Source organism: Lagopus leucura, unplaced genomic scaffold, assembly GCF_019238085.1.
Source record: "Lagopus leucura isolate 7727_CA_CO unplaced genomic scaffold, USGS_WTPT01 Super-Scaffold_100002, whole genome shotgun sequence".
Taxonomy (NCBI): domain Eukaryota; kingdom Metazoa; phylum Chordata; class Aves; order Galliformes; family Phasianidae; genus Lagopus; species Lagopus leucura.
Genome location: NW_024962263.1, coordinates 18,668,698 through 18,812,876, shown reverse-complemented (window position 1 = coordinate 18,812,876; position 144,179 = coordinate 18,668,698).

The window sequence follows — 144,179 nt, the reverse complement described above, 5'->3', positions numbered from 1 at the left end:
TTTAGAAAATCACTGTAGATTTCTTTTTGTTATGCATTTGCTTAAGTATATAGAATAGTTTCCCAGTCACTCTGCAAAAGAGGCACAGATCTTAGTTCTTTCACGTGGTAATGTAACATGTATCATAGTCTCTTATCAGTTATTGTAACCTAATTTTTAACCACATATAGGTTAGGTGAATTCTAAAGAATCCCTTTATGTTGAAGAAAATGATAATGCCTCAAATAATATTCAGCGTGTTCTTTAGAAAGAAAGCAAAATGTACTGCTTGTGTTGAGAATTGATTATGTCAGGCTGTATACTGTAGGAAATAAAACTGAGGGCCAACTTTGAATTCAGCAGCTGAAGCACACTAGCTGAAGAATTATACATTACAGAAAGCAATAGGGAGGGGAGAGAAAAGATGAAATATTATACTGGTAGAGTTTCTCATCTCTGGTCGTCTTCTAACCATAGACCAATGAAAGAACATCTGCACAACTACTATGCTATTTCTATACAGTGTCTAAGACTTCCTTCTAGTCTCATGGCACTGCCTTGCTGTAGTCATACTGTACAACTGACAATTCATTATATCTTTATGATATCTGGGCCCCTGTCCCAGACAAACCCCTCCCTTGGGCCCATGGCCCAGCCTCAGCCCATTCCTGACCCCAGGGAAGTGCCCCAATGCCCCCAGTGTCCTGCTCCTGGTAGGGCACTGGGATGGGTTCTACCATCCAGGCCTTGCCAGTCCCCAGACAGCTGTTGGTCCCTGCAGTGCCGTGCTGTCACCATCATTTCTCTCCAGAGAGTTCTGCGGGTCCAGTATCTGCTCAGTTTTTTCCAACAAAATGAATATATAAACAAAACCTGATTAAAAAATATGGATTCCAAGAGATTTGCAAACAAAAAAAAATTAAGAAAATTAGATACTTTTCATAATTTTTAACAATCATACTTTACTTGTTGACAGCATGCTTTCTTTCTCTCTTTTAAAAAAGCATTTAGCTGTGAGGAAATTCGGCAGTTGGACTGCATAATCTTTGAAGATCTCTTCCAACTAAGCTATTTTACTCTATTCCAATCCTAGTCAGTGTCCTGCATTTGGATCCTGTGTCTCCCTTTCACCCTAATGCTTAGGAGTTAGCTTATAACAAAGGAAATCTGAGTTCAGATCACAAAGACATCATATGTCTACAGAATTAGAAACTTTAGGCCTTTCGCAGAGAGAAGGTATGTTTAACAGTTCACTGAAATAAACTTTAAGAATCTTTACACAGATGAAAAACACCGTTGTCCTGCAACACAAAGGATTGAACCATTTAAAAGCCCCTTCAGCAGTTTGTGTGAAAAGGTCATCTTTATGCTGGTGTGGTAGGTTGACCCTGACCATCAGTAATTCCCAGGGCTTCCTCTCTCCTTTCTTTTTCTCAGGGTGAGAGAAGAATTGAAAGGGCAAAAACAAGGGAAAAAACAAAAGCAGAAACCAAACAAAATCAACAAAAACAGAAAACAAGGAAGAAATGCAGCAGCTTATGAGTGGGGGTAAAGGTATTTTAATAAATGAAGAAATAAAAAGTCAACAAGAGGCGAGGTGCAAAGACAGGCAGTTACTTCCAGACAATTTCTGGAATTTTCCAGATGTTTTGGAAAAACAACCCCTCACTTTTAGTGCTGAACATGACTTTATATGCTCCGTCAGCTGTCCTAACTGCGTCCCCTCCCAGCCTGCTGCTTACTGCTGTCTGTTTTCTGGGGAAGAGCGTGGGAAGCAGAGAAGGTCCTGATGTGCAAGCACCTTGCATCCATAACCAAAAGACTTGTGTGTTATCAACATTGTTTTATGTACACTAATATAAAACAGAGCACAACATAAGATGCCATGAAGAAAATAACTCCTTCTCAGACAGATCTAGTAGAGTTGGCTGAATTCATGCCAGTAAGCACCATTCTACAAACCTTTTTATCAGACATACTTGATTTTCCTTCTCAGTCTGCAGAACGCTATCTCAGGATATGACTGCCTTGAACTGCCTGTTTTCCTTTCTATACATGTCAGAGCTGGTATTTTCCACCTGTAGACCCTGTCTTACCCTGAACCTCTGCACTACCTGCTTTAGACTCAATAGGTGCCATGCATCACACTAAGAAGCTTTGTTAGAAGGTTTCTTCTAACTATGTCATTAGTTCTCATCAGGATGGTTTAAGTCTGATTCTTAATGTATTTTGAACAGACAATTACTATTTTTTTAATGTTTTGAGTATTAGCAGTATCTAAACAAGTGACTGTGTTGAAATATTAAATGAAACACAAAATTTTATAGGCCAATAAGCATTCCATCAAGATAAGTAATTTCCAAGAAAAACTATTTTATTTGAGAAGATACTTCTGGGATCAAAACACAAAACCTTGTTTTCAGTAGGTGGAAATTTCTACCATCATAAATATTGTTACTCTCCTTATAAAATTCTAAGCACGAATAGGAAGACAAAATTTGTGTCAACTATAAAGTTAATAACATCTGAACAGAATATGATCCAAAACTAACAGTGAACTCCTCTATGTTGAACAATTAACATTGTAAGTTCGCTCTTAAATGTTTGTATGTATTAATATGAGGTGAAAAGAAAGCAGAAATACAGTTAATAATGGTATATGTTAAAGCAAACAACATAAAAATGAGAAAACTACTATTCATAATATGTAAATGCAGAGTATTTATGACAATATTAAAAATTAATAAATATCTAATAATACGTAACATCATCCTCTGAGGAGAACATATGGAAGAAACAATAGGAAGTCAGAGGTGGATAAAATAGAAAGAAGAGTATGAGAAACAGGAGCAGATGAAAACATTTAATCAATTTCCAAATGATGAGCTCAGTTTACAGATTAATTTGCAAATATTGGCTTATATGACTGCTGAATGTCTGTAATTATTTAAATTATGGAAGTCAAATGAGAAGGAATCGGGAACCAGTTAGTAAAAGCAAAGCAATATAAATTATACATATCAGACAATTATGCATCATTTCAATTATCATAAGAAAAGAAATCTTATGAACTGACAAACATAAGAAAACATCAAAATATCTCACATTGTCTTCCGCATTTAATTTTATCAAGGAGATAAAGCACACAGCTTATTTCTTATTCATCTAAAAACTGCATAGTCACTAATCCAGCTGTATATATATATATATATATATATATATATATATATATATTATTTTTATATATTTTATATTTTACTGTTTTAATTGTTATTATTACTGTATATTAATGTATATTAATTGTTATTAATACTGTTAATATTTTATATTTTACTGTTTTATATATATATATATATATTTAAAATGTTCAATTGATGAGATCTGTCTCTTTATATATACATACGTGTATATATGTTTGTATTACATACATAAATATAAAATAATATTTAAAAAGAAAGACTTAAAACAGCAGAGTATCTATATGTATATTTTGTCCATAATTCCATTAAAGAGCAACTCAGTTTTTCTTTGTAACACTTACACTAACATCACAGTGAGATGCAGAGGCAATAAGATCAGAATCTCAGAAATACTTAGTTATCTACCCCAGAATTAAATGCATCCATAGTTGGATACAGATCTTTCAGTGCAAAGATTTCTATCTAAAAAAATCTTAGTGGTCTTTTCCTTAATGATTCTATGATTCTATAATTCTAATTATCTCTTCCAGAATTTTTTATTTTCCAGAAATTAAAAAAAATTAGGAGGAGAAACTTATTTACAGTTAATAGAGATTGGCAATTACCAAAATGTAAAGAAAAGACAGCTAACTGAATACCAGCTCAACTGACTATGTCAAATTTCTAGAAGCAAAAGTATTCCACAGAATTTTTTTTAAAAAAAGTCCTCAATACTCTTATCATAGTTGTAGTACAGGTATCAACGCTATACATTTGTGATTTGACTTTGGAATGCTATTTTGTTTATTTTTATATAACCATAATAGCATGAACTTTCTTGTTAAATCCTAAAAACTTTTATAAACGCTGTTACTTGGTATTGAATAGATTTCTTGACATTTAAAATAAAAATTAAACATAAATAATGCATGTCTGCGTATGTGTGCAAAACTAAAATTGAAAGAAATGTCATGAAGAGTTTCAATGATTTTCATGTTATGCAATAAGCTCTGCTTAAAATGGGGTAAGGGGTGAGAGGTGGAGAATTATTTTAGAATTCAGAATATATCTGTAGTCTGTACAGGGGATAAGTATAAACTTGCCTCTTCTGTGCTCCAGATATTTTTAAAAACTTTCCCAGGTGACTACTTTCAATAGACAGCACAAATACACATTATTGATAGCTTTCAACCTGCTTTTCATTGTCCAAAATAATAATAATAATAATAATAATAATAATAATAATAATAATGTGGAAAAAATTGTACTCATTGATATTCATCAACACTTGCTGAACATTTATGGAGACCAAATAGTGATTGTGAGCTCAGGGAGGTGGTGGGTGGTGTGTTTTAGCAGTGGTAACAATAACAGTGGATCATCTCCACTGGTGTGTTTTTTTATGAGGGTGTGATGCAGGCATTTGTTCATTACTGGTGAAAACGCATAACTCATGGTGGTGACTGTGTTGAAAAATAATGTTTTGTAGCTGAGAATTTGCTCTCTACAAAAGTATTGTTGTGTTTTTGTATCTATTGTAGTTCCCATGAAGAAAAATAGGAGGCATTATTTTCAGAGACACTCATGAACATCTATCAACAGCAGTGCCTTAAGTGGTGACAGCATATGTTTACTATCACCAGTGTCAATAGGAATGCTCTGTGATTTGATTGTGTTACTGTAAACAAATTTAAAGGATTAGAAGTGGATGTTATTGTTATTTTAGAGAAGATCCCAGTTATGAATTAATTATAGGTGCTTTGCCATCTGAACTCCATAAGGCATAATTTTTCTGAGACTCTTTCAGCATTGATATTCAGTCCACAATTGAAAGTGTAGGTTACAAAGGTGTAGATTATAACACTCATAGTACACAAACACCTCTATCTGTACTTCTTAATTTCTAGAGTACACATATTTTTTTCTATAGAGGCAGTGGCTCTGAAATGAATTAGTCAAGCTGAAATTTGAATGCAGAGAGGTAAAACTGGAGCGTGGGGAGAAATATATATTTTGAAGACGTATGTAATTTGACATTTAATAAAGTTTTATCTTGCTTAATTGCTCTGAATTCCTATCTGGGAGCATATGCTATCTTGGTGAAATTTGAGATTATTGTCTTCAAGCACCAAATAATGTTAGTTAAAGAAAATACTAGTTTTATCCTATTCTTTCAGAAATGTTTTGATTAAAATGCCCAATATATGTACTTTTTGCCAGTAAAATACTTGCTGTTATTTTAATCTGCAGAGGTCAATTATCATGAATGGTGTAATTAATGTGTTGGACCAGTATATCAGATCAGTAAGAAAAGAATGTTGAATATTAATCAGATTATACCATTAAGCCGCAACATGAAGATTGAGATAGAAAGAGCTCTTTTGTCATAGTAACAACAGTCACCAGACTGAAAAATAAATACCTTATATAATGTAAATATACTTTTCCCTGTTTTTAATGAGTAATACAGAGATTACACTTGTTTTATTGTAAAAATATATGAAGGAGTAGACTAAAGTTGCAGGTCAGTCTGATACTAAAGCCTTGTGATTAGAAATGAAAGAAGTGTGTGCAGTGTTTTCACTGAAGTTAGAAATACATGGATTCAGTTCCATATTTCATCATTTTTTTTCTGATGAAACCCAGCAAGACATAATATAGAGGAAATAGGGAACTTTCTCAACAATTTAGTGGGAAACACTATCATCTGAAGTTTTTTTTGTTGGCTTGCTTTTAAATTTTAGCAGATAATTGAGAAAATGGGCAGACTTTTCTACTGTTTTTCTATAGTGTTTTGGTTTTTTTTCCACATCCTTAAGTTTGAAAACAGAAAGAATCAGCAGGTCATTAAAGCATAACATGAAATTGTATTGATGTCTTTTTATTTCCTTCTCACAGATATTTAGGGACAGAAAGGCCTTTTCCAAAATATTTAGAGGTTTTTAGGCTGTTTAAAGATTGCTTTTTTTTTCTTCTACAGTGGGAAAATAAGGTGAAATAGTATGAGGAAATATCTTCAAGTCATCCATATTCACTTCTGCTCTTGCATCTTTGACAAAAGTACACATTTCCACCAGTATTCATAGAATAATAGAGCCATAGAGTATCCCAAGTTGGAAGAGACCCATAAGATTCATCGAGTCCAACTCCTGACTCCACATAAGACCACCTAAAATTCAAGTCATGTTTTTGAGAGCATTATCCAAACACTTCTTGAACTCTGGCAGCCTGGGGCCATGACTAATGCCCTGGGGAGCCTGTTTCATTGTTCTCCTGATGCATATTTGTAAACATTGTTAAGATCCCATTCCAGTCTTCTCCTTTCTAGGCAATTCATGTTTTAAATAACGTGATGTACATATAAATGTTTCATAATACTAGGACTTATTTTTGCAGTTTACACAACCTGGGAAATGACATTTATTAAACTCATTATACTTCCATTGTCATTCAGAATATGTTTCTGTACGTTAACACGTTAACACAATGAAGGATTTCCAGATTCTCAGTGGACTTTCAGTCCAGATTACAAAAACTTCAGCCGACATCTGTCCAATTAGATAACTGTTTCAAAATTTAATTATAGTCAGTGGAAAACCGGATAAACAATAGTTACATTGCCTTTGGTTCTGCAGAATAACAGAATAAAAAGTATTGTTTTATTATATGCAAACTGAAAATTTTATATATATATATATTATTTATGATTTAGTTTTCTGTTGATTTTTTTTCTTTATCACTGAGCATAGCAATATGAACATTTGATGTCTTCAATGGTGTCTTCACTTCCAGAACATTACAATGTACTCAGCAAGACACGAAGAAAAACTTCTTAGTCCTTCTCAGTGTCAATTTTTTCCTCCTTCATCTATGCAACTTGCTTTTATTAGTATTATCTGACTAATAAAAGGAGCTGCTTAAATCATTATTTATTTATTTTTATATACTGCGAGCAGTTGAATGAGCAATTCTTAAAGATACCTAGGGGCATTTTTTTTTTCTCTTAAGTTTAAGGATAATTAAAATTCTAGGTCAAACAACTTTACATATGTTGATGACCATTTAGAAAATATATATCTTACACTATGTTTGTAGTTTTTCCAAATAAGTACATTGCATTTTTCTCACAAGACTAAATTATATATTTCGTAGTGTTGCTGCAAGTATTTTGTTTGTATACTGCAATCAGCACAGAATGAACAGGGAAAAAATAGGTTTCCTACAGTAGAACCATTCTTTATCTGCATATTCCAATAGGCATATCATGTGGGGACTATGAAATCTAATCCTATTATTCAAAACAACAAATTTAAAAACTGAAATGTTAACTCAGTAAGAGATTTGATATATTCTTGGGACAGGGAGGAAGGAGAAAGGAGAGAGGAGAAAAAAAAAAAAAAAGCACAATGTAAGAAAATGCTGTAGGAGAGATAGATAATTTCAGTGCGTGGATGTCGGGGTAATATCTTAAGGCATACTAGCAGCCCAAGATAAAAACAGTAGTTTTCCAAAACCAGAGATAACCATCGCTTTTCCCTCTTGTCTTATGACTGCTGAGTATAAATACTGATTATGTTCCTAATCTGGAAAGAAACTACCAAAGATTATATCAGATTTATATTTTAATCTGGAAAAAAAAATTAAAACTATATATAAAGACACACTGTTCTTCTGAATATCAGGATAGGCAATGTAAAGCAGAAATAGAGCAGTCATGTTTGTACAGGAGATACAAGCTTACTCTGTACAAAAGTTGACTTTCATCAGTTAGGATTAACGTAGCAGCACTATTTTAAATGGGTTTTAGTGAATACCTCTCTGTTAAGATCCATATGCTAGCATAGCTCTTAAGTTTAACTGAAGACGTTATATGACAAAACCAGTAAAATCTAGTGTTTTGTATTAAAATGTAAGGTTCAATCAGCCTTGAACAAAAACTATATAACATATTAAACACAAGTAGATGTCTGACTCAATAAAAGGTATTTCTGTAGCTGATAATACGCACATTGATTATGTACTGTGGTAGTATTTTATACTCCAAATATACATGAAAGACAGCATATGAACAGTGTCAGCTTATGAAAGCAATTCATTCATGTATAACTTTTTCTTCCTCGAGTAAATGCAAGATCTAGAAACTCAGAGAGTCTCTAAAGAGCTTTACATTGTTAACTAAAAAGAAGAAAATAACAGAAGTCTACTATCAGAGCATTCAATAATTACTCATTTTCTTTTTTAGGTGGCCATTTAGGAAGACCTGTCTCCTCTTTAGTCACACTAAGCTGTTTTGAGCTCTCCTGGCTGGCTACACTTCATATTTCATCCACATTTTCAGTGAGAAAAATGTCTGAGTACAAACTTGAGATCCACTCCTTAATTGCATTTCTGAGCATTTGGAAACCCTTCTGCCATACTTTACCTTAATTTCCATCAAACATGGTTTCATTCTACTTCAGCTGGTAAAAAAGTACATCCTCACTTTCAAAATTCATTTTCCATTATTTGGGTTTGACTGTATAAAATTTTGGAGCGCTTGACCATGTAAAATATGGTCTATATATATATATATATATAAGTAATTCATTCTACAAATGTGAGGATATGAATTCTCAGCATCTTGCATTAAATGGACAAACATATTCAAGCAGCTCAGTGCTTCTTAAGGAAGATGCAAGGTGTATCTTGTAGAGATAATCACATGCTTCTGGAAAACAAAAACAAACAAACAAAAAAAAAAACAGAAACATAAACAACAAACTTGCTCTTCCTGAGCTATCTTTCTCTCCACAAACTGATGCAGGTACAATAAACTCAGTGTCTCTGAGTCACCAAAACTGCAGTATTAACCCAGAGATGTGATTTTGTTCAGTATAGTAAGCCTGCTTAACTTCAGCGAAGCGTCTCAACACTGGTTTTACTAACAGGATCAACTGCAACAGCAGGGTGGGATGAGTTTCAGTTTTGGACTCCTCACTCCCTAGTAATAGAAGTGGCAATGTTTGACTCCATGTTGGGCTGTGCAGACAGAAGAGGAGGTGTGTCATCAGACCTGTGCCCCTGTCTCCTGTGACACCTGCAACTCCCAACTCATTGCCAAGACAAGAGATTTGGCTTTTAGGGTAACATCTGTCTTCCAAACACCTGTTCCAATTTCATCCAGAAAAATCAACAGCCAGATGGTTTGCCATATTTTATGGAAGGACACTGAGCTATCTACTGAGTCTCACTGGAAAAAAACAGCCATCATTCATTCTCTCTGATGCTTGGTAAAATAGTCAGGATTTTTCAGACATTAAGCATCAGTGGCATTCTCCCCCTGTCCAGTCCTGTGTGACTGTGGGTTGAGTGCACTAGGGTGAAAGTATAGCATACAGATTTATGGGGACAAAGGAGGAAAACTGCTACTGGTGTTAGAAGAACTTCTGAATCCAGCCTATGAGTACTGTGATCAGATGGACAATATGGGAAGGAAGAAGGAAAAAGGGAAGAAATGAGAACTGAAAAGTAAAATAAAAGTTAAAATATCTTGCAGCATTCATGATCTCTGTTTATTACAAGCGGTTGCTCGTGAGTAGTCCTGCATGCAGAGTCGATGACAGAAACAAGAGAAAAAAAAATAGTTTATGGAAGAAAAAAAAAAACAAAAAACACATTTGAATCAGATATAAGTTTGCTTATAACTATTTTGAAACCCATTGAATTCTCTACTGAGTCAGCTTCTATAAAAAACTACTCTGTGTGTGTAGTTTTACCAACCAAACATTATTTAAAAAGCTATGTTGCAATGCTGGAATTACAGCTTGATTACAAGTATTCTTGCCTTAGCTGATCTCACAGGCACTTCATCAACTCTTGTGTTGTTCTTCACATCATTATCAAGGCAGGGAAAATCACAACTGCACAAATGCTTGGCAGACCTGTACCTGGTGGTACACCAATGGGTTGCTTCAATTGGAGCAATTGAGTAATAGGAACAACTCCCAGAACAACTGCAATGAACTGATCTGATACTACTTTCATTTCCCCATTTGAGTTATACCAAGCCTAATTTTCTCCTGTTTTGTGTTTTCATTTTGGATGCATTCTCTCTGGGAAGGTGGCATACACATATAAAGCAGAAATCAAGTATGATGTCTCTTCTATATTGGCACAAGCAGCTCATTCTGTTTACACAGTAGTAAGTAGTCAAAAGTGTTAACTGATCCAATACAAGGTAGTCTTTCTACTCATTGCTTATCATCTATTAGACGTTATATACTGATATAATCATCATATGTCATTATATATTGATGTAATCAGAATTCACATGCACCCTTTAAGAGCATAAGCGCAGATTGAGTTCCTTAATTAAAATTTATTCTTTCTATATTGGTTTCATTTTTGCAGGCTTAGTATTCCTGGAAGTATTTCAAGGGGTCTTTTTCTTGTTCTTTCTCTGTAATTCTTTAACCTGATTTTGTTCCTGGCTCTATCTGGAACAGAACTTGCATTCAGAAATTCCTCAGGAGATTTTGTTGCAGTAGTTTTTTGTGCTCATACAGATTGGTTGCAGATGCCTGTGTATTCATTTCAGTCACTGCCATGCCAGCAGACACATCGAGCCTTTTGCTTATATATCTTTGACAGGCACAAGTAAAATCCTACTAATAAATGCAGCTTTTTTTGCTGTTTGCAGCAAATGTATCAACACTTTAAAAAATAATGTATTTTTTCTTTTTTTATAAGTGCATTAATAATAGTACCATTAAAATATAGAGAGTAGAAAAAGCTAACAAAGTAATACTGAGGTTACAAGTCTGAATTTTCAAATTATTTTATTACCTTTTTCCTTGGTAAACATATTTGCAATATACACAGGATATGATAGTTTTAGCTTGATGGTAACAATCCATCATTGCTTTGCTTAGCTGAAGCAACGTATTTCTGTCCTCAAATACTCTTAGTATTCATTCCCTAGAAGTTCTATACTTAAAATAATTGTTCTTCATGACATTGTGAACACATCTGTCTCCAGAGCTCCGACTTTAGCCGATGGTGGAGCTAGACGTTAAATAAATAGAAAAGAAAGCTTTGAATGGATCCTCAAAAATTTCCTTTTACCCATTTACCTTCTTTTGCAGCTTCTAAATTTTGAGTTGCTCTGTCCAGTATTCTGCAATTACACATAATGTCTTTGGATGCATTTGATAAATAATTATTTTTCTTTGTTTTTTTCACAAGATCCTAAAAGACTAGAATGTACATTCAACTTATATTTAGAGGTAGTGATAAGTGTAGTTTGAGTTAGATTTCTCTGAATTCCCAAGCCCATATAATTGTTTAAAAATAGAACGTTAAGGACAACCCAAAAAACAGTCACATATATGTGAAAATGTGATTGCATATATTCTAATAAGAATAATATTTTATTTGATACTTTCAAAATAGTGTTACATGAAATCAATGCATTTCATTTTGTATTACTGGAAAGAAAATGGAGAATGGAAAAGGTAAGCTTGTTCTTGGTGAAAAAGTATTTCTAGCTTAAGGGAACCGGAAATAAGAATGGTAATAAAAAATAAAGCAACTCTATGTTTTGACTATAGATTGATCTTATTCTTGCTGTGTTGTGGTAGTTCCCAGAGGAAGTATAATACTTCAATACAGGTTGAAAATCTTTGTGCATGCCAGGTTGCAGATGATCTGCTGTGTCCTAGATAGGTGCTACACACAATCACACTATGAAATCTAAGTGCTTGTATTGAATCTGGTGTAATTATGTGGAATCAGATCAAACACAATTAGAAAAGCAACTTGAACTTGTGCAGTCATTTGATTATCTACTCCCACAGCCCATTGTGATATTTTCACAATACCATTAGGTCCTGAAAATACAGCAGTGCTTTTAAGTGTGTGTTTATGACCATTTCAATTAAAAAAAAAAAAAAAAAGTGTGGGAGTCAATGTTTGTAACAAGCAAATTTTCTATATCTAAAAAGCAGCCTCAGTCAGCCAGAAGGATACATGAGCTAAAACTGCAGAGAGTTCACAAGGTGACTCAAACCAAAAACAAGCAAAGCAAACCCAAATCCAAAACAAAATTGAACTGAACTAAGACAAACAAACAAAGAACGAGAAAGAACCAAGATGTCATATAGGATGCAGGCATTCTCAGTCACAAACCACTGCAGATCAGCAAAGCACACTAAGGAAATATGATTGGATGTGTGCCTAGTTTCTCTTCTCATAATTTTTGAAAAGTGTCATGAACAAAGTAGGGAAGATGGACTTTTCCAACTAATTAGATAGATAGATAATTAAGGAAAGATAGGTATATGTCACAAATGGCACTCTGGATGGCAAATATAGTATTGTTTAACAGATAAAGTCAGGAATGAGTTCGTGAATGGAATTAGGGATGTGGAGTCATACTTCCTCTCTGATCTATTGCAGGTCTCAGCCTTGTCTAATTCATGCTCATTCCTGATTTCCAGGAGAAGCTTTGGTGTAAGTGCTGCCATTTAGCTTTGAAGCCTCAATCCATACTATAGATTTCACCCCTACCCCTTATTTTTTTTTCCTCGTGGCTTACTTCTTCAAAGAAGAGAAAGGAAGTGTCTGTTGTGCATTGCTTTAAGGTATCTTACACTCCATAATACAGGAAGATTAAAACCGCAGCATTTTGATGGCAAGTATATTTGGCACTATCAGGTGATTTTTAAAGAGAAGCCATCATGTTTCATAACTTTAATTCATTTTCAGAACTTGAGTTTCCCAACTTTTATGCCTCTGATGTCTGTAAAATTTCTGTTTTCCTTAAATATAATACCATAAGATATGTAGAGACCACCCAGTGCATAGTATTTTCCCCAGATAATTTTACATCCACTCAGAGACATTGCTTAGTAGTTTAGACACATTTTTCTCTTTGAAATACTCTTTTTCTAACTGCAGCAATTTACTACAAAAGAAAATGTGGATTTAGCACTTCAGAAAACCTTAACTATTATCCCCACAATAATGCTCCCAAGAATAAAGCCGATGTTATTCTTATCAGATGTGATTTTCCCATTCAAGTTGCCCTCTGCATATTCCATTCATACAGTACTGTAGCAATCACACAGTTTCCCCAGTCACAGGACAATATGGGGAATTTGCAATGCAGACAGTCCTAGTGATTTGATGCAACTGCTAATTGTGCACATAGCTGTTGCATGGAGATGATCTTAAGTGCAATCTTAAAACAATTTCAAGAATATGTTATTGCAGCAGCTTTGAAGATCTTCTAAGCTTCAAAGCTCTGAAGCTTGTTGAACATTCATCCAAAAGGTTTGAAATAAAAGGGGCAGACCCAATTCCCTTAACAATCTCATTCTTGAGTATGGGGTAAAAATCTAACAATGAGCCCTTAATTCACTCTCGATCTGAGAAACTTACTGCAGTACCTTGTAGGGCCAGAACTTTCTAGTTTAGGAAGGATGTATATATAGAAAAGAACTGGTTTAAAAAGGTTGTATTTTCAAAAGGAGAGTTGAGCGCACTTACCAGATAGTGAGTAGCTTTCTTCTGCCTACTTTTGCACCTCTGCCTTCTGCTTATCACATTTCTCAGATGATAAAGTCACATAAAAATAATACAAAAGGAAAGCTCTGTCATAAGCTGATGCAGGTTTTTTTCAGTTTTTCCTCATAAACAGAGTTGCCTCTTTCATAATCTTGTCAGCAGACAAGACCAGAAAAGCTAGTTCCAGAATAGAAGGGTTAGTGTGTGGAAAGTTATCTGCGAGAGAAATGAGGGAGAGATGCAGAGACAGAATTGCAGGGATACAATGAAAAAAGAATACTATGAAAAGGTCTAGCAATGTGACACCCTGAAATAAAAATAATTTTTTTTAATCAAATGGGAAAAAATTAAAAATAGGCTTGTGAATAACCTCTCTTTTAATATTACTTTTTGTAATCTAAACTTCAGTAATGTGCCTACTTACTTCCATGGACTTCACAATAAACTTGGGTGTGGCTTATTTCATTAGCCAGTCATCAAAGTATGTAAGGTAATTTTCCCTTTCCATAAAAATTAATATCGACAAAAGTATCTTTCAGATAACCAAATAATTGGTGTAAAACTTCATAGGTTTTTAGCAAATCAGGCTTATTGCAAACTCCATCACATTAATTTTACGTATTCCTCCACTAATAAAAGAAAAAAATACAGAACAAGAAAACAGCCTCTACTCTTTTTGTTCTGCCTTTCTGGTTATAGTTTAAAATTCGATGGTAAATCTGCCCAGAGCTAGTGAGAAACCCCTACTCATCTCTGCTTATTTATCTTCTTTTGTATTACATTTCCCTAAAAAGTCTTTTGTAGGAACATTTTTTGTGCACTTATACAATGAGTGATACTGGAGAAACAGTAACTAGACTAGTACTAGTTACTACTAGTACTAACTAGTACTGTTACTACTAGAAATATTTTCTTCTGTTTGCACTAACATCTTTCAACTACGAATTCCCTGTAATGTTCCATCATATTCATAGTTGTGCTGACACAGGAAAGGAGTTACACTAGCAGTATAGAAATGTGCCTGGAATGACAATTTCCTTCATGTTTATAGCTCTAATATGTGATTTTATGCAGGTAAAACACCAACTCCTGTGCAGTCAGTAACAGAGTCACCGCATACAACTTACAGTGAAGCTGCCTGCTTCTGTTAGGTCTTGTTGGGTTATTTTTTTCTTTTTACATCATATTTTGTTTCTTATATGCTTATTCCTGTCACGTTTCATTGCAATACACTTTAAGAAGTTCATTTTTTATTGTAACTTTTATGTTTTTTTTTTTTTTAAATTATTGAGAATACAATTTAAAAATACATATTTCTATCAGTTTTAGAAAGAGATGAGTAGGTATGTATATTTATAAGGAATTAATGAATATAGCAGAAAAATCCCTTTGAAATCAAAACCGCGCAGAAAGCACAGATTCAAAACTGAGCAACACACATATTTGGAATAAAATTTATTATAAGAAGCAAAGCACAGGATGGATGAAAATTGCAATAAAAGAAAAAAATAATTACAATTTATTCTCAATGTTTACAGCATGCTCTTCACAACTGTGCAAACAATAGTCAAGGATCATTAGTAAGCACTTTCAGTAGCCCAGTTACCTAAACATAATGCCACTGAAGATAGTAATGTCTATTGTCTGGCCTCTAATACCTCGTGATCTACAAAACATGGTTTCATCTCTGCTCTTTCTGGCCCCATGGAGATATCCCACATAACCCAGAGCACCAAAAAATGTCACTAGATGTCAGTGTTTGGGCAAGAGTACTGCTATTCTTGTTTTCATGAATTATATCACATATGGATGTGCTTTTCCAGCAGATTATAGCATCTAATCACATTGGCCAGGTTTTCATTCTTCAGGAGCAGCAATGTACATGGCAGCTGTGTTTACAGCAAATAAAACCCTCATCACATCTGCCTTAAATGTGCTATACATGCTCAGAAACTTCCCATGTTCCAACCCAGTGGCTATTTTCCAAAGTCTGACTAAGGTCTCCTTGAGAAGCTCTACAGCCCCAGCTGCAGAAGAAATGAGCACTACCAGGTGGCTGATCCTTTTCTGTTCCTGTCCTTCCTTCCTGCCCTCACAGAAGTCAGCTGACTTAGGGGAATTTAATGAGTTGGAGCAAGAACTAGTAATGGGAGGGAAAGCAACAAGTATGTGAGCAGGCAAAATGACAGAAGGTACCTGGAAAGGACAGATTTAATGGAATTAGGAGAGCTAAGGTGTAAAGGAAAGAGTAAGGGAAAATCTGAGACAAATTAGGGAAAACAAGGAGCAGGATCTTTGGAACCACAGTGTGCTAGCAGTTTGGGAGCAAGGGGAATAATTTAAGAGAATCCTGTTAGAAGAGCTAAGTGTAAGATGTAGTTGGAAAATATTCAGAGCAACTAGTAATAGCAATAGTAATACCTAGCATAGTAACATGGTCCTCCTACATACATACCGTGTATATTAGTGAATAAGTAATTACTCTATGCTTTAAATTGTTGTACATAGTTCTGACTGAATCTCTTTCATACTATACAGACATCTGAATAGAAGTGATACAGTGAAGGAGGTTTATTCTCCCTCAGCTTTTTTGTCAAAAATCTGACTTTATTCCTGGTTCCCATGCAGACCAGCAGCCTTTTGGAGACTTTCCGATTTACAGTGGACATTGCACGGATACTTCTAGGTTTCCTGAATCTTTTTCATTTTGTTAGCACTAACGCCTTGTTCCAATGCCTTCTGCTTCTGAACGTTTTTCTGTTCTCTACTGTGCTGTTAAGTGCTGCCTACATTTCTCATACACTTGATCTCCTCTTTTCACGGCTGTCCTACCTTTATGCTCTGAAAGCTTATCTACACAAATATTTGAGAGTTTTTTTCAGAAGCAAATTCTTCCTTCTCCATACAGTTATACCTGACTTCCTGTGGAGCTACCAGGACAGCACTAAGAAGCAATCATTTTAACAGAAAGAAAAAAAAAATAGTATGCACTATACAGCACTAAGAAAGAAAGCAAATATGTTCAGCTGCATTTGTTAAGGATCTGGTGAATTTTTAGGTTTCGGTTACAGCAAATCTAACCTAAAGTTATTTATTTCCACACCTGTATATTTGCTTCTACATGTCCCTGTTTGTGTTATGGATCCAATAGAGTCTATTACAAAAGGTTTGTGTAAATTTCTATGCACCATTAAGCTTTTTATATCGAGGGAAGGTTAATGGCATCAAGAATGGATATTTGCCTCTATAAAGAACTGCTGGTACCTTATTACATTTTTTCTTTTAAAGACCATCATATTTGGAAACAGCTGTTCATTCAGTATGATGTTTTCTGTATGTTTCATTTTTCCTGCTCATTGCAAAGTATATGCTTATAAAAAGAGTTTATTTTTCTTGTGTTCATTTGCTTCTACAGCCTCATAATCATAACAGATCATAATCATGACAGAGGAAATACAATATGTAAGCAACGTAATTTGTAGGTAAAATATATTTTAAAATCTCCCCTATGTTTTTTGTTGTTTCTTATTGCAAACAGTGAATTTAGGAAATGAAACAAAGATTCTTGTTTTGGCTGCACAATGGGCATGGGAAAGCTTACATTCACTTTGGTGTTCAGCCTCTGGTATTCTACTTTTTGAATTTCAGTCTCGCATCACTGGGCCCAATTCACCTAGAGGATTAATCTCCTCTGTCTGTGGCAGACAAAAAAGTGGTATGTGAGAGACCCCTCTTTAGCATCAATGACAACTGCATTTTCCTTGTTTTATTTTCTTCCACCCATTTCGCAGCAATCTTTGTGGCCTAGGAAACTTTTCAAAAATAAGTAGGTGTTGCCCTAGTGGCACAGAATCAGGTCAGGATATGAGATGTTTGTTTGTAGATGTTTGATGACTCACTGCTGTTGGATTTGATGGAACTATGGCAAACCATTTCTTCATGTGAAGAGATGAGCTACAAAACGTCTGGGGCTGCTCATCAAATATTTTTACAATTTATAGATGTGGACCAAGACTTTCCACAAAGAAAGCCATGGTATTGTTAGCAGTCTGTGACCAGAGCTGGCTTGTAAGAGATCCTCAAAGATGGATCTCTGAAAGCCAAAACTGGGATCTGGGTTGGTTTTGTTGTTCAGACTTAAGAAAAATTGAGTTGAAGAGGTTCTCCTGCAAGATTGCTACTTTGCAACTGAAATATTTTCCAAAGCCAACATCCCTTCTTAATACTAAGCAAATTCTTGCTACCAGACTGAAGCCAGCTCTGTGAATCGCTAGTGGCAATTACAGTTTTCCAAATCTAGAAGCTGGAGTAAAAAAAAAGGGTGGAGACCCATTTATCAGATTCAATTCCACCTTCAGACAAGCATGACAAGTAATTACAAAACATTTTGCCTTTTACTAAGTATGTGTAAGTTTTCCCCCCAGTTTTAATTTTATTCTAGCACTGAAGTGGTATAAGTGAGGTGCCTGGTGTTTAATATCTGCCTGTTTTCAATCCTCGCAAAGTCAATGTCTCTGACATTAATTAATCAATATAACACAGCACTGGAGATTTATGTTACACCATGATTATATATAAGAAGTTCAGAGAGCTCTGCAGTTCTGTGTCTGCCTACTTTTGCAACACAGGTTGGAAAAATCAGCAACTCAATCTGCAACTGCCCATATAAATTAGCACAAGCATATAGTCTGTTCTTGGGAGTCCAGAAACTATTCAAGCTTAGAGGTCTTATTAAGTGAAGGAAGAGTTCAATTCCCCTTTCCAGTTAGCTCATTACTCCAAACTTTCCATAAAAATATGCCAGCAGCTGGACATGTAGTCCAATCTTCCTCTAAAAATTTAGGACTTCTAAGGGAGTCTGCTTAAAGTATTTACTGCTTATCATCCATGATGGTTTTGCTTTTTGCAGTAAAGCCATCATTAGCATTGGTTATAGACTCAGTAGTTACATAGATACAACAGTTTAAACTGAGAAGTTCACAGTAATTTCCTCTTATGTGATTTATGTTTGCTGATTATTTCAATTTGCAGAGACTGTTCATCTTGAAAGTGATAAGAAAATGCCAGTCCTTTTAATCAAGCAACTGCCAAAAAGAGAAAAGAAAATTTTTCTTGCCTGATCACATGTGATAAGCACAGACCATCAAATTTCAAGTTATCCTATCACATTTTTATCATCTTCTTGCATCAAATTGTTTTGGAATTCTTCTGAGTAACAGACGTAAGTGTTGGCACTGTAATTTAACATGTTTTCCATTCATGGAGTAGTTCATGCTAGACTTGAACAGTATTTCCTATTGGGTTTTTTTTCAGTCCATATAAAATCCAATGAACCACATAATACTTGTGGAAACAAAAAAGATTTTCTTCTTGATTTTCTAATAGAACATCAGTAAAGATTATCATTATCAATTGGACTGCATCAAAAATTTATTTGTATATGATTTTCATGTTTGAAGTTGGGAGTCTATGTATGAAGAGGAAGGAGGACTTTCTGTATGTTGTTTTTTAGTTTTGAAGCTTAAAAATCATCACAAGGTTATAAACTTTATAAATTTTAGTGCAACTATTTTTTTCTGTACAGTTTGGAATTTGCTAGTAAGCATGTGTGCACAGACCACTCGTGATTTGAGCAAGACACAGATGCTCACGCTCCGTAGCAGCCAGAACTGAGCACATAGATCATGACTCGAGGCCCCACTCCAGCTTTCAGTTTAGGTGCCCCTCACTTATTTCACTCACACTGGTCCCACTCTCAGCAGCACCCCTAGTCTGACTGTAGTAGCTGGCACCATCTCGATCTTCCTGGAAGTTTTTGTAGTATCCTGGGTTACATCAAGAGAGGCATGACCAAGAGAGGTCAAGGGCGGTAATTCTGCCCCTCTACTCTACTCCTGTGAGACCATACCTGAAGTACTGCACCCAGTTTTGGAGCTCTCAACACAAGAAGGACTTTGAAGACGAGCTGGAAATTTTTTTCACATTTTAGTGATTCTACTCATGCTCATATCCATAAAAGAAGGTTCACGGTAAGAGAAAAGGTATCAACTGAGTTCCTGAGTTGAGTTGTACATGTGTATACACACATATTTGCAGTGAAAAAATAGCTGTTGCAGAAGATCTTGTAATACGTGACTTCTAATATCAAAATACCGACAAATAACAAATTTTGGGAATGTGGGATTGCAAGATTGCATGGCTGTAGCCCAGATGCTGGTAATGGTGCGTATTGCAGGGCTGCTTCATGCCTGACACACAGACAGTTCCAGCCAGCTCCAGTGACCCCATCACAGATGGGCACCTCTGGGAGAGCCTGGGGAAGGAAGGGGTAAATAATTAAAAAATTAAAATAACTAGGCAAGTGTTTAAAACCTCTCCTTCTATCCTGAAGGTTAAGACAGGAAGGTAAGAAGTTCATTCAGTGCTGCCCAAAGTGCAGGTGGTCAGCCAAAGGATAGTGAGAATCAGAAGCTCTTCAATGTAGACTGCAAAGCCCTAGCATTTATGTTGCAGCCACACATAGTTCTCCTGGGCTTCCTTGTCATATAAGACTGTGGGGCTTGAGTGAGATCACTGGCCTTCACTTCTGTCCTTGGAAGAGGCACAGGGACTACTCTTCCTGGGCCACTTAGAACACTAAAAGAAACTCCTGTGCATGTATTTGTTATTTCTCCCATTTAATGTGCGGCAATAGCAGACTGGTTGGGCATTTCTTTATACTGCCCTCTGCATGGCAACTGCTGAATCACGGCCTGAACCTCTGGTTGATCACCTGAGGTGAGCAATGAATCAGCCAGAGGAGCACAGGTGAAGGCAATTCACCTGTGCTGCCAGAAGCTCCTAGACCCATTTAAGAGCTGGCTACCAATGGGGAAAGATCTCTTCTGGAGATCTGCTCTGCTGGAGTTCTGTGAGTAAGCCCAGGATAGGGGTAAGCTTTCTATTTATTCTCCTTTTGTTATCGTAATCTGCTTTGCCAAACTCTCTTGTTTATTTCACGTTTATAACATCTTTATATTCACTGATTATACATTTGGCGAGCCAGGCAGGCCAAATATACTAAAATTTATATCATGTCTTTTCTTTAGAATTTCTATAAATGGGTCAAGGGGGAGAACAATACTCCTCTAGAGCAAATAATTCCAGGGCAGATCCTAGGATATGTGGGATCTCCCTATTATGAGCTAGCAGTTATCATTGAAAAATGAGGTCCCTTACGCGTTATGGGCAATATCTCCCCATATCGCATGGCAGATTACTTTCAGGGACTTAGCAAGGATGTACTGATCACTAAAGAAAGACAACTGGCTGCTTCCACAGTGGTATGGTCACTATTAAATGCCTTAAATCATGCTGAAATAAGAAATAATACTTTAGAGAATGAAAATCAACTTTTGAAAGACCGTATTGAAAAACTAGAGCAAGAACTTGGCATATTAACAGGGAAAAAAACAATTCTATATCTTCCAATAGGCCAAGTTCATAACATTTCAATAAGCAGTGACCAGATTCCTGAATCAACAGACTCCATTGATCAGGAAAATTAAAAATCCAAATTAGATCTGAATATCCAATTTTGACCGATCCACTAGAAGTCCATCCTGTCATAACTCAGAAAACAAAAAAAGTACAGGACAGATCAGCAGGGGTGCTGCCTGATCAGTGGCCTCCTGCCCAGACTCATTTACATGTAACAGCCCAGCCATACATGGCAACAGAATTGATGGATTTAGTACAGCAATTTTGGCAGAGGCCTAGAGAAAGTGTGACAGCTTGGTTATTAAGACTGTGGGATTCTGGGGCAGAAAGTGTTTTGGTGAATGGCCCAGAAATAGCCAAGTTGGCCACCATGACTGTCCTTCCTGCTCTCAGGCAGAGGTTATATAGGGGTAATCAATATCTTGATGAAAAACAGTCTGTAATAGAATAGTTAATGGCAGCTGCCGTATGGTATGGCTAAATAAATCCGACATACCGCTACATACAGGGATGTGGTTCTCCATGGAGGACATTCAGAATTACATCAGTAAACTGGGTGTAAGGGAAGCTATCTATGAAGACACATTTGGTGGCCCTGATATGGTCAAATTTTCAGCAGGGATGAGAGACTTGATTCTATAGCAAGCTCCCTCTCATCTCTATGGTACTTTAGTCTCTATATTAAATCCCCTGGTGGCCTCAGAAGCTGTAGTCCAGCAGGCTGCCCAGTTAGTGGCTGACCTAGGAGAAACAGAATGCCTGCAGACTAGGCGCAACATTCAGATGTTGGAAGAAGCAGAGGTGGCTACTTGAGCTACTCAATCGGGACCCGTAAGGGTCTCCCGAAAACAAATGTTTAATGGTTTAATTAGGGCTGGTGTCCAATTTGCTAAGATTGACCACCAGCCCAACCACGTCCTTAGAGACAACTAAAGGACAATCAAAAATTTCAGAACTACCCTAAGAAATCAAGGGTAAGGGTTATAGAAAGAATACCAATGATGACATGGAACCTAGAAGATTTCATTGTTCCTAATAGGAAAAAAATAAAATAAAAAAGCTGCCTCAGGTGTCTCAGGCCACAATGCCTGAGCCACCAGAAGCAAAAGAATTGGCCATAGCACAATTTATAGTGTGACAAGGGATTTTAGTCCCCCTAGGGCCTCCAGATGGGACCAGAGGCCCTATGTAGAATTAATCACAGAATGACCAGGTTTGGAAGGGACCTCAAGGATCATGAATCTCCAACCCCCCTGCCACATGCAGGGCCACCAACCTCCACAATGATTTATTGGTCCCAAAAAAATATTCAGAGTTATGGCATTAGTGGACACTGGAGCAGAAACATCAATTATCTATGGAGATCTGACAAAATGTGATGAACACAGAGTTATGATTGGTGGTTTTGGGGGACAGACTATTCCTGTCACCAAAACATGGTTAAAATTGGGGGTTTGGCATCTCCCACCCTGGGAGTACAAGGTGTCTATTGTCCCAGTCCAAGAATACATCCTGGGCATAGATATTCTATGGGGTCTGGCTCTCCAGACAACTGTGGGAGAGTTCAGACTTCAACAGAAATGTATCAGTATCTGGGCAGTGCAGGCCATGCAAAACATGGGCCTATTTTCCTGCTGAAACCGCACTGGATTACTAATGTGAGACAGTATAGACTCCTGGGTAGGCAAGATGAAATATCAAGAACGGTGCAGGAATTAGAAAAAGTGGACGTTATAAGACCTGCACACAGCCCGTATAACTCCCCCATATGGCCGGTGCGAAAGTCGGATGGCCCGTGGAGAATGACAGTAGATTACAGGAGAATTAAATAAGGTCATGCAGCCGTACCCAATATTGCCTCCCTAATGGACACATTGAGTAGGGAGATAAAAACCTATCATTGTGTCCTAGATCTAGCAAATGCATTCTTCAGTATCCCAATTGCTGAGGAATCACAAGATCAGTTTGCGTTTACGTGGGGAGGCAGGCAGTGGACCTTTCAGGTCCTGCCACAGGGGTACGTGCATTCACCAACGTATTGTCATAATCCAGTGGCGCGTGACCTGGCTGATTGGAGAAAACCTGATTATGTTAATCTATGTCATTATACTGATGATCTCCTGCTGACATCCGACTCACTGGAGGCAGTAGGACAGATGGCAGATTCATTAACTGCCTATTTACAACAGAGGGGATGGGTTATAAATCCTCAAAAGGTGCAATGTCTGGGCCAGTCTGTAAAATTCCTGGGGTTGGTTTGGTCAGGAAAGACCAGAGTGCTACCCAGTGCTGTCATAGATAAGGTTCAGGCGTTCCCAGTCCCTACAACATCAAAGCGGCTGCAAGAGTTTCTAGGTATATTGGGTTACTGGCGTTCCTTTATACCTCACCTTAGCAGCTGCACTATATAGACTCACAAAAAAAGGGGCAGCTATGGGACTGGGGGAAAACAGAACAGGATGCTTTCCAACAAGCAAAACTGGCAGTTAAACAACCCCAGGCTTTGGATATATTTGATCCTACCCACCCAGCCAAGTTGGACATTCATGTTACTCAAGATGGTTGGGGCCTGTGGCAACGCCAGAGTTCTGTTCGGACCCCCATTGGTTTCTGGTCTCAGGCTTGGCACGGAGCAGAAGAAAGATACAGTATGATTGAAAAACAGTTATTGGCTGCCTATTCGGCATTACAGGCAGTAGAGCCAATAACTCAAACAGCTGAAGTTATAGTCAAGACCACTCAGCTGTTTCAGGGGTGGCTGAAAGATCTGACTCGCCTTCCTAAGACAGAGGTGGCCCAAGCACAAACAGTGGCACGATGGGCACTTCAGCCAAAGGAGCATTCTGTCTTCATCCCCCTTGAAAGAAGAACTCCAGAAGATCCTAGGCCCAGTGATGTATCATAGTGATGCACCAAAAGAAATACTGGTTGCTCCACCAGAGAAGAGTCCCGTTCAGGAGGAAAAATGTCCTATCCCTGAAGATGCCTGGTACACAGATGAGTCCAGCAAGGGCAACCTGAGCAAGTGGAGAGCAATAGCATACCATCCTTCCACCGAGACAATCTGGTTTGATGAGGGGGATGGTCAGAGCAGCCAATGGGCAGAACTGCGAGCCGTGTGGATGGTTATAACCAAGCATCCCGGTGATGGTATCCTGAATATCTGTACAGATAGTTGGGCTGTGTACTGGGGGCTCACTCTTTGGATTGCACAGTGGGCCACCCAGGAATGGACTATCCACGCCCGACCGATCTGGGGCAAAGACATGTGGTTAGAATATGGAGTACAGTCAAACACAGGACTGTACATGTCTACCATGTTTCTGGTCATCAGCCCCTACAGTCACCGGGAAATGATGAAGCCAACATGCTGGTCCGAGTTTGATAGATTGAAAATTCACCATCTGAGAACATTGCCCATTGGTTGCATCAGAAGCTCTGGCATGCTGGACAAAAGACAGTGTGGGCAGCTGCTAAAGCATGGGGACTGCCCATACAACTATCTGATATCGTCCAGGCATGCCGGGGTTGCGACGGTTGCTCCAAGTTGAGACTGAGATTGTTGCCTGAAACAACAGCCCATCTTGCTAGGGGACACGATCCTCTCCAGCGATGGCAAGTCGATTACATCGGGCCCCTTCCTCACTACTAGGGGGCAAGATATGCCCTGACCTGTGTCGACACTGCAAGTGGGCTACTGCAGGCCTATCCAGTACCAAGAGCAAACCAGGCATATACCATCAAGGCACTCACTAAACAGATGTCTGCCTACGGGACACCTCAAGTCATTGAGAGTGACCAAGGGACTCATTTTACTGGTGCAACAATACAGCACTGGGCAGAAGAAAATAACATCAAATGGTGATTCCACCTGCCATATAATCCAATGGGGGCAGGCCTCATCGAATGTTATAGCAGTATTCTTAAGGCTGTCCTGAAGACGGACTCCCAGTCCCTGCAGGGGTGGACAAAAAGACTGTATGAAACCTTGTGGGACCTGAATGAAAGAGCCTGAGACGTCAGACCCAGTGCCCTGAGAATGTTGTAGACAACATGGGCCACCCTGCTTAGGTTTCAAATTACGGGCACTGATCATCAGGTAAGACCCTGTAAGATATTATTCTGTTAACGTCTGCGTCTCAAAGCTTGCTGGGGACACAGATGGACTTGTTCAAGTCCCAAGCAAGGATTGTGAAATCCTTTGTCTGAAGGACACAGATGAACAAGTCCAGGCAAGTCCTGGGCAAAGGTTGTGAGATCCTTTGTCTGCGGGACGCAGATGGGCAAGGCCAGGGGCAAGGAGAGCGAGATGAGCTGCAGCTAAATAGCTGAGAAGAGCTCCTTTGTGTGGACTTATCTCAGGATGATGGCCATCTCAGGAGGTACTCAATGACTCTTGCTCAAGGCCCATCCTTGTCACATAGGCAGGAGAACAAGGAGGATAAAAGAGGAACTGAAAACCATGAAGATAGGTTTCTGGCAGCAGATTTCTCGTGAAGAAGAATGGAGGTTTCTGGCAACGGATTCCTCATGAAGAAGAACAGAGGGATTCCTGATGATCAGATTCCTTGTGAGGTGACTCCTGCATGCTGTCGAACTCTCCTGTGCCTGCTGCCTGAGCGCTGCTGCAGCTTCAAGGATTGGTTCCTCAACTTCCTTGTCTACCTGCCTGCTGCCCAAGGCCGGCCACGCTGTTGCTCCCTGTCCCCCTGCTGCGTCTGCCTGGGACCTTCAAACACCGTGCAACGGGACCGCTGCTGGATCCTGCTGGTGACTATCCCCGCTTTACGCAACTCCTGCTTCTTTTCCATCTTTTCTATCGCCCTCCTTCCCTTCCCCGTCTCCCTGATTAGGTTTGGTAATAAACTGGATCGAACAACATATGAACCGTTGTTTCTTAATCTCACACTGGGTATACAGATATTAAAAGAACCTCATCTCCCTCCTAAAAATTGGAGCGAGACAGACCCCAAATTGGTAAAGAAAATAATATTCTACTCCCTGCCTCTGAGAATTTAGATCCGGGTACCCATAAAATAAAATGGCCCTGGAAGGTGCAGGTAGGACCCAAATGGTGTGGCCTACTTGCACCTTGGGGGAGACTATTGGAGGTGGGAGGCTCAGTAGTCCCTCCAGTAATAGGTACATGGCCTACTGATATTGTGGTCAACACTGATTTTCATTGCTAAAGGGACCCCCATCATGTCCCTGTTGCAGATCAGGACACCTCCTTTGGTGCCTGATGTTATTATGCAGCCACAGACATCTGGCCAGAAGGTGTGGTACAGGTGGCCAGGATGTGCCCCAGTACAAGCGGAAGTGTTGACCCAGGGTAAAATTACGGCCTGTATCTTGCCCTGGAGAGCAGACCATTCCCTCCTGGTACCTCTGAAACATCTGTATTATGCCCCGTGAGTCCTTGAGCCTTCAGGATCACTGGAAGGAGCAAAATGCCGTCAAGCGTTCCAGTGTTACTGTCAGATCATATACAACACCTGGTGATGGTCTGCATGGGACTGATGGAACATAGAACAGATCTGCACTTCAGGACCTCATGCCTCCAGTCACATCATCGAGCACTGGCCCATAGAAGAGTATGGACATCCACTGATCATCACTCGTCTTGAATTGTACCAACACGCATCACAATGAAAATTGTATAAGCGTTGCAATATAGCAGATCTCTTTATTAGAGAAAGCTTACCCTTTAGTCAACCTGATCATTGGTTCATGCCGTGAAGGGGTGGAGTGTATGGGAACTGATGAATCATGGCCTGAACCTCTGATTGATCACCTGAGGTGAGCAATGAGTCAGCCAGAGGAGCACAGGTGAAGGCAATTCACCTGTGCTGCTGGAAGGGGTGGAGCCTGGCTCCACCTCTCCTAGACCCATTTAAGAGCTGACTACCAGTAGGGAAGGATCTCTTCTGGAGATCTGCTCTGCTGGAGTTTTGTGAGTGAGCCCAGAACAGGGGTAAGCTTTCCATTTATTCTCCTTTTGTTATTGTAATCTGCTTTGCCAAACTCTTGTTTATTTCATAATTACAACATCTTAATAGTCATTGATTATAAGCCGTCATTGAGTAGGTCTCTTAAAGCAAACTGCTTGTACTGCTGTTAAGGAACACAGCTGATTGCTGCAACTTTTATACTTTCTTCAAGTGCTTTCTTTGTAACTTTAAGTTCTCTTGATGCTCTGTTATTTTTCAAGAAAATTCACGACAAAAATTGCAAAGTACTTGCAAAGCACAAGCTGGTACACAAGAACCAGATGTTTCTGAACCCTGCTTCTGTTCCAAAATGTTTTTTCTTTACATTTTCAGCTGTATACTTGTTTTAGTACTTTGACGAGTTCTGTGTATTCCTAAGAATTAACTTGATTTTATCCTGTCTACTAGAAAAAGGGAATTCTCAAAGAAGAAAGGCAGCAATAAAATTTAATTTTTAAATCATAGCAAATTACACTAACAGATAGAAATTGACTGAATATTGGTTTTGCTGCATTAAAAAAATTTTACACACATGCTACAGTCAAACGTATTCTATCCTATCCTTATCTGTGTTGCACAACATCTAAGCATTTGCAATTTTACTTTGCAGTAACTCGAACATATCTGTTAACAGAACATGTATTTCTAGCCCATCCCAGATTATCAATAAATGTCAAAATAAATAAAAAATGAAAGAAAGGAAGATTTGCTTGTTTTCTTATGTTGTGGGGTTTTTTTTTGTTTTGGTTTGGTTTTTCTTTTCTTTTTTTTCTTTTTTTTTTTTTTTACTATTTTCATCTTGTTTGCAATTGTGTGCCTTCTAGATGTTTATTCTCAGAATTGTTCTGCAGGAGATAAGTTTTAAAAGGTAAATTTCTAAATAAGGGATGCATATCCCATACTTCAGTAAATAAAATCCCATATAAATAGTTAATTTTAAATTTAACATGTCTGATTTACCTGAGCAAGTACAAAAAGGTATTCTGTCAACTCCTTCACTAATTAGAAAAGCATATTCTCCACTGAAATTTACTTGAAAATATGCTTACTTTCTCATTTTTCTCATTTATTTTTTTTTTCCAAATCACTTTTAAATGGCATACAAACAGTTATTTTCATCTTTTTGAGGATTCATGTAGCATGTAAACAGTTTGTTGAGAAATGCTTTTAGAGCTGTGAAAAACCCACCAGTTTGCCACAAAATTTTCACTGGAATGTGCTGTTTTCACATATGTAAAAACCTTCTTGGTTGTAATACAAAGTGCAGAGCTTGAACATGTTTGAACTTGGCAGACATAGTTTGGCATTTGACAAACTCCAAAACTTAATTCCAGCAATTTTAGGTGTCTAACTTCAAAGGCCCTTGTTTTGGCAGCATATCTTACTTTACACTGAAAAATTGCACGCTTTGCATAAAGTTGTGTACATATGTAACAATCCCTTTTCAGTGAAAAATGCAAGTACTATTACAAAAATGCTAACCAAAGAGAAACTATATTGATTAAAATAAAAAATAATACTTTAGCATTAAAAAAAAAAAAAATACCAAGAAAATGTACATTCCATGTCTTTAGATGGGAAAAAATAAATGGAAGCTAAAGGAATAAAAAGAAATATGCATGTGTCATTTTACCAGTGGTAAAATAAATATGCCAATTAAAAATTGAAACCATAAACTTCTATTCATACAATTCAAAATGTCGAGAAGCTAAGATCTAAGTCAATAAAACTTGTTAAAGCTTCCAGGATTTATTTTTATTATTATCTAACAATATGGAACTGTATCTGAAGATCTTTAGTAAAATAATAATGATTATCATAAGAAAAAGTAATCATAGTGCATATGTAATCAGAGGTTTTTCTACTGTCTATGAAAAACAAGGCAGAATTCTGTACACAAAGGGTTGTATTTCTTATGAAATAGAATATAGCTGGTTTTTGTGTGCGTTTGTAGTTGCAAATGAGAAATCCTCTGGAGAAAATGCATTTTAAGAGCCTATAAATAATTAGAAAGAGAAACCAATAACATCTTAGTCACAGCCTCGCAGCCAGTATAAACCATTCTTCCAAAAATTGAATTCTCATGTGTCAGGTTGCAACCAAATTGCATTTCAACACCTGAGATAGAAAATCTTAAAGCAAGGATTTATTATGGAGGTCCCAGACATAACTACTCAGTGCTGCATTCACATGATCAATGTTGAAGACTATAATTACCTTGAAAACTAAATGAAAAAGATACCCTACTTGTATATGTGACAAAACTTCAATCCATGCTTCCTCATTTAAAGAGCAGTATTCATCCAAGGCTGATTAACAGGAGAGACTGAGAGAGTAAGCTTGTTGCTTTTGGCCTACTTGCATTTCATGAGATTCGAATGGTTACTTTATCAAAGTTATAGCATATTCAGCAATCTGAAGCTATACTGTGTTGAGAACATTTTGTTTTTCAAGTTTTCAGAAAGGAAAAAAAAAAAGTTACAAGGTAGTCTTGAAATCAGGTTACTGCATTAAGTACTGTTGCCTTTGGGTATCTTTCCCTTGCCTGTAAACTTCTCACAGAGTTTTATTTTCCTGGGTTTTTCTGAAGTATCTAGATTATGTTCCTCTTCAAACAGTTGTTCTGTTTTGCTTGAAGCAAATGGCTGGGTAATGTTTTACTATATGATCTGGAGGCTATTAGAATCAAGAACAAAGATAAAGAATGGACATAAGGAATGGTAAAAGGAGTGGGCGTGCAGGTGGTGTTTTTTTCTATACCTTCAGTGGCAGGCCAGGACACTGAGAGATACCAAAAAACCCACCTCATAAATAAATGGCTTGAAGTTGGTGCAAACATAGGAATTTGGGTTTTTTTTGACTACAGGGCAACTTACTCAGCGCCTGGCATGATGGCAGCAAATGGAAGTAGCCTGTCTCTGAGGGGGAGAAGGATCTTAGCTGAGGAACTAGCAGGACTCATTAAAAGGTCTTTAAACTGGGTATGAAGGGGGAAGGGGGCAAAATCAGGGCCACTGGGGTTGAGCAGGTCGTTTGAGGGCTCATACCTAACTTGATGGGCAATGACTGTGAAGTAAAAAGGAATGGACTGGGGCAGGGGGGTGATGGGGATGCTGCTGTTCTAGGGGAACCTAGATCCTCCAGAAAGGCGGTGAGACGGAAAATCCAGCTGGAGTGCCTTTATGCCAATGCACACAGCCTGGGAAATAAGCAGGACAAGTCAGAAACCACAATGCACTTAGAAAGTTATGACCTTGGTGCTATCATGGGAACATGGTGGGATGACTCCCTTGACTAGAATACCACCATTGAGGGCTATCAGCTAGGTAGGAAGGGTGTGGGAGTTGACCTCTATATCAAAGAGCAGATAGACTGTGAGGAGCTCCCTGTGAGAAACAGTCAGGAACATGTTGAGAGCCTGTGGGTTAGAATTAGGGATGGTCTAAAAAAGGGCAGCTGGTGATAGGAGTATGCAGTGTTAGGGATCTATGGTACTGGCCCCAATAGGGCCGGGGCCAGATCACTGAACATGCACACCAATATGGTGAACAGCAAAATGGCATTTATTACAAGTGAACTCTAGCATGTATACCCTATGTGCTTCATCTATGCCCCTAAAGCATGTGTCATACATCCATCACAGAGCAGGGGAGGTCCTGCCGTGTCACATCCCAATATTGCCTCGTTAACGCCTACTCCTGACACGTCACATTCCAATTTCGACATCAGACGCCTAATACAGTACATGCAACATCTCCCCCTCCCCATGCTCACTAAAGCCTTGCCTGGTTACAGCACAATTTGCTTAATAGCTCTACCCTAGCAGCCTACTGGCCTCAAGATGGGTTCTACATGAAGCGGTATACTGCATTCTTCGGTAACACTGAATCGAGCCAGGACACTCGCCTCAGCATGCGCCACATCTTTATGTATAATATAAGCACTAAGCGTAGTAATGCTAGACCGAACACAATTATAACTGGGTGCGGATCAGAGTTAAATATCCCCGTTGCTGCAGGGGACCATCCAAAAAGTACTTCCCACCAGTGGCATTCTCCATCCTTCTTTACTCTATGACACGATGTATCTCTTCCATGTCATGGTGAACAGTGATCCAGGCTTTTTGTCCATTGTCTCTGATGCATTTTAGCAGTTGGTATAGATCATCATGTTGAAAAAGCTTCCTTGCCAAAGCGAGATTCATTCCGATTGGTGGGGGCTCTAAGTCTTGGATCAACGTGTAGTTAGACTGCAGTAGCTGATACGATGTAACCAGCGCTGTATATTTAAAAATCACATCCTAAAATACTGATAAAGTTACAGACACAGAGATTAGAGTGATTGCTGATAGCCCTAGTGGCACTGTCTATGAGTATGAAATTACAAAATGTCCTCATACAAACACATCCCTTCCCAGTATCTATGAGCACTGTCTCAGGTACCTGTTGGGATGTATCTTAAAATGACAAACATTTTGTTCAATATCAAGGCAGATGTCTCAAGCCTTGAGAGCACTGCTCTCACAAACAAATCCTTGTTGCTCCTACACTGCCAAGCAGTGTGTCCTTTTTTGTCACATAACTGACACACAACCTCTTTTTCACTTACGTTTTTGAACTGGGATCTCACATGGCCATATTATCCACATCAAAAACAAGGGCCTAGGCCAGCAGGTTGCTGTTGGCCCAGTGCAGCCATGGCAATAACAATAGCTGAAGCTAAACCCTTGTTGGTAACTGGAGCAACCTTCTCTCTGTCCAGTACATATCCCATGGCCTCTCCCAGAGTTTGAAACTTTCTAGGGGCCGCACAGAATAGAGCTTTGATGTTATCGAGGGACCTCTGTTGTAAGCAGTCCAATATCACTGGATTGTGGACTGCTCTCAGTAATTCTGACCCTTCTACTGCCTTTATTAATCTATCTGCAAAATCCTGAAATGATTCCGTTGGACCCTGGCTAGTGTCCATCCAGGGGGTGGAGGGTTCAGTACTGCATACAAACTTCCTGAATGCAGCGAGTGCTGAGTCTGATGTGGCAATCAACTCCCCTGGGCATAATTGCATAATCTGTCCCTGGAGGGGTGAGCATTCCAGCAGCCGCACCTATCAGTCTTTGTACATCCGAACCATGCACAGGGTGCCTAGGGTTGTTTTGGGCTGCCGCAACAATAAATTTCAACTGATTAACCCCATTCCTCTTTCCAGAGTGTAAACTGTACTAGCTTAAGTACAGTATGCATAAGGTGTTCCACATCATAGGATAGCAAGGGTCCCTGTGCTGTGAGAATTTCTAACGCATTCAGTGTCAATGGAGATCTCAACCCCTTCTTATCAATGGCCTCCATTAGCTGGGCTACTCATTTTGGATTGAGGGGGACCCATGTAGGGCCCTCTTCCCCAGTCAAAACTGGGAATGCATATGTATCCATGTAACCTTTTTCCTCCGGCGCCACAATAGTCCTTACAGAATTGAAGGATTACCTTAATAACTTGGTCCATCACCAGCACGGCGCTGACGTCACGACCCGCAAGCGACCCACTCACAGGCTCTCTCCGCTCCCGGACAGCCACAGACAGGTGTGCACGGCCTCCGCAGGCATGTCCCCACAAGACGAACAAAACAAACAAACACCTCAACCACAGCAGACATCCACGGGTGCCAAAATCTTGCAGGCATGTAGAAAATGTCAAACACTGAGAAATAGCAATCACCTCACTGTGTGAGTTCGTTCCTCACATGGGACACCATTTGCGGTGTTAGGGATCTACGATACTGGCCACAATAGGGCCAGGGCCAAGTCACTGGACATGCGCACCAATATGGTGAACAGCAAAATGGTGTTTATTACAAGTGAGCTCTGCTTATATACCCTATGTACTTCGTCTATGCCCCTAAAGCATGTATCATACATCCATCACAGAGCAGGGGAGGTCCTGCCATGTCACATCCCCGATATCACCTCATTAACGCCTACTCCTGACACGTCACATTCCAATTTCAACGCCAGACACCCAATACAGTATATGCAACAGGAGTATACTATAGGCTACCTGATCAAGGGCAGACTGTTGACAAGGCTTTCTTGCTTCAGATGCAGGAGACTTTGTGCTCACACGCTCTTGTCCTGATGGGGAACTTCAACCATCTAGATATCTCTTGGAAAGACCACACAGCGAGTTGCAAGAGTTCTAGGAGGCTTCTGGAATGTATTGATGATAACTTTCTGGTCCAGGTGTTGGACAGACCAACCAGAGCTGAAGCACTGCTGGATCTGCTGCTCACCAAAGCAGGGGAAATCATTAATGGTGTTAAGGTTGGAGGCAACCTGGGTTGCAGTGACCATGCCCTGGTTGAGTTCACGATCTTGAGGGATGCGGGCCTGGAGAAGAGTGGCGTCAAGACCCTGAACTTTGGAAGAGCAAACTTAAAGCTGTTCAATGGACTGTTGGCCGAGATCCCCTGGGATGATGTCTTTAAAAACAAAGATGTTGAGTTGAGCTGGCTACTCTTCAAGGATGCCTTCCTGAGAGAACAAGAACTCTGCATCCCTCTGAATAAAAAAAGCAGGCAGAGGAGGTAGGAAGCCAGCATGGCTTGGTAAGGACCTGCTGGGCATGCTGAGGGTGAAGAAAGTTGCGTACAAGCATGTCACCTGAGAAGAATACAGGGATGCTGTCTGGACTTGCAGAAGTGGGATCTGGAAAGCACAAGATGCAGGCAAAACATCCCCCCCTCTTCCCCCCACACTGTGAGGACAGAGCAGGTCCAAGACTGCCTCATGAGACTGAATGTGTCTATGGGGCCAGATGGCATGCATCCCAGGGTTCTGAAAGGGCTGGTTGAGGTGGTTGCAGAGCTGCTCTCCATCATATTTGAAAAGTCGTGGCTGTCAGGTGAGGTCCCAGATGACTGGAGGAAGGTCAAGTCACTCCCATTTACAAGAAAGGGAGCAAGGAGGACCCCGGGAACTACAGGCCAGTGAGTCTCACCTCTGTGCCTGGGAACATCATGAAACAGATCATCCTTGATTACATGCTTGATCACATGAGGAATGGGCACATGATCCAAGACAGCCAGCACAGCTTCATCAGAGGAAAGTCATGCTTGACCAGTCTTGTGGCCTTCTATGATGGAGTGATGGCACTGGTGGACAAGGGGAAGGCAACTGATGTCATTTACCTGGACTTGAACAAGGCCTTTGACATGGTCCCCCATCACATCCTTATCTCTAAATTGGAGGGATTCGGATTTGATGGGTGGACCACTCATTGGATAAGAAATTGGTTGAAAGGTCACAGACAGAGGATGGTCACCAATGGTTCTACATCCAGATGGAGGCTGGTAATGAGTGACATCCCCCAGGGGATCTTGGGACTGGTGCTCTTTAACATCTTTATCAATGATATCGATGACAGAATTGAGTGCACCCTCAGCAAGTTTGCTGACGACACCAAGATGAGTGATGCAGTCAACACAGTTGAAGGAAAGGATGCCATTCAGAGGGACCTCAAGAGGCTAGAAAGGTGGGCCCAGGTGAACCAGATGAGATTCAACACAGCAAAGTGCAGAGTTTTGCACTTGGGCCGGAGGAATCTCAGGCATCCATACAGACTGGAATCATAGAATCACCAAGGTTGGAAAAGACGTAACAGATCATCCAGTCCAACCATTCACCCATTACCAATAGCTCCCACTAAACCTGCATCAATCAATACCCCCAGGTCCATTTCCTCTACGCAGTCCTCCAGCCACACCATCCCACGCCTGTAGCGTCACCTGGGGTTGTTGTAGCCAAAGTGCAGGACCCAGCATTTGGTCTTGTTGAATGTCATCCTATTGGCTTCAGGCCAGCTCTCCAGCCTCCAGCCCAGATCCCTTTATATGGCCTTGCTACCCCCAGGCAGATCCACACTTCCAGCCAATTTGGTGTCATCTGCAAATTTACTGAGGATGCACTCGGTGCCCTCATTCAAGTCACCAATAAAGATATCGTTGAAGAGGACTGGCCCCAGCACTGATCCCTGGGGAACACCACTCATGACCAATCGCCAGCTGGATTTAACTCAATTTACCACCACTCTCTGAGCCCGGCCCTCCAGTCAGCTCCTTACCCAGCCAAGAGTGTACACATTCAAGCCTCGGGCTGCCAGCTTCTGCAGGAGAATACTGTGGGAGACAGTGTCAAAGGCTTTGCTGAAGTCTAGGTAGACCACATCAACAGCCTTTCCCTCCTCCACCAGATGGGTCACTAGGTCATAGAAGGAGATCAGGTTGGTCAAACAGGACCTGCCCTTCATGAACCCATGCTGGCTAGGCCTGATCCCCCAGTCATCCCACACATGCCGCATGATCTCCCTCAAGACAATCTGCTCCATAACCTTCCCTGGCACCAAGGTCAGGCTAACAAGCCTGTAATTTCCCAGATCCTCCTTATGACCTTTCTTGTAAATGGGAGTCACATTGGCAAGCCTCCAGTCTTCTGGGACCTCACCAGTCAACAAGGAGCGCTGACAGATGATGTAAAGCAGCTCAGCTATCACCTCCGCCAGTTCCCTCAGCACTCTCGGGTGGATCTCATCTGGCTCCATAGACTTGTGGCAGTCCAGTTGGAGTAGCAGGTCTCTGACTGTTTCTTCCAGAATCACAGGGGGGTTTAGTGTGCTCCCCAGCCGAGACTACCAGGTCAGAGAGAGGAGTATCCTGAGGATAACTGGTCTGACTTTTAAAAAACAGATGTAAAGAAGGCATTCAGAACCTCCACCTTTTCCTTATCCTCAGTGGTCACATTCCCAGCCTCATCCAGCAAAGAGTGGATATTCTCCTTTGTCCTCCTCTTACTGTTACTGTATTTACAAAAGAGTTTCTTACTCCTTTTCACCCCAGTGGCCAGGTTAAATTCAAGCTGGGCTTTTGCCTTTCTGATTTCACCTATACACATCCTAATGACATCCTTGTATTCATTCTGAGTTCCTGTCCCTCTTTCCACAGGCGGTAGATTCTCTTTTTCTCCCGGAGCCTCAAGAATATCTTCCTATTCATCCATGCTGGTCTTCTTCCCCACGGGTTCATTTTGCAGCTCAGGGGGGACTGCCTGCTCCTGCGCCCTTAAGACTTCCTTCTTGAAGAGCAACCAGCTCTCAGCCATGCATTTATAAGATGGCTTTTCCCAGTCATCTCAGTGTTTGTCCCTGCCACGAAGGGAATACTGGCAAACACTACTTGTATGCCCGCTCCATCAACTAACTTCCCCAGTCTCCTAAAATCATTTTTTTAATCCTCAGGCTTCTATCAGCGATTCCATCGCTGCCATCCTGAACTACCAATAAAGGGTAATAATCAGAGGGGCGGATAAGGCTGGGGAGTTTTCTAGAAATATCCCTGACCCAGGCCTCAGGAAGGCAGCACACCTCCCTACGGGTAGGGTCCGGCTGACATAATGGACCCTCTGTTCCTTTCAGAAGAGAGTTGCCTACAACTATCACCCTCCTTTCTTTCTTGGAGGAGGCAGTCTTCAAACGTGGAGCTGACCACCTCACCTTAGGCAAGCTTGGCAGCAGTGCTCCCACATCATCATCACTCACCACTCCCTCTCGTTTCAGGGCTTCATACCTGTTACAGAGAGGGACCAGGGGAACTGAAGTAAGTCGGGATGGGGGTTGCCTGCAACGCCGGGCTGAGACCTGCTGCCATTCCTTCTCTCCGCTCAAGCTGTCTTTCCCTGTTTGACTATGATGAGAGAGAGGTGCCATTACTCCCTCAGTCTGGGAAGTGCAATCTCTGCGCCTTTTTTGCAGAGAGTCACTCCACCAGTCAATCTCCCGCTCACACTCTCTGATGATCCACAGTCTATCTACCTCCTTCCTAAGCTCCACCACCAAGTTGAGCAGCTCGTCCAGCTGCTCACACTGCATGCAAGTGGCATCCGTCTCATCCTCCCCCGGCAGCAGCAGGCTGAGGCACTCCCAGCAGCCAGAGACCTGAACCGCCACATTATTGAGCAGACCCTCTGTCTGGGTTGCCAGTCTTCACGTGGGAAGCACATTTCCTGGTGAGGACCGTGTTTGAAGTGGTGGCATCAAGGCCTGTCAACAGGAGAGTAAGTAACCTGAAAAAAAGATAAGAGCACTCGCGTGCTGACACAAGACACAGCTTCCACTCCCACTGCTGCCTTACTGAATGGGCAGTGCAAGCAGCCCTCACACACTAACTACCTCCACCCTAGGTGGAAGGAGCAGTCCTTGAGAGCAGCCCTGTGGAGAAGGACTTGGGGGTCTTGATGAAGAACTTAATGTGAGCCAGCAGTGTGCCCTTGTGGCTTGGAAGGGAAATGGTATCCTGGGCTCCATCAGAAGAGAGGTGGCCAGCAGGGACAGGGAGGTGATTGTCCCCCTCTGCTCTTGTGAGGCCCCATCTGGAGTACTGCATCCAAGTGTGGAGCCCCCAGTACAAAAAAGATAGGGAGCTGTTGGAGAGGGTCCAGAGGAAGACCATGAAGATGATCAAGGGGAAATTCTTTACAGAGAGAGTGCTGAGGTACTGGAACAGGTTGCACAGAGAGGTTGTGGATGCCCCATCCCTGGATGTGTTCAAGGCCAAACTGGGGCCCTGGGCAGCCTGGTCTAGTATTAAATGGGGAGGTTGGTCACCCTGCATGTGGCAGGGGGTTGGAGATTCATGATCCTTGAGGTCCCTTCCAACCCAAGCCATTCTGTGACATTATAGGAAGGCAAATCTCCCATGTGGGATTTGGAACAAAGTAAAATAAATAAACAAACGTACACACAGGAAAAAAAAAGAGTGCTGTTTGACCTTAACCCAATCTAAAAGCAGTCTTGTATTTATAGATACTAACTCAGACTTCATTGAACTTCTGATAAAACAGCATAGTGTAGGAAGGGGGCTGTTATCAAAGGACGGGATACAGATACCCAGATTTCAGAATTGATACTGTGCTTCCTGTACCTTGACAAAAATTAGGGCCGGTGAAGGTGAATTATGTCATTTTATTTTTTATATATTATTTTAATTAATATAACATAATAATAGCCAACAGCAGATTGCTTTTAAATCCCTACCATGTTAGTACAGCATAACAAAATCCAGTCTTGTATGAAGTTGTGAGGTCTGCAGTAGTTAAAACACTTCAATTCCCATATTACACATACTCAGCTAAATAGCTAGTTGCACTGCTTGAATTAAAAACTAAGAACATTTTTTACTATTATATTGATAAATTAATATACATTATCTAAATTACACAGAAAAAAGAGACACATGGTACCTCATGAAGGTCTGAGAAGTAGAATGGAATTCACTTGTCAAACTAGGACTTTTTTTCTTAAATGAAAAGGTTCTTTAGCTACCTCTTGTGTACAATCAAAGAATGTACAGATGTTATACCAGAGAGCTTGGCTATGCAGTTACTACATCAAAGAAGAAAAGATAGGATGCTTACCTGTATTTTAGGCTCACTTACAAAACCCCATCAGAGTGGATCTCCAGAAGACATCCTTCCCAATGGTAGTCAGCTCTTAAATGGGTCTAGGAGAGGTTCAGGCAGGCTCCACCCCTTCCACAGGTGAATTGCCTTCACCTGTGCTCCCATGGCTGACTCATTGCTCACCTCAAGTGATCAATCAGAGGTTCAGGCCATGAGCCACTCGTTTGCATTCACTCTTGTTTTAGCTTATCACCTTCCTTTGTAGAAACTGAAGAGTAAATGCTGATTAAATGTGACAGAGATTTTTCACTTCATTGTTTCCTCAGCAATAAGTTATCTGAGATAACAGATTCAGTCCTATGCTTACTGTTGTGTCCAAGATGAGACAGATGATCATTTCTAAAAATCAGTAGAGGTAGATATGTGAGCACTGAATAGACTAATACGGCAGACTTAGCTTGCAGTTCCTTTGGTATTTCCAGTTGATTTATTATCAGGTAATTACACAGTATTCTCTGCAGTTCTCCAGAGCAATATGGCCAAATCTCACCAATCAAACTGTCAATGCATATTTTGAAAGTCTAGATATTATTCATATGTTTGTCCTTCGTAGTATGGTAACTATAACATTCACTGTATTCAGTTTAAGGATTGTCATTAGGATGACTTCTTTCAAGATATTTGCTTTATGCCAGCAGTTATTCAAAACATAATAACAATTTTGAACTGTGGAAAGAACACAGATACAGCAATGCATTTTAAGGAATGATTCCTTCGAGTATCATCCAGTTTGGTAGCTCCTAATGAAAGAACACCGAGATAGATGGAACTGTTTTGTGTGGACTTACATAGTTTGATTAAAGTAATATTTTAAAATATATTAGCTGTGATTGAGTCAGAAAAGCACTTCTCATTGAAACAATCACAGTAGGAACTTTTATATTTCATTTCTTTTTCTGAATGAGTATGTATAATTAAAGTTGGAACCAACTTTTGATTGCACACTCTGTTTATGTCTGTTTTGAGAAAATGGATCTGTTAGTTTAAGCGAAATACCAAACAAAGTAGATGACTCCCTGTTTGCAATTAAGTCACTTTCCAAAAACAGAAGGCTCATACCAACCGCTTACCAGTCTGTATAGCAGAGTCAGTACTTCTCTTTATGTAAGCTTTATGCAAGGCATCCTTTCCAAAGAAGTCCTGCCTGCAGGCTTGGTGGATGTTGTCACAGTGGATTCTGTAGTAGGCAATGCAAAAGGAGTCACATCTACTTCCACTACTTCTGACACAAGTAAGGAAACCATGAAACAGAAGCAGGATTGTAGCAATGCTGAGAAGCACATAAAAAACTACTGTTTCTTTCATAAATACATATTTCAGCTGAAAAAAAAAAAATCTAAGAATTTTCTATCCTAAAATTGATCATGTTAATTTATGAGCTCCTGGATCTGTTTCCACCAGAATTAAATTCCTCCTATTTAACGTCTTCTAAGTGTTCCTCTTCTGATTCTTTGAGTAAAATACTTGACAGTAAGGAAATACTGCTTTTAGCTCTTAATTCTATCTTATGGAAAATGTGTATGTTTTTAAATCAGCTGTTAAAGAAAACCTTAGTAGAAGGCCAAGAACAGTCAGTCTGCCCAGAAGAATGTTATATGATGTATTTCTCAAAGTATAAAGCAACCCCATTTTTTACTATGTTTTATGAATCCCTAATCTATTTTTTTGCATACGTTGCATCAGTCCATAGGTCAATTAATAAATGTAAAATTTAATATCCTATAATTTTAAGTTTAGAACAACCTGCTTAAAAGAATTAAAGAGCTATAAAGCTATAGTGTTCACAACAAAAGCCATGTTAGTTATGTGCCTTGGCCTGTGTCAACATTTTTGAAATTTGGCAAAATATATAGGCTCCCAGTCTGTGTTTCAAAGACCATTGTAATTATTAGCTTGTAGAATATTCTGTCTATCACTAAATTTTTAAGGCAAATGATTATTCTGGTACTTGTAGACTCACAAGAAAACTGAAGATACGAAAAACAGGTATCTGCATCTGCAACCAGTCAGCCACTCATAATAAAAACTGAGTAATGAGTATCTGTGTTTGTGGGAATCAGCATACTGGTAAGTATTGAAAACATTGATATTGACACTCGTCATAAATCAGGAAATTAAATAGCTCATTAGAGCTGTGCAGTAGAGTGACATTAGTAAAGAATGATGTGAGAGGAGAGGATTCCCATGCTACAAAGAGTGCCAGACAAAATGCAACATGATCCAGTCATAGAAATGAGATCAGCTATTTTAAAGCAAGCAAAGGAGAAATCATCAGCATCTGCCAAGTTTGGGAGTGATTATTGACAGGGGCAGGGAAAAATGGGATGCCAAATACGCACTGATGAGTATATGAGCGTATACCTGCCAAGAGTTGGGAAACTGACACGTCATTTAAAGAAACACAGAAAAGATGTCAGGACTGAAAGCTGTCAGCACTCAAGGAAGCATTTGAAAAGCTATTCATTCCTGTCTTTCTAAAGATAATCTAATTGTACAAAAAACTGTGAAAGGCTTTTCTTTCCGAAGAACTTTTGTCAATTGTAACAAAGTGAATCTACATGTGAATTATTCACCACACTTGTTTAAGTTATTATTATGTTTGATTTCAGGATCACGGTCAATTCAGAGCTATCTCTTTTTAATCACTCTCTAGTTCATTTTGTGCTTAGCCAAAAGAAAGCAAAACAAAAACAACAGCAAAAAAACCTAAACCTTGCAGAATTTCCAAGATAAGTATTTTTAAAAATTACAAATTTATGAAAGTAATAAAAAACCAAATAACATGAGTAACTGTCATTAACATTCAGATATTGAGATTAAAAAGAACAATTTTTCACAGACTTGTGAAAAATGTATAGATGACTTTCAGAAATTAATTTAAGGCTTATGAGTTGCAAAAGCTAGATTTGGAATTGGTTCTTAAGGTAGTACAAGACTTAATAACGCTTGATAACCTTCAATGAGCACTCCATGAAATGTCCCTTATGAACATTTAAACCTCTATTTTGTGTTCAGTGCAGGATTTCTAGCTTTTAGTTCCATGTTCATCTATGGTGATGTAAAAAGAGGTAATTGTGGCCATTTCTTGAAGAGGTGTGGATTAGTATTTCCAAATTAAGTAAATTCCAATTTCTTTCAGATGAGAAGATCGTGCAGTTTTCTCAGAGCAATAAGGAACTGAACAGCTGGCACTGATTAAACGTAAAACCTGAGGTATATTTTTATTCTTGAGTTTTAGATTTTGGACAAAAATAAACACTTTAAAGGACTGGCCATCAACAATTTGTTCAATCAAATATGAAATGCTGCAAAAATATACTTACGAAAGTCTTGGAAATTTATTCAATATAGGGCACACTTAATTAAATTTCTTTCAAGGGAAACAGAGCTCTTTTCACTATTGTTCAGAAAATACAGGATATTATTATTCAAAAATTGGCTGTCACAATAAATCCTTGTATAGTTTTTCAATCTTGAGTTTAATTATGCTCTTCAGTTAATAATGAACTTCAACAAGTTATACTGTGATATTCATCCAATATAATTTATGAAAAATAGTGTGCAAAATGATACTTTCAGTTTATTTTTATATGCTTAGATTTCTGTAATAGATTAAAAATGTTAATATGCTTATGATCAGGTCAGATCTTGAAAATACTCCTGACTTTTTTTGGAAGTATACATGGCAGTGATCATAGAAGCACAGAATGGCCTGCTTTGAAAAGGACCACAATGATCACCTAGTTTCAACACCCCCTGCTATGTGCAGGGTCGCCAACCACCAGACCAGGCTGCCTGAAGCCACATCCAGCTTGGCCTTGAATGCCTCCAGGGATGGGGCATCCCTGTTCCTGTGCATCTCCACTCTCTGTGTGAAAAACCTCGTCCTAATATCTAACCTAAATCTCCCCTGTCTCAGTTCAAAACCAATCCCCCTTTCCCTGTCACTATCCACCCTCATAAACAGCCATTCTCTCTCCTGTTTATATGCTCCTTTCAGGTACTGGAAAGCCACAGTGAGGTGTCCCCAGACCCTTCTCTTCTCCAAGCCAAACAAGCCCAATTCCCTCAACCTTTCCTCATAGGAGAGGTGCTCCAGCCCTCTGACTGTCTTAGTGGCCCTCCTCTGGATCCACTCCAAGAGCTCCATGTCTTTCTTGTACTGGGGACCCCAAGCCTGGATGCAGTAATCCAGATGGGACCTCATGAGAGATCATATTTGTTTAACTGGACTACCCATGGACCAATGTTCATCGTGTATCAGATATCATTTTCTGAATTTAGTGTAATGAAACATGCATGACTGTAAAGCAGTATACAAATTTATCCTGAATTTGGGAGATTCTGCTCACCTTCATAATTACTAACAAAAGATTTTTTCTCCATTATTTGCCAAGATTTCAGTGTGAGAGACTTTATTTATAGTAAAAATAGGAAGACATACCTCAGCAACTATAGCAGATTCTCTATTAGGTGTAAGATAAGATGATGTTCTAGGCAATCTGACATCAGTATTGAGAAAAGTTCTTAGAGTTCACATGTACGTTGCCTCAAAATTACAGTCACTGCAGTATTTTTTCTGACTGCACTTCTATTTGTCCATTTTTAGAAATTTCCAAAATGGCTATTCTTCGTAGGCACGTGGTGTTCTTTTCCAAATGACAGGTAGTATTCATGTTGAAATGCTGAAAATACTATATGGCTCATCATTCCAAATAAAAACTTTAAAAATCTGGGAATAGGAGCTGTGGAGAAGGATTCCAGTGAGAAGAGTTTAAGGATATTTTATGTGGTTTCATGCAACACTATGCATGACATTAAGCTTAAGCTTGAAATATCTGAGCATCACCAACAACACTATAAATTGATGCAAATTGTAAGCCATCTGAGAAGAACAGTAAAGTTCCAAACATTAGGTCTTTTATGGCCTTTTTTTTAGTACTTGTTTTATTATTCATAAGCACCACTGTAAAACAAATTTAATTTAAAAAGACAAAGCAATAAGCATGACTTTTAACCAACTGAGACATTGCAGAATGTATCATTTCACCATTTATCCAGCTCTGCATGCTTGGTCACTAAAAAGAAGTTTCCCAGAAGTATTACCTTCTTCATCTGGCTGGCTAGCTAGCAGATTTTATAACATCTTCATTACTCAGCTGCAATCTTTGTCCATAATTATACACCAGCAATGTTTAACAACTGACATGCATTTCTGTCTGATGTTTGTTTATGGGGTTTGGTTGTTTATATGTAGCATTTTACTGGATTTTGTATTGAATGTACAGATAGCTGAAATCATTTCTCAGATTAACTCTTATATTTTAAATTGAATTTGTGAGTGAAAGAAAAACATCAGAGTCCAATTCTCTCTGACCAGGTACTTTTAGACATTCCAAATGTGGACAATGTAATATTTAATATTGTAGTTATTTATTAGAAAATGATTGATATTACACAATATATTGATTTAGAAAATCAATATTTACAATATATACAACAGTGTACTGCAAGTATTGTACAAGCAGAATGTAGCAATCACAGGGTATGGTTAGAACACAGTACAAATACAATTCCCAGTATCATTTTCTATACATTTACCATCAAAACGCTGAGTAGGAAAGAATTTGTGGGTTGAAATGAGCTGAGGTCTGTTGCTATCTTTACCTATTATTTAGGATTTACTTCCCATTTTGGGCTGAGCTACATATTCACTGCTCTTCATGCTCTTTTGACAAACACAGAGAGACATTAACTATCTTTTAATGAGCTCTTCAAGAAACGTGATTACCCCTGGTTGATACAACCCACTGTTGATAGCTGCTTGTTTAAATCTAAGGCCACCACTGAGTCCTCTTTGTATTGAGATAAAGTCAACATCAGATGCTGGGACCTTAACCCAACTAGAATCCTTCCTTGTGTTCAGATACAACGTCTCTTAATAGAACCGGTGATCTTTGTGATAAAAATACTGACTAAGAAAATGACACTGGAAAATCTCAATTCCTTTTCACAGTTCCTCTGTCTTGGTTCTTTGGAAAAAAAAAAAAAAAAAAAACAAAAAAACAGCGTTCAGCCCTCCTGGGTAAAAGTTGGTGAATTACACAATAAATGTTATATTCAATATCTTGCTGTTTACAAAGAATTGTTGAACAAATTCATATGTACACAACTTTGGTATTTTCTTTATCAATTCATCTTACAAAGAGAGCAATCCAACCAAGGCAGTCAAGTGTAAGGCAATTAACTGCTTACAAACATTTCCACCATAATCATATCTTGCCACATTGTTCAACTGTAGTTGTTAAACTGTTCTTGTATCTTCCAAATTAATTTATTTCAGAATTTATCATCTGATTTCAAGATGATAGCAAGAACATTTTCTTCAACATTATTTCATCACCTGTGAATTTTAGTAAAATTTTCTTCATACACAAGTACACGAGGACTTCTGATGTGTGATACTTACAGGAATATAGTACTTTTTCTTTCCGTATGCATTCATAGGTGAAAGGAAGTTCTGCATGCTTGTGAAAACAAACAGTAGCAATAACACCTGCTTTTTCTACAGCTTTCAGTTATATATTTGAATATCAAATAATTATTTTATCTCCTTAATTGGAGAGATAAAATAATAATTTTATAATAATTTAATAACCAGCAGCAGTAAGTTATTTATGTAGTCCACACCATGTCTTGTATTGGTGAGTGGTTTTTAACCTTTTAAACTGAGAGATATTGGTCTATTATACCTGATGAATCTTAATTTAGTTGGTATCCTTGAGAAGAAAACTGTCAAGTTGACAGAGTGAATAGTTCTATGGAAGAGTTAAATGAATTTTGCTTTGCTTTAATTTTTCATTACAAACCTTGAACACGGTAAGGTTTTCCGTTCATGGAGGATGATGTAAGCAAGGAAACCTTCCAACGCTCTGAAGGCATTCTCTAGCGGAAAAAAATGTCACAGCTGTGCAAGCTGTTTTAGCAAAATTCAAACTATTTTTAAAAAAGCAAAGAGAAAAAAGTAGGAAGCAGTTATGGAGGTCAGAATTCAAAAGACATTTTCTTGACTATTTTCTTCCTGCTGTTGTTACTACTGCGGAATGCTAATTTGTACTTTCAAAAAAGGAATTTATTTTTTTCAATTACTTGGAGAGCTTGTTGAGCTTCTTTAATGATCCAAGCCTGTAATTTTAGGACAGAGGTTGAAATAAAAAATGAGCTCAATGAACTGTTTCAAAAATGTGAACTGATATGTAGAAGCCACAATTAATCCAGCTGAACCAAACCAAAGTATCATGAATTTAATTGTTCTGGTTTATAGTCCTGCATTATTTATACAAGTTACTAGCTAAAAGACAGCAAATTCCAGCTCTCAACTACATGGTTGCATTACAGGCTGCAGAATGGGTGGAATGGCTATCCCTTGCTTGCCATAGTTGGTAGTTCAGCATATTAACATAGCATAAAAAACTGAGTTCCGTCTAACATTATAGGAGACGATTTGCAGCTTCTCAGTGTGGATGTTTTGCCTGTTCCACTAACATTGACAGCAGTGCACTGCAGATGGTGGGCAGGTAGAGAAATTTTGCTTAGAGAACACTCAAAAGGATTGCCTGAGCTTGGTATTGAAAGCCCTTCGTGCAGTACTGTGTTGACATTTTCATCATCACGTCATTAGGACACACAATAATCCAACCTTGATTGATAAACATGATAAATCCCAGAATAATAGAATGATTTGGGTTGGAAGAGACCATGAAGACCATGCAGTTCCAAATCCCTGCTGTGGACAGGGACACTTTCCCTTAGACTGGGCTGCTCAGAGCCCCATTCAACTGATCCCACACTTCTGGTAACATGTTTACTGAGATGAATTAATGCATCTCATGATTTGATTCTGGCCGAGTTAGTTATAGATTGACAACTAAAAACAATGCATTTAAATGTGTATTTTTTTTTAAGTTAACATTCATGTAAATTAATATTCCCGTTGGATGCAGCTTCATAAAGCATGCATACATAAATACTGAAAGATGTTTATATAAAAAAGATGGTTGGCCTCTTGACAGACTGTAAGTACAGATTTAATGTTATGGCATTCTTAGTTTAATTCCTCATTCCAAACTATGTCAGCGTAGCCTCTAAATGAAGAATAAGCTTTGGCCTTTGCAAAAGGTTTTTCTGAGTTTGCTGAATCTAAGACGTGCAGTTCATCAACAGCTGCTGGGAAAAATGTTATGTTTTGATCATACTTTTTTGCTTGAAGAGCACAGAGGCTTCCTGGACTCCTATCCACAGAAAGGTTTTCAAGTTAATTGAAAATATAGTCAAAATATTTGGGATTTTGATCACTCAGACTGAAAGGAAGAACCGTCTTTAACAAAGACTTTGTAGTGCTTATGCATGGTGTCTTCTAAGTGCCAGCTCAGACACCAGATGAAAAGTAATCAGACAGATAAATTAAAGGAATTCCTTAGAAGCATTGCAGTTGTTAAAAGAAGCATTACCTGCCATACTTTGGCAGCGCATCTCTGGAATAATGCCTTTTGGGGTTTCAGTTCAGCAAATTGACAAGTAGCTAAGTGACCTTGATGACATTATTTTCTCCAGGTATGTCCCTAGGTTGCTAGTGAAGTTACTCATGAGGTTCAAAAACTGTATTGATCTTCATCAATCTGAAAATGTCATCTATTCTTTAGCTTTCTAGGGCACATAGGGTCTGCTGCCATATGATTTCTGAGATCTATTTTTTATGTGTGATGAATGACAATGAGCAAATCACCTAATCTGTGAACTATGGATGTACAGCATACCTATGTCTAAAGTTGTCTTATGAGAAAATATACTTTTTTTGTCCCTTACAGGATTAGATATTGCAGTTAGGTGAAAAGTGCTTTTGTAAAATTGACCTAGAAGGTGAGACCTGTGAGAACTCTTAATCACTTTCTGGAGGTGTATATTCCTTTTTTCTCTCTTATTTTACTTATGAAATGTGAGCATGATATAGGATATTATATTTAAAAATATGTATTAAAAAAAATACATATTCCAATTTTAGGGATACCCTTTCTGCTCTCCAACCTCAGTAATATGTGCAAAAACTTGCTTTACTAAAACATGATTTTCTCAACTGTGATCAAAACAACTTTATATGTATAGGTATATTTAATTCATGTGTGATTCTTCTATAAACATAAATTTGTCTTTTTTAATCTTCCTTGAGCTTTTTATGGGTAATGCTCCAGCTGTGTGATTATAGCTCACTAAATCAAACTCCATACAAAGGCAACCTGAACTGTCTATGTGACAACAATAGTGTAGCTACTGTTTTACATTTTGTTTTGTTTTGATTTGTGAGGCATATATGAATATTGTTTTTATTTTTCCTTTATTTTCATCAACAAAAGTAATTATTTATCACATGAAATTTTAAGTGCCTACTGTACAGTTAACTTTCCTCATTCTTCCCATCCTGGTCAGTGAATGCACTGAAACCTAGGCAAAAATAATGTTACTTTAAGTAATCTTGTTAGCAAGCTTGCTATCTTTTAGGTCTGTTTAAACAACTAGTAATACTGATGTGCAATTCTGGAGGCATTGTAGGACTGTCCAAAAAAAAAAAAAAAAAAGCGTGTTTAAATGTATGTAAACTACAAACATAACTACAGTGATTGCAGGTGTGAATATATTATCACGATTAAAAGAATGCGTGTGGATTATGTACATGACAATAGAAATATCCATATACTGTAGAGAATGAAATATTTACACATATATGTTTCTGGATAGTTCTAAAATCTTGCAAATTGGCATGGAAAGCCAATCTGGTTAAAAGGCTTTGCTGTCTCCTCCCAAAACATGGTAGGTGTCATCCAGTATCCACATTTTATTTGAACTTCTGACAGTTGCAATACAGAGTCTGGATCACAGCTGTTATGTTTCTACAGGAAAAAAGATTGCCTTCTGGCTGGCTTATACACTATACTGAAGGCAACAAACAATGTGCTGTGACACAGATTGATAGAGAACATTTTATTGCACTCACCAATGATCCTACAGTGCAGAAAGCTTTGTGCAGCACAGAAGGATTTATGTAACAATGGGCTTTGATATACTGCACTATGTATCTGTATTTGCCCTTATTTATAATAAAAGAAAACTATTATTTTTTTTAAAAAGAGCCTTCAAATAGAGGTGATATTTCTTATTTTGTGTGGTTATTCGCAGCACCTAAGGCAATTAGAGATGCACTTTCTTGCTTTTATTAAATTGAAAAGAAGTGCTGTCAAGCAAAAATACGTATCATCCCCTTACCGTCACTTTTACAGATGCCTTGTTAACAAGTAGCTTTTACAGATTTTGCCAGAAATGTAGTCTCCATAGAATGCTTTTCAGAGTCCACAAGGAAGAAATATAGAAAAATAAAGCTTTACAGATTGCTTCTGTAAGGATTCTTCCATGTGCACAAACAAACAAACAAACAAACAAAAACCTAAAGAAAATGAGAGAAGATAACCTGAGATGTAACAGTTTAGATCTATTTGATCGTAAGCTCATAAAATGGAAACAAGCACACATTCTATTTTGAGCTAAATGTTAAACAGACTTAATATGTCATTGACTGCAAAATGAATATGATGCATGTAATTCAAATGAATTTTACTGTATCTGCAAATTACAATTCACAATATTTATTTTCAGAATATTTATAAGCTCTAAACAAAAGGTACTTGAACCAGGCAGACAATTATTATATATACAGGTATGTAATTTTGTACATGTGATACATGATACATTACAGTCCTTATGTAGTTGTCTAAAGTCTATCACGTCACTCTTTAATCAACAAGGCTTAAGTTATTTCAGTTCCTGAATAAATGAAGCCTAAGTGCCATTGTAATATTGAGCTTATTAAAAAAGGTTATATGATCATCCCAGTCCTTTACACTTTTGTGGAAGCTCAAGTTGCAGAACAGGATTGATTACCTGTTGCCAGTGGAAAATGACAAGCAAGGCCAATTTCAAACCATTTAAGAAAACTGTCACAATCAAAGAAAGGAGATGCTTACACAGCATTTACAGACATGAAACAGTGGGTGTGAGTGCAGTGAGGTGGTGGGTGGTGAATTTCTGAAGCGGAGACAGTGATGGAGGGTCTGCTCCACCAGTGTAGATTTTTATGAGTGCACCATGCAGGCTCTTTTTTAACACTGGTGAAAATACATAGCTAATGGTAGTGACTACATTGAAAATTAGGATTTTGTAGCTGAGAATTCTCTCTATCAAATAATGTTACTGTGCTCTTTGTATCTGTCGTAGTTTCCATAGAAATAGGAAGCATTTCTTTTGGAGTGACCTACGTACACATGTAATGAAATCTTGGAATACAGTTCAGTCTTCATCAGTTTACTGTCTCTTTTCTATATCCTTCAGAATAAAAGTTGCTGTATACAGAGAAGGAAATCCTTCATCTGAAAGGAGCATTTAAACAATCCTTTGGCTATGCTGGAAAAAACAGTTCAAAAGGATGTCTTATTTTTCAAATACCACCTGTGAATTTTAAAACTTATTTTATAATGCCAGAAAAAAAATCAAAAACAAACAAACAAACAAAAAAACCCAATACTTTTAGGAGTGCTTTACAATTTCTCTAGCAATTCAGTGCTACAAGAAATTTAGAGTCTAGAGAATATGATCTCTCTCCAGAAGAATGCTACCAACTCAGGATAGCTTCAGTAAACTGACTTTGAATCACAGATACCAGTATTTGGCTCTAAGACAACAGCTGAGACACTGATGGAGAAAACTTCCACATACTTTTCTACATTTAGAAATCCCAACTAGATCAATCACTTATAGAAACAGCAGTCTCAGTTTGATAAAATGTACTAATACGTTGCAAGATCTACTACTATGTATGTATATACGTGTGTAACTTGTGTACAGTACATTCTCCTGCCTTTATCCAGAGAAGATATGGAGTTACATTTGTGAGAGGAGAACTACCAAAAAATAAATTATTATCTTTGAGTCAGAATCCATCTCCAAGAGCCTGCTTTGGCTACTCTGATCTCACATAATAACGTGCCTCAATCACTCGATTACCTTTAGCTGAATCTATTGGCAGTTCTTGTGTGAGCTTCTTTTTTCTTATTCTGTAGTTCTCATGTGACTCAAATATTCATGATCAGCTTTTATTGTGGTAGAGAAATGCATGTAAACACTGAAAGAAAACAAATCGAAGATCTATACAAGACTTGTCTATCTGCGGTTCCTTAAAAAAAGGCCTTGTTCATCAACTGATTCCAGAGATATGCCTGTAACATTTTTTCTATTTTGCTATACTGTAGAAAATGCTGACATTATAACTGAGTCTCTTAAAAGCTTTTGATTTCTTTTTTGTTTTCTTGTATATTTTATTTAGCACTTTGCCTTACTCAGCCAGCTTTGTACTTCATTTCATTTATTTGCTTTAGCTTTGGTGTTGTTTTCTTGCTGTTTTCTTTTGTTGAAGAGAAAACAAAGCTGATTTTTTATTCTCCCAAATGTTCATGCTGTGTTGTTTGTGCTGCCACTGAGTTAGAACTTGAAGGAGAACGTAAACAGATATTACTGATGAGATCATTCTTTTGCACCATTATCTCGAAGCTTGCTGAGGACACAGATGGAGAAGTCCAGGCAAGTCCTGGTCAAAGAAAATCTTTTGTCTGAAGATTTGCAGGCCAGGGGCACCTAGAGAGAGATAAGCTGCAGCTTAACGGCCTTGGAGCAGTCTTTTGTGTGGGCTTATCTAGAAGAAGATGGCCATGGTACTGCACATGGCTCTTACCCAGGTGCCCAGGAATGCCACACTGGCAGGATAAAAAAGGGACTAACAACCATGAGGATAGGTTTCTGACAGCAGATTCCTCACAACGTGATGCCTGCATGCTGAAGAAGAAGAGGTCTCTGACATCAGAAGCCTAACGAGCTGATGCTTGGATGCTGATGGACTCTTCTGGGCCTGATACCTGATACCTGCTGCTTCCTCCTAGACCTGCTTGCTGCCCAAGGCTGGCCATGCTCTGCTGCTCTCCCCTGTGCTTTTGCCTTGGACCATCGGAACAGCATGCAACAGGACGCTGCTGGATCCTGGTAATGACTAATCCCACTGCAATTCTTATTCCTTTCCTATATTTTCTATTGCCCTCTTTCCCTTCCCTGTCACCTTAATTCAAAATAGTCGCTGGCCTCCCCTTCCCCATCTCCCTGATTAGGATTTGTAATAAATTGGTCAGACCAACATTTGAACCGTTGTTTCTTAATCTGATATTGGGTATACATATATCAAAGAACCTCCTCTCCTTCCAATAAATTGGAATGAAACTACCTTAAATACAAAGCAGAGTACAAACACAAGTTGATAGAGAAAAATATACCTCGCCTGCAGCTCAGGAGCAGGAGGCTGTTGTTACTATAGCTGAATGTAATGACAGCTGACTTGTACAGATGCAGAGGAATGGAAACTGCTGCCTTTTATTGTTGCTGTCCCTCCTAAATGTTGAGAACATCATAACCTACATCATCTGCTGAATGTTATTTCCCTTGTCAGATGAATTCTGTCTTGCTGCCTAAGGTACTACGCATAGTCTTCAGGGAACACTCACAACTAGCAAAGGACAATAATTTTATATTTGGAAGAAGCAGCTCTATGAAACTACTTTGAAGAGAATTGTAAAATGAAAGATGGAGAAGGAAGAATTCTTTGTGGTTTATAGGTCAAATGAACAAATGAATGAAAGTGAATGATGAAGAAGTAGAAAGTACACCATGAATAGACATTAGCTAGTTGTATTTTTAATAGATAAATTTTGTCATTGATTAGAATCGTCTGCCCTTGTTAAGCCATCATGGCCATTGTTTCCAGTGAAGAATAAGATGGAATTAGTGATGTTCTTAAAAACCCATACAATTTTGTTATCCTTACCAAATCACCAAGACTTTATCTAATTAAGAATCTAAACTTCTCATGTTTTTTCATAGTGTCCTATAAATAATAATTGTCACTACTAATTATTATTCCTAATGTTTCTATAATTCTAATTTTATTTCAGTGTTTCGTATCTGAAAAATGAAAATTTATTAAAGATCTGAGTTACTTTGGATAAGTCCATTGGGAAATCTCCAATTATTAGTGTAAATCAAGTAAAGGAGTACAGATTTTTAATTTCCTTTATGTACATTAGTTATTTATAATGTATATATACATCTCTCACATATTCGTATTCTATTACTTGATCTGTAGTTCATGTAAGAATCATGATGAAATCATGTTTCTCAAAAAGCTCAGCTCTAATTTTTCATTCTTCCTATATAACTTATGCTTCATTTGAAGAGGGGAAAAAAAAAAAAGTGAATGATGACAGAGGCAGAGTTATCCTTTCAAGCAAAAAACATATGAAAATATAACTATTATTTATATTCTCTATTAAGAGCAGGTTAGTTCTTTGTAATTTTATCCTATGCTGCTTTATTACACAGGTAAGAAATTTTTTTTTTGTTTTTAGATACGATATGAAGGACTTACTTGATTCTTGTTTACAGTATCTAAACCTTCATGTAATTCTTTTATTTGGAAGGATCTTCCCTTGTCATGAAGATACAATTCTTTTTCTTCACTACATCCTAAAGCATAATTTTGATTTATTTATTTTCTTTCTCATAAAAGTTCTTATGATGTTGTATATTAAGTAGATCTTTACCACATTTTTTGAAGAAGAGCAGTGTCAGTCTTAAATGCTGATTTCCACACAAATAAATACATGTTGAGAAACTTCTTGTAGCAAATAACCTATAAAGTAAGACCAACAGAAAATGACAGATTTGTGTCACAACATTTAATCATAGTGCAAGGAAAAGGAAGAGTATACAGTCAATAGATTACATTTGAAGAAAAGATTTACATAATGCATAACATTTCAGTAGAGCAAAATATCTGTATTGAATTTTCAGACCGTCAAATGTTGAAGTAATTGCAATACGTTTGTTGATACACATGCAAACAATTAACCTGAGTTCCATGCCAAAAGAGTAATTCCCATCATAAATTCTCAGACTATATTTTCTTTTCAAGTCTTAAAAACAGCAAAACAATTGAAAGTTCGTGTGAGATGAAGAATGACTCCTGCTTTCATTCTGTACTAAAAGCTGTAACTTTGTAGAAACTCCAAAGTTACTTTAAAACAATAAGGATTCACACCAATATCCTGAAGCTCTCTGAAAATTGAGACCTTCATTTTTCATTGCACCAGATTTTATTGCAGCATTGCCTTGAAGGAAAAAGTATTATTTCCTTGCAGATTCATGAAGAAGTCAAAATATTAAGTGTCAAATCCTCTGTCTCCAGTAAGATGTGTTATTATTGGTAAAAAAGTCAGAGGCATCATTAACTCCAGCTATACACAAAGGTGCCACCAATGTTCCTGTGAAATGCTTTCCATTTAATTAATTCATTAACTTTGTCTGAAATCAATTGACATTAAGATATCTTTGTTTGCTCATGAACATGTTAATATGTACATACTCCATTATATACTTGAAATACTGCTTTGAAGTTCAAAATTACTAATCCCCAAAAACATAATTAAGATCTGTTTGAAAATATAATGCCCTTTCATTGACACATACACACACAAAAAAACCGCATAATTCATTTAGATCTGAAAAGTGTTAACTGGGGAAAATGATGCCTTAGATCCTGCAGGATCAAGTCATGATCCTGCAAACTTTCAGAAACAGGGTGAGTCATAATTGGAGTACATGGCAGAACCTTTTTTTTTTTTTTTTTTTTTTTTTTTTTGTATTTAAACAGAACTGAAATTCCTCAACAATGTATATTTTAATGTTCATATTCTGAAACATTCGATTTGCAAAACTCTACATTGTAAGTGCTATAATTAAGGAATGAATAAATAAATACCAAGAGCAAGATGACTACATAGCAAATGACTGTCACTATATCGATCATATAAGTTGTAGAAATCTAATGCAAATTTTGTTAGACTGCACGGCACTCAAAATGACTGCAGAATATCTAACACATTTCTCCAGTGTAGAGAGGATATCTGCAATGCAGATCAGAGGAAGGAAATTCTGCTTTATTGCATATATGCTGATTCATATTTATATATTATATATTAATATATTATATAATAATATAATATAATATAATATAATATAATGTATATAATAATAATAATGTTATAATATAATGTTTAATTACATTATAATGTAATATATAATATATAATATATATTATATATATTATATATATATATTACTTACATGACTATGTGCACAGGGAGATTCAGCCATATAAATATAGTATATTTTATTTTGTATACATCTATAAAATAAATAAAAATGGTTACAGATTTTACATATGCAAGCCAATATAAAATCTCTTCTAATAATTTCTACTCTTGGACATTAAAGGAAGGGGAATAGAAACAAGCATCTCTCCACAAAGCCAGTATTTTGAGGGCAGACATAATCTTTCACAGCATTTTCTGTTCACCTTTTATTTTGATCATAGTTAATTCTACCTGTCTGTCCCATTATCCATCTGTCTGTTCATGCTAGCTCACATATATGCAGTGGAAGCATATTCAAAATTGCTATTCACTTCCTTTCCAGAAAGATTTGAAGCAAATGTGCTAGTGAGTCATTTGTTCTTTGAATACAGCTATGCAAAATGAATGGCACCAAATAGGAGATTAGATATTGGCTTTGAGGTGAATTGAGTTCTAATTTTGGTTTGGATTCAGTTTCAGTAGCTGTCACAGGGGTCTGGAAGAAAATGAACATTGCTTATTTTTCACCTCCAGACTTTTTGTTCTCTTGTAGCAAATTAAGAAAGGAATCTTCATTAAAGATTAGAACCACTCAAAAAAAAAAAAAAAGTTTTTATTTGGATTTCACCCAAAGTGAACATTGCAACACAAGATCAGATATCTTTCACAATTTCTATGTCAGGTGGTGTTTCTTCATTCTCAGACTGAAGATAAAATGCAACAGCAACCCTGAAAATGATGAAAAAGGAGTCCAAATATCTTAATTGTTGCACTTTGACCCTGTGTGAGTTAGCAATTCCCTTTTTTTGATCAGTGGATACCAGGAAATGATGCCTCTCTCAAGATACAGTGCTTCACTGATAAATCTTCTGCCATTTGTCATTCAATAACCTGACTCAGCGAAATCCCCCCATGATGTCTTTGACATCCACACTACCTGTCAGCAACATCTGATATATCAGTTTCTTACATCCTTACATTTAAAGGCACATAAACTATGAAAATTGTAATAGCTTAGCTTTCTTTGTTACTTTCTCATTTGTTGATGGTATTTTTACAGTATGGCTACTGAAGGGAATCATAGAATCATAGGATCATAGAATCAAAGAATGACTTGGATTGTAAGGGACCTCAGGAATCATCAAGTTCTAACCTCCTTCCACTGGTAGAGTTGCCAGCTGCTAGATCAAGTACTAAATCAGATTGCCCATGGCCCTTTCCAACCTTGCCTTAAACACCTCCAGAGATGGGGCATCTATAACCTGTCTGAGTGATGTTTCAGCACTTCATCACTCTCTCAGTAAAAACTTCCCTGACATCTAATGTAAATTTCCCTTCCTTTATTTTAAAACCATCCCCCACTGTTCTATCACTATCTAGCCATGTTTATAAACTTCCTTTAAACATTGGAAGGCTACCCACAGGTCTCCTCACAGCCTTCTCTTTTCCGGCCTGAACAAACTCAGTTCCTTCAACCTACCTTCATAGGTGAGGTGCTCAAGTCCTTAGGTCATCTTTGGGTCCCTCCTCTCCAAAAGCTCCACATCTTTCCCATATAGGGGCCTCAGATTTGAATGCAGTACTCCCTCTGGGGGCCTTATGAGGGCAGAATAGAGGGTGACAATCACCTCCTATTGGTCCTGTTGGTCACCCCTCCTCTGATGGAACCCAGGAAGCCATTGGCCTTCTGGGCTGGTAGCACACTGCTGGCTCATCTGCAGGTTTTTATCAGCCAGAACCACAAAGTGCTTCTCTGCAGGGCTACTCTCATGGAGTTCTTCTCTCAGTTTGTATACATAACTGGGATTACCTCGACCCAAGTTCATTTTGCTTTATTGAATCTCATTATGTTCACAAGAGCCCACCTTCTGAGTTAACCAGGGTACCTCTGGATGGCACCCCTTCTGCCCTTTCAACCTCACTTTTCACCTTGGCATCATCAACAGACTTGCAGACGGTGCATTCAATCCCATTATCTATGTAATTGGTAAATATGTTAAAGAGCACTGGACCCAAGATGAACCCCTGGGGAACACTGCACATTGCCAGCCTTCAGCTCAACATAGAACCATTGACCACAATCCTTTGGCTGTAACCTTCTAGACAATTCCTTCCAATAGAAGTCATTGCCCAAAAAGCAGAGATCATGAAATTGATTTTTTTATGAAGTGTTACACTTTCCCTAATCATTCATCTCACCTGTGTCTTTGGTCTCTGTTGATGTCCTCTCTTGATGACCTTCTCTTTTCTCCCTTGCACAAGGTTCCCTCTCATCTCTCATCATGGTCAATAGAAAACAAACAAACAAACAAACAAAATCTAGGGTTTACTTCAGAGCTGTAGCAAGTATACTGATTAGCTAACTGTTAACTTTCTTCTGGAAGACATACAGTCAGTACCATAGAATCATAGAATATCATGAGTTGGAAGGGATCCACAAGGATTGTGGAGTCCAAATCCTGGCACCACATAGACTACCCAAAATTCCCAATCTTTTCTGACATAGCTCCATGTAGTTCCCTGTGCCCAAGAAGTTATCACTGCTTTTTATCTCAATAATATTTCTTTATTAAATTGCCAATTTTAACTGGCTGAATTGTAGAATAATTTCTCTGACAAATTTTACCATTAGCCAAATTCAACAGAAATGACCAAGATGTTCAAAGTTGTTAGGAAACACAAATATAAAGATGAAGAAATATTATAATGGCATACACCTCATTTCTTCAAGAATGTGGACAAAAATTCTTCATTAAAACTGCCTTACATCACAGGTAGCTTATAGTTCTTTGCTACAAACCCCCTCATGTTGTTGTCAGGTGAAAATCTTACTGAAAATAGTGAATGAGGGCAAAAATTATGTTTAAAATATTTAAATCCACGGTGACCTGTATCACCCAATTTATAGGAGGGAGAGAAGGTTTTTATATGTGTATAGCCAATATGAGATTAAGAAACAATGGTTCAAATGTTGGTCCAACCAGTTTATTACAAGTCCTAGTCATTTAGGGAGATGGGGAAGGGGAGATGGGTGATAGGAAAGATAAGAAATAATCTCTGTAGAGTCTTTGTAGAGAGCAAGAGAGGGATAGTCACCACCATGGGTTCAGCATCATTCATAGTTCAGTCATTGATCTTCAGTAGTGGTGGGTTGTTGGGCATTGTTGTTTGGCTGACAATCAGTGACTGTGATGACTGTGACAATGGAGATAACGGTGACAACAGTGATGCTTTCCAATGGAAGTACAAACTTATTTATAAGTCCAAAGTAGTTGAGTCAGCTCTTTTTGGAGCGACAGCTTCTGGCCTTTGGATCTCAGCAGGAACTCCTTTTGTTTTCATCTTCTGAGCCTTGCTAGCAGATAAGAGGGAACAGGGAGGCGCCACTCGTATCTTGCCTTCACAGGATGCAGTGGTATCATCCCACAATCTCCCATAGCAAGCTGGAGTTATTTGTCACAGGCCAGATCTTCCATCAGTAAACAGTCCTGAGCACTCTCTTCTGAAGGCAGACAGCTCCAGAAAATGCTTCCAAATATAAAATTGTCCACACATTGATGCTGACTGCCACATGACAACACTCACCTCTCACCTCCCAGATAAGTCAGTCTTATCACAAGAAATGCCTCAGAAAGCAAGCTTTGAACCAAAAACAAGAAGGATTCAGACAGCAAATGAGCTCACATCCAAAGTTAAAATGTGTGTCTTGGCCCCTTCTGATTACATTAAAACTCTTCATGAAGAAATAAAAGGATCAAAATTTTTTCTTTATGTTTTTTTTTTGAAAAAGCTTTTCTTACTTTTCTAGCTTGGTTCATTTATACTGTGTACTTTAATGTTTCTCCCTTTGGGGAAAAGTCATCTCATACGAAAAAAAATTTAGGCATTTACAAGAGTTATGGAGAAATGAGACAGCTCAAAAGAGTTTCAACATTAGGGAATAACTGAAGAATGAGAGATCACAAAGTTAAACCAGAAGTGGCAGTATTGTATGCCATGCTTGGGTCTTAGAGACAAGAAATTAGTAAAGCAACATAATTTAGAAGAAATATTCCTCTGTGAAAAAATGAGTTTTGTTGTAAACTGATATAGACATGAAACACTCAAGCTGACAGACTGACTAATTCACCTGGGTTTTCCTCTGTGGGGAATATCCCTATGGTTTGTTTGTTTAAACAGTAGAGATTTTACTTGGTGTGCTATGTTCAGTAAGGATTCCTTGTAACTTGCAACTGTTCAAAGGATCAAGAGTACTAGTAAACATGTTTACAAGTGGGATGCCAAATATATTTTAATGTATTTCTTATCCACAAGATGTAGTATTCAGTATTCACTGCTTATTTTGTACCAGATTCAAACCTGGAAAAAAGAAGTGTTGTAACTGGTATACTCCATGCAGATTCTTAAAGGAATAGAGGAAACTTCCAGCTTCATAGTGAGGTGTTTTGCTAAAAATAATAATAAGAACAGAAGTATCACTATTGCAAGACAACAGCTAGATTGGGACCATGGGAAAGAGAAGAATGAGATGTGAACTGTTATATAACCGGGAATTAGCTCCAAAGGTCTGCTTCATCTAACCCAGTCAAAGCTGCCAGATCCTACTGCGTGGCTATGACTGGAATGCTGCATAAAAGCTAGCTAGGTACAGCTGTCTTCAGATAAAAAAATTGTGAAGTCAAACAGCTGCATGAGTCACAGTAGAGGACATGGTGTGACATCCATTCTTTTTTGTAGTTATGTACAATTGTTTGATGCTGTCTAGAAATGATTGGACCTTGGTATATTCTATGTAGGTTGCTCCGAATATCATACCTCTGATTTATTTCCATGGAAAGTACAACAGATGCAAAGAGCACAAAAACACTATTTGACAGAGCAAATTCTCAACTACAAAGCAATTCTTTTCCAACATAGTTGCCCCTGTTAGCTATGCACTTTCACCAGTGACAAAAAAGAGCTTGCATGCTGTGCTTGCAAAAATCTGCACCAGGTGACACACTGTTTCACAGCTGCAATGATGGCATCATTGCTAGGAGAATGTTGCACATGCAGTCCATCTTTCATCAGCCTGAACAGATGGCAGTTAGAAGGTACCAAATCCAGACAATATAGGGGACATGGTAAGATATTCCAGCCAAATCTGATAACGTGCCTCGCAGTCTTCAAACTAATATGCATCCGTATTCATATAAAGAGAAAGGTTGTTGTCTTCTCTGATGTGAATCTAGAAGTTTGAGTTTTCAGCTTAGTCAGTGTTGTGATGTAGCAGAATAGAAGTACCTAGGCAACCAGAACATATTTGCTAGGTTGGGCACTGGATGCCAAGGACTGACGCTTGCTTGTCTAGTAGTGCAAATCATAGAGTCATAGAATCACAAGTTGGAAAGGACCTACAAGGTCATCCAGTCCAACCATCCTCCCATTACTGTTGCTACCACAAATTACTAAACCATATCTTGTAGCATGTTATCCAAATGCCAGGGACGGTGACTCCACCACTTCACTGGGAAGGCCATTCTAGTGCCTGACCACTATCTGAGAGAAAAAGTTTTTCCTTATATCTAATCTAAATCTCCTCTGGCACAACTTGTGGCCATTTTCTTGGGTCCTGTTTGTTGCCTGGGAGAAGAGGCCATACCCCTTCTCATCACAACCTCCCTTCAAGAAGTTGTAGAGTGCAATGAGGTCTCTCCTGAGCCTCCTCTTTCCCAGACCAAATAATCCCAGCTCCCTCAGCTGCTCCTCATAAGACTTGTGCTCCAGATCCCTTACCAGTTGCTCTTCTCTGGGCATGTTCCAGGGTCTCAATGTCTTTCTTGTAGTGAGGGGCCCAAAACTGAACTCCATACTCAATATATTCACTCAAGTGATGAATACTCAAGCTGCAGCCTCACCAGAGCTGAGTACAGGGGGATGATTACCTTCCTGATCCTGCTGGCTACACTATTTCTAATGCAGGCCAGGAAGGCATGGGCCCTCTTGGCCTCCTGGGCACACTGTTGGCTCATGTTCAGCCAAACATCAGCCAACATCCCCAGGTCCCTTTCCTTTTCACAGTCATCCAGCCACTCATCTCAAGCCTGTAGCATTGCATGGGGTTATTGTGGCCAAAGTGCAGGACCTTGGCACTTGGCCTTGTTGAATCTCTTCCCATTCACCTCAGCCCAGCAATCCAGCTTCATCTAGATCCCTCCGAAGGGCCCCCCTACAGATCAACACGACCTCCCAACTTGGTGTCATCTGCAAACTTACTGAGGGTGCACTCAATGCCTTGATCTAAGTCATCAGTAAAGATATTAAATAAGTTCTTAGAGGGCATGGCCCTCTAGCCAGTTCCTTACCCAAAGAAGGATATACTTGCCCAGGCCATGGGCAGCCAGTTTCCCCAGGAGAATACTGTGAAAGACCGTGTCAAAGGCTTTGCTGAAGTCTAGGTAGACTACAACAGCAGCCTTTCCCTCATCTATCAGTCTGGTCACCCAGTTCTAGAAGGAGATGAGGTTGGTCATGACCTGTCTTTCACAAACCCATGTTGGCTGGGTATGATCCCCTGGATGCCATGCACGTGCTGTGTGATCTCACCCAAAATGATTTGCTCCATTACTTTTCCTTATCAAGTTCAGGCTGACAGGCCTGTAGTTCCCCAGTTCCTCCCCTCCTTCTTGTAGTGGGGAGTCACATCGGCAAACCTCCAGTCTTCTGGGACCTCTCCAGATAACCAGGAGCACTGGTAGATGGTGGAAAGTGGCTTGGCACCCAAGGGTGAAGCTCATCCAGTCCCATGGACTTGTGACAGTCCAGATGGAGAAGGAGCTCTCTAAGTGTCTCCATCTGAATCACTGGGGATGTATTCTGTGTACCATCCCAGACTTCCAGATCAGGGCATAAAGTGCCCTGAGGATAACTGATCTGCCTATTAAAGGCCGATGTAAAGAAGGCATCGAGGACCTCAGCCTTCTCCTTATCCTCAGTGGTCACACTCCCAGCTGCATCAAGTAAAGGAAGGAAATTCGCCTTGGTCCTTCTCTTACCACCGATATATTTGTAGAGGATTTTTTTATTATCTTTTACTGCAGTGGCCAATCTGAGTTCAAGCTGGACTTTTGCCTTGCTAACTTCCTGCCTGCATACATTAGCAAGTTCCTTGCAATCTCCCCAAGTAGCCTTGGGGAGGACATAGACTCTATTTCTTCTGGAGTCTCAGCAATAGTTCTTAGTTCATCCACACCCATGTTCTTCCTTTACAGCTTGCCTTACGACATACAGGAACAGCCTGTTCTTGCGCCTTAAAGATTTCCATCTTGAGGAGTGCCTAGGCTTCCTGGAACCATTTACTCTTAAAGACCAACTCCCAAAGGACCCCAGCAAGAAGCATCCTGAGCAGATCAAAGCCCACCCTCTGGAAGTTCAAGATAGCTGTTTTGCTAGTCATCCTTCTGACATCTCCAAGAACAGAGAATTCTACAATTTCATGGTCGCTCTGCCCAACCAGAACAGTTCCCAACCTTCACATCTCCCATCAGTTCTTCTCTGTTAGTGAAGAGCAGGTCCAGCAGGGCACCACCCCTGGTAGGCTCTCATACCTGCTATGTAAGGAAGCTATCTTCCACACACTCTAGAAACCTTTTGGACTGCATCCTCTGTGCTGTATTATATTTCCAACATAAATCAGGGAAATTGAAGTCTCCCATGAGAACAAGTGCTGGCGATTGCGCAGCTTTCACAAGCTGCTCACAGGATGCCTCATTCTTCTTTTCATCTTGATCTATCCATCATCCTGAACCTGGTCTATAACAGACCCCCACCAAGATGTCACCCCTACAGGCCTTCCCCCTGATCCTTATCCATAGACACTCAACTATATAATTCCCAACCTCAACCTCTTCAACATCAAAACATGATTTCATATGAAGAGCCACACCACCATCCTTCCTTCCTTGTCTATCCACACCACCATCCTTCCTTCCTTGTCTATCCCTTCTGGAGAGCTTGTAGCCATCCATCACAGCACTCCAGTCATGGGATTGGCCCCACCATGAAAAGAAGGATGAAGAGTGGAGAAACAGTTGCAGTATGACTGTGAAATTGCTGAACATGTGGCAAGGACAAGTGTATACTATGGCCTGTTTAGGGGCTACAAGAAAATACACTTAGCACAGAGATTGGAGAGTAAAGTGCAGTGTAGTAACAAGGACATGCTGTGGTGGGAATACTTGTAATTCTGTCTGTAGGTAACAAAGCTTCATTAGAACTGCTATCTGGGAAGAAATTTGTGTTCCATTATATTTGGGCTCCATTATAAACTTGAGGTACAGCTATGAAAAATTAGTTATTACATCAATCCTCATAATAATCATTTGGACACAGAAATACAGACTGAGTGCACTATCCTTCCTTCTCAAGGATTTGTGCAAGTCACTACTGCCATTACACTGAATGTTTGTAAGGAAGTAGAAAACACTGGAGAAGTAGTGCATTGTAATTGCTTTACCTGGTATAGGAACTACGTAAAAAATGTAAATAAACTTAAAAAATAAAAAAAAAATGCACAGGTTAGAATAGTATTGTCACAAGAAACAATTAAAACTCCTCTTTCCTACCTTAGATGGAGAGCACACGTAAAAATTAAAAATAGTACTTTTGTGTTTTCTTGTAAAACATAATTTTTTATTTTAAATATAACACATCTATGCCATATAAGATTCTAAATTGCTTCTTAAATACTTCTGTCTGTATCACAACATTTGAATGTGAAATTTTAACCAAATGATTTTGATTGTATTAGCCAGATGCTTCCACATGTTCTTAATCCTCTTGCTGAAGTCATGGAGACTCTCTATATGGTCTTTTTATAAACAACATCTGTCTCTAGGAAAAAAAAAAAAAATGTTAGTAATGATTAGTTTTAGCTCTCATTTGACCAGAGGATTTTCTCTAAGTGTCAGGAATCTGTGCCATGTAAGTCTTTTCAGGATCAGAGCCCAATATATCTGCTAATGTTATATACTATTACTGTTACGATTAATTATATAAATATGAAATAATGATGAGCATAAATACATACTATTAAAGTCAATGAGAGATTTCCCATTGAACTTCTGGCTCAGCATTGTATCTTGTGATCCTGCCTAGACTCTTCACTTACTGAAGTCCTAAATTAAATTGAAATCTTAAAATTAAATATACTCCTTAAACTAAATTGAAATCCTGGAAACAGATTCATTGTGCTCCAGCTGCATATAAAAAGGTTGTTACAGACGGCTTAAATCAGCTAAATAATGTTGCATAGACTTAGTTTATAGGTGGTATCACAAGAATTTGATTAATCTTTCATTTTGAGGGAGCTGATGATTGTACAATATAAAAATCTTAATTTTTTATTTTTTAGAGAGAGAGCTTGTTCTTAAAGGTAATCTTGTGAAATTTAAGCTCTGAAATTTTTTAAAGATTGTAGTTTATAGATGTTTTTATCAAACATACCAAGATGGAAAATGAATCAGTATACAACAGAAGTAAATACTGAATGATTAATCTAATTTTTCCTCCAGAATTATGTCACCCTCACAACACTGAATGTGAGGCATTTATTTAGCTTTTAGTTGAAACGAAACATAATTTTATGTGTATTAAATATTGATGCATGCCACTTATTTGTATTTCTTTCTTTAATGACTTTATAAAGGCATCTATTAGTGTACATCTATTAGTGTGGCATACAGGAGGCTTATATTCAATTTGAAAACCCATCTTACTGCTGAGGATACATCTTGTGCATTGGGAAGTTTCTTAACTAGAGCAATAAAAGTCAACTTAGTTTTCCACTTCAAGGCTAGTGTTGAGTAACAAGTAAGAGAAAAAAAGGAAGGGAAGAGAAAAATAACACAGTTTGTCTTAAATCCATTTACAATAGATCAGGTGACTGGGAACAACAATGCCCTACAGCAGGAAAATAATTTTCTGTCTTCTTTCCTGATCTTGTGTTTCAGTGCCAAAGAGAGTCTGCTACAATTTGACTCCTGCTTTTTTTTTTTTTTTTTCCCCACCAAAAAGTAACTATTTTTACAATGCCCTCCCAAGTGGCATCATTGCAGCTTACTAGCCAATAAGGCTTAAGTGGTTTGTATAGAAAAGATATTTTTCCAGGTGAATGTCAGGTGAATGTTGTCAGTATTTTGATACTTCTAGGAATTCAGATCTCAATTAACGCAGTTAATTTCTAGACAATTTGTTTCATGAGCAATCTGATCTTAGAAGAGACTCAGAGCTTACCCTTGTTCTAGCTATCCTCCTGAAAAATTAATTTGAACCAGATGAAATCTAGTGGGTCTTACATTTCATTGCCAAGAATTTTCTATAACATTTTCCCAGAAGAAGAGCTGTTGCCCACTGAAAAGATGAAACATAGCTACAATCCAGTTTGGCAGTTTTTCAGTGGTCACAATAATTATAATTCTACATAGCAAAAGAAAGTGTTGTTCAGCATTTCTAGAAAAGTCATTTCCAGAATTTGACGGCAGAAATGCCATCTGCCTGTAAAACACAGGCTATCACAGAGTTTACAAAAGAATATGGAAGCTTAGTAAATCAATTTCTTTAAAACTATTGGGAAGCAAACTGTTATGAACAACCCACCGGGTAAACAGCCACAACACTGCAAGGAATTTTTGATCACTAGGGCTATAATCAGTCTCGTAATAATACAAAATTACCACCAGCAAAATCAAGAAACGCTAGCATGCACACCAGTGGTTCAGGAATCCTACAGAAGAATATGCAAATAAATAAACAAATATATATATATAATTTTTAAGAGAGAAGCCAGAATGATAGCTGAACATCGAATTTTCTGACCTTAAAAAGAAAATATTTATTATTTATTTATTATATTTAATATTTATTTATTATTTATTTTATACAATATGCTTACTGGCTGAGGATTACTTCATTTTTAATTAACATAAGCCAGTTATTTTTATACTTATTCCTTAAACTCTCCTTTTGAGTTTAATTCCATTTTATGTCACCATTCATTAATAACAATGAAAGAGAAAGGGAGAAAATGAAATTATCCTGTTTAGCTGTCATTTCTCAGTAATGTTGAAAACTTTGGAGCAGCTGTATTTTCAAACTACTTTTATACAAAGCAAGGAAAATTATGCAGAGATGTCATCAACTATTTCAACTGCATATGTAAATACCTTTTAGATGCAAGTATAAACTTCACCTCCATGGCTATTGTTAGCCAAAGACATCCAAGAGTTATGGTTTTGTAAGAGTTTTGGTCTAACACTCATTCTAAGTATCACTGTAAGAAAATTGAGAAAGAACATTTTAATTTTTATCAAATATGCAAACAGAAAAACTAAACGTTAATATCATATTGAGATGTTGCTTTAGTGAACACTCACAAAAAAAGCCTATGTGCATTATATGTGACAGTATCTGTAAACAGCAATTAATACTCTAAGAGTGTTTCTCCACATTTTCCATGCACTTTCTCCATGCTTTTCACTGGCAATTAACAGCAAGAAATGATACATCAGAAAGTGTCAAGGAAGAAACAGACACTATGATGAAGCACAAATTGTTTCTAAAGAAGTTTGACACTATTCAAAAAAGTCTTCCACGTTTCTGTCCTTCCCCCTTCTTTCAATACCATTATATTTTAACACCTTTCTGAAGTGCAACTGTGTTCTGTCACCTTCAAAGAGCTCAGTAAATCTGTCATATGTTGTGTATCACGATTCAAAGCTAAAAATATTTTCATCAGAATAGTACAGTTCCATTACATATATATAGTTTCAGAATAGAATAGTTCCATTCCCAAACACTAGAATATTGAGAAGGAAACTTAACTCTTTCTGAAATATTGCTTAGAGCTATAGAAATCTCAGCTCTTTTCCCAATATTTCATAAACAAGGCATCTAGAAGACAATAACATTTCAAAGTCATACTTCAGCCCACAGAAGTTTACTCTCTGTAACCATTCAACACAAATATTTTCCAGTTTCTTATACGTCCATCCTGGGCTTATTTCTTCAATTCTTTCCCCCCAGAGCAGCATTATCCACATGTAAGAACTGGAATTAAGTAAGCTTCATTTTCTACTTAATTCTTGTGCTACCATAACCACTACTTACTCCAAGAAAACACCAAAGCAAGAATCTACAATGAAATACAAAGTCCCACCATTCAGTAGTAGGCAGCAGAACTTGCTCACATGATAGGAATATTTCCTTTCATATGCTGGGTGGAAATCACAAGATTTCAAGAAGAAAGGATTGTGGTCTACCAGAACATACTGTCCACCTTGCAATCTCATCTGGAAGATCTCGAAGTAAGAAATATCAATGGTAACCACTTACTCAAATTCTTCTACAATAAAGTATCCTGTCTTTAGGCCACATGTAGGGTGTCCTATCATATAAAATAATATATATATGTTTATATATATAAAAAGAATGCATGTCTAAAAGGAAAGTTTTAACTATCGTGACCCATTCAAATCACTGTGGAGCTTATAATCACATTCTGAAAATAACATATCATAGAATTATATAACGGCTTGAGTCAGAAGAGACCTCATAGATCAACTAGTTCCAACCCTCATGCAGTGAGCAGTTGCCAATCACTGAATTAAGAGTAGATCAAGTTGCCCAGGGCCCCACACAACCTGGCTTTGAGCACTTCCAGGTATAGGGAATCCAGTTTCTCTAAGCAGCCTGTGCCTGTTTGTCAACACTCTCTCAGTGAAAAACTTCATCTGGACATCTAATCTAAGTCTATCCTCCTTTAATTTAAAACCATTTTTCCTTCTCTTATCATAATCTACCAGGCTACGTGTTCACTGGCAAAATAACTTACTGTAAAGTGTGGGCAGAGTGAAAATACCTGATTTTTATGTTGGCTTGTCAGTGAAGCAGTCAGCAACAAAAGAAAAAGAAAAACAGACCATAATAGCAGAAGAATAAATCTATTTGAATTTTGATTGCTCAAGGCTGACTATGCACTCAACCTGAGTGCCAAAATATGGAATTTGTTGCCTATTAGAATGTGCAAATGCATTCCTGCACATACAGTATCTACAGGGACAATTGTGAACAATATTTGGAGTTTGGTTTTGAATTATTTAATAGTTTTCCATCCAGGACAAACTTATATTCCAGCAAACTTTTATACAGAAACGAAATCAAAAGCCAAGAAAGGATTATGATTCCTGTGCTAAGTTACAAGTGAATATGGGGAGGTAGCATCTTTTTCACTGTATCTGACTGACCACCCGCTATTGCACAAAACTGAAAATGGATGAAAAGGCAAGTGTAAAAATTATTTCCCAGTCTGTACGTTGACAATTGAGAGTGCATCTCAAGACTGTTTCTAACATCAGAAGGGTTAACAAGTTGCGTAGTCCAGAAAAAAATATTGTTAAAATTTTTATTATCTTCATCTTAATCTCTGTATTTCTCCTTTTTCCTATCCAACTGCATAAGAAGCTGTATCATAGTAATCCTATAAAAATCATAAATGATTACGCTAAAAAAACATTTTCTGATTTTCAGCTAGTGGTTATGTGGGATCTGTTTTCTGTTTTTTAATTACTGGAGAAAGCTAATTTGTTTTGGATGACAATTTTCCTACATGCATAAAATGAGGGTATCCCATATTTCAATTGTACTTTCCGGGGAGCAAGTTAACAAGTGTTTCTCCCATGATGATTATCCCAGGAGTTTTAGCAGACATTTTTTTCCTCGGTTAATGTCTCTCACACTGTTTTCTCCCAGAAGCTTCTGGGAATGCCCTCTGTAACAGTTCTTAGGTGCCTTCTGGAACTTGTTTTTTCCTTCCACTGATCAGCAAGGAGTCATAGAGAAGTGGGGTGTACACATGCAGTCAGAAAATAAACTCACATTATTCTGCATCTCCAGTTTGCTTGTGTACTCTTCTCCCTCACAAAGTTCGACCTAAAAGTAGAAGTTATATCTTTGACTCTTCTCATATTTTCTTTCCTCCTGCCTGCTACTCTGGAGCATGTTAATCAAAGAGCTTCTCAGTCCTACCTATCCACAACAAAATTGTCAGCATCTCCCTCCCAGAGCACTTTTGAATGCCACCCGTACCTTTCAAAGTACCTACCAAAGAAGGAAGATGCTGTGATTCTATTCTCTATATCTTACTGTATATAACTATTGTCTTTCAAGAGGTACAGACACCAACACACCAGGAGGTCGTCTTAATTTGTATAAGTGATCACATTTTAAAGCCTGTAGCCTTGTGATGTCAGAGCAAGAAATAGCTAGAAAACCTGATAAGAGTGCATTTGTTTTGCAGTGAATAAGAGTCTAAGCTGCAGTAGTTTTTAAATAGCTTTGTATATTAAGATTCAGGAATGCACCTATAGTGTTGTCAATTATAGCGATTTTATATTACATGCCTAATGAGTCTTAGTTGCCTGCTATGTGGAAACATGATTAAAGGCTAAGTCTATGAATTTTTCCTTTTTCAATATGATTTTCACACTCTATTAATATTGATAGGATCATTGCTAACTGGATAACTACCTTTTTAAATATCTTGTGGAAGTGCAGCTGCTAATAACAAAGGAGCCATGACTTCCTGGGTGTTTTAATGAAACCATCACCATGCCTCCAGGCAAAACAATTGTCAATTTGCAGTGCAAGGAGATGGATAGAAAATAACCTCTGAAAGGAGCATAAGAGCCACATGGCAGACTGAGGAGATGCAGGAAAACAGGCAGGAAGGACTGTGGAGTATATAATGAATTATATATCTGGTGGTGTCAGATGGAGAAGTAGCATATAAGAGCTATCTTCTCTTCAGCAGCCTAGTAAAATTTTTTTTTCTTTTTTTTTTTCAGACTTCCGTTTGGTCTTCTCTACCCATTTTTGGGTGCATACCTTGATCTTCAGCAATCCTAAATTAAAAACAAGATTTTTCTCATTTGCTTTGATTTCAAAAGAATTTAGAGAAACTCTTGGAATTTTTGGATAGTTTGAGACTATAGAATGTATTGTGTTCAGGCTCTCCTGCTTGCAGAATACAAGAAAACAAATAATAATATTTGTCAAAAATAATATAAAAACAGTTCTACTATTTATCTTAATGAAGGACTAAAATCTGTTCCCAGACATTTTTTTCACAGGGTACTTTTTAGTTTGTTTGCAAAGAAATTTTCACCTTCTCTAGCAAAAATAGGTATCCTCTGTTTTTTTTTTTTTTTTTTTTTCTTTTTTTCCAGTGAGTTCTTTTAACACAAAAAGAAGAAAAGACAACAAAAAAATGTGCCTCTTTTGATAAGCCAAAGTTGTCAATGGTTTACAGGCTGGTTCAACCCAGTTCTGTGACTAGCGGGGCGGAGGGATTTTGCAAAATCCACGCCTCCGGTAAAAGGGAATAGGGAATCCCAAAATAATTAAGAAGCAGCAACGATCTGAGGAGAAACGCTAATTTACTAAATATATTATTGGAATGCAAGATAACACACCATAATACAATATAACTAGAATTGAAGCTATTAAATCAAATATAATGAGAGAGAGAGAATGTCCAAAAGGTAGATAGGCCTCACCACAATGCTGAGGTGTGATGTACGGTCCAGTTGAGCAGCAGGGAGACGAAGAGTCAACAAAGAAGAGCAGGTGATTAGAAGAAGATTAGGTGACCTTGCTAGGAGTTATATCTCCTTCCTGACCACAAAGCCCCCTGGGGAATGTAGTTCTTCTCTTCCAGACAAGTACCTGAAACTTGAGCATTAACAGTTAAACTCCCAGTGCACTACAAGATGTTATGATGTGGAATACCGATAACCAAAAATCATAAAACCATGACACAAAGTGTATTTGGGGTAATTATTATCTGATAGAGATAGCAGCTTTGTGATAGCTTGAATTGTGTCAGCATTAATTAAACCGATTATTTCTAGAAACAAAAGTTACTTGTAATGCATAACCTGTGTGATATAAAATTCTTCGTCATTCCCCTTTAACCTTATATTCAGATACCTTAGTAGCAACCAAATTGTTATTTAATCAAACTTTTTAAGTATTTCAGCTCGATATGAGATGTATGAAAAAGCTCTTTCCAGGGGTTAATGGTTTGGAAAGTTATAAGCATCAGAAATGAAGCCCTTAAAATGGAAATAACATCCTAACCATTACTATTAAACTTGTACCTGTGTCACTTCAAGCTGTGAGTTCAGATCTCAAAAGGTACTTAGCATCAGGCTGACTCAGTGCTCAGATGAAATCTCTCTAGAGAACACTCAAGTAGAAACTCAGCAGATAGCAGCCTTCCTGCTGAGCTGCTAATGAAGTGGTATCCATGCCAGGTGTTTAAGTCTATTGAGGATGAGACAGTATTATTGTCTTATCTAAAGAGTGGCATTGTTGCTCTGACAGTATAGAGGTGAAAGTCAGTGTCTTGGCTGAAGGCTAATTTACATAGTTTCTTTCTGTCTTCTTTCAACATCATTTGGTCTGAAAATCTCGACTGCTTGCTTCAAAAGTATCCCAGTTTATCAACAGTAATTTTGTGTCACTGGGAGAAAGGCATTCAGCAGTCCTCACCACCATTTGGTGAGTCTGCATTGGGTGATCACTAATCACAGCTGTACTACTCAGTTTTTCTGTGTCCTTGGGCAAGATGAATCATTTATGGCATTTGGCCTAGTTGAAGCTACACTTTTAAACAAGGTTCTTTATCTGAGAATTGTACAATCATTAATGTTGGAAGAGTGGATTAATGTTGGAAGATTGTGGGATCAGGGAAGCCAAGGCTCAGGCAGAACTGAACTTGGCAAGGGACGTGAAAAACAATAAGAAAACCTTCTACAGGTACATTGCCCAGAAGAGACAGGCCAAAACGGGCGTACCCACTTTGGTAAATTTAAAAGGAGAACTGGCTTCAACAGATGAAGAGAAAGCTGAGGTGCTGAACGAGTTCTTCACCTCGGTCTTCACTGGTGGCCAGGATTCTAGTCTTTTTCACGTCCCTGAACCCTGCATCCCCAAACCTTTATGTGGGGACCAAGGAGGTAAATCCCTCCCCACTGTAAGGGCAGAGCAAGTCCGAGAGTGCCTCCTTAGACTGAATGAATACAAGTCTATGGGGCCAGATGGCATGCATCCCAGGGTCCTGAAGGAGCTGGCTGAGGTGGTTGCTGAGCCGCTCTCCATCATATTTGAGAAGTCGTGGCTGTCAGGTGAGGTCCCGAACGACTGGAGGAAGGGTCATGTCACTCCCATATACAAGAAGGGGAGCAGGGAGGACCCGGGGAACTACAGGCCGGTGAGTCTCACCTCCGTGCCTGGGAAGATCATGGAACAGATCCTCCTGGACAACATGCTCGGTCACATAAAGAACGAGCATGTGATCCAAGACAGCCAGCACGGCTTCACCAAAGGAAGGTCATGCCTAACTAATCTTGTGGCCTTCTATGATGGAGTGACGGCATTGGTGGACGAAGGGAAGGCGACCGATGTCATTTACCTGGACCTGAGCAAGGCCTTTGACATGGTCCCCCACCACATCCTCATCTCCAAATTGGAGGGAAGTGGATTTGATGGGTGGACGACCCGATGGATAAGCAATTGGTTGAAAGGCCGCAGACAGAGGGTGGTGGTCAATGGCTCTATGTCCAGGTGGAGGCCGGTAACAAGTGGTGTCCCCCAAGGGTCTGTCTTGGGACCGGTGCTCTTTAACATCTTTATTAATGACATCGATGAGGGAATTGAGTGCACCCTCAGCAAGTTTGCTGACGACACCAAGCTGAGTGGTGCGGTTGATACGGTGGAAGGAAGGGATGCCATTCAGAGGGACCTCGACAGGCTGGAGGGCTGGGCTCGGGTGAACCTGATGAGGTTCAACACGGCAAAGTGCAAGGTTTTGCATTTGGGCCGGAAGAACCCCAGGCACCTGTACAGGCTGGGAGGAGTGGTCCTTGAGAGCAGCTCGGCAGAGAAGGACCTGGGGGTCCTGATGGACGAGAGACTGAACATGAGCCAGCAGTGCGCTCTGGCAGCTCGAAAGGCAAATGGGATCCTGGGCTCCATCAGGAGAGGGGTGGCCAGCAGGGACAGGGAGGTGATTGTCCCTCTCTACTCGGCTCTTGTGAGGCCCCATCTGGAGTACTGTGTCCAGGTGTGGAGCCCTCAGTACAAGAAAGACATTGAGATTTTGGAAAGGGTCCAGAGGAGGGCGACTAAGATGATCAGGGGGCTGGAGCACCTCCCCTATGAGGACAGGCTGAGGGAGTTGGGCTTGTTCAGCCTGGAGAAGAGAAGGCTGCGGGGCAACCTCATTGCAGCCTATCAATACCTGAAGGGAACCTACACCCAGGAGGGGAGTAAACTCTTCAAAAGGGCTGATAACAGCAGGACTAGGGGAAATGGTTTTAAGTTGAAGGAGGGAAGATTTAGGTTGGATGTTAGGGGGAAGTTCTTTACTAGGAGAGTGGTTAGGCCCTGGAACGGGCTGCCCAGAGAGGTTGTGGATGCCCCGTCCTTGGACGTGTTTAAGGCCAGGTTGGACGGGGTCCCGGGCAACCTGATCTGAATGTGTATGTTTGGTGGCCCTGCTAGGCAAGGGGGTTGGAACTACATGATCCTTGGGGTCCCTTCCAACCCGGGTGATTCTGTGATTCTGTGAAGAGACCACCAAGATAATCTAGTCCAGTAATCAGCTCATCACCATGTCCTCTAATCCATATCCCTCATTGTCTTAACTGTCCAATCTTTCTGAACAGAAGGGTAGCTCTCTCTTTTGCTTCTCGTTTGTTCATTAAGTTAAATTTAAGTACTAACAAATAAATGGCCAAGCTGAAGTTAAGTCTACCTGTCTAAAGAATTTCATCCTATTAATAGTATGACAAAACAAGACATGACATCATTTTCAAGTGAAAGCTGTGATTTAATATTTGCATGCAACTTGGAAAGTTTCAGGTACATATGTTAGATATGCAACATACTTGGAAAACTTGGAAAAGATTTTGGGATCCATTGGCAGGGAGTTTCTTTTGCCAATAAGATCTTGTCATTCTAACAGATAAAGAGAACAAAACATTTACGTGGATTCTAGTTTCTCTCAGATGCAGTTTCATCTGAGGTTAGCAGGAGCTGCCAGTGATTTCTTCCTCTGAAACTTCAAGCTTTAGTCCTTTGAGTCCCTTGTTATTAGTGAACCCCCTGGCATTAGTACATTCAGTGAAAGTTCTGACAGGTGCCCTATTGCACAAGGTTTGTGCTCTTCTCACATGTCTTTTGTTCCAGAACTGGACTTTTTCTCATTTTTCCCTACCAGTTTCTTTCTTGTGTCCCATGGGTGGCAATAGTTCAAAATCACATCTCATAAAAAGAAATGTAATGGCCTTTATCATGTGATTTGTTCTGCATCTGCTCTCTTAATATGAACTAGCGCTGGTTCTGAAACTACTGGTAAGTATGCCCTTAAACAAGTACATGCAGACATTCTTTTACTCTATTTTTCTGAGGAAATGAAGCTTATGCATTTGAATGTTTTATCCATTCATCTTATCTGTCAGCCCCCTCCCTGCTTCCTACTACGTTTAATTTATAGGCCAGATTCAAGTAAATTTGGCAACAGGAGAAATTCAAAATATAAATAGAATTCTGAAAATACAAACATTAGTTACTGAGTAGAGCTGTAGAATCATTTTTTTCCTTCTTCTGCTAGTGAGAACAATGAATGCAATTCACACACTCCATAAGGATGTCCATACCCCACCTTCAACTTTCAGCTGGAATGAGAATGGGTTCATCAGGTCAATAGCAATATATTTTTGATGGAAAGCCACATGCACTTAGTTTGAACATATCCTTCCTCCAGTATTTTCAGTTTTATTCCAAGTTCAGTTCTAGGTCATCAGTCTAATCAAAAGCTTTTTTTGCCATTTAGAATTCAGGAAAGTGTATTTTTCCTATATCATATGTTAGTGAAATTCTGTGGAAAAAAGATTTAATATTTTATATCTTTATTAATATCTCAAATCACATCTACATGGTAAATAAAAAAAATAAGATGTAAACAGACATCACAGGTGTGAGCAGCATGTTCCCAAAGGAAAATTATAAGAGCAAGCACCCTATGTAAAAAAAGAATATTCATCATAGAACACTCTTGTCATCTTATCTTTATAATCCAAGAAATAGCCTTGTGAACTTGAAGATATTTGTTATAAGATTAATGTATAATTAAAAGTACATTGAAACATGTTTTTAAAGAAAAGCATTCCTCGGTTTCTGTATGTAGTGAACAAGGCAGATGAGTAGGGATACTGTATATACTTACTAGCAGGAAATATGCCTATTGATTTAATATATTCTTATACAATAGAAATGATGCAGACGCTGGACAATAAAGTAATGAATTATCTTACAGCATAAAATCTTATACTGAAAAATCTCTTGTGATTTTGCATGGCATAAGAAGTTAATCTCATACCATACAGTAAACACAAAAAAATAACAGACCTAAGTATTTAGATTACTTCAACTCTAGAATATCTTGATTTAAAAGCAGAATTACTATATTATCATGATTTTAGCAATGATACTCATTGTAAACAATGTAATTGTATTATAATTGAGAATGCATTCATTTAATGTGTATACAAATAATCTGATTTTCCAGTATGCTAAATACATAAAAACTAAAATATAATTCCAGAACAGAGTACTGTTAGCACAGAGCATATGATTGCAAAAAGTGTTTATTTTTTTTTTCCAACAGTGTTAGAGAAACACATTATTAATTGAATAGAAGGAGAAATACTACTATGCAATAACTTTCAGCAAAATCTTTGCTCACCAGCTTCCTGCTTCGTAGTTTTGAAATATTTATACATACATGCAGTAGGGACCATACAATCAGAGATGCAGTTCAATGTAGTTTCATTGAAAATATGTATTATGTCTCAGGTTAAGCAAAATTACACACCTGCACAAGAAAAGTATTCAAGTTGCACTGAAAAGCTTCCATTCTGCACTGCACACAAAACTATCCTTCCATACGGAAACAGAAGTGGAGGAGAATATTTCTCTAGGGATTATATAATGATCCACTGAAATTCTCCCATGTTTCCCATTTAAGGTATAGCTCTGCGGGAAGAAAAGTATGGAATAAAAGCTCTTAAGTAAGAGGCTGGTGTAGCAAATAAAAAAAAAAAAAAAACACACTTCATCTGTGTTATGTCTCAAATTTTCTCTCACTTGAAAGATGAGATCATTGCCATGACAACAGGTTAAAGGCTGAAGACTCGGTCAGAGGAGGGAGCACTGTGTAGACAGGATGGTCTTGCTCTGTCCTAAAATCTCTTGTTTACTGCAAAGTTTTGACTGCAAACTTTTTTATGGCCAACTTGGTGACGATTAACCCCATAAGTCTAGGCAGCATAAAAGAATGCCCAAGAGAAGCATGGGGAGGCTTTGTGACTTTGGAACTTCTGGATGGGGACTCTCACAGACTGAGGACCTCACTCAGCCACATTAGCTGGTTCAGTGCTGGAACCCAGATTGGTGATCTCTTTCACTGTCTCTTTCTCCCCCACAGCTCAATTTCTCTTTTCTTTCTCTTTCACAAAGTTGTTAGGTAAAACATGTCTTGTTTCAATTTCTTATTAAGTCACGTAGTTTAGCCACCCAGCTTAGACAGTTATAATTGTGAGAGCGCCAATACTTTATTACGCAATTTTAGTATGGAGATGTTCATTAAAACTGTTGGTTGTGTTTGAACCTAGAATGTTATTTTCACTTCAATCTAACAAGGTGGGATCTGAACTGGTATCCTACATTCAAAGCATAAGATTTTGGAAGGACTCTGGCCTCTGAACTCCACAAAACAGGGACACTAAACAGCTGGGAGGTGACTCTTAAGAGCCCTGCCTCTGGATGGAGAGAAGTACTGTTCTGCACTCTTCTGACTCTTCTCTCACTGTTCTTACTATGTCTTTCTTCCTGAAGAAAGCCTCAGCCCTCCCTGACAGTTGTGCAGATTGCTAAATGTGCAGCTAGGTCCAAGGTGGCCTTTACCCAGCGTATACAGAAACTGCAAAAGGAAGCATATAGTTCGGTCATGGTCAACTCAGGGCCTGCGGGCCACATGTGGCTCAGCACAGCTCACAATGCAGCCTGCCCCACTCCTCACTCTATAAAGCCAGCAGCTGTTCCCTCTAGAGTGGCTCCTGGCACACACCCATCACTCAGCAACAGCCAAACCATCAGTGAGCTATTAACACCGTGTCAACTAAAAGCAGGGCATGAGGAGAGCGGCGCTATACAGCACTGACTCAAGTGATGGCAAATAATTGTATGCATTTTGATACACTGGCTAAACACAGGGCTCTGAGCAACAAAGAACACATGGCTATGCTTTCTATTTTGATGAAGGAATTTGAGAATAGGTTTCAAGATTACTGAAAAAATCATCAATTTATGCTTGTGACACAACTTTCAGTTGATACAAATACATTACCTTCAAGTTTTCAAATGAAATGTATATAGAGTTGCAACCAAATATTCAACTCATAACACTTCTCATGTCTCTTCACCAAACTTTTACAGTTCCTATCTTAGCAGAGAAAAGTATCCTTCCCTTCACAATCTCACCTTATTTGTGTCTTCACTTTTTGGCAGTACACACACATCCAAACAACTGTTTTCAAGGATAAAGCACAGAAAGAATAAAATCTCATCAAAAATAGAAGAGCACTTTGAGAGTTCACTGAGAATTGCAACCACTGATATCAGACCAGCCTAAGGAAATTGTTTCATAAAAACAGGGTCAAATATTCCACTAGTTTTATGTTTTTGTTCTTCCATTTTTTTTAATGTTTTAAGAAAAACGTTAAAAAATAAAATGTTTTGTTACTTATATGTTAACAATACTGTACATTTTTCATGGGCTGCTATGAAAGTAATGCCTCTTTCATTTCATTATATTGGCCCACAATGTCAGAAGCTGATGTTGGTGGTGTGGCAACAGATGAACCTTCCCACCAATATTCCCTCGCATGTCGTTGCTTCATGACAGATGGCAGCAGAGGGGCAGTCTGGTAGCATGATGTCTAATGTGGAGGTGCATATGATGCAAAGGTGTGGAAGAAATGACATCCATTGACATTCATCAACACCTGTTGAACATTTATGGAGACCAAAAGTGTATGTGAAGACAGTAAAATTGTGGGTGATGAGTTTCAACAGTGGCTCTTTTTAATTTCTGGAAAAATTCATAACTAATGGTAGTGACAGTGCTGAAAAATAATGTTTGGTAGCTAAGAATTTTTTCTGTTCATTAATATTATTGTGCTCTTCGTATCTGTGGTAGTTTCCATGGAAATAAATAAGAAGCATGACTTTCGGAGCAATTATGCAGCCCAAGACGATTCCTCTTCACTCAGTGCAGACTAGGAAAGCCAAAATAATATACACCCATGATGCAGTTTAATGGGGTAGCAATTAGAAACAAATGATAGCATCTCCTCTTATAGAACTTGCAGGGAATTGAGGGAAGGAGTTCTGATGTAACTCAGTAAACACACCACTGAAGCAAGGATAGGATGTGGGAATCTGAAACTGTCAAAAACCCAAATAGCACTCACAGCTGCGGTTTAAAGTCATGCTGCTTTTTTCCAGGCAAGCTGCTATGGCAATATATGTATTGTCCATTTTCATGACAAGTTGCACACACACATCTTAACAACTGAAACCACGATCGATCATCTCATATAGAAGTACTTAAAAAACCCCTTCAGAGAAGTTCAGAAAGGCAATCATCACAAATGATTTGACAAAGTACTGTGGTGCAGAGCTTGTATCTCAGAACCATCCTGAACATACAATAGAAATATTATAGGATTCAAGCTGCAGAATTGTTAGCAGGATTTTAACTCATCAAGTGGACTCAGCATTTTGATTCTATCTTCCAAAGCCTGAAGTGCAATTTGATCAAATGACAAATTGATTTTAAAATTGTTTTTATAACTTACGAAAGCATTGCTCAATTTGGGATCCTCTGCTTGTATTTATCTTCAGTTCTATCTGTTCACTCAGATTCTGCATTGCTGTTTGAGAGTAGTTGGCTGCTCTAAATTAAAGGAGAACAAGCTTATCTTTGCCTTGTATACTGACAAGAACAGTAATTTCTGACTGTAGGCTGAAAAGCTTGCTCAAGCATATAATAAATCTAAACTTGTATTACCCTTTGATATTAGCTATTTTGTAACAGGATCTTCTGGTTTTTTTTTGTTTGGTTTGGTTTCATTTTGTTTAACTGCTCTGATGTTGCTGGATGGCAGATGCTGAGGAACAATATTTTTACTGCAAAAGTGAAAAAAATACATTGATATAATAAAAAGAAATAAAAGAAGAGGAGAGGGTGGAAAGAGGGAAAGAAGGAATGGAAAATATGCTCCCTGGCTTATTTGTAACCCAGTCTGCTGCCAGTGATGTCGGCAGAACTCTCACAGTACAGGGGAAATTATAAGGTGGAGTTCTTTCAAAAATCCAACCCACTAGTAGTCCCAGCACTATCCCAACTAATACTAGTACACATTGACACAGAGACATCCCTAGCTATCCAACAAACAAGAAATTCCATTCACACCAGACTCTTAGGGTAACTACAGTGCACAGAATTCTTTTTCATACTGGCGGAGGGTTTTATGACAACTAGAATTTTCTCTTGAAATCTCAGCATTCTCTGAACACCCTCCTGACAGCAGTCATGCCAGACCAAGAAAGGAAAGCCATCTATACACACCATGATCTAAATTTCTATAGGATACACTTTACATTGATAAAATTATTTCAGCAGTGCTATTCCATAAAGATTAAACAAAAGTATTAATCTATATCCCAAGTAATTTTTTGTTCACTGTTATTTGAGTCAACTAAATGAAATTCAGTGTATACTCTGGAGAATCAGTAAGTTTTTTTTAAAGATTTTGGAAATAGCTACACTGGTACCAAAAGACAGAACTACTGTCATTGAAATTTGATTTATAGAATGCCAAAAACTTTGCAAAAAAAATCAAAAATATATTGTCTTGGGTAAACAAACACAGGGATTTACACACATTCTGGAGCAAGAGTGAATGAAAAGATCTCACAACATAAAAGCTGACAAATTCACACAGTAACTCTTGATTGTAATGTTGGCAAGGATTCAGACATGAAATATAATGTGAATTAATATTGTAGTAATCGCCCCACATGAAAACTAAAGATTATGTACTGCTGAAAAAATTTGCAATGTGAATGATTTTGGAAAAACAAAACAGAACAAGCAGTTTTGAGACTGTTCTAGTGTAGATATTGGATTGTTAGTTAAATTAAAGCATGTATGCTTGCTGTTTCCAAAGTAATTATGGGGTTGTCTAAGTCAGACACACATATTTCCTCTAACTATGCAGAGATAAGCAGATTGTAGAAACATCAGTGGACCTTGAAAGTAAATATGTTACTGCATTACAGTCCTATTTTACCTCAGAATTAATATATCTCAAAAATATGTGTATATTCTTTATATATATAAATTAAGAAATAAGCACATGTATGTGCAAGACTGATGTTAAAGTGCTGCTAAAATTAATTTCTTCTTGAAAGAGGAATTACCTTCTAATTTAATGCATAATAATTCCACAGAAGTCAGTGCCAAAAGAAATTTTAGAAATCATAGTCTTAGCATAAATTAATAAGAATTAGAAATCTATGGAAAATGCTGATAGAGCCACAAGAATTTAAGACAACTAAGGAATGTGTTTCTATTCCAAATCAGCTTGCAGTGTGAAACCCAGAAAAATGGGATTTACTAGAAATTGTCTCATGTCAGAATATTCAGTAATTTTCAGGATATGAAAATGACACCAGATAATTCAGTACTATCTATGTCAAAATAAGCTATTAGAAAGATTAGATGATTGAAACATTGTGACTAACTTTTATAAGAGAAAGGTACCCCAGATGTAATACTCAAAGACAATTTCACAAGGTCACTCAGTACTGAAGTGCAAACAAATGTATTCAAATATATTTGAAATTAGAACGATGGAAAAGAGTTTTCTGAAAAATGAAGCCAAAATTTTGAAGTTGACCACCTAAATCACACAGTACTTGTAGAGGTTGATATCCTTGTGCCGCCTCACTGCCTACACTGCAGAACAGGGAAAATTCTACTACGCATTCTGCTAAGGTAATCACCAATTACATTTGTAATCCACTCTACTATTTGAGTTAGAGTATATTAAAATCTCTAAGAAGAGACAAATAATGCTGCATTGTTACAATGATCAACACTTAAGACTGCACAGTAAATCAGGAAGAATAAAGAAATCCAGATTTCATTAATCAAATGAGGCAGTGAGGCATATTCAAATCATATTCATGAACTGAGCATGAATAAAAATTTCACAGGCATTCTCCGTCATATCTTACTATCTGGGATAAATAAAATCATATCAAGGATGCCTAGGAGATCATGGGGTATCCTTCACTGAGATTTTTCTACAAACATTTAATGAGAACCACCTCTACTCCGTCATCCTCAATCTGATACAGACAGATAGAAAGCAAAATCATGATATTATTTTGTCTGCTCAGATCCTTAATGATGTTCTATCTAAATAAAGGAAATATTTCACATACAATTTCTAGAAACAGAAGAATAACCTCCTTTTCTCACGAGCAATATACATAGAACAGGAGAGACATTCCATCTGCAATGTCCCTCAAGACTGAGCAAACGTTATAGAGCAGCACTCAAAAGTATTTATTCATCTTGGTGGATCTGCTTTCCAGTCTTCTTGGAGACCAAGGTGTCTGAACACTGCTCATCACTGTACATGCTTCTACCAAGTCTCACATTCTGGAAAATTCTAAAAGTTACACTAAAACTTTTCTTAATTATTTACTTTCAAAATTAAGGGTACAAAATACACATCAGTTCTTGATCCTGAGGCTTATTACTTACTGCTGAAATTATATTGATTGGAATATGAAAGCTGGTATCAGAAGGGGCTACAATTTTCTGTTTATTAAAATTATTGCCCATATAATACAGTGTGAACTCTTACAGCCGAATTCTTATACTGGAATGAATCTCCTTAATCTTCCTTAATTAAAATACAGGAATTTTCATTCTAACATATCTTTTATTGTGACAGCAACCCCCTCAAAAACATCATATGTGTATCTTTATAAAGTACTTTGTAGGAGGACTATGAAAAATAAGTTGGAAATAGAAACAATGTGCAATCATGTGGAGTGTTAAAGCAACAGGAGGTTATTACTGAATTGGTTTACTTCCAGCAATAATACACACCCGCAATTTATTCTTAACAGTATATGATGCTATTTAGTGCATTTAAATGGGGATATACATTATATTCAATATTAAGAAAGCAAAACAGATTAAGATAATGACAAATGTAGTATACTAAAGCAACTGTTTAGTGTATTACACTGCTTATAAGCCCATGACATTCTCAGCCTTTTTATAGCACCTGAGGAGCAGAGAATCAGGGCATATGTTATATACCCTCCAAGTAAATGAAAAAACGCCTACCGACTTGGAAAGGATTTGCATGAGGGCTTCAAAATTCACATTCCAGGAGTTTGACTCTTTTCAATTGCACCAAGATTAGTCTTAATAAATTTATCTCAGACAAAAAGAATATTGAATAAGCTTTGAAGAACAGCATGTTTTTTGATCTGTCACAGCTAAGCATTCATCAGTGTTGTTAATTACACTCCAAATTAATTTTTCCAATATTCAGATTCTATTTTACTATTTTGATATATAAGCTTGATGATTGATAGCAGATAGCTTCAGCAAATTTTTATACTGCTCATCTACATTTCTTCAGCTAAGCATCATTTCCTAAACATGCTGTGTTCTTAATCTTCCATGAAAGTATCTGGAGCAGAGAAAGGAGTCTTATTTACAAAAACCATTGATGACTTCATGAATATGAGTCTATTGCATTTTTAAAAATGTGGGATATGATATTTCATATTTCGGTGTAGTCCTAGTGGCAAAAATAAGAATAATCATAGAATGGCCTGTGTTGAAAGGGACCACAATGTTCATCTAGTTTCAACCCCCTGCTATGTGCAGGGTCATCAGCCACCAGACCAGGCTGCCTGAAGCCACATCCAGCCTGGCCTTGAATGCCTCCAGGGATGGGGCATCCACAACCTCCTTGGGCAACCTGTTCCAGCGTGTCACCACCCTGTATGTGAAAAACTTTCTCCTAATATCTAACCTAAATCCCCCGTCTCATTTTAAAACCAATCCCCCTTTTCCTATCACTATCCACCCTTATAAACAGCCATTCCCTTTTCTGTTTATATGCTCCCTCAAGTACTGGAAGGCCACAGTGAGGTGCCCCCGGACCCTTCTCTCCTCCAAGTGACCCTACAAGTGACCCCTGTCACTTTAATAACATTTTTTTGAAATCCAATTCCATTTTTGGTGGGTGCTGAAGGATATGTGCAAGCGTAACATTTTACTTTTGCCATCCTGCGCAGTAACAGTGGGGAAAAGAAGACTGCCATTGCAACCTTAATAAAGTTCACACAATCTTTCACTTTTACTTCCAATGTATCAAACTTACTAAGTTACATAAAAAAAAATAATAAGTGCTAGGCTTTTTTACGCAAGTGGAACAGACAGTGATTGTCTCAGAGAATTTGCTTCCCACTGTGCTTATTTCCAGTGAAGCTAAAACAGAATTGATGCCAAAATAAAAGCTGGGATAATAAAAGAAAGGAAGTGAAACAAGAATATCAAACAGAACATATTTGAAAAGCCTGAAATCCGTGTAAGGAGAGAAAAAGAATGGCAAAAGACTGAAATAATCAATATTTAAGTGTCATTATTGTACTCTCTTTTATGAAACAAATCTACTATGATCTTGTAATTTGTTCTAAGAAGAGTGGAAGCTGGAAAACTTCTGGAGAGACAAAGCAGCAGCATCTCTCTATTGTAATCTTTGCTCTTTGTAAGTGTTATTTTAAAACTTCCCCGGTTGGTATTGTTTTCTTCAACACCACTTGGACAACATTCTGTTTCCATAACTGCATGTTTACAGCTCCATATGTATCCATCTACACAAGGCTATTTCACTGTCTTGCAGGTAAGAAAGTGCAACAAATGTACTGATCATAGCATCAAAATATTGGAGAAACTGCGCCTTGATTAGTGATGAGGGCAGCCACTCCAAGATAACTCCCAGTCATTTGCCCAAGTACCTTCTACATAGAGTGGAGAGAATGTGGTGAGATGAAACCATCACTGGTGGTGCAGAGTCTGGATGGAGACCTGTAACCAGTGGTGTCCCCCAGGGGTTCTGTGCTGGGTCTGGTCTTGTTCAACATCTTCATCAGCGACCTTGATGAGGGGATAGTGGCCACCCTCAGCAAGTTTGCTGATGACACGAAGTTGGGAGGATTGACTGACACGTCTGAAGGCTGTGCTGCCATTCAGCGAGACCTGGACAGGCTGGAGAGCTGGGCAGTAAGAAACCAGATGAGGTTCAACAAAAGCAAGTGTAGAGTCTCACACCTAGGGAGGAATAATTGCATGCACCAATACAGGCTGGGGGATGAGCTGCTGGAGAGGAGCTCAGCAGAGAGGGACCTGGGCATCCTGGTGGACAACAGGTTGGCCATGAGCCAGCAGTATGCCCTCGTGGCCAAGAGGGCCAATGACATTCTGGGGTGCGTTAAAAAGAGTATGGCCAGCAGGTCAAGGAAAGTGATCCTCCCCCTCTACTCTGCCCTGATGAGGCCTCATCTGGAGTACTGTGTCCAGTTTTGGGCTCCCCAGTACAAAAAAGACAGGGATCTCTTGGAAAGAGTCCAGCGGAGGGCCACAAAGATGGTGAAGGGCCTGGAGCATCTGCCCTATGAAGAAAGGCTGAGTGAACTGGGTCTGTTCAGCATTGAGAAAAGATGACTGAGAGGGGACCTGATCCAGGTCTATGAATATCTGAAGTGTGGGGGCCATAGTGGTGAGGCCAGTTTCTTTTCAGTGGTACGTGGAGACAGGACAATGGGAAATGGACATAAGCTGCAGCATAGGATGTTCCACACCAATGTGTGCAACAACTTCTTTACAGTGAGGGTGACGGCTGCCCAGGGGGGTTGTGGGGTCTCCTTCTCTGGAGATATTCAAGTCTTGCCTGGACGCCTACCTGTGCGACCTGGTGTAGGGAACCTGCTTTGGCAGGGGGGTTGGTCTCGATCTCTAGAGGTCCCTTCTAACCCCTACAATTCTGTGAAACAACAGGAACCTGATTTTGAAGAGAGATGCTGGCAACAAGGCATACAGTTAAGCTCAACATTTGCTATTAGTTATACACCTAACGTGAGGCATATTTCACTCAATTTCTATGATTTAACCTAGAAAATATAAATAAATGTATAGAAGTTAGAATGCCCAGGAAAGCCAGGAGAAGAATCCCTCTGAAATTCTTCTCCTCTTTTCTTATGAATGGTTAACATGTTAGGAATAGATACCATATAGCAAGCCACAAAGTAATAACATTTTCAGTTCCCTCTTCCAAACTCTTTGTTCTTTGGCAACAGAAATGATTTCTGAACAAAAAATCCACTCTGATCTTTTATAACATATGTTTCTATGCCAGCATGATATTATGAAAATGACTTACAGTTTCTGTAGGAGATAGAAGCATGCAGCACCTTTGAAAACCCATCTGTTTTTGAACATTGAGAAGAAACATTGTTCACTGCTGAGCTATTACAAATCAAATATACACCAGCTGATTAATTTGGAATCTATCCTCTTTAAAATAAAATAGTGATTCTTTGTGGTATAAAAATACAATCAATTTCACTTAATTTTCACTATGCACAGCCAGTATCATGGGTTAAAACTTCCTTGGATGAGTTTGCTTTTTGAATGGAATACTCTTCTTTTTCATGTATTTATCACAGAGAGGAACAAGAGAGGAAGAAAATGATGAACACTTTGTTTCCAGAGGGAAGACAGAGGCTAAGGTTGGAAAGGAGGCACTGACTATGCAGTCACCTACAGAATTTAACTCAATGACCAGACTTTTTTTTTTTTTTTAATGTTGTCAGTGGAAAAAGACACTCCTGGAGGAGATACAGATAACCCACGTTAGAATTTAGGAATTAGTCCAATAACATTTGTTTTCTTTTCCCCCCTCACCCTTCAACATAATCCAGTCTCTGGGGAAACAAAAGCTAAAATAACTACCTATGATGAGATTTCAGTCATTCTTGCTCAATGCTGCAGAATTCAAATTATCCATAAAAGATGTTCTACAGTACCTTCATCATCGCTGAGAACTGTAACAATAAAGTCTGTGGTACTGTCGTGCAGCGCAAAACCTGCTGTGCTACTCAGTGTCACTCACATTGCACTCCTTTGTCAGTTTTATCATCATCTGATTGTATATCTATTTCTAGTAATTCAAGTATGATCAGTACAAGAACTATTAAAAATAGTTTGTTGAGCTACAGAGAAATTTTAGCCTAGGGTTCTGATAGCCTATTCACACAGAAGGGTTTGAGTATTAATTACTCTTAAATTTCCACATGTGCTATACTGCCCTAACTGGGACACTCAGCAGAGAAGTTCTCCAGCCAGTCACAATCATGGTCAGTACATTGGCAAATATCCAGGACTCAAATCAAGAAATGGTTCAGTCTCTTCAAACCTTCCAAAATGCATTCTAATTGCAACAGCTCATATTGTATTTCTGTTTAAAATAGCATTGATTTTACTTCCAGAGAAAAAAAAAATGAATGTGTGGAAAAAGTAATCTCTCACTCCTCGGGAGAAGATTTGTTCCAGTCTCTGATTCTCAGTTTCATCACTCTGGTACAAAAAAACTACAATGTTTCCCTTAAATTTTCATAATCTTCTGCAAAAAACAACAGAACAGGAGCTAATTCTGATAAACAAACCAGGAAATTACATTAGTTCAGTGTTTCAACTAACCTAATATATCCCTATGTTTTAGATACTGAACTGCCAATATGACATATTGGTATGTGAACTGCCAATCATTAAGGTATTTTTAGTATGACGTCAGCTTCTCAGACCAAGTCCTACATGTGTTGAAGTCAGAATTCAGCAGAAAAAGCACCATCACTCATCTTGTATTTTCTTTCATCTCTTACGATTTTATTGTTTCAATTGGTGTTACACAACAGTTCACCTGATGACCTGGGCACAGATTTTATTATCACTACTTCTAATTATGTTCAATAAAAACATTCACAAAACACATTATTCCGGAGAACTCTTATGAAACTCTGCATTTCAGAAGACTATAACTGATAGTGGAAAAATGACAGATTTTTACTAAAAGTAGACTCAATGTTGATGCTAGGATACATTTTTCCTTTGAATTTGCCAATATTAGTTTTTGCATTTTCATTGTTTTACTGGGAGTTAAAATAATTTCCTTTGGTTACTTTCACTGTAAAATTCTAGGTATATTTATAACAGAAAAGCCATATGCCATGTAGAAACTGTCACTGTTACCTTAGGGAAATAAAAAGTCATAATCCAGGTGCTGAGAACTGACAATTTTAGAATTTTCAGGGTGTAGAGGTCTCTTAGAGAACTATGCAGTCTTTCACACTTTTCAGTCCTACTTACGTTGGTAAGAGACATAATACCAGCAGTGCAGAAAACATAGCTTCAGCTACAAACAGTTATAAATAGTCATCCTGAGGGCTGATAGCCTTATTATTGAATAGAGTACAGTGCTATTCACAGCATAAAGAGGGTAGAAATATAATAACAAGTTACACTTCTCTTCTAAAAGGGTTGATTTTAATCAAATTCTTTACTGTGAACCATCAAGTGCTCGAACGCATCTTTTCTCTAGCATTACATATCTGTAAAACTGAGAAGCTAGCACCTCAAAGCTACAGTTTTTAGAATATTATTTATCTTTGAGGGGACTATCTGATTGCTACTGGGAAATAAGATGAACAAGTAATCAAAAAAGAAAAACAAAAAAAAACCTATTGACATTTAAATTAACTCGCGCACACTGTGCATGTATTTCCATATGCCTAAGTGTTTTTATTATAACTAATTCTGCAGTAAGAAACGTTATACAGAGAACACTGCAAGGCCGTTCACAAAGTCCCAAAAGGAGGACAGACGTGGATATATTTGTGACAATTTTAAACATAAGTACTTCAAAAACCTTAAATTTATAAAATAATGAGGTCTTGTAGGGTCTAGGTATAGGGAATTTTCAGTATCTAGGAAATGTCTGAGAGGGAACGATGGTAACATCTAAGTTAATAATGTCTATATCTGAATCCACAGTCTTTCCTGTCTTATTTTCTATCCCTATCCTATTGAAGAGTGGATGTGTAAGAGCGCTTGAGTGGGCATTCAAAAGTCAGCCAGTGTGTACCTGCTACGCTGCCAAATCCAGAAATCCATGTGTCTTAATGTTACTATCCTTTCATAGAGAAAATAATCTCTTCATAACATTAGTTTATCTGTTTCTAATATCATAGAATCAAAGAACTGTTTGAGTTGGAAGAGATCCTTAAAGATCATCTAGTCCAGCTACTTTGCAATGTACAGAGACATCTACATCTAGATTAGATTACTCAGAGCCTGGCCTGAATATGTTCTTTTTCTTACTTATTTATTTCCTTGTAATGTTATTTCTGGCATCTAATTTTTTTGGTCTTTTCACACAAACGATCATTGAGGTTGAAGCTGAACTGACTCTGTGTAGACACTGCTCAATAACAGCTAAAGCACTGGTGTGTTATTACCATGGCTTTCCTCGCAAATCCAAAACATAGCAGAAAACATAGAAGAAAAAACTCTATCCTACCCCAAACCAGCACATAATGTAGACCAATAAGATGATACTAGGCAGCATAACATGCATCCACAGCACGCATTTTATTCTTCATACACAAGATTTCTAGTTGTGCAACTTAGCACCTGCAAGAGAGAGAGGAAGAAAAGGGCCATGGTGTGGGAAGAGATGCTAGGGCTTTTAGTCAATATGAGGAAAATTTACGAGACTTTCCAGCAAACAGGAAAGCAATTTTCCACTGGATTTCTTTCTTCTTTGCAGTCACAGGGAACCCTCATAAAGAAGTAGCACTGTTCTTGATCTGCTAAGACATCATGAATTAGAAGTAATAAAAAATGCAACTTACCTGCTCAGTCATGAAAATTAATACTTAGATTGCAATGACTAAGTGATAATAGATTAAAAAAAAAAAAAAAAACAAACATATTTCAATGAAAGACTGAAATTGCTAAACTGAATCAACAGTTGCATAATCAATGAATATACAGATGTTATAACTATGAAATAAACAAGAGAGCTTGGCTAAGCAGCTTATTATACCAAGAGAATAAATAGAGTGCTTACCCCTGTCCTAGACTCACTGCAAAACTCCAACGGATGAATCTCCAGAAATAATCCTTCTCTGCTCTAGTCAGCTCTTAAATAGATCTAGGAGAGGTGGAGTCAGGCTCCACCCCTTCCAGCAGCACAGGTGAATTGCTGTCACCTGTGCTCCTGTGGCTGACTCATTGCTCGCCTCAGGTGATCAATCAGAGGTTCAGGCTGTGATTCAGCAGTTCCCAAACAATAGTAAAGCCAACTCAGTGCACCATTTGGCATAAATCAAGTGTTATGTTTTTTGTCTGAAGAATGCTGAAGTTAATTGGCAGAAACATTTATGTTTTCAACACATTTGTAAATACAGAAAATTGTAATCTGTATTACTAATGCTAATCTTGAACACTATAATAGTGTGCCCTAAAATGTTGTTCGTGCAGGGAGTTATTTGAAAAACTAATAACAAAAGGTAGAGATTTCCATGTCAATAGTATGTTTTCTCTGGCATTTCATATACAAATTTTGAAAAGTTGCGTGCTGTCTATCACAAGATAAATGAAACTAAATTTTCATCAGCTCTTACAGTTCCTTTACCTGTTTTCTAATTCAAAACAAACCTTTACAATGTCTTCAGTAGTTCAACAGCTGTCCTCAGCACCACACCTTGACAATTATCAGATCTGAGTTATTGCGAATCCGGAGGGAAGTATTCCCAGGCATTCATGCAGAAACCATCATTCTGCCTGTTTGCCTCTAAATCAGAGAATCATGTATCTCCTGTGTGCTATGTACTGTGCCAGTGACATCATGATGCCAGGTTTCCACTGATTTGGAAAAGCAACATGGAGCATGTTAATTACAATCATTCTAGTAGACTGAATGTGATACACTGAAAAAGTAACTTATGCCATAGAAACTGAATGTCAGATGAGCAATCACTGTCTCCATCCATTGGCCCTCCTTTTTTTGGTTTCATAGCAAAAAGAAGTGAGAGTAAAGGGTAAGGAAGCATAAATACAACTCATGATATTACCTCCCTTGCATATCCACTTCTTTACTTTCAAGGAGAGTGGACAAGACATGATTGCAGGAAATCAAGGGTAGTTAATACAGACTGAAAGTGTTATTCCCACAAAATACTGCATTTGGTCACATAAACATCAAAATGGCTATATATACTATAGACTAATACATAGTCTAGACATGTAAAAGGTGTCAATTGTTTCTATAATCCCAGTTTTAAAATGTTCTCTTTTACATGGAAAAAAATAAAGCTCTAATCTCTAGTCTGCATATGGTCACAGGAACACATAATGTATTGATTATTCACTTTATAATTTACACAGATTAAATAATTCCTGACCTTGCATGACATTTAATTTGATTAGCACTATGTATCTAAAAGCATAAAATTCACGATAAAGAAAAAATATTCTATTTGAATACCACAATGAAAACTAATTCTGTTCTGAGTATGACTTTTGACTCAAAATGACATTTCAGTAATGTCATGTCATTTATATTATTCTGCTCCCTGTTTTTTCATTTTTCATTTATTCAGACTCTATCCAGGATCTGAATAATTGCATATTTCACTGTAGGCAAGGTAATGACATTGTGCATTACTTCTAGTCTTTGACAAAACTGAAGAAAATATGGTATGAATGTTTGTTTTTAAAAGAGGAAAGACTTTCCCCTATTGTTAACTAATAGTCATTAAGCTAAATTTTTTTAGGAAAAAGAAAGAAAGAAGTTGTTGTCATTTAGAGATAATGTAGGAAAGAAAAATACTGAATGAAACAACAGAAAAATATCTTTGTCAATACCAGCATTAGAAAAGAAAGTAAAAGGTGATTTACCTCAGATAAATTTAACATAACCATCTTGGGTCCTGTTAGTAATTCAGTCAAGCAAATAGTAGAGAGTACAGCGTAGCTTTCTGAGGGTTTATTCATGACAGTGGACAGAATTTACATTTTAATGCCATAAATTACTTTTATAATTCCTTAATGCAGTTAATGTTAAATCAGACATATCCGTATGAACTTCAGTTATACCTTTGTATTTAACTGTTTTCCCATCTAAAGCCCAATTATTTCAGGCATTTGTAATCTTTCCCAAAAGACCTTTCATAGCTCTATAAATGTTTGCTTCCAAGTATGTATGGTTTCACTATATGCCTGTTCTTATCCTGAAACTTTATGTTAGCTAATAAGCATGTGACCTCTTGTAGATCTGCAAAAGTAAGTTCAAAGTCAAGCATGTTCTTTTCTTGCTATTGATGTATACTTGGTTTAACTGTAAGACGGTGATTCTTGGTGTCACCTCTCAGTTGAAAACAGAAAGAGCACTTATCTACCATGTTGACCTAGTGAAGAACCCTCAAGTTGTTGAAGCTAGTGTGTTCAAATAAGCTCTGAAACACAAGTATTTATATGATCAATTCTAGTCCACTCAGAACCAGTAGCAGCCTGCACCTCTTTCATCTTCTAAGTCTGACTGTTGTCTTAGATCCCATCCAACAAGAGGTTTATGCTGAGGTGCTATATCAAGTGCTAGAACAGAAGGCAGAACTTAATTTGTATATACTTTACAAATCTGGCCTCAAATCCTAGTTCACACAAGAGCTGGTCTCTCAATACAAGCACACCAACAGTGTAATGCAAATTACAATTGTTTGTCAGATATTTAAATGTGATTTATGATACAATTGGACTACATTAGTCTATCAGAACTCTGTATTGCAAAATAAAGACAGCCAACAGGTTTGTCTTCTGCCATTTAATGATAATGCATTTATACATGCTTACAGATAAGAAGCTTGAACTCCTAAGGATTAAAAGCAGTTCACCCAGTCATAAGAGACTTCTTTTCCAGGTTTATTCCTCTTTTACAGTGATACATTAAACATCACAGTTTCCAACCTAGTGTCATTATTGAGGATAACAGTACCATCACCTTCAGGATCTTATTTTGAAACAGAGACACATAAGATGCCTTAAGAGGATTCACAATTCTTTCTCTGACTCAAGAAACACCACTTTCAATATTTCTGTTAAAAGCAATAAAAACAAAATGATCTTTTTTCTTACCCTCAAACACATTCTAACAAAACTTCAGTACAAAACCTAAGCCCCATTCATGAGGGCTCAAATGCGTTGACAGTCTCAATTATGACTCCAGCTCACTGAATAATTTTTCATGACTCACTGACCTTTTCAAATAACCCAGAATCAAATGTGATCCTCTTTATACATTAACATCAAAAACATTCACAATTCAGAGCTTTGCATAGCTTACACATGAAACAAAAGGAATGCTGCTGTGTAGTGGTTTGTTTTGCCTGTAAGCATATGATTGTATTCCAGATTCAGAGCAGGGCTCTCAGTTTGCAAATTCATGTATATCAAAATTGACAAAGGATTTGCGTGGACTGTTAGGATATAGGACTACAGAATTTTGCATATCAAGTTCATATGGTGTCACAGTGTGACTCATCAGGATTATGCGAAGACAACAGCCTTCCTTATCCACTGCAGCAGCTCAAGTGATTGAATGACTGAGTAGTGAGAGCTGCTGAAGCCATCTTCTACATGAACTAAAAGATCTAATGTTTAAAAATATTCAGCAGGGTGAGTTCTTCGTTTTTGATTCATTGTATATTTGTGGAGAGCATTGTCTTCTCACATAAGCCAAAAACACTCCACTGTTTTCTTGTCTTCAGGGCTTTTGACAGAAAAGTTCCTATGTTGAACCAGGAAGTCAGAAGGAGCTCAAACAAAAAATCACTTAGTATTTTTCTTCTTAGACTGACAGCAGAACCTAAAAAAAAATTCTGAACTTTAACTACCTAAACATGAAGCATCTTCTGCAACACGGGTCCATTATCTGAAGTTGAAAATAAATTGCTTTAACCAAAGACAGTTTTCTTCTATATTGCAGAGCTGACTAACTTGGATAAGATAAACTTCTACTGCAAAAATTAGACAGATTACTCGAACTACATCTGACCTGAGAAATGCTTTTAGGAGATTTTTTTCGAAGAAAAAAGAAAAAAAAGAGAGGAAAAAAAAAAAAAAAAAAGAGAGAAAAATATAAGCTATTATTTTCAGGCACTGCTTAATCTAAACAAAATATGAGTAAAAAAAATTCATCATTGCTAATAAATAATAACCATTTAACTGGCAACTTCTTTCCCCCTTTGCTGAGGGTGTATCCATCAGGGGACACATACTCCATCTATATTATCATGCAATACAGAACAATAAACATATCTCTGTGACCTGAGCAAATGGCATTAAGGATTTGACACTGATGCTGTGCATGCTTAAAATGATGAAAACCTACTCTATACGAGTCTATAATTGTGGACTAAATGCCCTATAGCAATGGGAGTGCATTAGGCAATTACCTGGAACTTACCTGCCTCTTCATTTTCAGCTGAAGAGAACTGAGGCCATGTTCTTCAAATGATTTAACAGAAAGTATAATTCTTAGGGGTAACTGGGACATTTACTTCTCCAAGTCATAACCGTAGTGCTACTACAGGTACACTCGCTACAGGCTAAGGAATATCAATCTCAGCTGTTTTCCCTGCTCTCACTTGGTTCATGGTCACAATGTAAGGCTCGAGAATGGTGATTTAATTTGAGATGAAATTATCCAGAAAGCTAAGGCTTGCATCTTTGTTATGAAAAGAAGATGTTCAAATGCACCATGTGCATGTCAAATAAGTAGATATGCATGTGAATTATTTCTCAAACATGCTGGTATATTCTTGATATGGTAATAAAAGTAAAAATTTGTTACGTGTTGTAGATGGGAACATCATTATATACTTAATAGTCAGTGATGTGCTTGTTAAAGTTCACAAATCTTTCACTAAAAAAAAAAATAGTAAACATAACCACGTCTTGTTATTATTCAAATTAATCAGTAAATTCTGTCCAGTAGTCCTATTAGTCTTTCTTTCAATTACAAATCTTCCTACCTGAAATTTATTCATTCTGTTATAATTCAAAATTTCAAAATTTTGTAGCAGACATGTTATATTTTATATGATGAGTTATTACAACTTCCTTGAAAAATTAATTTTGTCACCTGACTGAAAGTAGAGAGCTTAATTTGTTATGCATAAATTTTCCAGTGAGGGGGAAGAAAAAAGATTTGAAGTCATTTGTTTTGTTCCCTGTTCTTAAAACCATTTTGTTGCAACTGACTAATTACCAGTCCATACGTTTACACTTCGTAACTATCTCCTCTCTCTTTCATGGAAGGGACATTTCTTGCAACATCTTAGTTAGCAAGGCACATTTATGATCCAGAATTGACACTGCAATGGATGATTACCATACTACTAAAATTCTGCCTGTTTGTTTCCTCTATAAGCAGTCCATCAGAAGAAAATTTCTGGTTTCAGACACCAATTATTGTGAATAGTAATATCTCAATCAACCACCTAAGAATTCTCTCTTCTTAAATGTATTGTAGGATTAAATAGAAGAAATTAATGAAAAGCACTGGGAATGTAATTCAAGAACGTATTACTTCCTGCTTTAGAAAAAATTAAAAGTAACTCACATAAAGTATCACATTAAGTATGTCTTTGCATTCCTTGTCTCTGCAGTAAAGACATACTTTTTATTAAATTACGTTTTCACAGCATTTTTGTGGTTTCTTTTAATCATCACAACATTATTTGGATTCATTTAAATGTTCATTGAATTCTTTTAAATGCAATCATACATGTATATCCAGTTTTAGATCCCTATACCATAATTAAGACTTGCATATATTTTCTTGGCAAAGGTTTCTGGTAAAAGCTTAGGCAGTTGCATTTGTGTATAAACAAGATTGCTTCAGGGTGAAGATAGATGGTCCCTTCCCTTCCCTTCCCTTCCCTTCCCTTCCCTTCCCTTCCCTTCCCTTCCCTTCCCTTCCCTTCCCTTCCCTTCCCTTCCCTCCCTCCCTCCCTCCCTCCCTCCCTTCCTTCCTTCCTTCCTTCCTTCCTTCCTTCCTTCCTTCCTTCCTTCCTTCCTTCCTGGAATAAAAAAATAAAGCCATGTTATTTTGTTACTCTTTTCCCCTCACCCAGAGCAATTACTTATGTTGACACAAATAGGAAAATAATTCACCAGTCAGCTTAATTCAAACAAACAAACAAAAAAACAACAACAAACAAAACAAAAAAAAAAACATAAACAAACAAGATGGATTAATTTCTTGTTTAGACATAGTGTAACATATTCGATATGTAAGTAGAAGATAGTTGTTTTCATGGTTTAAGGAATATGAAAAATGACAGCATGAAAAGTAATCTCCATTATTAGTATAAATATTTATCCTCAATGGCAGGCTTGTTGTGCATTTATCTGCTTGCTAATTTTGTCTGCTGGAATAACTGCTAGAAAATTAGACATAAGCCTATACGGTACATAAAATCTTTAAGAATTCAGTATGCTTTGCTGGTGAAGTTGCCAAGCAATTGAAATGGCTTACACCACACTCCTCAAATAAAAATTTTTTTTTGAATTACACATCCATTTTCTATAACTAAACATTAATTTTCAAGTCTCTTGTTCTTCTTCGGTCCAGTTACCATAAGGGTACAAAACATGAAAAATAACTTTTCATTTGCTTTTCTTCTTTTCTCAGGAGAGAAGAACAATAAACAGCTGAATCACAGAATCTCATCAATATTTTCAATAAATAGATAAAAGAGAGGAAAAAAACCACACGTTTTCACTATACATAAAGCCTTTGTGGTCAGTTATTAAATTCTCTTTACATGTCTACTGCTGCAAAGCTGCAAGCATCTCTGCACTGGAATAATATTTAAGCTTCTACAAGATTTGAAATTTTACTGCTCATATCTCCAGCATGTTTTTGTTAACATGAGAAAATAATCACAAGCACTTCAGTAAGTGGCACAAGGATTTATTTTGTTTGTTTATTCCAATCATCACTCTCAAATGATAATATCTTCCTTTAGTTTTAAATATGAACTCACTTCCAACATGAATAATGTAATTTAGATGTAGGTCAAAGAATAAAGAAATGCCAAGTTTTCATGTGGCAAATGCAAGAAGAAAAGTATTGATTAAGTAGGTGACTGAGAGTGAAATAAAAGTAGATATGAAGAAGGTCTTGACTTAGTTCATTATATTTTTCTACTAAATACACAAGTAGGTATCTCAAATAATCTCTTATCAACAAGAACTAGAAAGATCAGTATACAGATCTAGATGGACTAGATCATCTTAGAGGCCATTTCCAGCCTTAATGATTCTGTGATTCTACCTATGTTGATAAGTGGAAACTACTGACAAACAAATATAATTAAGTATGTGTTATATATATGAAATACAAATATATGGTCTGCAGAGAAGGACCTGGGTATCCTGATGGACATGAGCCATGAGCCATCAGTATGTCCTTGTGACCAATATGGCCAATGGTATCCTAGGGTGCATTAGAAAGCGTGACCAGCAGATCAAGGTGATCCTTCCCCTTAACTCTGCACTTGTGAGGCCACATCTGGAGTACTGTGTCCAATTCTGGGCTTCTCAGCTCAGGAAAGACAGGGAACTTCTAGAGAGGTTCTGGTGGAGGGTAACAAAGATGATGAGGGGTCTGGGACATCTCTCTTATGAAAAAAAGCTGAGAGAGCTGGGGCTGTTCAGCCTGGAGAAGACTGAGAGGGGATCTTATCAGTATGGGTGAAAGTCAAGAGTAATGGAACCAGGCTCTTTTTAACAGTGCCTAGTGACAGAAAGAAAGGCAATGGCACAAGCTGGAGCACAAGAAGTTCCATCTGAAAATGAAGAAGTTCTTCATTGTGAAGATGACAGAGCTCTAGAACAGGCTGTTCAGAGAGGCTGTGGAGTTTTCTCTTGAGATACTCAAAACTGACCTGGACACAATTCAGTGCAAGTGCTCTAGGTGTTCCTGTTTGAGCAGGGGGATTGGACTCAATGTTCTCCAGATCTCCCTTCCATACTCAACCATTCCTTGTGATTTTGTTTGAATCATAAGATTACATTTAGTATAAATGTAAAATTCAGAGGTGTGCTTACAATTCTATTCATTTCATAAAATGAAAGTGGGATTTGCTGTAGAATATCTTCCAAATAAAATGCTTTAGCCAAGTTTTACTATTTTGCATTTGCATTTTATCTTCTAGATTGATTGATTATGTGCCCACAAAAAGCAGAACTCTTCTTTACAGCATCAGCAGTCGTAACAATACTTTTCTAGGCAACTGCATTCTAAAACAGAAGATATTTGACTCTGTCTTCCATATATACTGGATCATAGAAGTCTGATGATCATGCTGACTGACAGATTTTCACCATATGGTGAAACAGAAAATGGGTTTGTGGATCCATTTTCAAGAAGACTGAAACACAAGTTAATAGGAATATAACCGTGTGTCTATTGATTACCCTCAGGGAAGCCAAGGGTAAGTCCCAGGACTTTGCATGGGGGCAACAAGGGATTACCAGGGACAGCAGAACGTCTGTCCATTGTTGAAGATGGCTTTTTCCGAGTCTGGCTGGGCTGATTTCAAAACATTTATCTAGGATGCTTGAAAGGTAAGCTGCACATGCACGCTGTGAGCTGTAACGCATGATGTATCTGTGTTCTTTTCTACAGTTAATGAAATAAATATTCACTTGGTGATATTTTATCGGATATATTATATATATTATATATTATCAGGCACTTCTGGCCTGATAATCAGGAGCTTGCTACATATCTGGTTGTGGTTCAAGAACCTGAGAAATCTTGTTTTGAGTAAGTTCTAAAAGTTGGTGCAAGTTCAGTAGTTGCTATGCAGCAGGGTAAATGGGTCTTATCTTATCTTATCACTCTTATCTTCTCTCCAATCCTCTGAAATCACCCCATTACACTCATCAAAGTAATAATAAAAAAAAAAAAAAAAAAAAAAAAGATTTACATAAGGTGCTTGTTTTTTGGTATATGACAACACAGTTTGTTGAAAAGAATAGTTTTTAAGACAGAATATGTTAGGCAAAATACCTATGCGTGAAGTGCAACTCTTTTAAACAAAACAAAACAACAACAAAAAAAGATGAATTATGAATTTCCTACATTATCTAAACAAACAACCTGGAACACAGGAAGTTCCTTCAGAACTTCTTTACTGTGAGGGTGACAGAGCACAGGAAAAGGCTGCTCAGAGATGTTGTGAAGTATTCTCCGAAGATTTCAAAGACCAACCTAGATGCCTGTGTGACCTGCTGTAGGGAACCTTTTTGAGCAGGGGAATTAGACTTGATGATCTCTAGAGGTCCCTTCCAACCCCTGCAATTCTGTTTCAGTTATCCTGTGTATCCAGGTCTCTGTGTCTGTGCTAATCATGATACATTCCTGTAAAATCGTCTGATGCAAACAGAAAAAAAAAATCAGCAACAACAAAAAACAGAGGTCAAAACAGATACTGAAATTGAAGTCTGCCACAAATGTGCTTTAGAAGTAAATTGGAAATGGACTGGCATTTTTGTGACCTACATCTCCATGCTCCTCTTTTTATTTTTATCTTTTTATGACCACAGGATTGAGGCTAAATATCTAAAATCAAGAAATAGATGGTTCATTGCAGTGAATTATTAAAAAATAATTTAAAAAAATGCTTTCATGCTGCTTTGATTTTTTTTTTTTCCTTGTTCTATAAACAAATACAATAAAAACACCTCAGGAAAATGCTCTGCTAAAATGATGTCTTTCTCTCCTTCTCATTGTTGCCATGGAAATGCTATCAAATGTTCTCTGTTTAATAAACTTTTGAAAGTAGATTTTACTTGCTTGACCTTAAAGACAGGCACAAGTGAAAGAAGTAATTGAAGCTTCTTTTACTATATTTTCTGTGATAAATAACCTCCATATTTCACAACACTAATGACAATACATTAAAATACTAACACTACAGTCCTCTGAACATTTTGTATGCATGATAACACACATACCCAAATGATGTCCAGATTCACCAAGATATCGCCTCAGTTATTTTTGATTCACATTAATGATAAAAATTAACTGTAATTTACATTATTTATTTATTTATTTATTTATTTTTGAGCAAGAGAGGAACAATGAGCATGGGACAGGTCTCAAGCTGTCTCCTTGCAGGGATGCAAATGGAGAAAGAAACACTGTCTCATTAATTTGCAAGACATGTTATTTACGAACATTTTCTGATGTATGATGTTTGAAAGAAAGCAGACTGGAGAAAGCATCCTGCAGGTTTCTTGTTCTCTTGGGGAAAACTGAGAAGAATATACTAATTGCTACTTGTTATGTGAAAGAGCAGAGAAAGGAAGAAGTGTTACATGTATTCTGTCTGTGGTTAATGAAAGCAATTTTCTAGAGGTCTCTCAGAGCCTCTGTAGAAATTTGACTATCCGCCAGCATTGCAACAATGTTATATCATCAGATACCCAATCTAGATATTCAAACAATTACAGTGACAATATCAAATTAATTTGATATGAAAAAAAGGAGTAAGATTTTCTAAGACTTCTTCCCCTCCATTCACCTTCCTCCCATATTCTTCCCTTTAAACAGAAAATTTTCAATAGCAAATTTAAAAAAGTCAGCAAAAAAAGCACATGCAAACAATCACACATGAAGTGCAAAGGAAGATGGAAACAGGGCACTGTCCTCAAGTACTGGAACTTAATAAGAAGGAATATGTTTTAGAAGAAAATGATAACATGAAAAGCAATGAAGAATAAAGCAAACAGTAAAGCAAAGAAACACAACTTATAGTGAAAACTTGAGTTTTGAACTAAAAGAACTTTTGTATTTTATGATGAAAATTTAGCTATCATGGCTATTCATAAGGCAGAATGGCTCACAAAGCAGGTCCTGAAACATCTCAGTTTTCCAGTACATTATGATGCTCAAATAAGGATCTGTTCGTGTTACAGTACCAAGCTAAAACTATCCACTCAGAAACCATTGCAAAGTTTTCTGCGGTCAGTGAAACAAAGTAGGATGTTGAGCATCAGTGAATTGTAACTGTTTCAATACATTGATTTTTATTCCTCACTGCATCTGTAGCACAGCTTTCGAACACCTACGTCAACTTATTATTATCTCAGCCTATTTACCATCTGTAAACTGGCTGTTAATTTTGGTAGCACTTTTAGTATGATTTTCTGACTTCAAACATTTAGTATATTTTCAGAAGTTAATGTTATTCTACTGTGTGAGTATTTCTGGGGTTGTTATGAACATTAAAAGTCTTGCTCTTTTTCCTCCAGTGTTCAGTAGTAGTGCATTTTGTACATGGTTCCATGTGGAACATAGGAATTAAATATGAGAATATAAAGATGAGGATGAATTAGGGACATCACAACAAGATTTTGCCAGCTCCCTTGAATAAATGGCTTTTAAAGTGATTGTCTTGCTAATGGCTTCAGGACAATGTGCAATTGTAATATTTTATGTTGCTGAATTTTATTATCAGAGGCTGACCGGAGAGACTGTGGAGTCTCTTTCTCTGGAGATATTCAAAACCTGCCTGGAAGCTTTCCTGTACAACTTGTTGTAGACAACCTGGTATAGTAGAGGCTTGGACTCTATGATCACCAGAGGTCTTTTCCAACCCCTACAATTCTGTGATTTATGATTTTTCAAGTGCTTGCAAGTTTAATATCACATTGCTTTGTTGGTCTTTGTTTGTTTGTTTGCTTGTTTTTGTAACTACTCACTCTATAAAAATTAAGGCTTCCCTGATATTTAGGTTTGGTAAGATACTGCCAAACTCTTCTGCATATTGATTCCAGCATAACTGACTGTTTAACTGAAGCTTCATTAATGTTTCAATGGATTGAGCTACACAGACTTCAGAAAAAAATAAGATTGTAGTTTAACTGCAAATATATATCACCTGATGAATGCTGTCTTTCCAGAAAGGAGAAAAAAACAGTATAGGTTCCATGGTTTTAACTGCTTTTCGTTTTCTGCCAGTCCTCTGTGTATGAGTGGTTGTTCAGTTCTAGGTAATAGCCTAGTGTTACTTTGATCATTTTCTGACTTACTGATATATAGTCCTAAAAATGCAAAAAAGAAATAATTTACAATTATATTTTCAGTTACAGTACCTATTCTGTTCACACAATTTTTTATTTTATGGTACTGTTAGAGGGAACAAGGTTAACTAAACCTCTGTGATACAACAGTTCAGCCCAAAAAAATAGCACTGGCTTCATGCAGTTTTCAGCATAATGTTTTGGCTGACTAACAATAGCAATAGCAATAGCACAGTTGACCTTCTGGTATCATGCATGCTGGAAAAAAATGGAAAAGAAATTGAGTCATCTCTCTTACAATTTACATTTTCAATGACTTTCAAACTAAACATATAACCAAAGTTTTGTTTTCTTTTTTCTTTTACTCTCCAGATTTACCAGTGCATTCTTCCACATTCCAGAGAGTCTGAAAGACAGTTTATTCTAAAAACTTACTTTCTATTGGCACAGATAGGATTGATTGGTTGCTTGTGCTTGCAGTCATAAACATAAGTGCTCATGAAAACCTACATTTATCAATAGGAATTATTTTACTATTTTTCTAGAAATATGTAAGGGAAAGAAGAAAAGAAAAGTCTTTTTTTTTTCTTTTTTTTTTTCTTTTTTTTCCCACCAGTGATGAGCATATGTATTGATTCTAAAAGTTCAGCACTACCATATCGATCCCAAAGAGTATCACTGTTTCCCCATCTAGAAAATCCTCCTCAGATTACACAGATCCAGATTTTAACTATAATAAAGTCAATCTGCTAAAAGATTTACTATCAGTTCCAAGTCTGGCACAGAAATATCTCAAAATTACTGTTATTAGCAGTTTGAAACCATCAGCACTCAAGTGAAATATATGGCCTCATCGTGAGTTAAGAGACAGGCTTTAGTTGGCAAGGCCAGCTCTCTGACAGCCTCAAGATCCTTTATGTTTTCTGGCTGACAGCCTGAAGGGAATGGCCAACAGTTGCAACACCTTGACAAGGAATTGAAGAACTGCTGTGCCACAGAATAATTTTGAGTTGCAAGGGTCCCACGAGGATCACTGAGTCCAACTCCAGGCTCCACACAGGACCATGTAAACATCAAACCATATTTTTGAGAACATCATCCAAATTCTAATTGAACTCTGCCACCCTGGGGCTGTGCCTACTGCTCTGGAGAGCCTGCTGCAGTGCCCAATTACCCTCTGGTGAAGAATCTTTTCCTAAAATTTGATCTGAACTTCGTATGAGGCAGCTTCATGCTGCTCCCTCAAGTCCCTCAGGTTCCATTTCCATTGATTTCCAGTTGTTCATTTCCTTCATTCTTAATTTTATTACATTTAGCATTATTTTTTAGTACAACTTAGAGGTAGTCCAACCTAATCTGCTTGCTCTCTTCAAAGAAACATGAGAGTAATAAAAGAAACTCAGCACTCAGTGCTCTGATTCTTTTGGAACAGTCTAACAGTGAGAAGGTAATATGTTATAGATGTTTAAGAGGATTTAACTTAGCAGCTACTATCAGCTGTATCTGCAGGATGCATGCCTTAACACCTGTTCCACATTCTGAACATTTGTTCTTATTAATATTTAGGTTATGTTTTATGCTAAGAGTTCCCAGGGTAAATGTCCATATGAAATTTCTGTCAGAAGGATATATTCCATTCATTTGATCAGCAGTAAATGGGTATGCAGAAAGCACATTTGGAAACTTGATATGCTTTGTATATTTGCAGCAGAACAGCGAAAATGTTATCCATGGTATCACAACTGATGTTGACTTACCTATTATATTTCCATAAAGAGGAGAATCTTCAAATTTCTAATATTGTTACTTTATTTTTAAAAAGCTCAAGTCAACATGATTTTGGTTCTCCCACAGAAGTGTATCTGCACTCTGGAGAAACTGATTATTTGCCAACAAAGCACTTAGTATTTTGCTGACTAAGAAAAATTAATATAGCACTAATCGTTCTTCTCAATACTTTTTGTATAGGAACTATGTTGTTAATAACTAATAACTAATAACTAATTCTATTTTTTTTCTGAACTGTGCGAACCCTTCTGAAGCTCAGGTATCATAGTGTCCAGCTTTAGAAGAGTATTTCTAATCCTACAGACCTCACTGTATTACAGTTTTGAGTTACCAAAGCAAAGAAAGCATGTGGATATTATTCTGTAATATGAGTTAGGAATTGAATTATTCGAAGCTGTTAATTCCATGTTGATGGCTCAAAAAACAGCATGATGTAATTGTAAGTATATTTTTGAAATTAATGTTCGTGAAATAAACCAGTGAGTTTCAAAGGTGTCTATGACCATTCACTCAGACATGCAGTTACCTAAAATTCAGGGCCCCATTTGTTCTGTTGCAGGGAAGGAAGAAAACTGATATCTTTGATATTTTGTTGTTTTTAAAAAATTATATCCTAAACCCTATTTTCTTGAATAGATTAGGAACCTAACAAGAGAAAATGTTATCTTTACTAACAGCTTCAACATGTGGTCAGCAGTGATTTAATGTCCTGTTGGTTTTTTTTTCTTAGTCATGCTACTCACAATTCAGACATCTCCTTGATATTCTTCAACAAGCTATTTCTTTTCATTTCATGGAATGATTGCATAAATATTGGGTAAAAATGTTTTTTCCTTTTGCTTCACTTTTAGAAGATGACCTTCACTTATGCTTAGAACAGGGTAATCAGAGTCTATTAGCTTCTTACAACTATTACAAATGAAGAATACTCATCCCACTCAATCTACAAGCAGACTCATTTAATCAAGAACATTTTTCCACGTCTCTAAGAAAAAAAAAATGCAATAATGAAAAGACAATCCTACTGGTCCCACTGTTTTATCACCCTAAACATATGCAAAATATTATATCAAAAGTTGTAATACATAAACACTGAGTTTCAAGATCTTCTGCTCTCAAAATTCACTCATTAAAGCAGTTTTCTCTTCTTAACACCATTTGTAATCATTTGACTGGATTAAGAGCCTGACATATTGTATATGCTAGCATTTATGTGAAATATTCGATAAAAATAAAGGCAAGAATATTTTAGCTGATGTTCTAGTATTATGGGGTCCTAAAATAAAGTTGTGCAGAGGAAGAAAAAAGCCATAGATCAATGCATGAAAGTAAATACTGGTTAAGACCAGACTAATTCAGGAGGAAACAAAGGCAGGCTCTGTGTATAAGAAAAGAAGGAAGAGCATCTTCATTCTCCCTTCGTAGTTAACTTGTGTCTTGTCATCAGAGCATCCTGTCAGCTCAAACACTTCTGCATTTATCCTCTCAAAACCCTAGAAAGAAGCAGACAATATTTTGGGAGCTATACTTCAAATGTGTATAAATATAATATGGAAAGTCTGGTAAATGATCTTAACATATCCTTCACATAAAAACAATAAGAATTATCATTTGTATAATAATTAATTTGCTTAAACCACTATCTATCTTGACACATATATTGTTTAAATGGTGGGTAGAAACTTACCTTTTATTTCTAAATTTTTAATTCCCACCAAAAGTAATTTTAAAAAGTCAGAATCCCGTTCTGGTCTCAGTTAAATGTACTGCCTCTCATCAGCCCTATCTGTTATTACAAACACACTAGAAATCACTGAATTTATTATTTGCATCTTACCTGAAGGGCAAGTCATTAGTCTCACCTATTGTTTCCCTTGTGCAAGTACATAAGTAACAACATAAGCAAATGAAACAGTTTGGAATTCTGGAAAATTCTGGGGTTTTCCCACCTGATTTAAACAGGGGACAATGACAATTGTTACATGAAATCTTCTGTACTGGAATTTTTTCAAAATAAGTATTTTAAGCGCAAATCTGAAATGCTGTTCTAGTCTTGAGGAACTAAGGAACCGCGAATCTTCAGAGGTATCAGTTTCATTGTCAGCGTCATTATTGGAAAAATTAGCATTTGAATACCCTTGCAATGTGGAATAATTTGTTTCTTCCTTGTGAAATTGTTCAGCATTGACAGACTTATCACAGTTCCTTCTTCACAGCTGCTGGAAATGGATCAGTTAATCAATAGTGTCCAAATTGTAAATGTTCTCATTCTTCTGCTAGTTGACAAGTTCAATGTATTCTTATAGCTACAGAGCTAAATACTGAGGAAACAAAAAGCATCTACTGTTTCCAACTGAGACTGACTTTACAGGACCAGAAACTGATATATGGATGACTACCAGAAAAACAAGTGAAAGTTTTTCTGAATCTACATAATAATCACTTGATTTCTCAACTATTCAAAAAAAAAAAGAAAACAAAAAAAAAAAAAAAACAAAAAAAACCCCACCCTGTGCATATGAACATTACTGTTTATATAAACAGCTCTATAAGGAGTGCAATAATGAGCCAGCTGGTGTGGAGCATAATTATGCAGCATTTATATACTAAAAAATAATAACAGAGAAAGGCAATAGGGAAATCTGAAATGCTTCTTGTTAACTTAAACTTTTAAAAATAAAATATTATTCAATAAAAAGAAGGCAGTGTTATAACCTATTCCTTCACAGCATTCTTCCCTCTCAAACAGTTTAAAATAGTGTTGCTTTCTTGTTTCATGAAAAAAGAAAACCAAAACAAATTCATTTTTTTCATATTTTCTTCCTAAAATAAACTAGCAAAGCAAAACCCGAGCAGTGTAGCAGGGTCTTATATTCAGAATTCCTTTGGCTTGGTATGAACATGAAGCAAGAGATATTAATCCCAATGTAAGAAGAAAAATAAATAAATAAATAAAAATTGAAAACTGCTCCGAACTCTCAATAAACTGTGTCCCACCAGAAGCAGGGCACCAGGGTCGCCAGGACACCCCCAGCCCCTGGCACCTCTCTGGGGCTGGGTTTGGACCAAATTTTGTCCGTGGGTCTGCAGGTGGTCCTAAATGTGTAGGAGCCGTGCCTGTGCAGGGCTCTGGGGAGATACAGCCAGGCCCTGTTTTGACCTCTCTGGGTTGTGGGCTGAAAGTGTGTATCTGGTGTGGTGTCCTGGGAATGGGCAGGAGCAGCTGGGTCTTGCAGGGCCAATGTTGCTCTCATGTCAACGAATCTCCAGTTTCTGCTAAAATCTACTGTACTGCATTTGTCTTATACTGAAGAGAAAGTCTCTCCAGATTGAAGTTAAGGGAATAAAATTGTGTGGCAAATCAGTGATATCTATTGGATTTTCAAGTCTGGGAGGAAATCCTGAATAAAAAAAAATACACCAAGATGAATAAATATGGCCTCAACCTCATGTTTCACCAAAAATTGTTAACTGTCTCAAGAAAAATTACAGAGATTTTTCTTCATAGGAAGACAGCTGTCTGAATTTCCTATATCTCTTTTGAAATATAGGAAATACAGAACATTCAGTACCAACCAGAAACAGAAAGTGGGAAATTACAGCCACTTCAGTTAGAACTAAGTCATGGATCCAAACCATGATGATTTTCTTCTACAGACAAAGCCTTATATCAGGTGCTGAGGATAAGCCTGAAACAGGACTTACTGGAGACCCAGGTGGCAAATTTCAATGTACAGGAAAAGGATAAACTAATTTTGGGGCTGGATGAGTCAAAAGTAGCTCAGAGGCAATCATCAGATCAACATCCTTGAAACCACTGACATTATGTTTAGGTGTGTCTTCCAGCTCAGCTATTGTTTTCACAAAGGGTCTTTGCAATTGCCACTCATAAGACCACTATCAACAGCAAGGTGAACGCTCAGGACTCCTTAGCTGTAGAAGGAGAGGCCTTTTTGACTAAATTTTTTGAAATAATATAACAATCTTCCTTTTTCAATATACCCACTAAGAACTACTTTTCTGTTCAATCCCCAGTTTAAAACACTAATGCATATGAGATCTTTCTGATGCCTTTCAGATCTATGATTCTCTGTGCTTTTACTTAGAAAGGAAATGCAGTTTTGCTGAAATTCTGATATACCACTGAGGTATGCATACAAAAATAAATGTCACTGCAAGATTAACAAGAGGATTATAATTAATTTCTAATTCCAAATAGAAATAGCTGTAAAAAAAGTTACATTTCTTTATTTCAAATACAATCAGAATTGTGACCATCTGCTGCAATTCTTTTTCAGCAATAATAAATAAATAAACACAAGAGAGCAAACTTGAACTCTATAAGAGTTAAAACCAGGTAAATTACAAAGGCTGTTATCAAATCAAAATTATAGATGTGTCATTTTTCTTAGCTTTTCATTTCAAAGTGACTGAAATGTGCTAGCATCTGCTTATCAGCTCAAATTTTGTCTGACACAATTGTTATTAAAGTATTATATAATTCAGAACCCCCAAAAAATCACTGATTTAGAACATTACAATGAAATACTCAAAATTTTAGCTGGAGATTGAATTAAAATTTCTCAATAAAAATCACTTCTTGTGCTTTCAAATAAAGGTCAAAGATGAAATCAAAAGACTAACCATACAAACCTAAATGTCAATGCTCTCATTCATATCTGCTTAGAACAGAACAGATTCATTTTGTATGAAAATATATTAAATGTATTAAATTTCATATTTCACATCACTATGCAATCCTCAACTTCAATCCAAAATGTACTTTTCACTCTTGCCTTTGAATCAGTGGAAATACAGAAAATTCACATAGCAGAAAGGAAAAACACAACAACAAAAACACAACCAATGTAAACAGCCCTTTAGAGACAATAGAAAGCATTGGGGATCAGCTGAGGTTTTTCTCATCAATTTTGATATCCCATCAAGATAATTTGCTCATGACTCCAGAAGATTTTCAAAAAGTTATCTTTCCTTAGAAAGAAAATATAAGGGATCATAGAACAAAATGATTTACTAGTTCTTACTGCTAACACAAAGCTCAGTGTTTAGGTTAAGTTTTAAATTTATGAAGAAAGCTAGACAGAAAATTTTGCATTTCTGCATACCTCCCGTTAGACAGCTATATTTATGAGCATATTTTAAATTATGAAACCTTAAAAATCAAATGATCATTATCTTTTACCAGCTAAAATAGAAGTGATATTATGATTTTGGACTTGTGGACATTCCATTGGCTGGAAAGTTGCCTAGCAGAAAAGGCCCTCAGGTGTTAGTCAGCAGGTGATCAAAATGGACAACGGCACCCTGGACTTTCTAACAGAAATAGTGTTGCCAGAGGACTGAAGAAGTGATTGTCCCTCAGTACTGTCCCTCAAACGTGTTTTGCTCCCCTCACTATAAGAATTCTTGCTCAGATTTGTGCAGAAAAGAGCACTGAGGATGGTGATGGGACCAGAAAACGTAACTTATGTGCATTGACTGAGGGAATTGGAGTTGTTAAGTCTGTAAAAAAAAAGCTGAGGGAAGACCTTATTATCTCTAAAACTACTTGGAAGGAGGTGACAACAAGGAGGATGTTGGTCTCTTTTCTCAGGTGACAAATGATAGGACAGAAAAAGCAGTCTCAAGTTGCCAATCTGAAAGATTAGGAAATGAATTTCTTGTTTTTTTTTCCCTGGTTCTCCTTGCAAGTCTGTTTTTCACCCTTCACACTTAAGCCTTCAGTACTTCTGGTGTAAATATTAATGGAAAGGGCTGAGATAACTATAGCCAGAGGATTAAACATATCTTACTGTGTTTAGTCTTGATTAGTACTTCCTAATAAATATTTTCTTCTCCCTATTTACATCATAAACATCTTCCTAAACAATCTTTACCCAAATGTCTTCTGACTACCCTACTTCAAGAAACAAGTCAGCAAAATCAAATATGAGAGGATACTATTAAATTAGGCAGTTGTATTTCAGACAGGAGAAATCTGGTGGATGGAGCAAGTGACTCGTTGAGAGTCCTTGCCCCACTTTTCTCAGGAACTCTTCAGTGTTTCTCAGTGAATTTCTCAATACCATTTTTTTCCCAAACTCAACTTCTCTTTCTGATTTCTTCCAAATAACACTTAAAGTCTCCTTCAGTCTCCCCACTAGATCAGTACATGCTCATAGTACATAATAATGTAGTCCATTAAGGCATGGAATTTTTTTCTGTTTATAAGCAGCTGAGACAGATTTCTGAGCAACTCTGGTCATGTCCTGTATCTATGTAGAAAAGGACACACAGCCACAGTAGGTGTTAGATTGCTATCTTGTTTGAGAGACCTGATCTGTATGCAGACTCCCTGGACTTCTGCAGTGCTGCAATAAATGAAAAGTATTTTCTGTCTGTATAGCCATTAGCTGGTAGGAATTTTACTCTTTCTTCATCATTTCCTTGCTTCATCTGGATAATCTTATTTTTTAAATGGAAAATCAGACATATGAAACTGTATTGATCGTTCTTATTTCAGAAGTAATGCTAGAGTAGCATTAAAAAAACAATCCTCCCACATTTTATAAATTTAAACAACTCTGCTGGAATCTGTGTAGAAAAGAGTTTTAATCAAAGGCTACTTTCTAACACTGCAAAACAAGTTTGCTTGATTCAGCTTTCACTTTATGTATTTGATACAAAAGAGAATAAATCTTTTAAAACACTGAGTTTGTTGTTGTCAGGAATAAATTTTTTGAGTTATAATTCCCTAATGACCTTTTAAATAAAGCAATGGAATCTTAAATACAGTGCTCTAGATCTGCTTTTAAACTTTTCTGAGAGTAACTTTATATTATCATTTCCAAAAATCTTGGCCAGACTGGCAAAGTATATATCAGCCACGGTTAAATCTTTATGAATGGGAAAATAAGTTATTCTAAAGAAAGAGGTCTGTTTTGTGAAGAACAAACTCATTTTTGAGGAAATGATTGCAGACAGAAGAGTTGCAACTTAACTGGGGATCAAAATCAAATGAAACACCATAGAAAACGAAAAACTTATTAAAAATGTCGGAGAGTAATTGAGGTGTTTAAGTAGTGTCTTACTAGTTACCTCCTTTTTCAGAAAAGACTAATAGCAATGAGCATTTGAAACATGAGTCAAAACACAGTCAAACCAAGCACTTAGTATGAAAAGAGTGCTTATGATATTTACATTCTACTCTGTGGAAAAAAAAATTTACACTGATATTCCCCAGATCCTTTACCTCAAACTGGCTGCAACTATCTGAGAATGTTACTTGTGTATGTATATAAAGGAAACAAAGAATGTAGTTAAGAAAATGGGGCTCTAAAGCTCTTAATCATTTTGTGGCAAAAAGAATAGAATTCCTCTATAATTATCTTAGGATTTTCATCTAAGTGAGCACTAAGAAGAAGAGATAGAGGTACATAAAATATGTCATATACTTTTTACTACCATGATCATTAATGTTCCAAGCATAAAGCATACTTTATTACCTAGAAATTATATCATTTGCATTTTAACAGGTTTTTATTTGAGTTTACCCTCTCCTCTTTTTTTTCCATGAATCTATGCAACAGCTAGAGAAAGATAATAAATGAGAATTATAGAAATCAAATATGTTCATTCAAAGAATTTAGATTTGTTACTTCTTACTATATAAACCATACAAATATCATCAGATGATTATACTGATACAGATAACATCAGTGTTCTTTTTACTAGTTTAGAGGAGATGTTCATTTATAGTACTGATCTAAAATTTCATCTCCTGAGAGTACCCTTGTACAATCAACAAACATCCCCTTGTCATTTATACACTAGCTGCAAAGAGTATGCAATAATCATGTTTTCTTAAGTAGTTTGCAATTTTTGTAGTAGAGCTCAAATATGCCATCAACCACATTCATTAATATTTGCTTTGTAAAACTGGGATATATAGAGCAAGCTAAGCTTTCTTTAGTGTCAGCATTCACATTTCCGCTGATATGAAAATTATTTGAAGGAAATTAATGTTTTTTACTAGAACTTTAATCTTCTGTACTTTGACCCATTACAAGGTCTTTTCTGTAACTGCTGAATTAAATTAGTATCTACTCTTCTGTAACTTCTTATTCTACAACAGCCACTTGCGATAATATCATTATAATAATATGAGATGCAAAAGAAATCCCACATCTGCACTTTATACCTCTGGGCATCAAATTATATAATTATAAGAGTTATCTTTTCCTGTATTTGATTATTTTTATATTCAAAGAATCTGAAGGGAATGAACAGTTCTATATCAAAAATGGGTTTCATTAATAAAAGAGAGATCTAATCTTAAAGATATCACCTCTACTTTAATATGGTATCTTCTCAAATATTATACAGTAGTGCTCCTTAAAGATACAACTGTGCAACAACACTGAGGGTGAATTTTAATAAGACTAGTGTGATCATTTTAACAGTAAAAAATTAATGTTCGTTCTTATCTAGCCTTGGCCTTTCATGATAAAGAGGTAGCAGAGATTCCATATTAGTGGGGTTATTGTACTGTTTTAAAAGTTACAGTGATTCAGCAATGTGCTATGTATAATCAGTCAACACTAATTATTACCACCATGAGCTAATCAGACAAATTTTTAATTAATTAAATATATATGATGAAAATTAATCACACTCAACATTCGAAATGATGACATATGCAAATGGTGCTATCTTGTTTTTCTTGCTTTAATGCACGCAGAGTAAATGTCAAAAGTATTTTTTATATACACTTCATATAAACAAAGTTTTGATCACTCATTTCACACATTTCCTCATTGGTTTTGCAACATCTTTCCACTTCCTTACTCAGCACATAAGTTTGGAAGACGTGCAGTGCAAGTGCGCATTTGTATTAATAACTTGAGAGTTAAAGATACAGGAGAATCTCCTTTCTCCAAGAAAAAATAGTTTCCCACAGTGCATCAAAATATTGCCTACTTTGGAAAATAAATCTGTTTTTTTTTATCAATTAAAATATCATATAAAGATAACATCTTTGCCATCCTGTAATACTGATGATGATCTTGAATATATTGTTAATATATTTATAATTTTGGAAAAAATAAAACAACTTAAATGATGAACAAATAAAGAAGAAGGAAAATAACACATTTCTGATGGTAATTCTCTTACATTTCACAGCATTCTCCTGGAGAAGCTGGCAACGCATGTCTTAAGTAGGTGTACTCTTCACTGGGTAAAGAACTGACCGGATGACCAGGCCCTGAGAGTGATGGTGAATGGAGTTAAATCCAACTGGCAACTGGTCATGAGTAGTAGCAAGAAACCTGACAGTACCATAGCCTTCCTTCTAAAGCACCAATAGCTCGTATTTGGTTCTCAGATCTGTTTTGCTAACACTTTTTCAGTATGAATCAAGGTTTTCATAACTGCTATTCTGAGTATGTAAGTGTGACATGGAAGTCACACTTGTGAGAGTCTGGGCCACAGCAAAAGATATTGCCAATATCAGACATTAATAATAACAAGAACAATAACTGAAATACTGGAAAATGATGCAAAAAGAAGCAGTCAACATATATCTTATATCTAAACTTTAGCCCTTGTTGGAGGGCACCTGGAAATTTTGTGTGATAAAATGGTCTTTATAGTAAGGTACAATCTGAAAAACGTAAAGCATTTTTCCTCCTGAATGGAAAAGGGAAATATTAAAAAGGTATGAAGGACATTAGAGTTTTTGGTTTCTGTTATTGTTATCAAATGTTGTACTCCTTATAAGTTCTGGTTATATTTTATTCTAAATTTTTATAGACTAGAATCCAGCACAATCAATGTTGTATCAATTTTAAAGTAAGCTTTACTGGTTCTAGTCAGCTTTGAATGGCAAAATTTCTTGCACGAGAAATTCAAAATAAAAATGAAGAAAATTATGCAGGAAGCAAGGCACAGTTGGTCTAGATCATGGGGGTTTTTTGGCAGCCGGTTCTAATTGAAATGCTAAGTTTGGAATTTTATTTCTGTACTTTTGACAACAGTGGGCATCATTAGAACAATCCACAACATTCAACCTGCTAGTTTCAGAGAATCATTTCTCCAAAAAGCTGTTTGACAATACAGGCCGCATGGTGTTTTATGTCAAAAGCTATTGTATGCTTGTTCATCACGGAACTTGAAACTGAAGAATATTGCCAGATAACTCGAAACGGCTTTCTAAAACTCTCAGATAAAGGGATTAAAACATATTTCTTGATATGTATATTTAATAAGAAGTAAGCAGTACAACGTTTCTGAGGAACATTCTATTTCTGCAATAAAAGTTCTTGTTAAGAGGTATATTTAGAACTTCATTTATTTTTCAAGGTATAATATGAAACTTGCCCATGGGCAAGTTTAAATACTTTTACATAAGTTTAAGCCTTAACTTTAAACATGTTTTGAATATTATGCCATTCTTTTCTCTTTAATTTATGATACACAGACTCCTGTGTGTACGTCCTTCTGTTTAATAATGATTTTGATCTCTACCGCTTATCCTCGAAGAAAAAGGAGTTAAAAAGAAGTTGACTATGCTCCTATGACTGAATTTGGAAATGTATCTCTTCTATTTATATATACATTCATAAAATTTCCTTTTAAAATAATAAGCTTACTTATTAATCTATAATAAGCTTAAAATTATAAGGAGCACAGAGTACGGGAAAGTATCACCTATAAGGTTTCACATGTGAAATATTTCCAGAAATTTAGATGGAGATGTGTCACGTTAGCAGAAAGCATTGTAGGCAGCCAGTGTAAATTACTTCGAAGTTCATAACGGATGATGGTCAGTTTAACACAATGGTCTGTGATAGCAGTTGTCCTGTTTGCAGAGTTGCAAAGCCTGAACTCATGAAATTGGTTAAGAAGAATATAAGACCCCTTCCAGACTGATAAAACAGTTGAAAATTATGACTGTGATTGACTTGAGTTTCCAAGAATTCCTTTTGAAATTTATGGTTTCCTTGCTCTCTTATTTGCTATCTTTTTCTGTTGACTGCAGCTGTACTCAGTGTATTAAAGGAGCAATTCATGCATGTGAGCTTGTGTTGTGTAAACAAACCAGACCTGCATAGGGTCACTCACATCAGTCCCAGCTGGCCTGAGGGCACGTGGGCCTGTGCAGTTGGCTGCAAGCTCACATGGCATTCACTGTGGCTAGAGGACAGCTGCTGAGTTAGTTTTGAGACAAGACCAGGCTTCAGCAAGTTTACCAGCCTGCACAGCACTTAGGAGCCCTCTCCAAGATGGCATGTGGATTTTCAGCAAGGCTGACTGCATGTCCAATCTTCCTCTACAATCCCCACAGCAGCCCAGCCTTTCTCTTTAAATGAAATTTTCAATGCCCAAGACTTCTTTCTGTCCTCTTGGGTTGCTTCTCGTCAATCTTTCTACTGTTTAATAAATGCAGCTTCTTTTCAATACTTATATGTGCTTCCCTCTCCTCTCTGTGCTACAGAAGAAGTGTTCTGTATTATCTCTGCGAGGCAGCTACAGGATTGAGGGGAGACCTGGCCTTTAACTGTGAGCACTTGCTTACAATTCATGACCCACATGGATTATCCTGGCTTTGTTTGGGACAGAGCTGAATTTCTTCTTAGTGCCTGGTATGATGCTATGTTTTGGCTTTAGGAGGAAAACAATGCTGATAACATTTCAATGCTTTAGTTGTTGCTGAGCAGTGCTGTATAATATGAAGTGTTATCCTCATAAAGAAAGTGAGCTTTTTGTCGATTTGCCTAACAGTGGGGAAGAAGTCAAACAAGTAGTACAGAGTGCTAATGGTACAAAACAATAGTAATAAAGTATTTCCCTTAATCAGGCAATAAGAAGTCTAGTGATTTGATTTTTCTTTCATTCTTTATATTGCCTTTTCATGTGTAATATCTTTATGCCGAATCATAAATTTGAAAAGCTTATATTAATAGATTCTTCTTTTTTTAAATTCTTGATCAATACCAAACAATCTATGTACATCCCAGATGTTGATCAGTGCATTAACAATAATTATTTCATTTACAAGTCATTTAGAAAATCAATTTATAAATTATAAACAAAATAAAATTATAAATAAATAAAATATAAATTATACAAATAATGGACTAATAAAGAACACTCCCTCTACCCACCTCAGATGTACATGTATAGGCAATGTACATGCGCATGTAAAAATAAAACAAATCAATAATACAATATATACAGAAATTAGATGAAGTAAAAATAAATACTATTCACTTTTTTCTTTCTTTTTTCCAAAAAGCAGTGATGTTTTTGAACGTTAGTATGTCTCATAGAATTACTCAGCTTTACTGAAAATAATGATACCACCATATCATATGAAGGTACTGGCACACCTTTTTTGTTCTTCTCTGCTGTTACTTATTTCTTCAGAACAGAATGTATTTTGTAAGATAAATGTAATATATGTCAATTAGACAGAAGTGAAATATTCTAAAACCTTACCAATAATTGCTGGTGCTCATATACTGGTCAGGGAAGGAGAGGAAGAAGAAAGGAAATAATAGAGTTACAGGTATCTGCTATAAATTGCAACACAATAGCAGTGATTCCATAAATGATTGTCTGCGTCCAGATAATACAGATGGAATAGACTGCAAAATATTTGTGTTTCCCTGAGTTGAATCTGAACTGTTTTGAGTAATGTATGAGCATACTCAAACAGATTCTAAACACGATTAAATACTATGAGTCAGAAAGCTATAATAGATCACTGGGAAGAGACAAAGACATTGTTTATTCCTGTGTCTTTGCAGTAGTTGGATATTTTTCAAGTTACATACTCAGAAGTTTCAAAGCGTTATTACTTCAAGTCCACATTGTGGAGGTTTTTCTGTTATTTCTTTGTTTGTATGTATGTTTGTCACTGTTGCTGTTAACCATTTTTCATTATGGAGAAATCATGACACGTTTGTGTCCTTTATCTCTTACCAGAAAAATACTGATGCTAATTCTAGGGAAAAAGTAAGCAGAAGATCCTTTATTAGAGGTCAAAACACCCAAATCAAGCTCTATGCCTAAAAATTGAGCCTTTTTAATTTCTTTTTTTTTTTTTTTAATGTATTTTTTAGAATTCTCCTAGTCTTGTTTTTTTCTTCTATTTTCTCATATAATTTTCACAGCATGATTTTAAAGTTTAATACACTCAAGATCAAAAAGGCTTATAATGAACCTGTCAAAGGGATTGCTTGTAACTTACTTTTAAAGATATCATCTCCTGAGATTGTGGTTCCTTCTTCAGGTAGTTCTTCCTGAGATGTTACAGAAACCTGAAAATGGAAGTTAACAGTTTTGAATAACACCCAGTGGTAGCTGCTGTCCTCAAATGATGGATGAAATGTCCGAGTGAAATTAGGTCTTCATCTTGCAAAGAAAAAGATATTTTTTTCTGACTTAATTCTTTTCTTCTAATATGAATGAGCCTTTTGGTGTATAAATGCATCTTTCCATTTGATAATATGTTTTTATTAAGTTTAACAGCTACTATTTTGAAGGCTAGTAGCTTTTAACTGTTTTTGTTGGGAACTCATTAAAATGGTAGTTTTGAAGGGTTGAGCTGAACAACCTCTGTATTCCACAATGAATTTTACATAGGCAGGCATTCAGCCAGTGTGTGTAAGGAATTATTTCTCACTGTCTCTTTCAGTGCAGCAATTCGGACAGCAGGCTGTCCAGAGGGTTTCCTGCGGTGTGCTAATGGCCTCTTTAGGGAGAAAGATAATGGGGAGATGATCTGATTTAGTGCCACTGTCCCTAACGTTTGTAAATCCTGGGTTATACTCAGCAGGTGACAGAACACGGTCCTTTGTCCTTGATAGCTAGCAGAAAAGATCCCTCTCTGCCTTTCTTGTCTCAAAATGAGGGAAAAAAAAAAAAAAAAAAACAAAACAACCCCATACTACATTTTTCTGTGGTACTTTCCTCTACAGAACACATTGCATGCAAAGCCAGATTTTTTCTGCTGCTTCCTACTTTTTTTCTGTAAATAATGTAAATATTCTCTCTTTTTCTGTAAGAGTTTCTGCAGTATGACCACAGCTGAATTCAGTACTAGATCTAAACAGCCTTCCTCTTAGGGAGAGTCAAATTAGACCCATATAACACAGGCTAGTATAACCAGAAGGGAAGACTTATCTTCAGTAATGCAATTAACTTGTTTCCCTATTTAAATTATATAACTACTATTATTAATGTACACCTTAAAACTAATTTTTGAAAGTCATGATACATGCCACTTTGTGAATTTAGATATTAATTATTCAGGTATTTTCATATTCTGTCATGTAATTCCTTATATAAACTTATTTTACTCCTTACAAGCTTGGTGTGCACTGTTTATGCAATCAGCTATTGAGGAATATAGAAGATATCTCTTCATAGGATGGATTGGAATTTTATTTTATATTTCTTCCACAGTAGATTTAGTCCAGTTTTAACTCATCACAGTGTAGCTCCAAATGTATTGTCAGCACTGTATTTCTTCATGCAATATGTTTCCCGTTACATTTTTTTTGTTATTTCATGAAAACTGTTTTTACCCTTTTTTTTTTTCTTTTTTGAAAATCACTACTACTGAAAATAAATGACTTGTCTTGTAATCCATCCTCTAGATACCAAACAAATCAGAGCAATTCAATGACTACGTGACTTCACTGTAACTGTACAATGTAACTATCTCTGACTAATCCTAGTGCGACTCTGGCATAATACCTAGATCATACTTAAAGTAATGCCTTCTACTTATTTCCATGGAAACTACGACACAAAGAGCACAATAAGACTATTTGACAGGGCAAATTCTCAGCTATAAAACATTGTTAGCACAGTCATCACCACCAGCTATGCATTTTTACCAATGACCACCAAAGCCTGTGAACTGTGTTTGAAAAAACCTACATGGGTGTCTGGTATGTGGTTTGTCTTTCTCATCAGTGTTGCCACTGCTGAAATGCACCCTCCACTGCCTCACTGTCCTAGTATGGCCGAAACTCAGAACTAGGTGTGGTAGCAGTGTTTTCAGGTGATGTCATATATACTACATTCCATGTTAAAAATCATAATGTATTGATTCTGCAATGAAAATTACTCTGGTAGTTATGTATATATTAGCTTTCCATGTTGCTTGCCAAGCTCCAGGAAAGCCACAACATTAATTATAATGTATCAATCCTAGCTGAGTGAAATATTTCTAAAGGATGTGCTCTTTGCTTACTTTTTCTAAGAAACATCAAAGGTTTGTCAAACACTGACATAAAACATACAAATCTATCTGGACATTAATGTTTAAGCTTCTGGCAAGGTTATGTTCTTTCTTTACAGAGGCTTTAACAGATCCTTCAGTTCAGACAAAACATCAAACACTCTTCCAAAACACTGAACCAACTCTGCAGAGGTCAGAACATGCCTGAGACTGTTTGGAAAATGCTTTAGAGTTTCTAGTACAGTCAGGAGGAAAATCGTTGTGCAGAACCTAAAAGATCTTTTCAAAAATAGTTTTGAAGGTTTGTTTGTTTGTTTTTAAACAAAAATAAAAGCAATAATGCAATTTTGTTTCTCAGACACATTTGTGCAAAATCAAAGCACATGACTCAACCGGTGACTCTAAAGGACATTATCAAAATTTGCCATGTTGTTGTAATTTTTCAGATGGAGGTTTTTGTCATTTGGATGCAATATTTAAAAACTGCAGTGAAAAAGTAGAAAAAAGTAGTCTCCTTAAAATATTTTATATTTTAAAAAGAATAGTTACAAAGGGCAATCTTCTGTATATAGTTAAGGTAGTTAGGAAGTATTCCATAAATAATTTAGGATAATCAGAAACAGTGAATCATGCATATGCTGCAGTGGTCATGTAGGACCACAAACCAATAGGGTATATTTAACAAAAAAGCAGCTCAGAATAGCTCACTGGCTCAGGATGACAGCACTGTAGCACAGAGAACACTTGTAACAGAGACTTCCATCATTACCTAGATAGAAATCAACCCCTCTCTTTGAAAGAACTAATTCCTTGTGTATTACCTGATGCAAAGATACTACGATATTGCAGAGGTATTAGAAAATAATGGCAATCATAAAAAATCTGTCTGTGAGTGTCCTAGATTCCATCCTTTTTGTTTAGTTTATTTGGGGATTTTTTGGTCTTTTATTAAGGCAATTGAAATAAGACATTCTTCATTGTGGTAAACTTGTTTCCTCTTTCCCTTTTCCAGATGAAGATAGTTGACAAGTCTGTCTGACTTATAATATCAACTTCAGTAAGAAAAAAGCATTTATTGATTCACATGGACTGGCCTGTCTGCTTCCATCCAGCTGCCCATCCAAAATTTTATATCAATTTCCACACTGTGATGAAACTGTAGTTACCTACTTTCTTCTTTTTCTCGAGTGGGAGCATTTGCCATTAAGATCTGCGGTCAGCTTTTCTTTAATACTTTACAAAGCTAAATAGTTTCTGAAAAATCTTATAGGTAATTGGAATAATAACAGAAAAAAAACATATTTTTTTTTCCCCTGACAATTATTTCCAGAAGACCAGGTCACGTTTTCTGAAATTACTACTTACCACCGTAAATAACAAAATACATTGTTTACAACATTCATCTTCTTAAGTTACCAAAGACAAATGGAATTTCTTAGGCACCAACAACTATATTTAATTTCAGAGATCAGTGAACTGTTTGGTAACTTATCCATCAGGAAAGATAATGGTTCTTATAGGTCATTCAGAATAAACCTAAAAATTTTTAGTGGTTCTATGATTCTACAATACTATGGTCTTGTGGAAGTTGTACAAAATGAAATGATTAATTATAGCAGAGATTTGGAAGTGTTTACTCTTCAAAGTGTAATCTGCATCTTTCCACTGAAAAGCTAGGGGAAATTTCAGTATTTTTTTATTGCCAATCAGGAATTTTTCAAGTTGTAGAAGAGCAGATTAGCAATCTTCTGTCAAAATTAAAGATCACCACTGTTCCTGTGAAAGACACTGCAGCAGAATAAGTGATAATTTTACTTGAGGCAAAGAACTTATTGTATTGTATGGGATAGTGCAAGGTCTCATCAGTTTAACCCTGGAAAAAAACCCTGAAGCACAAATGTGCAGTGCAACATATTTTTAAAAAAGATAGAAATCAGATCATTGACTCAGTCTAGGATCTAGAAAAAAAAATAAGCAGGAGAGATGAATGTGAGGTAAAACAAAACTGCTGTATGTTTTTAGCAACTAACTCCTACACTTGCAATACTGATTGTGATATAATATAACTATGGGTAGAGCAAAATATGGAAGATACCTGCTAGTAAAATTGTCAGACATTACAAGAGGCTAACTTTATTAAACTACATTTTATTTGATGATCCTTGTTGTTCCTTCAGGATATTCTACAGTTTCACAATTCTATGATGTGCATTGTTTCATGTAAACATTAATTCAAGTAACTGGGCGTACTAATATTTTCTTGGTTTTGTTTGTTCATTTATATCTTTCTTTTTGGAGAGTAGCATCAAAGAAGATTCTTGGGGGAATGGAAAAAGAGCAAGTTTTAAGAAGTGAATATTTGAAGGAAGCATATAAATAGGAGGGCGAATGACTACTTGTGAGGGTGGATAGTGATATGACAAGGGGGACTGGTTTTAAACAGCAACAGGGGAGGTTTAGGTTGCATATTAGGAGGAAGTTTTTTTACACACAGAGGGTGAGGAAGCAATAGAACAGGTTGCCCAAGGCGGTTTTTGATGCCCCATCCCTGGAGGCATTCAAGGCCAGGCTGGATGTGGCCCTGGGCAGCCTGGTCTGGTGACTGATTATCCTGCACATATCAGGCCTTTGTAGGATGGCCTTTCTCTGAACGTTCACACCTGTTAACTGGGGCATTCCTAAAAGGCAAAATAATGTCATCTAATTTATGTCAGACTTTCTGCAGCAGAGCAGAAGTAAAATTTGCAGGATCATTGCCTTAATCTCATTACTTTCTTAGATATTCATGTGCCTTCTGTAAATGAGTATGCATTCACTCTAATATGTAATAAATCCTCATCATTTGTTATTAAAGGTATATTTTCTTAAGTTTTATTTTTACATATATAATTTTCAAGTTTTGCTGAACGCCTCAGAGAAATCTTTTACATTTATTTTATCTTGTTCCTGTGAACCTGAATGAGAAGAATTTCATGCATTGGACGCACACTTTGAACCAAGTAAGGGAAGTCTTATTACATGCAAGACAAGCATATGCAATAGAGACAATGAGATTAAGAGGTCCCAGGCATGCTAAGACATTCAGAATGAACATCTTGTAACAACTATCCTTCCTCAGGGTGAATATTTCATCTGAATCTAAGCTGCTCTTAGCTACCATATGTCAGACTAAAAAATGAGGATGTAAATACCCTGGTAAATTTTAGTAGTTTTAGGGTACACGTAACTGAGGATGACTTTTTTCCAAAATGTTAGACAAAAATCTATAATAATTTCAGAGAATCATACTTAGGGAGTTCACAACAAATGACACAGCTTTACCCGGGTTGCTGGCTTTTAGAAAACTTTTTTGGAAAAGTCATATCTCTTCAAGTTAAAAATCAAAGCCTTAGTAAACAGAAGAACTTCTGAAGTCAGAAACAAATTTTCTTCTCTGTTTTGACCTACTCCAACTCAGAGCATGGAATTTTATCTTGTTTTGTTTTATTTTATTATTATTTTAATTATTTTATTTTAGTTTATTATGATTATTTTATCTTATTATTGAAAGCTGATTCTGTAGTTCACAGAGTTTCCAGGATGCTGCTCTGAGAGTAGACATGCATCCTTCCAGTACTGCTAATAACAACTTTGGGGACTGAAGTTGAATAAATATGGTATTAAAGAGGAAAAAAAAAGTGCAGAGAAATAAAAAGTAAGTGTTGATGTGAATATGGATTTCAAACACAAGCAAGGCTGGGAGTTCCACTGGGACTTTATATGGCACTTTCTGTAAAACATGCTTTCTCTAGCTCAAGAAATTCATGAAAAGCTGACTGCCAAATATACGAAAAATAAGAAGGATCATTTTAATAATCCCCTTTGTTCTGCTTTTCTAGAGTCTTTTGGCTTTGGCCCTTGCTCCAGCTCTGCTTGGCTCATTGTGGTGTGGTGTTAAAGGGAAGGAATATTCCCACTACTTGTGTCCAGCCATCTGCTCACCCTGCATAGCCCTCAGGACAAAACGGGATTGTAATTTAAGAGATGTTGAAGAAGAATTTGTATCCATAAGAGCATAGTTCTGGTCACAGAATGTCCTACAAAATACTGCTTTTCTGATTAAATTCTGCAAACCTGCAAATCATTGCTTTTGATCCTGTTCTTGTTCCAATCTCTGTTAAAGCTAACTGTTTACTTCTGCTGTCAGGTACCTCAGCAGGACAAGCAGCAGCACTCTGCATGGAACAAAAAGGTTTATCACTGCTAATAACCTGTCAAGTGTCAATTTAATATTACAAAATGATATTTTTTTTCTCTCAGTATGTTTTTAGAAAGGGCTAGGATATATTGCAAAAAAAAAATTGTTAGCATTGTGAGATTAAGCACTTGGAAGTTAAATGTAAGATTTTGTCTCCTATGTAATCTCAATTCAGATGCTTACTGCATATTCATCTTGAGTCTGTCTTAGCTGCAAGATAGCAGTATGCTGTTCTCCCATGTATAATTCAGCGCACTGGCAGGATGGCATTTAGTTAGCAAACAGCTGTTCATTTTTTTTTGTTGTTGTTGTTTCAGCCTTTTGCAGTGTGCAGTTCCATGCTTTATTTACTGCACACTCTTCAATCCTTCTGTGAGCTCAGAATTATTCACTCACTTCTGGGATTTTGAGTATCACTCATCATTACACAGTATTTAAGTGCTTCACATTTATTAAGAGTTTTCACAACATCCCTGTGAGATTAAAGGATAGTATTCATTGTCTCATTGGTACAGATGGGGACAGATAATTTAAGATAAAAACATAGACATGTCCCTGAGGCACTTTGCATATGATTTCACAAAATACTCTTGCTTTTTATAGCATTTTACACTTTCAAAGCAAACTGCCACTCTCCTCAGTAGGGAATTCTAAGCATTTTTATGAAATTTGTGACAGATATTAAAAATGAGGACCTATTTTCTGTCCATCTGTGATAAATATTTAAAATATATCATTCAACACTACAAAGGAACTTTTGACAGTGTTAGGAAAATATTCTGAGTTGCCAGTTCAAGATATCTTAGCAAATTTTCCTTTTAAAAAGCTGCTTCTCCGTTATTACAAAAGCTTACTTTCTAAAAATATACTTTCCTTAAACAGATACATATTTGTCTCCAAACACTTTATTTCAAGTTCTCACCAAAAAAGGTGGCAATTATTTATCTATTTATTCATTTGCTTGTTTATTTACAGATAGATAAACACAAAGACAACATTAAATTGTATCTGTAGGAGAATTTTAATTCCTGAATTTCAGGATTTCAGTGTCAATTCAGCTGCTTAAAGTGTTAATTTAGGATTATTTCATTTTATTTTGTACATGTGATATTTATTCACATTTTACGTCTATATAGAGAGAAATTTGCAATTATTTTAGCTAGAAACAAAGGAGACCAGATTTAAGCTTGAGAAGCTCACTTGTATTATGGATGAGTTTGTGCTATTTAATCTATGAAAGATTTCAAGGTTAAAAGGCAAATTCAACTTCTTAAAAGTCAGCCACGGGATATTTCTGCATGAATTCACTTCATGAATTTCAACATACAGGCTGTTTTTTTTTTGTGTTTTTTTTTTTGTTTTTTTTTTGTGTTTTTTTTTTCCAGTGAACACACCTGACTGCACAGAGAAAGACGACAGCATTGCAGTAACCGGTGGAAGAATATGGGGCCATCACAACTTCTTAATCACAGAATCATAGGTGCTGAAAGGGACCTCGGTTGACCACCTAGTCCAAGCCCTTGCTAAAGCAGGTTCCCTATGATTGCTCAACAGGAAAGCATCCAGGCAGGTTTGGATTATTTCCAATGAAGGATGCTCCACAACCTCTTTGGGCAGCCTCTTCCAGGTCTCTGCCATTCTCAAAGTAAAGCAGCAAATGCACAGTAATTCTCAGTCAATAAGGAAAAGACAAGGTTAATAAGAAAAGGTTCAACAAGGCCAAGTGTAGGGTGCTGCACTTGGGTCAGACCAATCCCAAATATGTCCACAGACTGGGAAAAGAACTCACTGAGAGCAGCCCTGAAAGAAGAACTTGGGGCCCATCCTACAGTATCCTGGGCTGCATCAAAAGAAAGGCGGCCAAGAAAGAGGGGGAGGGGACTGTTCCCTTACACTCCACTCTCATGAGGTCCCATCTAAAGTACTGCATCCAGGGCTAGGGCTCTTAGTATAACAAAGCTGTAGAACTGTTAGAACAAATCTGGGGGAGAGCCATGAAGATAATCAGAGAACTGAGCACTTTTTATATGAAGAAAGGTTGAGGGAGTTGGTCTTATTTAGCTTGGAGAAGATAAGGCTTTGGGAAGAACACATTGCAGCCTTCCAGTATTTAAAGGGAGATAAGAAAAAGGAGGCAAACTGCCTTTTTGTCTGGGTAGATACAGGACAAGGGGGGATGGCTTCAAACAAAGAGAAGATTTAGATTAGATATTAGGAGGAAATTTCTCAGAGTGCGATGAGGCGCTGGAATATGTTGCCTCCAGATGTTGTGGATGCTCCATCGCTGGAGATATTCAAGGCCAAGTTAGATGGGCCCCTAGCAGCCTGATCTAGCTATCAGCAACTCTTCCCATGGTAAGGGTTTGGAACTGGATTTTCTTTAAGGTCTCTTCCAACCAAACTCATCCTATGATTTTACAATTAATACTGTATGTGAACTTACTAGAAAATTAAACAAGATGTTTCTTTTTCCTTCACTGATGATGATTATTAAAACCTTTGAAGTTAGATTATTTGCTGTGTGATCCAATGGCTGACTGAAGAACTTGGTATTAGCAGTCTACATAATATGCAATATTTCAGTTCCCCATACCTAAACAAAATAGTGCACGCCAAGCAGAATCTAAAAGTGTTTTAGTTCTGTTCAAGTTGTTTCCCCCATTCTGTTAGTCAAGACAGAGAGCACTGTGTTTGCAAGCTTTTCAAAAATCACTGGTTATAGAAATTTAGAATGTAAAACAACATAAACTTTAGTCCCTAGAGGGTTTAGGCTTTGTTTTCATCTATAAACTTACTGGGTTGAAGTAGCATCTAGGCATTAATTTGCCTAGAATACAATGAGATATTATCTCTGTAGGGTTATGAGCACAGAAAAAAAATCAACCATAGACAGGATAACAAAATATATGAGAGGTAGAATGAGGAGTCACAAGAGGAGAATCCAGCACTGCAGAAGCAAATTACTTCCCTCACAAAAAACTTTAATTTTCAGAATTAAATACAGAAAGCTTGTGTAAGAGGAAGATGTTGGTCTTTAAATTCATTTACTTTTAAATAATCATATTTTATGGGAAGGAGTTTGAATTTTTATTTTTCAAGATCAGAAATTTGGGTGGAAATATAGTCCACTTTTTAGAGTTTTAATATCCTTGTTGGTGTCTCAGACCTCTTCGATTCTTTCACTTGTATCTTTTTATGCCTGCTAAGACATGCTTTGACAGACATCCCTAAATTGTGTGTAATTCAGTATACAATAGTATTAATTAGGAAGCTTAGTGTCATGTGCTATCGTTTTCCAAACAAAAAACCAAACAATCAAAAAAAAGCAAACCAAACAAGTACAAGAAACAAACTGAAGAAAATGAGTTTTCAGATAGTTATATATAATGGCAAAGAGATTGATATGGGAAATATACACTTAACATCAAAGCCTTTTTTTTTTTTTTTTAACTTTTTTATCCAATTATTCATGCTTTATTAATTCAATATTTTATTAATAAAATAAAGAAACATTTTGTACTTAAATTATCTTCTGTTAATTTTTTATTTTCCTTCATTTATCTCATTTTTAATAAAAGAAGTGCATCATCAAATTCACTGACTTCATAAGCTTACAAGCAGTTAACAGAAACTATTTTCCTCAATATCCAGCAATGAATGCTTATTTACACAGAAGAACTCTGCCTTACAAGAGTGTTTTGTATAGATGAAATGCTTCCAGGAAGTTTGCAAAATTGGAAAACTAGTTAGCGGAAAGTGGAGGGTTCCAGGTTACCTTAGATTTTATCTCATTTTTTTATACTGTTATTGAATGTTATTTGAAAAGCCACTAAGGAAATCTCCTTTTCAGTATCTCTTTGTAATCTATGATTTGTTAGGACTTAAGACATGAAATTTTATTCTTGGAGAACTGAAGGAGAACACATTCATTGTAAAACTAAATATCTTTTTGTCTTTCCCCTGAATTTCATCCTGTTGATAAATGAAAGCAGCTAACCAAAAGACATTTCAGGAACTCCACATAACAAGTAATTTAAGGAATTTATCTTGAGAAATTGGAATACATGCTTACATTTCGAAAAAGAGAAGAAACTGATAATAAACAGTCCAAAAAGAAAAAGAGTGGATAGAAAATAATTTTTCAAATATAGAAAAATAAATGGGATTGTCCAGTAGAAAAACAGGTTTACTAGTGTTACCAGAAGTTAATTGTAGCAGAGATTAAATGAGGGCATGCTAAAAAACACAGTATTACGTTTTTCTTTATCTTTTCTCAGATTAGTACACATAGGAGGCAGTTGCTACAAATGCATTGCAGCAAGTGACTATATCATTGTACTTAAATATCAGAATCAAACCATTAAGGGTTCATATTGCATGTCTCTATATAAGTATTTTTATGGATAATGACTAGCCTCAATTATAATGTCAGAGTAGTGTTGCTTTACGGATTATGTGGTCTATTTCAAGTGAACATAGATGTACTACTGCAGTTACAGCAACCAGAAAACTACACATTTGGTGGAAGAAAGCTAACAGAGAAGTGGAGAAGGCCCATCAGCCTTGTTCCTACTGAAGTCCTTCTGCTTCCCAGCAAATCAGTTGCCATCAACTTTTCTACAGCACAGCACGATGCAATTCCAGCAAGGTTTGATCATATCTCCCTAATCTCATCAAGTTGTAATCAAGTCTTCATACTCAGTATATATAAATAAGACCTCTTTTGTTGTTGGGTTTTTATGTTTGCGCTTTTGTTAGCATAGGTAGGTCTCATTTACTCACATATCTACCCACCCACTTTGTGTCACTACTGTTGCCCAACTCTCTAGTTTCTACATTAGCACTCTTGAATTTGGGCTCTCTAAAACCTGACATTACTCATGCTTACCTATGAGGAACTGTAGTTCATTTCATGCACTCAAATCTTTCTTCAGGTCTACAGCAGTGAGTACAGTTCTGTTTCTCTTAAGAGGGTATAGTCTAAATAAATTACATATTTAGCATGTTATTTTTTTTCCTCCTCAATTTCCTTCTGACACATTCTAGATCACTGCTTATCCAATTAATATTTATATTTACTTATATTTCCACCTGTGCCAAATTACAATTTAAACCAAATGGTATCTATTGTACTGTATACTCAGTATCACATTGTCTCTGAAAATAAAGAAGCATTTAATGAATCAATGTAACCACCCTTAAAAAGGAGCACAAATTTAGATACATATTTCACAGAATCACAAAATTGTAGGGGTTGGAAGGGACTTCCAGAGATCCTCGAGTCCAACCCCCCTGCCAAAACAGGTTTCCTACACCAGGTCGCACAGGTAGGCATCCAGGCAGGTCTTGAACATCTCCAGAGAAGGAGACTCCACAACCCCCCTGGGCAGCCTGTGCCAGTGCTCTGTCACCCTCACTGTAAAGAAGTTCTTGCGCACATTTGTGCAGAACTTCCTATGCGGCAACTTATGCCCGTTTCCCCTTGTCCTGTCTCCACGTACCACTGAAAAGAGACTGGCCTCACCACTATGGCCCCCACACTTCAGATATTTATAATTAAATATTAGATCCCCTCTCAGTCGTCTTTTCTCAAGGCTGAACAGACCCAGTTCACTCAGCCTTTCCTCATAGGGGAGATGCTCCAGGCCCTTCACCATCTTCATGGCCCTCCGCTGGACTCTTTCCAAGAGATCCCTGTCTTTTTTGTACTGGGGAGCCCAGAACTGGACGCAGTACTCCAGATGAGGCCTCACCAGGGCAGAGTAGAGGGGGAGGATCACCTCCCTTGACCTGCTGGCCACACTCTTTTTAATGCGCCCCGGAATGCCATTGGCTATTTTGGCCACGAGGGCACACTGCTGGCTCATGGCCAAATATATATTTGTCATTGTCATTATAGAAAACTGCAACAACAGCAGTTTTGAGTATATACAAACTATTTTAAATGGTATACTTTGTTTTGCTTGCATAACACCATCAAATTTCAGGCAGATAAACTTTCATGGTTATTTACTCTTGCTTAATGCTGACATTATGCCCAGCAATTGAATCTGACTATTAAAGGAAAAAATTGTTAGATCAACAGTTTAATTGCATTAATAAAATGGCAGGACACTACTGGAAGTTCAAGTTTATAATGTAATTAAGTGTGTTTAAATCTAGCTAATAAATTTCTTGAAAAATCAGACCATAAATAACCATTGTGTCTTAAGACAAAGTCCCCAAAAATGTTGCTGTCATACATATTGTGCACTTCTGAGGAAATGAAATTGTTCTAGACAGATGAAGGATAAGATGGCAGCACGTTCAGAAATGATATAGTGATGTTTGCTGGTTTTATGGAATATGAAAAGCACAAAGTAGTTTTCTTCTGGTACTTCTTCAAAGACTTGAAGAAATTGAATTAAAATGCTCTATTCTCTATAGTTTACCTTCACATGTGCCATGGAGAAATGATGAGTTGCCTTTTCTGTCTAGTATCTATATCCCTACCTTCAAGTACGTATCTGTGAGATAGATTGTTCGATTTGTTAATTTTTTAAATATATTTTTAACATTCAGTATGAAAAATATCACAGAAGTCACAGATATCTTTTTCTAATGCAGTTTTTCATTAGAGCATTTATATTAATGACAGCATCAGATCACTATAGTGAATACAGAAGACAAATATATATTCCTGACCTCTTAAGAGTGCTTCAAATTCAGCCTCAAAAAGACTATAACTGTCATGTTAATTACCTAGCTGTATGAAAACTGGGTTATCTTTTGCCTCTGGCATTTTTTAAGTTCATTCATTTTCTTATTTGTCTTTCTCTTATGTCTTCTTTTTATTGAGAAACTCTAAATATAGTAGGATCATAAAACCTCAGCCCAACAATGAGGTGAATAAGGAGGAACATACTCTGAAATGGGATTGAATACTTTGAATTCCATATATTCACTGTTCAGTCATTTCATTCTTTTCCTTCTCGCAGCTACATAAGACTACTTCAAGAAATGACAGAACCTACTGAGACCTGATACTTCTGAACAGATAAAAAGGCAGGGATTATAATAATAAGTTATTAAATACATGTTTCACATTCATTATTTAAGAAATCATTCTTTGAAATATGGCTGCATCAGATTTAAATTATCTAAAATCCAAAGATTCAGTCTGCCAGTAGAACTATATAAAAAATGTTCACCACCACTTCGCCCTTTGCCAGTAGCCTATGCAACTATCCAAGTTGAGAGTGAATCAGAACTAACTTATTTTAATGAGCACCTTGAAGCCATTTCACATTCACGTCAGTTACTGCATGAAAACACTGCGGAAAAGAACGTCCCACAGAATTAAGTGCTTTTATTTTTTGGGATTTTCCCAGTAAGAAAGATTTTAAACTCCTTCCTTCATTCTTCAACTCAATTTCCCTGCAACCAGTAGTGAGAAATATAGGGATTAAATGATTTGCTGAGGAGCTTGTGGAGAATATGTCAAGTTTTGTACAGTCAATGAATAAAAAGATGCTATAATTACGAAATAAACAAGAGAGCTTGGCAAAGCAGATTATAATAACAAAAAGAGAATAGAATGCTCACATGCACCCTGGGCTCACTGCAAAACTCCAGAGGAGGGATCTCCAAAGAAATCCTTCCTCACTCCTAGTCAGCTCTTAAATGGGTATAGGAGAGGTGCAGCCAGGCTCCACCCCTTCCGCAGCACAGCTGAATTGCCTTCACCTGTGCTCCTGTGGCTGACCCATTGCTCATCTCAGGTGATCAATCAGAGGTTCAGGCTGTGATTCAACAGTTCCCACACAAACTTCAACACTGAAGACTTCATATGCTGATAAAATAGCAACTAATGTTTTCTACTTGGTAACTATGACCCATATGCTGAGATGCATACGTACTGTATGTGTACTGCTGGTCAGAATATTGGAGGTTGTTTTTAGAATAAACAAACCTGATGGATATGCTTCTGCATCCAGAATAGTGTGTGACCTGGAAGGCACATAAAAGTTGTACCTGCGAGTGAACTCATTATCTTAATGCTTGGATAGCTCTGAGTGTGCTCTTCTGGGCAGCCTCAGGACATAAGCATGCTAGCAGAGGGAAAAAGGGTATGGATTTGCATAGCAGCAGAGCCTGCTTTTTGCCCCGTGACAGCAAGATAGGCAGCTGTGAGATGAAACTGCAATGAAACATTTTCAGCATCTTCCATGAAATCAACATCCAAATTATGCCAAAATCATTTCTGTAATTAATAATTCATGTCACTGATTTGTACAGTTAGTTACCAGTACCCTGGCAAATTCTACTACTCGTGCTGACAAATGGAAAATATACATATCACTTTTAGAAATAATATTCAGAATTATTTTTAAGCTTTGCTTATGAATAAGTTGTAGGAAATGGCAAGGATGCATTGCTTTAACAGATGGTTTTGTTCACTTCTTTTAATACTTCGATTACATGTAGTTTAGATCTGGCCATGCATGGTAATAACAGCTGGTTTCTCAGCTGTAGATTTAGCTGTTGAAATACAGCATACGTGTTCAAGGGAAGGTTTCAGAGTTAATAAATTAATAAGCAGGTGAGAACAAACACCAGATAAACAAAAGACATAAACTTCAGTATTATGTCCCTAGACAATCTACCAAGCAACAACATGTCCTCTATTAAGCTGCAATTATTGATTTTCAGTATTATAAGGTTAAATCTGTTCTCCAAAAGATCTCTCAATTAAATGACTTTCAAAGAGATGTGCATCCTGATTGAGATGTATTTGAATTTCTTTTCCCCATCATTGTAAAAGCTTAGCTGCAGCTCAGGATTGAGATCAATTCACACACACTTAATTCTCTCTGTTGATGACAGAACCAACTGCTTTCACTCTGTGAATTAATTATTTCTTTATTCTACTTTTGTGCTTCACAAGCACCTTGGTACATAAATTAAAGCAATAGCAAATAGATCACGAGAAACACTGTTCAATTCATGCTATATTTGATAATGCTGTAAGCATTGGCAAAAAGTAACAGTAATTTTACAGTAAAAGTATGGAGAATAAAAGAATGAGCTTCAATATTCCATGCCTTTTGTAGGTACTATAGAACCTAAAGCATGTGAGGTACAACACTAATTACCACTGAGATGAGGACTCCATACACTAAGGATGATATTTTAGTCCCACGGTAATTGAAAGGGCTATTCATTGTTTAGGTTTCACGGGGGTTAGAAAGCTTGGGAGCCCCAGAAGAGACATGGGATTTTACTAATCCCTTTCCACACTCAAGACAAAACTGTGTACTGTTCCAGTGCCACAGGTTGCAAAACTTAACTGCATGTCTCCCCATTACACGGGGAGCATGTGATTTAACCAAGTTATAAAAAAGAAATGATTGGAAGTTATGGAGTTGATACCTCCAGAAGTAAAGCTGTTTAGTAGCAGGAATTCCCACTGGTGAATCAAGGAAATTTAGAATATGTCATTTTAGTCCAAAAAGATATTTCTTCTCAAATTGTGGCATTATTGGTGAAGAGGCTAAGTTGGTATTTAGTTCAAATGGATTTGCAATAAGTAATTTTTGAGTAAGTATGCTTGGTTTTTACTTATTCATCTACCTAACTATTTAGACCTAAATAATGAAAAAAAAAAAACCCAAACAGTTTAATAGTTATAATTCACATGAAGGATTATTCAATTTTTATGTCAGTTGAATTTAAAATGAAAAATGAATTTAATTTATGAGAGAAACGAAAATAGTTGCCATGGTTTCCCTATTTTTAATATTTAATGGAAGATAATTTGTTGGTATTTCCAAAGGTATGTGGCATAGTTTTAACAGTATTGATGATGTTTCAATGGTCCATTGGTGGTTATGAAAAAAAAATGCATGACATTCGTTTGACTGTATCTTAAGGCTCTCTTAAGCCTCTTCTTTTTTTTTATGTCACTGGAGTGTATCCAGTATAACTGAAATAATACAGACATGGACTATTGTTTCACGCATTCTCCAAACCAGTGAGAAATTGCTGACAAAGTAAAACCGGCATTTACTGAGTTAGGCAGTTCAGTACATTGTTCTCGGGGAGTAAGTAGTATTGATTCAATTGATTCAAGCATGGGCAAGTGGATTGGGGATGAAATTAGTTATAGGAATAGGCAGACTTCCTGAGATCTCAAGACTGACTAAATGTTTTTGTAATAATGTTTGCCTGCAATAAAGACCCTCGTTCAAGAACAGTACAGCTGTAGAGGGAACCTAGGCATGATTTCAATAGGAGTACAATTGATATAGAGACAGTTCCTCAGAAGATGACCTGCAGCTGAATGGTGGTTCCATCACACACCGATTCATATTATTCCAACCAGTAGAACACATGGAGAGAGGAAAAAAGCAGCCAGAAGAATAATAATAAGTGTTTGTAGTGAGGTACAATACAGACTTAATCACTGAAATCCAAGCATATATGTATTTGTGTATGTGGGTATATATTACGCATAAGAAAGAGACAATCTGGGACACATGTAAACTTCATCTTACCATGTATATCCTAAATCACTTTTTTCTTAAGATAAGAATAAATTAATGAGATGTCTTCTGATTCTTTTTCTGCTATTTTTATTTATCTAGTTGATTGTTGTTTGTTTGTTTTTAAGTGAGTGTGACAATGTATCAGTAATTGTTTCACAGGAACCAATTGATGAAGAAGATTTATTTTTAACTCCTGCTTCTGTCCAATGAAGGAAGGGCAGACTGCTCATCAGGGGGATAAGAACCAGGAGCTGAGCTTTGAAACAAGGCTGTTAAGGCAGAGTGGTAGTAGCAAGGTTTATCCAAGAGTCTAGAACCACCAGATATGTCTATTGCAATGAGACAGCTCAAAAGTCAAGGCAGAAAGCTTAGTCAGTATGTCAGAATCAAGAAGTGCATACCTAGAGGGGTGGCAATCAGAACAATGTTGTGCCATTAACACTGTTTTAGTTGAAATCAGGACACATGCTCCCTGCTTCCATGCCATAAATGAAAGCACAGATGCAAACTTTTTGCTGTTTACAGGAGTGTGTTTAGTCAGTATACCAAAATGCATAAAATTCCTTTCCATAGCATGAGTTGGCCACAACTTAAGTGCCATTTTGAATGCTATTATTGTTAAAAACATAGCACACAGTTTAGTTAATTTTCATCTCAAAGATGCATGTTTAATTCATTTAAATGAGTGATCAAATCCAGCAAAAAGTGCTAAACCTCTGAGACATTTTGCTTCTTAAAAAAATGTGGCACAAATTTTCCTTTTGATTCCCTAAATTACTTGATTTAATTTTGCAAATCAAAATCTTTTCAGCTTTTCGCCTCCACATAGCCACGTTCCTTCAGAAAAGTAAATGTTGTCCTCACAATCAATATCCACACTTTTAAGGAACTCCTGAAATTGGCCATGATTCTGTCCCTAGGACTTTATGAAATTCACAGCTCTGATGACAAGTTGCACAGCACAGAATTGTGGAATTCTGAATGTTGAGGGGGACTTTTAAAGATCATCTAGTCCAACTTCCCTGCAATGAACAGGGACAACCACAGCTCAATCAGGTGCCCAGAGCCTGGTCCAGCCTTGCCTTGAATGTCTCCAGGGACAGGGCATTCACCACCTCTTTGGGCAACCTGTTCCAGTGCTTCACCATCCTCAGTGTAAGACTTTTTTCTTATACCCAACCAAAATCTATCCTCTATATATTTGAAACCATTTGCTCTTCTCCAGTCACCACAGACCCCACTAAAGAGTCTGTCCCCTTCTTTGTCCATTTTTAAAGCTATCACACAGATTTTCTTGATAGACAGTACAGTGGTGCTTCATCAAATGTGAGTTGCTGGCAGCAATTACATCTTTTTCTATTAAATTTATAAGACTCTTTTTTTTTTTTTTTTTTTTTTTTTTTTTTTTGCCAAGCATCACCAGGACACCACAGACATGCATACCTGTAGGTAGACTGAAGTACTATTTTCAACAATTACTATGTATTACTCATCAAATAGCAAGAGCTCATGTAACACATGTAATACAGGTTTCAATTTGGCTGAGGGCATGTGGTGGGCTCAACAGCAGAGTTATTACTGCATGCATCCTCCCCTCCAAAGCATTCCATTGTCTCTTACACAGTCTGTGCTTGAATTATACGCAATCAATTCACAGAAAGTGTTGCTAAGCTTATGGTCGTATGGGGTCACATTACTAGCTATCCAGGGCCAACCGTGGTCTGCAGACCATGGGATGAACATGCCTGCTTTCTAGCAAAGAGGTCTCATAGCTGACTATTGAAAGCTTTCATGGATTTCCATCTTGGTAAAAAATGCCTCCTCCTTTTTCTCACCCTTCAATGTACCAAAAATTCTTCAGTGTAAATCACTGTAAATCACATAGTGGCCTATACATCACATGAAGTGTGACTGCTACAAGGTTGGGCTGAGTGGCAGCCAGGCTTTGCTGGAAAATGGAAAATATGGTGAAGGTGTATGGCGTTAAAATCTGAAAGACTCTAGAGAATGCTGGAGATTCAAAAACATTCAGTGGGAAGAAGTTTAAAATCAATCTTCTAAATTTTCCCCTCAGTCCAGGGCCACTGCAGTAAAGCCAGTTTCTGTTCCCAGATACACAGATTTACACTCAGAATCCAGTTTATTCCAAATATGTGGAAAATCAGTAGATGAAACGTGCACTGCTCTTGGATGTCCCACCTAGAACAAAGAACCCATTGTGATCTGGTGAACTGAGTTTTGCAGACCTTTGTGACTGAGATAATTGAACAGTACACTAGCCACTTAACTGTTGATCTCTAAATGCTTAGAAGTTTACCAAGATCTGATCTACAATTTAATCCTTGATTACAGATATGCTCTTGTAAACCATGAAATATTCCAGTTCAAAGATTTGGAACCCAGCATTTTACAGTCTGAAAATTTCATTACTACCAATGAGAAGAAAAACCATTATTTAAAACTAGAAAAAACACAGAAAATGAAAATATCATTTCTTCCCCAAAGTTTTGAGATTACTGGTTAAGTGTATCTCCAGACTGAAAACATGCAGTTTTCTAAAATGTAATGATGTGAAAGTCCAAGCAGTAGAAGAACTCCTGAGTGAGTAAATGATCATTATTTTGCATTCTGCAGAAGTAACCTATAGTGCCTTAAACATTAGCATTCTGTGTTGGTTTGTGTGCTAAAGAGGTGAAAATGGAGACAAACTTCAACAAATTTGCGTTCACTTGTGCTAGTTAACTATATAAAACTTCCATAAAATCAGCTGATTATTCTGTGCAAGCAGTACTTTTCTGCCATGATTTATTTTCTTAATAAAACATAGCCACTATTCTATATTCTCTGTGTGACAGATTTAAATAACATGAACTGCACAAAAGGGATGGAGAAAAATATATTAAAATGATGCAAAAAAGCCTTTTTCCTTTAGGGGTTCATAGGGTATGCATTTAAACTCTAATAGGGAGAACTGACATCCTATCTTTAAGGGAAAAAAAGAAAATACACTATTATCTTTTCTAGAAAATAGGAATTGTTTTTTTAATTATTATTATTTTATTTTTTAATTATTTTGGCATTTTACCCAAGTGAATCATTCTGATTTCTAAGCAGAATTTTACAGCCTATCGTTCTCTCTTGAAATTTTCTATCGTGCCCAGTTTTGATATTTTGTACTGTCAGTTGTGTGACAGTGACAGAGCCTACATTTTCTCATTTTCATCTCAAAATGTGTAAATAATAGATAACATGATAGCAGCCAGTGTTCAGATGGTATGTCTGCCTGATTGGCTGGCTTAGGCATGGTTTATTTTAAAATTTTTGTATCTATATAGTCATTTCCATGCTTTCTTCAGTTTTTCACTCTCCATCTCCTTCTCATTTGTTTAAAACCAGCTACAGGATTCTCATATGCTGTTATTATACATTGTGACATTGTGACATTTTTCAAAGCATCTTAAAAATACAAAGGCACTGTATATGTAATTCCTTTTGTACAGTTAATGACATTGAACAAGTAACTCGAAGGCCTGGTAACTCAAAGAAATAGATTACTTACATCTATCTTTTGGCTACAGAAAGGCAGCAAACCAAGGCATTATTTTCTTCATTTTAAAATATCTACTGTGTAAATCAAACCAGCCATGTGTTAGGACCATTGACAGAATAGCCTCTAATGTCTGGTGTATACAAATGTATACAGACAATATGAATAAACATGAGGAAATGTAGCCAAGTGTTTCATTTAAGAGAAATTGGGAGAAGGAAATGAACTACAATGTGTAAAAAAATGTACAAAAAGTGTAATATCAGTAAGAAGTGTAATATTACAAAAAGTGTAATATCATCCTTTGACTTTCTTACTTTCATCACTGTAATATTATTAAGTACAGAAGCTGTGTCTAGGAGGAGGCTGTAGCCTAAGATGTCTTTTTTTCACATATGTACCCAGTATCCATTTAGAAAAGAAATAATAAAATCAGTCATGTGTCCATTCTGATAGCTTCTAAGTGAAAGTACTTAAAGTACTCTGAGTAAAAACAGTCCAGGAACATCAGTGGCAGTAAAAGGTACTATTCTATGTATGTGGCTCCAAAAGTAATGCCACCTATTTATTTCTGTGGAAAATATCACAGATACAAAGTATATGATAGCATTATTTGATAGAGTAACTTCTCAGCTACAAAACATGATTTTTCAACATAGACACCACCAGTAGCTACTCATTTTCGTTAGAAATGAACAAGAACCTGCATGCCATACTTACAAAATTCTGCACCATCGTAAATTTGGAGTAATGACAAAAGCAAGTTTTTGTTGCTGTTTTTCTTCTTCTTCTATAATCTTACTTTAGATAATTTTCTTACATTGATTTTAGAAGGGAAAATTAGCTTCTCTCTGGCGTGCCTTGTGTGGGAACAGAAGAACACATCATGCTTCTACTTTTCTTATTTGCACTACTTTTCTTACTGCAATGGAAACATCATGGTGTTTATATTTATGAGGACTTGGGGAAGAAAACATACTTACTAATAAACAGATGAAATAAACACTTGCCTTAGAACTCGCCAAAAACATGTTCTTCTAAATTCTTCATTTTCTTTTGTTGAAAGTTAATAATAATAATAATTTAAAAAATCCTGCTGTTCAGTGGCTTTATTTCTTTACAAATGTCATCCTTTTTAAAAAAATCATTTTTATTTTCTTCTTTGTCTTCCGGTTTTCTGCTTTGTATCTATCATATAATGCTGACCTTCATTTAAAACCTGCACTGTTTTAAGTCTTTCCCACACACATAGCTGAAATGTGGATTTTAGCAAACTAAAGGATTCCCTTTGCAGCAATCCATTAACTTTTTACAAAGGACATGAAAAGCTGCATACACTAATGAGTGTCACTGAAGAGATAAAAAGGAAAATATCTTTTTTCTTCTGATTCAGAACATACGTGTAACTTTGTCATCTCAAGGCCACTAATCTAATTCCTGTCAGATATACAAAAAAGGTAATTGTTCAAAGATTAAAATTGACAGGAAAAGCAGACATTATCTTTTACAAAGTTGGTAGTGTGATATCTGTATGACAATGACTATACAAATGAGATGGTACCATTAAATGCCCTTAAAGTTTCAATCTTCCACGTATGAAAAAAAGCACATGAAGTTGTGTTCTTTTCTCTGTCCAACTTGACCTGAGGAAAATTATTAGAAGCTGCACCTTTCAAATACAATGAATTTCAGTTTAGATATTCACTTTGTGAAATCTCACTACATGTAATAAACAACTATCAATACAAATGTCACTATAAAGATATATATGTGGCATATGTTATAGAAGGAAGTACAAAGAATGTCAATAACTCTGATAATGAAAAAAAAAACACCTTTCTAGAAATTTTTTACTTAGAAGTGTAATGAATATGGAGAGCAAACTTACATACAGAGCAAAAATTTATTCTTCCAAATTTATGTCTTAATTATCTACCATGAAATGAATGTACAGATATGCACAAAACAACCAGAAGACCAAAGTAAATTACTTGGTAATATTTAGCACAGACTTTTGTTTAAGTAAATATTATGTAAGTTACTGAGAACATTTTGTTTAAAAGTGGCCCAGTTGTCAGACATAACAATGTTATTTTCTATGTAGTTCACTCCTAAGTGGACTGAAAACAAGGAATAAATTTTTGTTCTGTAGAAAATAGAAAAATATTGAGGAAATAGAAAAGTATTCATGATCCACAATGATCATATTAATGGAAAACACAGAGGATGCTGTTTGATTAGCAAAAAATGTAAATCTGAATTAAAATCTTCCTAGAATTCTTACCATCATGGAAATATCAAGCACAACATAACATATGCTTCAATTCTTTTTGATGTACTCAGCTCCTAACGTTGCCTTAGGTGAACCCAAACTGTTGCAGAATCCGGAGTTCTCAGCACCACCAAATCTGCCATTCATCTGTGTTCAAAAGAACTGTCTGAATGGGATGAGGCCTAGTATTTGATAACAATTAGCTCTATATTTTTCCAAGTGCAACTGTATACATTTGTTGAGAAATGACTTGTGCTCAGCGTGTTCACCCAAACGATAAGCCAGTTCACCATCTGATGAGCATTCAGAATAGCAAGGATAATAATAATTAGATTTTCTTTTTCCCTGAAGACAGATTAATCCTTTATTGTCTCTAACACTATGAAAGTTGCTTCCGAACAGCTCAGATTTCTAAGTCTATCTGTTTCTGATTTACTAACAAGTCTGCAAGTGCCATGAGTCTGGTCAAACTTCTAGATACAGAATGCACACACAGAAGCTCCTTGTTCTTGTTCTAGAAACTGCCCTTCTTGAACAGAGCAAAAATTTCCCTATTCCTGATAACCCATTGTTTTAGGATATTGCTCAACCATTAAAAACTAAGAGTAGCACTGGTTTTATTTCATTGCAGTTTTGTGGTTTACTCATCTAGATAAATTTGTCCATCCCAATCATGGGATTCTTGAACTTTGCAGACAGAAAATATAGAAAAAATCAGTCACGGTGCTATTAGCACTATAAATTCTGTCCTTTCATTGTGAGCTTATTGTTTCTGACAGTGTATGTAGAAGGTAACATTGATTTGGTTACTGAAGTTAGCTTCTAATCAAAGTATCTCTGTTGCTTGAGCTTACTTTAACCTAGGCTGATTTACTTATTAGTTTGAGCTTTGTTAGCATTAATACTAAAATTTTACTTAAATACTGTATCTCATTTGAGCCATCCTCTGAATCTCACAAATTTAATTATTCTTTGCATGAAATAAATACATTCTTTTTCAGTTTCTATACTTCCTTATCAAATTCTTTCCTCTCTTCAAGTTTATAAATGCTACTAGAAAATTAATTTATTCTTAACTTCAAGAAGGTCAATATACTGGCTGAAGTAAAATTTGGAAACCTGTAAAAGTGGATAAAAGTGGAGTATTAAACTACAGAACCATATTAACCTGCTGAACAATAGTAATCAAGTTCCTGTCTTCAAGTCTTGCTAGTATACCTTAATTATTTTCTATTTCTCTTGGAGGTTTATTTCATTTGTTTCTTTGTTTCTTTGTTTTTGTGGCAGGATAAAAGAGACAGTAAGTACTGCAGTTAGTTTTGATTTGTCTAGAGGTCATATTCTGATTAGACAGCCAGTATATCTATCTTGAAAAAGTAGTTGGCTGAAAAAACTGAATAGGTAGCCATTTAAACCTTAAATTGGATTTTTCCTTTACACCAAACTCTTCAAAAAAAAGTACAGGAACTTCAGATCTTTACAATATCTAGCCATCTGTCAAATCTGCATTCTATTGGTAAGTGGGCTCATACATACCGAGAAATAGCTAAAAAACACTAAAGGATAAATGGTGAAATCACATCCAAGTTAGCTACTTCCCGTTGGGAAATTAGACTGAGAGAACTTGCAATAATTTAGAAACTTTTCTAATGAAAAAAAAAAAAAAAGAGTTGTAGTATAGCATTGTACTATAGTAAAAATCCATTACCAAATATTTATGATAATTTCTGGCAGGTGCACAAAAAAGATCCAGTGATAGGAATGTCAGTATCTTTTACTGAGTATAAGGGCACAACTGCACATCTATGCAGTAGAGCTCTGGCAGCGGAAGGATAGGACAGGTTGTGTAATTGGTACTCAGCTCTACAAAAGCACACAAACAAACAGGAAAACTAATTCCACTGTGAAAAGAAAAAAGAAAAAAGGAAAAAGGAAAAAGGAAAAAGAAAAAAGAAAAAAAAAGAGAAAAGAAAAAAAAAAAGAGAAAAGAAAAAAAGAAAAAAGCCTGAATACTGGAAGTGTTGGAGCTCAGTGTGTATCTCATTCCTACTATAACAGTTCCCAAATTTGATATCTAGCTATCTGTCATATGTTCAAAGAACTATGGAAAAAAAGAATATTAAAAACATCAGATACAATGTCTGTGTTCTGAGACATCATCAGAAACAATTGAAAGTTTTATGGAGACTAACTGACCTGTCCTGACCAATCTCCAAAGAAAGTTTCCATCAAAATTTTAGTGTTCAAACATGCTGTAATCAAGGTTGTGAGAAACAATTTTATCAGCAGATGCTTCATAGAATCACAGAATCACAGAATAGCTTGTGTTGGAAGGAACCCTAAAGACCATACAGGTCCAATCATCTGCCTTGGGCAGAGTTGCCACCTAAGAGATGAGGCTGTCCAGGAACCATCCAACCTGAAAGGCATCCATACCTTCTCTAGGCAACATCTGCCAGTGCCTCACCACTTTCTAAGTAAAAAATTTTTCCCTTAACATCTAATCTAAATCTCCTCTCTTCTAGTTTATAATCGTTTTTTGTTCTTTCAAATCTCCAAATTACTCAACTAATTCCGAAAGAGTTTAAATAAATTATTTCCCTCATTCTAGGCATCTTAGGCAAAATAACGAATATGCAGTGACGTCAGTCTTCATACACACTACTTGCATACACAGCTCTTACTTTAAGCTTTCTTTATTTCATAATCCTAAACAGCCCTCTAGAAATTGTTTTTTACTCATTTTTTCTTCATTCTGGAGAAGCAAATTTCCCAAGGTTAATAAGTAAATAAATAAATAAATAAACAAATAAATCATATAGATTACCTCCTTCCACTGAGAAACAGAGAGAATATTAATGGTTTTCATTTCCCTGAAAATGTTTTTCTGTTCAGTTGGTTTTGTTGTCTGTTTATACTTCTCTTGCTAATACAACAAAACTTTATGAATCATTCTTATCCTGTGGTAAGCTTTTTTATTTTATTTGTCCTTAGCATGAATCATTTTCTTATTTCTTTTGTGACATAATTCCTGTCTCTTTATCAAAATATCTTTTTTTTTTTTTTTTTTTTTTTTTTTTTTTAAGACAAAATTTCATTCTTTGGTCTTTGCCTCCCTCATAGAGCTAATTAGCTTATTTTTTAACAAGAGTCCAATCTATCCATACCCCACAGAAAACTGATTTTCCTGTGCTCTTACAGAAATATTCTGGCATTTATCAAAGGTCTAGGAGGAATTTTCCTTGGTGATCATCCACCTGTCTCATAGATTTCCTTCATCTTTTCTTTTTTTTTCCCCATAAATTGTTACATTGTAACTCAACTAAGAACACCAGGAGAATGTAGCAATTAGCCTATTTTCATCAAGTGACAGATGTTTCAAATGCTCAGTCATCTCCCACAAGTTTTGAATGAGGAAAAATGCACCTGCTGAATGCAACTGCAGTTAGGCAGCAAAGATGCATCAGAACTTTGGTAAGAAATATAAAAAACCTCTCTTCAACTTTCAAAGTTTCATTTTAATGCAGGATTTTTGTTATCATTGTGAACAGACATTTAAACTGGAGTTGTAAGACCTCACTTATATTTTCTCATGAAACCAAAAGAAAAAGAAAAAAGAAAAAAAAAAAGAGTACCCAGCTTTCCAGGAAAATCTTTTACCAGTTTTCAAGGTAATCAACAATTCCTATAATTCCTGGTTTTGATTGTCTTGACAGTAATAGAAAATGTATTATTATCTTCTGAATTTTTATTTGTGGCTCCACACTGGTGGAGTTGTGCCAGTGAAGTTCCAGTCAAACAGGTGGTTGTGCAGCCTGCCATCTTTATCACAGAGAACTGTGTCTACTACTTCATGCACTTGAAGTGGGGCATGTTCTTTTACAGATCTGATGACAGATGACCGTGGGTTCTCAATATGAGATTAAACAATTCATTTATGGTAACTGCTTGCTAATTTTGCAGTGGGAACACAGGTTGATCACTGTAGATTCATAGTTCCTCAGCAATCTCTAAGTATGAATTTTTGTTTAACCAAAAGTACACTATAAAGAAAAACTATGAAGACTTGATACCCTAAGAATCACACCTGGGTTGCAAAATCTGTATGTATCTTTTAAATGGCAAAATGCAAAACAGCCAGTGAGTTGTAAGAGTCTAGCTCATGTTCATGAATATGGGAGAATTATTTTGTTTCACTCTACTACTGTATCAAACGATTGTAATTAATAAGAAGTGCAAGTAAGAATAAGAGTGCAAACGCTCCTTCTTATCCTTTGTTTTTACTATACAATTGACGGACTGCACTGAATGAAAATTAATTACAGTCTATTACACCATCTTTCAAGGTAAATAGTACATATCTATCCCTATACGTGGTTGATTGGAGTGATTTTCATTTAATGTACTTAGTTTGCTGTTACATATTTTTAAAATGAAATAATTATTCAACAGAAAAGATGAGTGTTGGAATTCAGTAAAAATATTTATATACCTAATCATTCTATACAATTAATCTTACTTCAATATTTACTGGAATAGCAATCCAGGAAATTTCTGGAGACTGTCAAAGACAACTGATGGTGATTAATGTACTGATGATTCCTAGGTCAGCTAGAGAACGTACCTTGTTGGACTGGCTGCTAATAAATGAAAAAGAATGGATAGATGTTGCAGAAGTCAATGGCAGTCTTTAAAGCAGTAATTGTGCAATAACAGAGCTTAAGATCTGACAAATTGAGATAGAAAATTAGAAAAGTCACAGTCTGGGACTTTGGAAGACCACATTTGGGCTTGTTCTGAGATCTGCTTATGGAGATCTAATAAAGGAGGACCCAAAGGACAAAAATGTCCAAGAAAGGTAACATTCCCAGAGCACAAGAACAGACCATACTGATACATTAAAAAGGCAAAGGTCCTCAGTGGCTTTTCTTCATCTTGCTTTTATTTAATACTAGGGTTTGTCCTTAGTCTTTCATAAAATTTTACTCACAATGATGTTTTTAGATTACATAGTTACCAATCTATTTTTCTTCGGCACTGGAACAAAACGAAATTCTATTGTT